The sequence below is a fragment of the Ascaphus truei genome, chromosome 1 (genome assembly GCF_040206685.1).
Source record: "Ascaphus truei isolate aAscTru1 chromosome 1, aAscTru1.hap1, whole genome shotgun sequence".
Taxonomy (NCBI): Eukaryota; Metazoa; Chordata; class Amphibia; order Anura; family Ascaphidae; genus Ascaphus; species Ascaphus truei.
This window is the reverse complement of record NC_134483.1, coordinates 349,670,935-349,815,113: the sequence shown is the minus strand read 5'-3', so window position 1 is coordinate 349,815,113 and position 144,179 is coordinate 349,670,935. Positions and strand designations below refer to the sequence as shown.

At 46.0% G+C, this 144,179-nt stretch overlaps 2 protein-coding genes across 3 annotated transcripts; one reads left to right on the top strand and one right to left on the bottom strand.

Moving 5' to 3' along the window:
- Positions 1-7,226: 7,226 nt before the first annotated feature.
- CISD2 (CDGSH iron sulfur domain 2) lies at positions 7,227-41,793 on the top strand. The gene is made up of 3 exons (XM_075608999.1): positions 7,227-7,419; positions 34,458-34,672; positions 39,722-41,793. The coding sequence occupies exons 1-3, from the start codon at positions 7,317-7,319 to the stop codon at positions 39,809-39,811; spliced, it is 408 nt and encodes a 135-aa protein (XP_075465114.1). The 5' UTR covers positions 7,227-7,316; the 3' UTR covers positions 39,812-41,793.
- An 18,060-nt stretch (positions 41,794-59,853) lies between these two features.
- On the bottom strand, positions 59,854-122,271 carry SLC9B2 (solute carrier family 9 member B2). 2 transcript variants are annotated; one of them, XM_075608977.1, is made up of 12 exons: positions 121,962-122,271; positions 101,776-101,908; positions 99,536-99,716; positions 99,002-99,172; positions 93,438-93,580; positions 93,020-93,147; positions 91,471-91,646; positions 77,096-77,202; positions 72,862-73,011; positions 69,050-69,158; positions 61,886-62,022; positions 59,854-60,611 (listed from the first exon to the last, which is right to left on the bottom strand). In XM_075608977.1, exons 2-12 carry the CDS (start codon positions 101,896-101,898, stop codon positions 60,387-60,389), a joined length of 1,650 nt encoding a protein of 549 aa, XP_075465092.1. In that variant the 5' UTR covers positions 101,899-101,908; positions 121,962-122,271; the 3' UTR covers positions 59,854-60,386. The 2 variants fall into 2 exon arrangements, with proteins under 2 accessions (XP_075465092.1, XP_075465101.1); XM_075608986.1 differs by having other exon boundaries at positions 60,478-60,611; positions 61,859-62,022.
- Between the last annotated feature and the right edge of the window lie 21,908 nt (positions 122,272-144,179).

Here is a 144,179-nt window from a genome sequence, read left to right as displayed (position 1 = left end):
TAAGGGAGTTGGGGGTAAACAGAGAGGGGATCCTCATTACAGAGGAGGGTACCAAAGTCTTTGCAAAGGACAGGTGTTCTATGGTATAACACTGATAGGGTTGCCAGGTGGCATGTCCAAAAATACTGGACACCCACGCCCCCCCCCCGAACACATATATAAAATACCCCCACACACCCCCAAATGCATCTAAAAAATACCCCCATACCCCCAAATACATTTAAAAAACACCCCACGCCCCCCGAATACATTTAAAAAATACCCCCAACTCCCCCCAAATACATTTAAAAAATACCCCCACTTCCCCCAAATACATTAAAAAAATACCCTCACCTCCCCCAAATACATTTAAAAAAAATACCCCCACCTCCCCAATACATATAAAATATACCCCAACCTCCCAATACATTTCAAATATACCCCCACCTCCCCAATATAATTAAAATATACCCCCACCTCCCAAATACATTTAAAATATACCCCAACCTCCCCAATACATATAAAATATACCCCACCTCCCCAATACATTTAAAATATTCCCCATCATCATGATCTCATCTCCCCAGGCTGGCCCCCATCACCATCTTACCCCCCCCCCATCACCATCTTATCCCTCCCCCCATTATCATCTTATTCCCCCCCCCATCATCATCATCTTACCCTGCCCCCCCATCATCTTCTCACCCTGCCCCCCATCCTCTCACCATGGCCCCCCCATCCCCCAATCTGTGTCCTTACTTTATTTCCAGAAAGGACACAGACTTCTCTAGCCACCGGGGTGTGGGCTCAGCTGTCCTCTGATTGGCTCTCCGCTCCTCTAATCAGGGACAGGCTGCACACAGACACACACGAGTGCTCCTGCCCGCCCCCAGTCTCAGTACTACTCTCTGCACTGCCTGCCCTCGCGCCACCCTCGTGCTTGCGCTGCCCTCCGCCACCACAAAATTGGTAATACCGGACACATATGTGTCCGGTATTACCTCCGATTTTATACCGGACAGGCAACGGAATTACCGGCCAGTCCGGGTGAAAACCGGACACCTTGCAACCCTATATACTGATCATTGGAGCTCCAACGTTGTCCGGCACCCACACACAAGCCCCTTATAACACCGGGCCGTGGGGACTGTAAGAAACATTGGCAAATAACTGCACAGCACTTTATTTGTATTGTGATTGTATGTATATGATCCTCCCACAGAGGATCACAACTATGTTTATATATCTGTGGTTATAGGGGTTTGATATAAAAAATATTTTGATGATTCATAGCCCGGTGACATGTCCTATTGTTTGACCTTTGGCCACGTGCTCAGCTAGTGAGATATCACCGGCCATAACGGTGAGTAGAACTTGGGTCCCCAACTTAGCTTATAGAAGGGAAATAATGAGGGCTTACACAGGAAATAAATGAGGGATTCCCTACAGGAAGTTACGGGAGAAACAATTCCACTTGAACATCAAATCTTTCTCTTCAATTTTCTTGGAAGAAAGGAGTTCCGGCGCCACAGCCAGTGACAAACATCAAGGTACTTCCGGGTTCGTAGAAAAAACTTTATTGAAGCCTCACAAACACACGGCTACACCACGATCTCCCCCTCAACGCGTTTCACGCTATAGAACAGCGCTTCGTCTTGGAGCTCTTAGACCTGGGTCCCACTCTCCTCTGGGCTCCAGTGCCTCCAAGACGAAGCGCTGTTCTATAGCGTGAAACGCGTTGAGGGGGAGATCGTGGTGTAGCCGTGTGTTTGTGAGGCTTCAATAAAGTTTTTTCTTCGAACCCGGAAGTACCTTTGATGTTTGTCAATGGCTGTGGCGCCGGAACTCCTTTCTTCCACGTCCTATCTTCAGAAGGCTGCACATCAGGCATTGGAGCTCAAAGGAGAGCGGGACTCAGGTCTAGGAGCTGACATAGGTAAGGTTTCCCTTCCCAGCTCTGACCTATCTTCAGGTCCGTCATCACACTCTCCTGCTCCATTCCTTGTGACCCCATGTGACACCTACGGGTGCTGGAACTAACTGCCAGAGCGCAGGACAGGCTTTCTCTCTTCAATTTTCTTACCTAATAATCTTCTAACAATATGAAAGCCCTTGTTACCCTTATGATGTGTGCATCCAAACTGGGATCTGGTATCCCACCAATCAATTTCTGGTATAAGAGAATATGGCAAGTCGTAGCTGTGGAGAAACTTACAGCTCTAAACAAAGAGAAACCATGGACATACTGTAATACAGGGGGGCGCAAACTTTTTTACCTGCGCCCCCCTGCCAGCGGTCCCCTCACCTCCGCGCCCCCCCCTCACCCCCGCTCCCGGCGTCATGAGGTCACGTTGCCATAGCAATATGACGTTGCCATAGCAATGCATGTGAGAAGCCGCCGGAGCCAAGGTAAGTTAGGTTTACAGAGGCCCTGCAGCTCCCCCGGGCACATAATTGAAGTGCCTCCGGGAAGCGCACGGGGCCTCTGTAAACCCCGCGCACCCCCCCCCCCCCCCACGCACTCAGTCTTGCGCCCCCCCCTGGGGGTCACGCCCCCCAGTTTGCGTACTGCTGCTGTAATATATGGGAACTCCTTCTTAAGCACACAAAGAGATCAAAGACGTTCTTCCAAACCTGTATCTCTACAAAACATGTTTTTCTATCAAATAAAAATGTTCTGGTTTCTAATAACCTAACTTTATATGTAGGTATAATGGACGTGACTAAACTTTATGTTCAATGTACTTTTCTTTATTATTTTGTATTTGTTTTTATAATTACATTTGAAAATTGTGTACAAAATTCAATAAAATTGTAAATATGATTGTTTTTAATCCCAGGAGCAGGGTAACTTGTTACTGTATATGACAGCAGGAGTTATTCAAATTAACAAATAAGACAAACCCATTCAGAGACCTTTTGCTAAATGTTTATGCCAACATTATAGCAACCTTTGCTGCCAGAGGATTATTATGCATTGCTTATCAGCACAGGGCTGAAAACAGAGAGACAGTTATTTGTAGAACCCCCCCCCCCCCCAATAAAACTAAATATTATTGATTAAAAAAAAACTATATATACAGTATATACTGTATATATAAAATCAAAAATGAATAGACGATACCATTCTGTGGATAACGAAATGCTTTTATTTGTGTGAGCTTTCGAGATTCACTGATCTCTTCTTCCGGCGGTGTTACAATGGATAAAGCAAGTGAGGTTTTTACTTTAAAACAGTGCGTCTTGGAATGTACACGTATCTGACTGAAGCCTATCCCTCCCCCCTATGCAGTATGCGACTTATGACTTAGGCCTGGGACCCGGTGCGCCCGGCGGCGCGGGCGGCCACACGCGAGTTCTCCACCAGCAGGGGAATCCTGCGGAGCCGGTCCCGGGCCCCCCTGGCTGCACAGCTCACTACACGCTGTGGCGCGTCAGCCGCTATGGGATACAAGAGAATGGTGATCCCTAGCGTTGACGCGTCACGTGGTGTGGCTGTAATGGGGAGGGGAGGCTTCGGGAGGAGGAGAGGCTTCGGGGAGCGGGGAGGAGGGTGTGGGGGGAAAGCAGCGTGAGTGCCTGTCTGTGTGTGTGTCTGAGTGCCTGTCTGTGTGTGTATCTGAGTGCGTGCGTGCCTGTCTGTGTGTGTGTATGTGTGTGCCTGAGTGCGTGAGTGCCTGCCTCTGTCTGTGTGTGTGTGTATGAGTGCCTGCGTGTGTGTGTGCCTGTCTGTGTGTATGTGTGTGTGTGTTGTTTTACTAACCTTCAATCAGCAGCCCGAGCCGTGGAGGTGGGGGACGGGGGGAGAGAGTAGCGGGTCCCTCCGCTCAAGCCACGCCCGCCTCCCGCTCAAGCCTCCCACTCCCGCCCTCCTCCCGCTCCGGCTCCCGCTCCCTACAGACCGCATATCGCAGTCTGTGTATGTCAGCGCCCCGCCTGTCTGCAGTGCGAGCGAGCTGACTCTGGGAGCGGGGCCTTAGCCTTAAGGTGTTAAATGGCCCCTGAATGTTAGTGGTGTAAGAGTATAAAAAACAAAATACAAACCGGCGCCAACAAAATGTCCAATGACAGTCTATATGAAGTCCAAATGGAATGTAGTGCAAAGAACTATTTCAATTCTTACACTTCTAGAAATGTAGATATGTCCACGGCCAGATGTTACGTCATATGTGGAATACAAACAGAAAAACAGATCATAGTGTAAACCAGGCCTGCACAAGCAGCCCGCTTGGCCTCTCTGTGCGGCCCGCGATGAGATTTAAAAAAAAAAAACTTTAAAAAAAAAACTTAAAAAAAAAAAAAAAAATGGCGGCAATTCCCCGCGGTCCCGGGGGTGATGTGAGGTGCATTGAGGTGAGGTGCAGGGGGGTGAGGTGCAGGGGAGGTGAGGTACAGGGGAGGTGAGGTGCAGCAAGGGTGATGTGAGGTGCAGGGGGTGAGGTGCAGGGGTGATTGGAGGTGCAGGGGGGGTGATTGGAGGTGCAGGGGAGTTTGTTTGGAGGTGCAGGGGGGGTGAATGGAGGTGCAGGGGGGGTGATTGGAGGTGCAGGGGGTGATTGGAGGTGCAGGGGGTGATAGGGGGTCACTGGAGGTGAAGGGGGGGGTCATTGGAGGTGCAGGGGGGGGTCATTGGCGGTGCATGGGGGGTCATTGGAGGTGCAGGGGGGGTCATTGGAGGTGCAGGGGGGGTCATTGGAGGTGCAGTGGGGGGTCATTGGAGGTGCAGGAGGGGTCATTGGAGGTGCAGGGGGGTGATTGGAGGTGCAGGGGGGTGATTGGAGGTGCAAGGGGGGAGAATGATGTGAGGTGCAGGGGGGGAGAATGATGTGAGGTGCAGGGGGGGAGAGTGATGTGAGGTGCAGAGGGGGAGAGTGATGTGAGGTGCAGGTGGGGAGAATGATGTGAGGTGCAGGGGGGAGAATGATGTGAGGTGCAGGGGGGGAGAGTGGTGTGAGGTGCAGGGGGGAGAGTTATGTGAGGTGCAGGGGGGGAGAGTGATGTGAGGTGCAGGGGGGGAGAGTGGTGTGAGGTGCAGGGGGGGAGAGTGATGTGAGGTGCAGGGGGGAGAGTGATGTGAGGTGCAGGGGGGTAGAGTGGTGTGAGGGGCAGGGGGGGAGAATAATGTGAGGTGCAGGGGGGGAGAATGATGTGAGGTGCAGGGGGGGAGAGTGGTGTGAGGTGCAGGGGGGGAGAATGATGTGAGGTGCAGGGGGGGGGGGAAGGATGTGAGGTGCAGGGGGGGTGGTATGTGTGTTTGATGTGGAGAGGGAGTATTATGTGTGTGGGTGAGGGGGAGAGATGGGGGTATGAGAGATAGATAGGGAGTATCGCAAAGGTTGATAGTGAGGGGGTTCTGGGGGAGATATGAGGATGATGATGAGAGGTGCTGGAGGAGAGATGATGATGATGATGATGATGATGATGATGATGATGATGATGATTTTACCCGTGGAAGGGGGGGGGGGGGGCAAACGGACTGGTGTGGTGTGGGGGTGGGGCAAACGGACTGGTGGGGGGGGTGGCAAACGGACTGGTGTGGTGTGGGGGCAAACGGACTGGTGGGGGGGGCAAACGGACTGGTGTGTGGTGTGGGGGGGCAAACGGACTGGTGTGGTGTGGGGGGGGGGCAAACGGACTGGTGTGGTGTGGGGGGCAAACGGACTGGTGTGGTGTGGGGGGGCAAACGGACTGGTGTGGTGTGGGGGGGGGGCAAACGGACCCTCACACCCTGGTGAGGTGTCATATGTATTCAAGGGGAGTGGTAACATGCTCTGAGTCCACCGTTAGTGACATCAGAGATGTGCCTGTTCCTGAGGTATATAAGGCAAAGCACTGCCCAAAGTTAGGTGCAAGTGTGTTCTACAAGGCTGAGTTCAGAGCAGAAGGCCAAAGTGTCCACTAGTGAGTTAACTAGTGACACAGTTCTAACTCAAGGGCCAGCAGCAGCAAGGCTGGCTGGGCCTACACTGTGTCCAGGGACCTGGCACAGGTGATGATCTCCCTGAGGGGAGAGGTGATCCAACTCCATTGGGAGGGTGGACCTTTGGAAGGGAAAGTACAGACAATGATCGGCTAAGCTGCTAGCTGTGAGGGGCAGCTTGCCCATACCAACTACAATAAAGATGCCTTGATCAAAGAAACCCCAATGTGTGAGTGTGAAGTTACTCCACAGCGGACGGCACCACCAAGAAGGAGTTCCTCATCAGAACCATCTCCTTGCGGACGCAGAGATCCTGATGAGGTGGAGGCGCTGCACTGTATGTAGGTAGGACTCTAGCACACTACCTCAGCTGCCTGTCTGGGTTGACATTCCCCATACACCATCATGCGGGAGACTCAGGAGTCCTGTTGCCAGCAGGTGCACCACCAGACACTACCATGTAATGTGAGATTGGGTGGGTCAGGCGGGTCCAGAAAAACCGTTACATATGTAGCCTGGTGTATTGGTTATTATATGTGGGTCCTGTGTTAGGGGTCATTCTACCCTTAGAACCCTACACAGGTGGAGGCACTGTATATATGAGTATTGTTCCAGAGGATACACCCCAGGCTCTCACTGGCGGAGGTTCAGGCCTCCTGTGAACCTGACAGGTAAAAGCACCACACCTGGTAATACATATAGATACCCCTCAAATGCACTCTATCTGCGATTGGGGGGGAGGGAAAGTGTGTTACACTATCTATGTACTGGACTAGACCTCACTACCTCTGGACTCTCATTGGTGATTTAGTAATTCATGCATCACCTGTCTATTCTCCCCTCATATAGTTAGTCCCTCCACAATTGTGTGTCCTTGTTTTTTTACCATCCTCCTCAAGAGTTGCAGCTTAGTATAGGCCTTACTGTTTTTTAATCATTGTTGTTCACATATATATGTATGTTTTTATTTTTGTTATCTCAAATTGGTTTATCAATTTTGGGGCATTATTTGTCTTGTTTTATTAAATTGTTTATATTTATATTTGCTATTGGTCATTTGCGCTCTTTTCTTTTGTATATATATATATATATATATATATATATATATATATATATATATATATATATATATATATATATATATATATATATATATATAAAATGTTCTTTAAAATAGAAATGGAAGTTAAGGTTTGTACATGAATGATACAGAATAGAAATGGTAGTCATGTTTTCACACCACAAGTTCCTCATTTTGTGGAGCTGTTTGTACAGAAGGAGGCAGCACCATGAGACCAGTGCATTTAAGGAGGAGGAGCAGAGAAGGTCGGGAGCAGCCCACACTGCCTCTTCCAGGAAGAGACCTCACACATCCAGCCTTCTGTCTGCTGCCGGGATCCGAGGTGCACAGAGGAAAATGGTGCTGGAAAGTATAGCCCGCGTTATCAAGGTGCAGCTGCCCGCCTACCTGAAGAGACTGCCGGTGCCAGACAGTATCACAGGCTTCATTAGGCTGACAGGTAACAGGAGTGAGAGGGTCTGAGAACAACTCGTGCACTCCTGGGGGCCTGCAGATCCATGCACACAGATTATGTACTCCTGCACAGCGACTGTATATGCACCAACTGTGTATGTACATAACACCGCAACTGTATATGCACATGCACAGCAACTTTATATGTACTAACTGTGTATGTACATACTGTACACAGCCACTGTATATGCATCAATTGTATATGCATATGTACCAACTGTAAATGCACAGCAACTGTATAGCACCGACTATATGCACATACATAGCGATCTGTAGCACTAGCATAATGTACAGCCAAGTAATACAGACTAAGCTTCATGTGTCACTATACCTATAGACAAATTGTATGCTACTGTATGTACATAGTGATAAAGGTTTAAATATGTAATACAGACTAAATGCAATCCTTTTTAAATATGTACGTTTGAGAGGTGTAAACAAACCAGTAGCATATAGATAAATGAATGTGTAGTGATTCATGTACACAAACATAAATGTTAATCAATAGCATACGGGATAATGTGTATAAGTAATACAATGTACAGGCAGTCCTCGTTTTACAACGAATAGCTTATCCAACGCTATGCAATGCATAACTCTGTTCATTTTTACAACGCCAAAACGGCTTATCCAACGCTCTTACGACGCTTTGCAACTGTTTGTGTGTGTGTGTGTGTGTGTGTATACACACACACACACACACAACGTTGCAAAGCGTCGTAAGAACATATATATATATATATATATATATATATATATCAGTGTGTGTAATATTATACTATGTAATATTATATTATACTATTTATTATGCTATAATATATATATATATATATATATATATATATATATATATATATATATATATATATATATATATATACACACTATATAATATGTGTGTGCTGCATATCTTATTGCCTGCGTAAAATATTTGGTGTATTTTAGTGTTAAAAATGCCTTCAGGAACGGAACCTTTCATTTAAACAGTGTTCCTATGGGAAAATGTGTTTCGCTTTACAACGTTTCGCTATCCAACGCCATTTTGAGTAACGCATTGTGTCGGATAACCGAGAACTGCCTGTACAGCAGACTTTGTCATTAACATGAAGATTATATACACACACCCCACACACCCACTCACCCCCTCAAAACAATGTGTGAATATAAGGTTCCAAAAGAATAATTAGCTCCAATAAGGTGGTCGCTGAGAGGCCAGGATCACCAACCAACATAGACCAACAGAGAGAAGTCTGCTCCAGTCGCTCAGTTATAGTACAAAAGAACCATTTATTCCATCATTATAACAAAAATAGTTTTTAAAAAAGGGGGGGGGCAATATTTTGGATAATCAAGTCCTAAATTAAGCTTAACAAAAGACTTGATTGTCCAAAACATCACCCATTGTAGGGATGCCTGGGGGAGCCCAAGGGTTGCTAGGAACCACGGTTGAAAAACACTGGCTTATACAGTAACATAAAAAGACAAAATACCCAATGCTACATGCAATGTGACAAAATCCATAGTTAAATACTTCGAAGTTAGTATTCTCATGAGCAGGGGTCATTTAGTTAAACCCTTTGGCCAAAGAGTTATAAGCCTGCAACCACTTCACTGCATGATCAGCATACGGGTAGTTAGGACCTGCATGCTGGTTATGCCGTGATGTGGCTTGCAGGCTTGTAACGCTTTTGGCCAAAGGGTTTAACTAAATGACCCTTACTCATGAGAATACTAACTTTGAAGTATTTTGTCACATTGAATGTAGCATTGGGTATTTTTGTCTTCTGTTGTATACAGTTGGCCACGCTCAGTAACACTCCTTTTTGATACAAATATATATGACGTGGTGGGTTCTGGAGTTAGAGCTTGCTGGGATTGTGTGTTTATTAACTTACTAGCTGATATACCCGGCGTTGCCCGGAGGCCGTGAGGGGGGGGTGTGAAAGGCGGGGGGGGGGGCGTGAAAGGCGGGGGGGGGGCGGGCGGGGGCGGGCGTGAAAGGCGGGGGGGGGGGCGGGCGTGAAAGGCGGGGGGGGGGGCGGGCGTGAAAGGCGGGGGGGGGGGCGGGCGTGAAAGGCGGGGGGGGGGGCGGGCGTGAAAGGCGGGGGGGGGGGCGGGCGTGAAAGGCGGGGGGGGGGGCGGGCGTGAAAGGCGGGGGGGGCGGGCGTGAAAGGCGGGGGGGCGGGCGTGAAAGGCGGGGGGGGCGGGCGTGAAAGGCGGGGGGGGGAGCGGGCGTGAAAGGCGGGGGGGGAGCGGGCGTGAAAGGCGGGGGGGGAGCGGGCGTGAAAGGCGGGGGGGGAGCGGGCGTGAAAGGCGGGGGGGGAGCGGGCGTATAAGGCGGGGGGGGAGCGGGCGTGAAAGGCGGGGGGGAGCGGGCGTGAAAGGCGGGGGGGGGGCGGACGTGAAAGGCGGGGGGGGGGCGGGCGTGAAAGGCGGGGGGGGGGGCGGTCGTGAAAGGCGGGGGGGGCGGTCGTGAAAGGCGGGGGGGGGCGGGCGTGAAAGGCGGGGGGGGGCGGCGGGCGTGAAAGGCGGGGGGGGGGGCGGGCGTGAAAGGCGGGGGGGGGGCGGGCGTGAAAGGCGGGGGGGCGGGCGTGAAAGGCGGGGGGGCGGGCGTGAAAGGCGGGGGGGGGGGGCGGGCGTGAAAGGCGGGGGGGGCGGGCGTGAAAGGCGGGGGGGGGAGCGGGCGTGAAAGGCGGGGGGGGGAGCGGGCGTGAAAGGCAGGGGGGGAGCGGGCGTGAAAGGCGGGTGGGGAGCGGGCGTGAAAGGCGGGGGGGGAGCGGGCGTGAAAGGCGGGGGGGGAGCGGGCGTGAAAGGCGGGGGGGGAGCGGGCGTGAAAGGCGGGGGGGGGGCGGGCGTGAAAGGCGGGGGGGGGCGGTCGTGAAAGGCGGGGGGGGCGGGCGTGAAAGGCGGGGGGGGGGCGGGCGTGAAAGGCGGGGGGGGGCGGCGGGCGTGAAAGGCGGGGGGGTGGCGTGAAAGGCAGGGGGGGGCGTGAAAGGCAGGGGGGGCCCCACACACACACACACACACACACACACAGTGTCTCACACACACACAGTGTCACACACACACACAGTGTCACACATACGCGACACCTACCTCTACTTCCGGGGGGGCGTGAAAGGCGGGGGGGGAGCGGGCGTGAAAGGCGGGGGGGGGGGCGGGCGTGAAAGGCGGGGGGGGGCGGTCGTGAAAGGCGGGGGGGGGCGGGCGTGAAAGGCGGGGGGGGGGCGGGCGTGAAAGGCGGGGGGGGGGCGGCGGGCGTGAAAGGCGGGGGGGTGGCGTGAAAGGCAGGGGGGGGCGTGAAAGGCAGGGGGGGCCCCACACACACACACACACACACACACACAGTGTCTCACACACACACAGTGTCACACACACACACAGTGTCACACATACGCGACACCTACCTCTACTTCCGGGGGGGGCGTGAAAGGCAGGGGGGGGCGTGAAAGGCAGGGGGGGGGCGTGAAAGGCAGGGGGGGGGCGTGAAAGGCAGGGGGGGGGGCGTGAAAGGCAGGGGGGGCCACACACACACAGTGTCTCACACACACACAGTGTCTCACACACACACAGTGTCACACACACACAGTGTCACACACACGCGACACCTACCTCTACTTCCGGCCGCCGCCATCATCTCACTCGGCGCCGCGAGGGAAGAAGGGGGTCCTTCTGGGCGCGCCGCCATCTTAGGCGCCGCGAGGGAGGAAGGGGGTCCGCTGCCTGTTCCCCCGCCGGGGATGGAGATGAGCGGAGCGCCGGGAGACGTGAGCGGAGGGAGGGAGACGTGAGCGGAGGGAGGGAGATGTGAGCGGAGGAAGGGGAGAGATGAGCGGCGGACCTCTACTGGCGCCGCGAGGGAGGAAGGGGGGGAGAGATGAGGGAGGGAGAGATGAGCGCCGGACCTCTACTGGCGCCGCGAGGGAGGAAGGGGGGGGAGGGAGAGATGAGGGGGGGGAGGGGAGAGATGAGCGCCGGGAGGGAGGGAGAGATGAGGGGAGGGAGGGAGAGATGAGCGCTGGAGAGAGAGGTGTGTGTGTGTGTGGCGCGCGCGAGCCGAGGGGGAAGAGAGTGGCAGTTGGGTGACGTCACACACAGCAATCTGATTGGCCAGAGGCTGAGGACCAATCAGATTCACCGCAGATAGCACTAACCTCACTAACCATTCGATTTTATATATTAAGATACAGTAACATCCCATCCCAAGACATACAATACTTGCAATTGAACTGTGCATCTTATTGCATCACTGCTGGTGTCTTGTATATGAATAAATACATATCTATACCAATATACAGAATATATAAGGAAAACAGCACTCTATGGAAAAAAACTCATGTTTATTTACTGGGCACGAGTGGCGAAAAAGTTCTCTCTAAAAATTTCTCATAATAAGTTACCCCTAAAAATCCATAGCACAAAAATTAAAAAAGCAACAAAACAAAAAAAACCAGAGTGGCACAATGTATATCCTATTAATCCCCCAAAAAGAATATCACAAGGCACTACGTATTTTTCTAATGCTATTTATTGAGCCAAAACTTGGCAACGTTTCGACCAGAGCGGTCTTTTTCAAGTGGTGAATGGCCACTTCAAGCCACTCGCCATTTGAAAAAGACCGCTCTGGTTGAAACGTCGCTAAGTTTTTTTTAAAATTTTTTTTTTAAGGTATATTACTTGGATTTCCAGCAGGACATCTTTCAACACAGGTGCTCAATGTATGTGTATTGATTTATATGGTGTGCAGCAGATATCCTCCCTTTTTCCTATTAATCCGACACCAGATCCCTCATGTACTGTAGTATACCTATCAAAAAGACAGAAAATTTGACTTTTTAATCCAAAATCCAAATAACCCTTTAGGCATGTGAGGAAGGAGGATCCTCAGAAAAGATGTCCCATGTTTGTTCTTATTACAATACACATCCGTGTCTCTACTGTAGTTAACGTCTCAAATGAGGATCACACATCTCCGGATTGATGATCACAGACCTTCCGAGTGTTAATTTCAGCATTTTGCATGAAGTCTTAGTGAGAAGTTTCTAGTAATTTTTTGTGTGATTTGGTGATTTTTAGGAGGGTAATTTATTATGAGATCTTTTTAAAGAGAAGTTTTTTGGAGCTCGTGTGCCCAGTAAATAAATATTCGTCTTTTTCCACAGGCTGCTGTTTTTCCTTATTTTCTGTTCATTGGTATAGTTCAGCCCATGAGGGACAAGGGCTGAGGAAACAGAACCAGCATAAGAGAAAGTTATAATAGATAGAATAGATATTTCAGACTCTTGATACAAGACTGCGGAAATACATAAGTATGCCTGATATTTCTAGAGTAATGTATATGAAGCACATCAATATAATGCAGAGAAGTCGGCCACAGGCCTCCTGTAAAAGTAATGTCGTTATCCCAGTCGCTGCCATCGTTCATGATGTGTCTCAGGGGAACGCAAACTTTTACTGCTGCGCCCCCCTGTCTGGCCTGTTCCAGAGATTGCGCTCCCCCTCCTACCTTGCAACAGCGTCAAATGACACTCCAGGGTCATGTGACGTCATTTGACGCCTGTGACGTTACATCACATGACCCCGTGGCGTCATTTGATGCCGCATTGCCATGGAGATGCATCACAGCATCTGAATCCCAGTAGGTTTTACTGTTGCAGAGGCCTCACGCGATCCCTCTGCATTTTATTTAAATGCCTGGGGGAAGAGCGCGGGACCTCTGCAACCGCCTGCGCCCCCCCCAGAAAAATCGCCCGCCCACCCTGGGGGGCACGCAGCCCTGATGTCTCATAACTTTACAAACTAAAGAATAATAGATACAAACATAAATAATTATCAGTATTTTTTTTTTTTTTAATTTCTATTTTCTTAAGAATTGAAGCCACTTGGAGCTGAACCACCCCCTTTTCAGTTCCCGGGGCCCCCTGGCTCCTGAGGTACTTTAGTTGCTGGTGTTACTTCTTGGATGTTTTAAGCAGTCGTCCAATAGGAAGCTCCTAATCCATCTCCCTGATGATGTTGCAGCTTTCTGTTGGCTTTAATGGACCGTGAGATTTGACAGCCATTTTAACGTCTCTAGTAGGAAAGGAAACACCAGCAACTGAACTGGTACGTATCTTGGGAACCTGGAGTCCCAGATCTTAAAATGTGCGTGGTATAGGTCTGGAGGATCACGCCGGTTTCAATTCTTTAAAATAACAGTGGGAAAAAAATAAATAAAAAAAACACAACAAAACTGCAAAACTGATGAGGGGATCAGAATGAAAAAAATTAATTTCTATAAACAATTTTTTTTTTTTTTTAGGTGTCTCTTAAGAGAAAGTGGCACTTCCATTAATGTACCATTTCCAGTGTTGGAGAGGGCTTCTACTCTCAAGCTTTCTGTGGTAGAGGACTGAAAGGCTGGATCGGAAGCCTTTATATTACTTTTGTTTTGAGCATTGTCTTCCAGAAGACAACCAGCTGGTGAGGCAGTAGAGGAGAATACGAACTAAGGCCTGGCTTATAGTCTGTGCAATGCCGCTCACGTGCGGCAAGCACAAATTGCAGATAATGCGCGCGCCCGACAGAACACAATGGAGCGACCACATTGTGTTTTTAAGCGCGTCACGTGAGCGGTTCAGCCAATGAGGACGAACCAGCGTGTGCGGGTCTATGCGGTCCATCGTGCGCAAGTGAGGACTATAATCTTAGCCTAATGCTTCACACTTATTTTATTGAGTACGCACGACTGTGCATGATGCAGAGCGCCGATGCCCACCATTTACCAGAGGACAAATACATTTGTTTGTCACGTGACGATCGGGTCACTTGAGTGGCTCACCCAATGAGGGGGAAACAGCTCTGTGATATCGTGTCTACCTAGAAGACACAAAACCGCTCCAGCTACAGGCGCGCGTGACGGCCCTCGCACGGTTGGGCGTGGACGCGGCCTAAGTCTCCTGGAATGGAGTTTGGAGCTTTCATGCGTCAAGAGATCTGCAGTGCGTGCCACAATCTAAGGGCTTGATTATACCAGATGCCGCCGAGCGGCAGCGCAATCCGGTGACGTCGGCCTCACACTGCCGCTGAGTGGCATCTGATCATGCAGGAGAGAAGCTGAGCACACAGGGAGGCGTGGCCGTGAGCGGTTCGCCCTCAATGTATGAACCGCTCACGTGATGCGGCCGTCGCCTGCCCAAAACAAAATCCCTCTGTCTCCTCTCCAGTCTGCCGCCCTGCAGCTCCAGGGGGCGCGCACGTCGATGATGGTATGGTCAGCTACATAGGATTTCAGCAGTTTGTTTTTGTGTGCACTAGGCGACGCCGCTGGCGTTTTTTTTGGTATAATCACGGCCTAAGACCTTCTCTTCAAATGTCATTTATAGGGCTTGGATGTTGTTTTAAACTTGGGAAGATCAGTGTCCTCGGTACTCCAGACCCCACGAGATTGCTCTGGACTCTAAATATCATTGTATAAGTTACGTAGACATTGTAGGCTGTTTTTTAAGACTTCAAGGGAACAATGACAAGTTTGTGAGATCTCCAGGTATTTCAATCTCTCTGCTGTCAGAAGGGCCTGCAACGCATTGCTCTGCAACGCTGCTCTGTGTCTCATTTTCCATTTGCGGTGGCAGAGCAGGCATGGTAAGGAGGACGGTGTCAGAACCTGCTTTATCATGTTACATTTTCCTAATCCTGAAGAGGCGAGGAATCTGATTTGTTGCCGAAGCCAGTTAAAACAGCCGCAAAAATAGGTCAGCGTTTTGGTTCAGCTTGCATTTTATTAGTTACCGGTGTTTAGTTTTCACAATGTAGTGCTCCAATTCTCCACAGGAAAACAAATAGTTTTTAAATGATCATAAAATCTGCTAAATTTCAATCTAATCTGTATTTCAAGCCAAACTCTGTGTGTTTGCAAACAGAACCAGGCAGTTTAGCTAAAGCTATGTACAGTACAGTGTGGGCACTCATGCGGATCAGTATATACAGTGTGTATGCACGGATGGTCGAAAACGGCAAATATTTTTCCGTTATGTAAACAGTTTTCTGTGTTAGATAACATTTAAACAGGAAGCATGAGGACATTGTCTCTGAAAAAAAAAGACAATGTTAAGCTCGAGTCGGCAGAGAAAATGAGATCTGCAAGTGTATAATTGTATTGTATGTCTTTATTTATATAGCGCCATAAATATACATAGCGCTTCACAGTGGTAATAAATGTTGTAATCATATAAATAACAAATAATATAAATAACAGGACATGGGAATAAGTGCTTCAGACATAAGAGTAATATTTAAGGAAGAGGAGTCCCTCTTCCGAGGAGCTTACAATCTAATTGGTAGGTAGGGGAACGTATAGAGACAGTAGGAGGGAATTCTAGTAAGTGCGTCTGCAGGGGGCCAAGCTTTATGTATCGTGTCCAGGATTATCCAGTGCTATTCATATGCATCTTTAAGCAGATGTGTCTTAAGGTGGGTCTTAAAGGTGGATAGAGAGGGTGCTAGTCGGGTATTGAGGGGAAGGGCATTCCAGAGGTGTGGGGCAGTCCCCAACGCTGAAAAGTCAACTGGGGGATAAACACAGATCGCCCAGCAAACTGCCGCACTGCCTCCCTCCCGCCCTCCCTCCAAGTCCTGCAGCTGGCACCCTGAACGAGGCCTTAGATACAAAGTGGGTATCGCAGAGAGACATTCAGAAACTTTGTTCTGTACAGCGAGTGTAAGGTCAGGGGTTGAAAAGTTAATTTGTGTGTTGTCAGCATAGAGGTGATATTTAAAACCAAGAGATGTATGTACATAGAATAGAGAAGAGGTCCCAGGACAGAGCCCTGGGGTACCCCACAGAGAGATCAATAGAGGAGGAGGAGGTGTTGGCAGAAGAGACACAAAGTACGATTGGAGAGGTAGGAGGAGATCCAGGATAGAGCTTTGTTACGAAATTCAAGATTATGGAGAATGTGAAGGAGAAGAGGGTGGTCCACGGTGTCAAATGCTGCAGAGAGGTCATGGTCAAGTAATATGAGCAGAGTGTAATGACCTCTGTCTTTGGCAGCATGGATGTCATTAGTTATTTTAGTGAGGGCTGTTTGTCGAGTGAGCAGTGCGGAAGCCAGATTGTATAGGGTCTAGGAGAGAATAGGTGTGGAGGAAGCGAGAGAATACAAGACCTTCAAGGAGTTTAGAGGCAAAAGGCAGGCGGGAGACAGGTCGATAGTTAGAAAGATAGGTAGGGTCAAGCTTGCTGTTTTTGAGTAATGGTATAACTGTTGCATGTTTGAAGGAGGAGGGAAAGGTACCAGAGTAGAGGGAGGAGTTAAATGTGTGAGCGTAGGGATTATATTAGGAGCAAGAAGTTTTAGGATATGGGAGGGAATAGGTCAAGAGGGCAAGTGGTAGAGGGAGAAGAGGAGATCAGCAGTTACACATCCTTCTGAGACAGCAGAAAAATAGTCAAGGAAGGCAGGAGGACAGTTATTAAAAGAAGGCATTACGAAGCAATTTGAGGTATTGGTGTTACAGCAGATTCTGTGGCATCTGAGGGTCTGTCTGACGGAATGAGAGATTATCACCGCCGACATTCGGCCGCAGATGGCCCCTCTGCAGTAGCCGATCCACTTCTGGAACCTGCACCGCCGGCCGCTTCTAAGGCTATGTTTTATTCATGTGTAGGGTGTTACTTTAAGGGTTTTTTTGTGCTTGGCGTAGGGGGTTCATTTAAGGATTTTTAGCAGTTGGGGTAAGGGGTTTTAGGGTAAGGGTTTAGGCACATATCTTGGCAGCTAAGTGGCCGGCAGCAGGGGGAGTCGTGGCGAAGAACTGGCGGTTATTTTGACGCGGCGAAACAGCCACCACCAAATGTTCTAGACTGATGGCTGAAAATTACAGATGGTTTGGGTTGTGGCTGGGATGGAAACTGGTTTTATGTAACGACCTGTCGGTTACGTTCAATGTAACCATCTTCTTTTATGCTGATTGTAGTGCTCAAGAAATTTGAGTGCAACAGTGGAATATTCCAAGTTCAGTTTTTTTATAGAGGTGGAAGGTGTTGAAGTCCTTGTGATACTGTCCGAGTGATTTTATCATCTGCACAAAAAGGTGAACAATGTCCCCTACGTCATATGTGGTGAATCGGGTTTATGTTCTTTCAGAAGGTCCTCCAGGATCAGGTTGACATATTGTGGTCGAACATTTTGGGGAAGGTGTGAGCACAGCAGCGCGGCTCCTCATTTACACCTCTAGTATGCATCCGCTTCTGCATAGAGATGTGCAAACGTTCTACAATTCACCTCGTTTTTATTTCAACAAAGTTCAATTCGATACAAAAGTTTGGTTTGCGCTAAAGGCAATGGGCATTCCAGTTTTGATTAGTTATGATGAAGTTATATAGTTATTAGTTATGAAATTGGCTTTTGAAATTCGCAACATTTGCTGAAGGAAAAAAATTATAAATGGGGCACGCCCACCATGTGCTTGTGCATTTGGGAAGGTATCGTGGACAGCTACACATGTGTTTGTGCATTAGGAGTGCTACCAGTACTAGATTTATATAAACAATCACCCAATAAAATTGTATGGTTATATATTGGGAAGGGGGCATGTGGGTCATCGTGGCAGCAGGAAAAGGATATTCAGTGGGACCCCAGAGAAATTACTAGTAACTATTAATTCATAAGTCGCAGCAGTTGTACTGAACCCTACACACACACACACACACACACACCTCCAGGTTTCACTATATGACTGCTTTTCAAAGCTCTCAGGCCCTGTGGGCTAATATGAAGCTGTGACGTCATCAGGTGCAACTTCCTCTTTACCCATGTGACGAGGAAGCTGAAAACTGAAAGGAACCCTCTTTTGGAGGTAAGTATCTCCGAGAGCAGGTTCCCGGAGCTGAAATTAATGAGGTTCAGCTCTAGCGACGTCCTGCTTCAAACCTGTATTTGAAAAAAAAAAAAAAAAAAAAGTGTGTGTCGAGCACGCGCATTTTAAGTGAAACTTCTTTGTCTTTTGTCACTGTTTTGTGACAAATTGTATTTGTGATGAAATACATTCCCCCCCCCCCCCCCCTCCCTCCAGCAGAGCTGCAGGTACACGGCGCATCTCCTGGCAATATAGGAGATCTCGGGGAGCCGGGACACACGTGATGCTGTGGGGAGGTGGGTGACGGCGGGGCAGTGTGATTGGTGGGGGGGAGATAAAGAGTGTGTGTGTTTTTTGTGTGTGTATATCTGTGCGCTAGGGGATCCAGCGCCACCGACCTGCCGCCTTCCTCCTCGATACCGGACAACAGCTGTCCCTCCTCCCCCCTGGCGGGGATATCTCCCGGCTGAAGGGATCTCGGGGGGAGCAGGGGCACAGAATGCAGGGGAGTTGTGAGTTTGGATTCACTGGTATCGGCAGCGTGTTCGTATGTGCATGCTTGAGCATAAGTGCAGGAACATGAGGGAAGTGTGGGGAAAGAGGGCATGCAGTCTCTGTGCGTGTGAGGAGGTGGCAAGGGGGGAATTGGTGCATGGCCAGTCTTTCACAGCCGCCGATTTTGGTGTGTGTGTGCGTGATCAGGGCCGCCAACAGAAATCATGGGGCCCAGGAAAAATGAAAGGAGCAGCCCCCCCCAACCCATAGCGCACCCACCACGGAAATATATTTTTAGAGCGTAACTTTTACTTAACCCCCCAATACATATAAAAATACACCCCATCCCCCCCATACATATAAAAATACACCCCATCCCCCCAATACATATAAAAATACACCCCACTCCCCCCAATACATTTAAAAATACACCCCATCCCCCCAATACATATAAAAATACACCCCATCCCCCCAATACATATAAAAATACACCCCACTCCCCCAATACATGTACAAATATACCCCACTCCCCCCCAATACATCTACAAATATACCCCACTCCCCCCCCAATACATCTACAAATATACCCCACTCCCCCCCAATACATCTACAAATCTACCCCAACTCCCCAAATACATCTAAAAAAATACCCCAACCCTCTCTTTCCCCCCCCCCCCCCCAATACAAATCTAAAATACACCCCCAATACATATAAAAATCATTCTTACCTTGGGGATGATCCCAGGTCGGTCCGGTGGCTGAGGGGGGGGGGGGGGGTCGGGTGGCTGCATTAGGGGCCCAGCGGCTGGCGGGACTGCGAGTGGGTGGCGGGGGCCCGGCAGTTGACGGAACTGCGGGGGGACCGGTGGTTGGTGGCGGCAGGCGGGCCCGGCGGCAGGTCACAGCAGTTGCTGCCGGCCCTGCCCCGTTGCAGGCACCTGTCAGTCCCACAATGGCTGCTAGAGTGCGCGCCGGGCCTCCCTCTCACGCAGGCACGCCCGGAAGCTTAGCCCAGCTGACTTCCGGCGCTGCCGAGAGACCCGGCACCGGGTGCTGCGTTTTTTTTTTTTTAACCCACGGGGCCAAGGACGCCAACACAGGCAGACCCCCCCCCCCTGTTGGCGGCCCTGTGTGGGATTGTGTTTGTGTAATTGTGTATGTGTGTGTGATTTGTGTGCAGGGCCGCCAACAGGGGGGGACTGCCGGTGTTGGTTTCTTGGACCCCGGCCAGTTTATTTAATAAAAATAAAAAAACGCTGTGCCTGGTCTCTCTGACGGCAGCGCCGGAAGTCAGCTGGGCTAAGCTTCCGGCGTGAGAGGGAGGCGCGCGCGTGAGCAGCAAGCGTGGGACAGACAGGTGCCTGCAGCGGGGCAGGGCCGGCGACAACTGCTGTGACCTGCCGCCGGGGCCACCACCGGCCCCCGCAGCACCGCCAGCCGCCGGGCCCCTGCCACCGCCCCCCTCCCCCCACAGCAACCGGCCTGACCTGAGATCATCCCCAAGGTAAGTCTGATTTTTATATGTATTGTGGGTGTATTTTATATATGTGTTGGGGGGTTGGGGTATTTTTTAGATGTATTGGGGGGTTAAGTAAAAGTTGCGCGCTAACATTTGTTTTTCCGTGGTAGGTGCGCTATGGGTTGAGGGGGGGGGGGGTGGCCCTGCTCCTTTCGTGTGTGTGTACAACTTTACAATAGTAAATTCTCCTGTAATTTAAAGTAAAGTAAATTCGGCAGACATTAGAAATTACAACTCCTCTCCTCTCTATTTCAGCCTTCCCCCATGCTCTTGTCCCCACCCCTCTACCTTTCCATCACTCCCCTTGTAGACGGGAAATGTAATCCGTAGCCGGCACTATAAGCGTAGCCTAAGGCCGCGCGTATAGTGCCTGCGACGCGTGACGTCTCGTCGCCGCTAGCTAAACTTGTATTTCGCGCGGCGCGGGCGACCAGGGCATTGATTGGTTCAGAGGCTGTCACATGAGGCGACAGCCCCTGAAAAATGTAATATTCCCGGCTGCAAAAAATCGCGGCGACAATGCATTTGTTTTCGGGTGACGTTGCGTCGCCGGCACTATAAGCGCGGCCTAAGGGGGGAAGCGACTGATGACACTAGGACTGTAGGAGCTAATGATGTGATTGTGGGTGCAACAACTGTTAATAGTGTTGGTGGTAGGAACAATGAAGGTTATGATAGTCAGTAATTCTGAGCAGCAGGCAACATTTGCCACCACAACTAGCAGCACTAATGCTCCTATTAGTGATGCACTGAAAAGACAATGACATGCCTATATAGTCTATTTCAAAGAGAGAAATAAAACCCACGGTACCACCACCAGTAACATCCCTATTATCAACTTAATAAAGATCACACACTGTTGGGCAACAGCAGGCAATGCCACATTTGTCCTTATCAAGAGTGCATGGTCCTGGTAGTGGCAATAGGGCGATGGATAATAAAAAGCAGCACATAATATTACACAACATATATAACTATTGAGGTGGACGAGTAATATGATGATAATGAAGATACTGTATGTTCGTGATGGTATATGCAGCAGAAAAAGCTTAAGTATGGGGAGCAAAAGAACAGCTTCTAGAATCCAGCAGCAGCAGCAGCATCTAGTTCTAGTCAGGGTGCCGCTCACCCTGTTTCTTCAAGTATTCCAAAGAGGGTGAAGATGAGGGTGCAGTCACCTGATGTTTGTCAGGCGGGAAAAGTGAGGCTTTAAGTGGCTACCGCTGCACTCATAGGGCACATAACGTCTCTTCATTAAACTTACATGGCAAAGAAGTGAGAAGAGCACAAGCAATAGCACAGTTGAGGAAGGCTCAATCAGAGGTACTAGTCGATCAGGACAGCTCCAGCACGACCAACTGCAACTAGCAGTGGGCAGCATAGACATGGGGGGGGAGGTTAGGAGAAGGGTAAGGGACCTTCTGGCATGGTTAAATAAGCATGTGGTGGACCAATTACATCTAGTCCTGTGGACCAACCCACTGTTCGCAAACTTTTTAATAGGATGAGCACATTCCATCACACACATAGTAGGACTATTTTTGTTTAATAGTAAAGTGGACAAAATGCTAGTAGTTTATGTGCTGCTTTGTAGAGGGCAAGGGCTTTAGGGCACTACTAAATTCTGCGAAACATTGCTGAAAAATACCCATTATGGCATATTTTTCCACTGACTATTCCACACCAGAACCGAGAGGTTGTTGAAGTAGTGGGCCAGGCTTTTGATAGGTCGAAAAGGGTGCACATCACAACAGACATGTGGACATGTGGACTTGTTCACTTTTATAGTTGGCCTGGCTGCTTTTTATATGCAGGATTTTAATAACAAATCCCATAAAGTGGCTCATATTCTGGTTCAAATCCCAGTGTTGGCTCCTTGCGACCTTGGCTAAGTCAAAGAGCTATATGAAAGTGTGTGTGTGTGTGTGTGTGTGTGTGTGTGTGTGTGTGTGTGTGTGTGTGTGTGTGTGTGTGTGTGTGTGTGTGTGTGTGTGTGTGTGTGTGTGTGTGTGTGTGTGTTCATTTGCCTCCCCCACCGCCAAAACAAAATGCTCCACTGGAGTGACCCCAGTATACTAGTGTTTGGCGTACTGCAACAACAATGTTCAACACTAGTAGTACTAATGACAGAGCATAGGCCTATATCATTTCTTGTTGCTACCCAAAAAATAAAACCGAACTGAGAGAGAGAAACTCTAAGATGCTGTGTGATGAAAAGAGCACAGCTAGTGCCGCTGTGATTATTCTATGTCACGGGACTTGTCCGTGTTAGAAAGCTAAACCCTCACTACTGGTATTATTACGCAAATAACCTTGTACTGGAAGCATATGGATATAAACAAACCGTGTTCAGAAAAAAGCAAACATGGCAATATGTGATATATAATTTTCCGAACAAATTATTTAAAAAAATCTTATACTATATTAGTGAAAGCACTGTATGCCTGTATGCCTGCATGCCTGCCTGCCTGCCTGCATGTCCGGTGTCCCTAGGGGAAATCTCATTGGTCCCTTGGGCCGCCCCCGCACACCTCTCATTGGCCTGAGGCGGAGTGACGGGCCAAAGGACACACAGGGACACACACACACAGGGACACACACACAGGGACACACACACAGGTACACACACACACACACTCTCCCCCGTCAGTTGGACCGCAGCTCACCTTCCACACCCCCCCCCCCTCCTCTCCCGGTGCCCCTCATTCTCTCCCCCCTCCCCACCTCACCCAAATCCCCACGCAACATCCCCAACCGCACTATCACCCTCACCGTGCGCCGCGGAGGAAGCGCGGCCCTCCTGCTCAGCAGCAAACTCCAGGCTCCTCCCCCCTCGCGGCCCGGGCCTCCTGCTCTCCCCCTCACGTGCGCCGCTACCGGAGAGGCGAAGCGCGGCCCGGGCCTCCAGCTCACCCCCTCACGTGCGCTGCTACCGGAGAGGGGAAGCGCGGCGCGGGCCTCCTGCTCTCCCTCTCACGTGCGCCGCTACCGGAGAGGGGAAGAGCGGCCCGGGCCTCCTGCTCTCCCCCTCACGTGCGCCGCTACCGGACGGAGGGGAAGCACGGCGCAGGACTCCCCCTCACGTGCGCCGGCTCCCGGACGGAGGGGAAGCGCGGCGCGGGTCTCCTGCCACTCTTGCCCCCCCAGCTTCCCGAACTCATCTCCTGCCCCAGCCAGATGCCACGGGGTCAAGGTAAGTCACCCACCGTCTCCCACCCACACACCCACCCAGTCGCCCACACACCCACCCAGTCACTTTCACCCACCCACCCAGTCACCCACCCACTCAGTAACCCACCCACCCACCCACCCACTCACTTACTCACCCACCCACTCAGTCACCCACACACCCACCCAGTCACCCACACACCCACCCAGTCACCCACTTTCACCCAGTCACCCACTTTCACCCAGTCACCCACTCAGTCACCCACCCACTCAGTCACCCACCCACTCAGTCACCCACCCACCCACTCAGTCACCCACCCACCCACTCAGTCACCCACTCACCCACCCACTCAGTCACTCAGTCACCCACCCACCCACTCAGTCACCCACCCACCCACTCACCCACCCACCCACCCACTCAGTCACCCACCCACCCACTCAGTCACCCACCCACCCAGTCAGTCACCCACCCAGTCAGTCAGTCAGTCAGTCACCCACCCAGTCAGTCAGTCACCCACCCACTCAGTCAGTCAGTCACCCACCCACTCAGTCAGTCACCCACCCACCCAGTCAGTCAGTCACCCACCCACCCACTCAGTCAGTCACCCACCCACTCAGTCAGTCAGTCACCCAGTCACCCATTCAGTCACCCACCCAGTCAGTCACCCACTCACCCACCCAGTCAGTCACCCACCCACCCCCAGTCAGTCTCCCACCCAGTCAGTCTCCCACCCACCGACCCAACTCACCCACCCAACCACCGTCCCAAAGTCACCCATCGACCCAAAGTCACCCACCCACCGACCCAAAGTCAAACCGACCCAAACTCACCCACCCACCGACCCAAAGTCACACACCCACCGACCCAAAGTCAAACCGACCCAAAGTCACCCACCCACCCACTCAGTCACCCACCCACCCACTCAGTCACGTGTCAAGTCACACACTCAGTCAACTCAGTCAACTGAGTCACCCACCTAGCTGTCAAGGGGGGGGGAAGCCTAACCCCGTCGTACGCCCCCCCAAAATTACATCCCGGGCAACGCCGGGTCTCTCAGCTAGTAAAATATATATATATATATATATATATATATATATATATATATATATATATATATATATATATATATATATATATATATATATATATATATATATTACGAAAAACAGAAATACAATAAGCGCAACCACACTGAAATTAAAAAATGGAATATTTACCACATATCATGGAGGGTATATACCCTTACAGTCTAACTATCCCTGACTCTATATGCAGCCAAAAGGTCTACCGCTCCACGGGCTGGTAACGAATTGTGCACAAAGAATGACCTAGGCGCAAATGGAGACAAGAAAAGACAGAAAAAACATAGGGTAGTATGTTCAGACTCAATAAACCGCCAGAAGGTATTGTATGCACTTACAGTATAAATGATAAAGTCAAGCCTTGCATCCACTCTGGGATCTGGAACAATTATGCGATGGATCTGGAACAGCTGGGCGTCCACAGCAGTAATGATCTCCAGCACAGATTACCATACAGGAAGAGAGGTAAAGTGCAAATAGTATAACACAATTTATTAAAATTCTTGATAAAAAATTTGATAAGTAAAACACTCACATTCTGTGAGATAACATAAAACTTTTGCGAATTCTGAGCTTCTCACACTCAATAGAAATAGGGTATTTAGCCCTTAGCAGATTTCTTCAGCAGTCCTTGGTATATGGGTTATTGACCACAAGTGAAATACTCCTGTTTAAATGCAGCAAACACATTAGGTGTCTCTACTACTCCACACAGTCTCTGAATGAGTGTATTACTCAGTTTTTCACAACCTAATAGGTCTATTCCGCCGCTCCTAATATATATATAGTACTCACGGTACTTTCTTATAGGTGCAGTCCACAGTGGCACTCCGTGTGTTGTGTTATCTTCCCACGAAGAGTCCTCTCTCTTCCTGTGGTTACCCGCGGCTCCAGGGGACGTTCCGTACCACGTGATGGCGCGGTGACGTCACTCACTCTCGCGAGACTTCGTCCGGTCTACTGTGAGAGTAGGGCCTCGATCCTCTGCACTGCCGTTCTCCCTGCAGGCAAATAGTGGGACAGGCGGCCACCGGCACCTCCTTGCTGCTGTCTGCTTCTTCTGATGAGTCTGCTTAGTTCAATGTACACCACGCCCTATAAGAAAGGGAGTATTTCACTTGTGGTCAATAACCCATATACCAAGGACTGCTGAAGAAATCTGCTAAGGGCTAAATACCCTATTTCTATTGAGTGTGAGAAGCTCAGAATTCTCAAAAGTTTTATGTTATCTCACAGAATGTGAGTGTTTTACTTATCAAATTTTTTATCAAGAATTGTAATAAATTGTGTTATACTATTTGCACTTTACCTCTCTTCCTGTATGGTAATCTGTGCTGGAGATCATTACTGCTGTGGACGCCCAGCTGTTCCAGATCCATCGCATAATTGTTCCAGATCCCAGAGTGGATGCAAGGCTTGACTTTATCATTTATACTGTAAGTGCATACAATACCTTCTGGCGGTTTATTGAGTCTGAACATACTACCCTATGTTTTTTCTGTCTTTTCTTGTCTCCATTTGCGCCTAGGTCATTCTTTGTGTATATATATATATATATATATATATATATATATATATATATATATATATATATATATATAATTTGTGTGCGCACACGCCCCGTTATAACACAGTGCTTCGGCGTCCACATAATGAGACCATGTTTAAGAACTTTTTGCTTAAAGGAGCATATGCGTAGCACCGTAGATATTACTAGATACATAAATCTTGGCCCCCTGCAGAAGCACTTGCCAAAATGCCCTCCTACTGGCTTTGTACGTTCCTCCTACATACCAATTAGATTGTAAGCTCCTCGGAGCAGGGACTCCTTTTCCTAAATGTTACGTTTATGTCTGAAGCACTTATCCCCATGACCTGTTGTTTATATTATTTGTTATTTATATAATTTCCACGTGTATTACTACAGTGAAGCGCTATGTACATTAATGGCGCTATATAAAGACATACCACCGCGATGACTTACGCGGCGCTTACGTACGTTCTCCCAAGCTTGGGGAGATGGTTCAATTTGACTTTCGATCATCAGATTCATCACACTAACCCTGTGGTGTAGGGGTTCAATTCCTGCATGTGTATGGTATAATTTATAAATTACTAGCTGAGAGACCCGGCGCTGCCCGGGACCAAAGCCTCCCGCTCCTCCCCCCCCCCCAACCCCCCGGCGCAGCACACAGTGCCACACACACCGTGAGACACACACACACAGTGTCGCACACACACACACACACACAGTGTCGCACACACACATGTTTTCGGGCACCCACAACAACTGCAGTGAGGACCCGCCCGTACCCCCCACAGGTGGACACCAGCCACCTCCGTCCAGTCTCCGCGCTCCCACCGGTCCAGAAGGCGCCTCTCTCCTGTCCGGGCGCTCTGAGCGGTCGGTCCTGCGTGGGGGGGCGGAGCATGCAGTGGAGGCCGCCGAGCGCACGGCAACCCGGAGCGGGGCGTGAGGGAGGAGGCGGAAGTGCCCGATGAGCGGGAGCAGCCACAGGCTGGAGCCGCAGCATGCGCAGGCCACTGGAGCACACGTGCAACGCGGCAGGGTCCGGTGGACCGACGCAGGGGGGGGGGGGCGGGGGGGAGTGCGCTACCCAGGGGGGGGTGGAGGTGATACCCGGGGGCAAGGGGCCTCAGCGGCAGACAGGGACACAGAGTGGTGTGACCGGGGGGAGGGGGTGTGGTGGGGGAGAGGTGAGGCCGGCGCCGAGGAGCGGTGGGTGGTAGTGGTGTGACCGGGGGGAGGGGGGTTGGTGGTGGGGGGGGAGGGGGGTTGGTGGTGGGGGAGAGGTGAGGCCGGCGGCGGGTGGTAGTGGTGTGGATGGTCCTGCTAAGTGAGATTCCTAATCCAAGTGAGGGCAAGAGGTGCAATGTGAGGGGTGAGGGGGGCGGGGGGTGCGTCCGTGGCCAATGACACAGGGGGAACACAGGGCCAATCGCACGGGGAAGACATACACACACAAACATTATTTGAGACTTATAGATATAGATTATTTTATATAATACACATGCGGGAATTGTGTGTGTAATAAAGCATTAAATGTTATTTAAAAAAAAAAAACCTTGGAGATGTTTTTTTTTAAATCAAGATCCGTGTTGTAGCGGATCGTGCTATAACAGGGTTGAGAGATATAGATAGATCTATCTATCTCTAAAAAAAACCTGAAGTGCTTAGACCCTCTGTAACAGCAACTTTGCACAATAGCAGAAGCATCAGTGTTCATACCATGTCAGAGGAAGAGGCCACAGAGGAAGCAGCAGAACTAAGCAGCATGAGGATTTGCATATGGGAGAATGAGAATAGTAAAGGCATTGTCCATCGGTTATTCAAAAAAATAAATGATGCTGCATCACACCACAATCCCAAGCTGAAAAATGGCCAAGATTAATCAATGTCAGTAGCTAGTTCACATCTTTATCATGATCGTAAACTAGGTCCATGTTCTCTCTTGCGACCGTGCCCCGACAGGGAGATGGAGTGAGAGAAAGAAAAGGGTAGGCCAGAGGATGGGACTGAGCCAATTGGTTTTAGTATCACCTAGATGAGGAGGAGCAACTTAAGGGTCACAACGAGCTTTACCGTACTGTAAGGCTGGCACTGGCGCTTCGTTTAAAAAAAAAAAAGGACTAGGGCGGCTCAGTCTTGCATATGTTATAGCCAGTGATTGCAGTCCTTCATTAGAAATGCCCCTACTAACAATGTCCTTGCAGAACAATGTGCTGCCATGCTATAGAGCGCAGTCTGCCTGTGGGCACCACACCCTGTCTTACTCTTGCCGCCATGGCATGGTAATTCACACAATGCACACAAACGAAAAGAAGCAGTGGAGAATGGGATTAATTTGTAGTATAACATTTAGTAATAGGCACTTGCATACACCATTTGAAATCGCTAGTGTCTGCATAAAACGCCATCCTGTGTAGCTCTTGGATAAGCGCAAAGAGCGGATGTACACCCGTGTTTGTTTATTCCTCTGGCTTTCCTTCTACGTTGATTTCTCCTGCAACGATAGTCTTTATGAACAGATCGGGGGAAGATCTAATGTGTTTCCCAATATGTTGGACAATTAATCACCATATACTTCAAACATTTGAGTTACAATTTATGAATTCTCTGATCTTTTAATCTTTTGTTGAGTGGTTCCAATTACCACCTCCTTATCCATACACTAGCACATATTACAACTGCCACATCTATAGTTACCACAAGCTATACTCAAAATACTAGCTGTTTGGATTTAAAGTACAGTATAGTAGGAGCAAACATATTATTCAAAATACTGTACTTTCGCTCTGCGTTTATCCATGGCTAAACAAAATGGCATTTTATGCAGATGCTGGTGATTTGTTTAAAATTTTTACATGCAAGTGTTTATTACGTTTTATGCTATAAATTACTAGACATTTATCTATGTCTGTGTCTGTTAGTATGTGGTGAGGATAAAAACAGGCAACCGTTTTGTTGCGCTTCTTTTTTTCTGTTTGTGTGCATGTAAATTCAAAGCTCCGGTGAATCTGGGAGCAGAAAACAGCAGCAAGGACTGTTTTGCGCTGTTTGAGAGGAAGTAATTCAAATCATTTCTACACCAATGAGAAGTGGTTCTTCAGGGAGTACAGTCACGCCAGTATAATGCCTGTGGGCTTGGGGAGTTGTATAAAATACAGCCTGGGGCGTACCACTGTGACATCTGCCATGGTCCTCCATCTTCCCTTCCCCATGAGCTTCTCACTAATTCTCACCCTCGCCTTCTCCAACAACGAGTAGTGCATCTGACCCAGTTAGGCTTCCATCAGTTGTGTTGCTGCTGAAAGTCTTAGTCTCCCGTGACGGGGAGTACTAACACTACAGAGTTAATACAAGTGAATTTATTGGAAAATAACCATCGTGGCAAATACTATACACGATACATGAAGCTTGGCCCCCTGCAGACGCACTTACCAGAATGCCCTTCCACTGTGTCTGTACATTCTTCCTACCTACCAATTTAGATTGTAAGCTCCTCGGAGCAGGGACTCCTCTTCCTAAATGTTACTTTTTATGTCTGAAGCACTTATTCCCATGATCTGTCATTTGTATTATCTGTTATTTATATGATTGTCACGTATTACTACTGAGAAGCGCTATGTACATTAATGGCGCTATATAAATAAAGACATAAAGTACAACCACAACTGTTCACATTCATAAGACATACCCCCCCCCCCCCCCACCCAACTGGGGAACACACTGGAGGCTTAAGTGCAGGGATCTCTGTTAGGAGATTTTTCCCATTCTTCTCCCCTGCAGAGTCTCACAAGAACTGGACTTCAGGCCTGGAACTGGCACTAACACTCATGCCTGAAACTCTATCTGGAATTCTAACTAACCGGGCTTTCCCCCCCCCCCCCCTTCTATTATACCCCATGGCACCACATAGATACATTTAGGGAGGGCCAGGGCCAGGTGCCTTCAATATGACTTGGCTCCCTTATTGGTGGATGAAAATGCAACATTAAAAGAGTTACATAAAGAGTAACATGGAAAAGGTCACAGGCAACTTGCCACATTTCCAACTGAACACAGAATTAACTCCTAGTCCCTGAAGTGTGTGTGTGTGTGTGTGTGTGTGTGTGTGTGTGTGTGTGTGTGTGTGTGTGTGTGTGTGTGTGTGTGTGTGTGTGTGTGTGTGTGTGTGTGTGTGTGTGTGTGTGTGTGTGTGTGTGTGTGTGTGTGTGTGTGTGTGTGTGTGTGTGTGTGTGTGTGTGTGTACAGCTGTATTATTGACAGGTAGGGATAACGGCGGGCTTAACCTTTTATTAAAGCAGGCAAATCTACCCCTACCGTCATACTCCCAACCTGTGTCCTACCAATTTCTTTCTCCTGCAGTGCCTCATCAACCTCCACCACATCATCACCACTTGCTGGTGGTTCTTCAGCTCAAGATTGAGCAGCAACACAGGTAATGCTGGGCGTAGCAGAGACAGGTGATGCAGCTGATATTAGTGACAGTGTCCCCGATTTTTAAAACCAGTTGAGGGCATCCACAACCAGCTAGAACTGGGCTCTGTGCCAGCATCCGTCTCCACCCTGACCTGCAGCCACTTGCAACACAGTGCTGCATTTCCTACCCATGGCCAGCTAACTAGCTTTCCCTGCTCTCGTCCACCCCCTCCCCCCCCCCCATTCCCCCTCTCCCAAGCACTGACAGGGTAGAGCTTCAGCTTTGATTGATTGAAGTTTTTATTAAAAACATTGATCAGTGTTTTTTTTTTTTTTTAACCTTAATGCTACAGAGAAAAGCAAGAGCATTTGAAACAATTTGGAACATTTTAATACAACTTTCTGCTCTAAAAGTTTGATTGCGTTTGCACATCCGCTACTTCCGACACCACAGACACCACACTTGGATCCTGCTCATTTATGCTAAACCTCTCGCCTCTCCACTTCGAGTGTATCTCCTCGTACTCCCCACTTTGGGATTTATATGCTTCCTTCCAACAGTGCTGTCACAGCATACGTGAAGTTTCAGTATACAGAGCTTTCAAAACCTCACAGGTTTTTCTTCATCTACGAAAAACTCCAATATTGGTTCACTAAAAAGTATCGCAACCAACATCGAATCTACAATGAAGTATGTGGTGAGGATAAAAACGGGCAATTTTACTTTCTGTTAACATGTCCCCCCTGCTTTCAAGCAGATCACTGCGTGTCTATGGCTCTCCGAGCGATCGCTGTTATTATCCCTTGACCATATTAGAAAAGGCCTGTTAAGTGAACGTTATGAAGACCAGTAGCTTGCTGGCCCTTGTGATGGATGGTGGACACTGTAAGGGAACCCTAGGAGTAATGGTGTCATGTAAACCAGAGGCTTCATGAGTATTCTTGATCTTTCCCTGCTGTCATAATGGTGCAGATCCACCTAGCGGCATACATGGGAGTTGCATTTCACTGAAAGTATTGCTCTTTTCAATACAAAGCCATCTCTGCTGTTTTTGTTTTTTTACCTCTTTATAGTGTTTTATTTTTATATTTTTCAACTTTTAATATGATATACTTGGACATACAGAGTAAGGTGTGAGACATCTTTAGTGTGCTGAATAATACCCCTAGATCCAAGCAGGGGTACAAGGATATGCATGCTGAAGAGATCCAATATTTGTACCAATCATATCAGGTGGGAAGATAGTGGCCCATGTTTGCTGAGCTGTGCACCATAAGACCTCTTGTAGTGCCGGAAGACATCTTATGATTCCTTCATGTGAACGGGCCATAAAGTGTCTTCCTGTGCCGGCAGGGGGCTTATGTCTCAGTATGGGCCTTACAAATTGCATGAGCAGGATAGGTTTTCCTAAAAAAAAAAATAACTCAATCAAAGGTCAGTGTAGAGCAAAAAAATAAAATGACACCTGAGCATAAGATCCCAGAATCATAACCCTTCTCCATACTCTAAAGTAAGATCATCAGTCTGTGTGTGGTCTGGATTTGTGTAATGTTAACATGGATGCATGGGTGTCACACCGAGACTTGGTTAGCCATGGCTTATTGGACAAGGGCGATGCAAATGTAATGATGTATTCAGTACTCGCTAGCAGCGCTGTAATATATAAGGAAATCTCTGGCCTTCCGACATATTCAAGAAATAACTATATCCGTTTTTGATCTACCCTGTGAAACATTATGTATATACAGTACCTCCTGTTTACATTAAGTGTGCCTGCTGGGAAGCCTGATAGACATTAATTTTACAAAGTTTAAAATCGGCAGCACTTGCCATCGGTGGCGTTGCGGTGTTGTGTAATCATACTGTAGATCAGTGGTTTTCAACTTTTTTTTTTTTTTCTCGGTGCATCCCTAACACAGTGCTCAGTTGCTGTGGCACCCCTACAACAGGACAGGGTCACAGAAAACACAGGACAGAGACTGTCACAGGAGACAGAGAGTGGGGGCAAGGGAGTCGGAGGGGGCAGAGAGTCACCGAAAACACACATGCACACACCTGACCATCCTGCTTCTTCCTCTGCTTGGCCACACCCCACAGGCTCCTGACACCACCTCCTGGTTGGCTGCATTACCAAACAGCAGCCAATCAGGATAGAAGAAACTGCCCTGCTCTAGGAGAACTAAGAAATCCTGCTGCACCCTTTTAATCCTCTCATGGAACCTCAGGGTGACGTGGAACCCCAGTTGGGAAACACTACTTTAAATCATACCAGGTTATAAAAATAGCTACTTTCTGAGAGCATCATTCTCTTGACGGCTCATACTTATGGACTGACCATCTAATCAGATTAAACTGTTCGTTGCCTGGTTAACATTTCAGTTGAGATCGTATTTACACAGGCGCACACACATGTATAGATATTTTACTGTACTTAAAGCTGCACAGTTGTGATTCCCATTCATTTTATAGTTGTTTTTGTTGGAGCACACTTATTTTGTAAACTATTTGATCTTGTAGACACTTATCTCAATGAAACATGGTGACGCATATTTTTTTGTTTTTTTGTATACTATCAAACTAAAGCTATTCATGCTATAAACCAGACTTGCATAAGACCTCATACCTGTGTAGTACCTAGAAAAAACAAGGCATGGATACTTCACATTAAAAGATCAGTGGAATAAATGTATTCTAACATACAGCTATACTCCTGGCAAAACATGGGGGGTGGGGGGGTGGGGGGTGGTGTGTGTGTGTGTGTGTGTGTGTGTGTGTGTGTTGAGCACGCACATTGTAAGTGAAACTTCTTTGTATTTTGTCACAGAAATTGTATTTGCGATTGGTAATGGTTTTTAATTCAATTAAATACATTTCAGAGTATAATTTATTTTATTTTTGTTTGAAATTTCCATAGTATCATTTGGAATACATGATATAATTGGCTTATGATAACTAAAGTAAAACACATATATTTTGGATTTTAACGTATGTAAATGCCGTTACTTTCAGAAGTGTTTAATTCAATGTAAATCATAAAAAACCAAACACAATTTTAGTGACAAAACGCAAAGAATGACTTAGAACGCGTGTTCGGCACCCCCCCTCTTTTTATTTTTATAATTATTAGTTACTATTCATGTGTTATATGTTTACACACCTTGCATGTTTTCCACTTCTGCCTCTTATTATAAATGGTACTTTTTTTTTTTTTTCAATTTCCTATTTGCACTTCTATATTTATATTCACTTGGAATTCCTCTAGTAACAGTGGTGTGTGTGAGGGGGGGTGTCCTCCATTCAGCGCATGCACAGAGTCCGGCGGCCCCTTCTGCGCAATGCGCAGAGTTCAGTGGCTGCTTCTGCGCATACGCGGCTATCACCAGGCCATGACGTAACCTCCGGTACACATTTTCGTTACAAGCAACGACAATTTTCCCATTAAAACTCTGTAGTTGCCACCAAAGAAGTTTCACTTCAAAAATATATAAAGACCAAGAAAAAATGCAAGAGTATCCATGAGAGTGAGCATAACGTTTTAGGGGGACCAATGCCTTCCTTCTGAATGAAGGGGTTATTATAAGAATTTCTCTAGCTTATTCTATAGGGTTTTCCCTAACTGAAGGCTAAACAGTAGGTTTGATGCTTTCAAGCTAAGATCGGGAGAACAATATATTTGTAACCAGATTTCTTCATGACCCTAAAATGTGAGTTGCTAGGAAAGCACTGCACACAGCATCTGTGAGAATAATTCGAGCAAACTACCGCTCATGACTTGTAAATTATTGGCATTTGTTACAGAGGGTATGTTGGCTTCACACTGAATTATTTATGTAGGTTTTACAAGTAATTCTGGTGGCATCAAAAAGCAGGACGCAATGCCAGTGATCACTTGCATACATGCAACTGTGAGACGTTCTTGAAGTATAGCATCTAGATAATAATAATTTGAATAGTAATACAATGTTCCCTTTGCAGTGTCTGAATGGCTGCGGTTATTGCCATTCCTCGGTGTGCTGGCACTGCTTGGATACCTTGCAATCCGTCCATTCCTGCTGAAGAAAAAACAACAGAAGGACAGCCTGATTAATCTCAAGATCCAGAAGGAGAACCCTAAGGTAGTGAACGAGATAAACATAGAGGATCTGCAACTCGCCAAAGCTGCCTACTGCCGGTGCTGGCGCTCTAAGACAGTAAGTACATTCTCACAATGTTTACTGAGCAAAGAAAGTGAGTCGTGAGAAACTAAAATGTACCCCACTGTAATAAATATATATATATATATATATATACACAATATTATTGTTTAACCCTTTAGCCCAGATCCCCAGAAGGGTGCTAAGCTTCAGCACACCTTCACTCGCATCAAGCGCGCCCTCACTCCCCTCTCCATCAAGAGAATGAATGGGAGTAAAGATGTACATGTAAATGTAATGGGCTTTAGGGCTGTCCGGATCGAAGAATTTGCTTATATTTATTTTAGGTGAGGATAGTTACTGCATTTTGCTGCATAATGTAAGAAGAAAAAACTGCAGTAGTATAATATAATATATATATATATTATACTACTGCAGTTTTTTCTTCTTACATTATGCAGCAAAATGCAGTATACTGTAACTATCCTCACCTAAAATAAATATAAGCAAATCTTTACTCCCATTCATTCTCTTGATGGAGAGGGGAGTGAGGGCGCGCTTGATGCGAGTGAAGGTGTGCTGAAGCTTAGCACCCTTCTGGGGATCTGGGCTAAAGGGTTAAACAATAATATTTACCTAAAGAAAAGGAGAATAAAAATACATGAGTATCAATTTAATAAACTATGCATACCAGGAAAAAAAATGCATAAAGTTAAGCAAACATACATGTGCAAGTGGATGAACTAAGGTATATAGATGAGATCTCAGACATACAACAGTAAATATTTTCTCTGAGCGTATCACTGCTCCTATCTATCCTATCTATCCTATCTATCCTATCTATCCTATCTATCCTATCTATCCTATCTATCCACTGGAATGTATGGGAATTTTCCCATGGTCAGAAGGTCCATTATGGGATCTCTTTATGTATATTTTAATGTGTTCCTCTGCAGGACTGTAACAAACGAATCCGTTATGACAATGGCATTAACATTTTTTTGTGGAGCACTGGCAGGTTCCACTGACATCAATACAGATGGGCTTTTAGACATTTCCAGGGGACCACTTTTTTTGTACATAAGTGAAATATTTTTATATTAAGTGGGAACTTGGTGACTAGTGCAGGATACATGTAATTTAGGCCTCATTCAAAATGCTGTAAACAGTGCTCAAATCTTCCACAGAAGACCGCTCCATCAAAGCATCTTGAATAGGGGTGCAAGAGAGCAGATTTGGCCATTGAGTATTATTTTCTCCAAGGTGAAAAACCTGTGGGAGGCAAGGGGTATTTAGATGACACCATTGTTTGTGTTTGCTTGGCCCTACCTGTCTTTCTTACTATCGACCTGTCTCCCTCCTGCCTTTTTCTTCTAAACGCCTTGAACGTCTTGTATTCTCTCGCTTGCTCCATTTTCGCAATGCCTATTCTCTCCTAGACCCTCTACAATCTGGCTTCCACACTGCTCATTCCACTGAAACAGCCCTCACTAAAATAACTAATTACCTCCATGCAGCCAAAGACGGAAGTCATTACACTCTGCTCATATTACTCGACCTCTCTGCAGCATTTGACACCGTGGACCACCCTCTTCTCCTTCACATTCTCCATACTCTTGGTATTCGTAACAAAGTTCTATCCTGGATCTCATCCTACCTCTCCCATCGTACTTTCAGTGTCTATTTTGCTAACACCTCCTCCTCCTCCTCTATTGATCTCTCTGTGGGGGTACCCCAGGGCTCTGTCCTGGGGCCTCTCCTCTTTTCTCTGTACACACTCTCTCTAGGTGACCTAATCACATCTCTTGGGTTCAAATATCACCTCTATGCTGACGACACACAAATTAACTTTCCAACCCCTGACCTTAAACCTGCTGTACAGACCAAAGTTTCTGAATGTCTCTCTGTGATATCATCCTGGATTGCCCTCCGCCTCCTTAAACTTAACATGTCAAAAACAGAGCTCCTCATATATTTCATCCCAAACCTGGCCCCACCACCTCCTTCCACATTTACTGCTGGAAGTTCTGTCATACACCCAGTAGCGCAAGCACGCTGCCTAGGAGTCACACTCTACTCCTCTCTCACATTATCCTCTCACATTCAAAACGTATCTAAACCTGTCACTTTTTCCTCTGCACTATTACAAAGATACGCCCTTTTCTCTGTTGCTCGACTGCTGAAACTGACACGGGCCCTCATTCTCTCCTGTCAAGATTACTGTAACCTCCTGTTCTCCAGCCTTCCTGCCTCTCGCCTGTCTTCCCTACAATCTATCCTAAACGCCTCTGCCAGAATCATTGTACTCTTTCCTAAATCTGCCTCGGGGTCTCCCCTCCTGAAATCCCTCTCCTCGCTTCCGATCAAATTTCGCAACTCACACTCAATTCTCCTCCTCACTTTTAAAACTTTACACTCTTCTGCTCCTCCTTACATCTCAGCCCTAATTTCTTGCTCTGCACATCCCGACTCGTGCGTTCTGCTCAAGGATGCCTTCTCTCTACCCCCTTTGTATCTAAAGCCCTCATCCGCCTTAAACCTTTCTCACTGACTGCCCCACACCTTTGGAATGCTTTCCCTCTCAATACCCGACTAGCACACTCTCTACCCACCTTTAAGACCCACCTTAAAACACACCTGGTTAACGAAGCATACGAGTAGCTCCGTGGCTAATACTATACACCTGATGCATAAAGCTTGGCCCCCTGCAGACGCACTTACTAGAGCGCCCTCCTACTGTCTTTGTACGTTCTTCCTACCTACCAATTAGATTGCACGCTTTTCGGAGCAGGGACTCCTTTTCCAAAATATTACTTTTATGTCTGAAGCACTTCTTCCAATTATGCGTTACAAATATTATTTTTTATTTATGATTGTCGTGTGTATTACCACTGAAGCGCTATGTATATTAATGGCACTACATACATACATACATACATACATACATACATACATACATACATACATACATTTCAAGAGCACAAAATGCTTTAAAGCTGCAAACCAAGCAATATCCTACATGTTTTTTTTTTAATCAGTTCTGTACTATGTGAATAGTTGCTATAGAAACAAAATATGCTCAGTCACATCCCCTTCCTCTGCTGACACAGGCTCTGGCACACCCCTTTTCGAGCACTGCCCCCCCTGTAGCAGTACACCAATTGTATCTAGTGCCTGCCTGATCACATGATCTTCCCCACAGAACTTTGCATCTTTGGTCCTCTTCTGCTGCACTGACAGCCATTTAGTGAACACCCGAGCCGAATCTTCACCGATCGATCATAGGAGAATGGATCGATTGGCAACTTAGCTAATTACTTATCATTGTGTGGATTGTATTGATGCACATATTAAACTGCAGCTTGGACTGCTGCTTTAACTCGTATTTCAGCTGTAATCACTTTTACTGTCAAGCAGTGATCTCCTCAGTGACTAGCTGGGGTGCTTTATTTACCTCACTTTACTAGTACAGATCAAATAGCTCTTACTCAGTGCTATATACTTTTAAATGGAAGTTATTTGCATGCTGTTTGGATATCCTGAGAGCTCATCTGTTAATGAGGTAAGAGCAAATATTATAAAACACAGCGCTACACAGCTCTTCCTACTATAATGTGGTTAACAAACAAATTGGCACTTTCAATACCATGTAACCTTCTCACTGTGGCTATGAGCTGCTTAAGACTCCCAGCCCACTGCTGCAGTTTGCTTCATGACTGTATTCCTATGACCTGGCATAGAAAATATGCAGTTTTTATTATCTGAAACAGTGGAACCAATGTAACAGTTCCCCCCCCCCTCTCTGGGAGATTCTGCCATTACACAGGGTGGTGTGGTGCATACCTGCTGGGTTACAGTAGATCTGAGTCTCCTGCGGTGTTGTGGAGGAGAACAGGACAGGCTTCTGGGGTAGTAACTGATTCTTTCTCACGGTGACAGCGCCTCCATCTCTTGCAGGCCCCAGGGATGTGGGGACAATCCCTTTAGGAGAATTTACTGCCCCTCCCCCTGATTGTAGTCTCAGACAGGAAGATATCTTTGAACAGGATCACTTTATTTAGTACACTGGCAGATGGAACAGCATACACAGCATTCTTCAAGGAGGTAGAGGCACTGACTAAATTTAGCCGTGCAGCTTCTTAAGTACAAGGAAAGTAGGTACCAGGTCTGAATCCAGTGATTGGACACACACAGGCCTAGTCCCACCGCCTCCCCTGTCACTCTCAGAAGCTACTATGAGTGGGGAAAATCCATGATAATTCCTGGCAGGCTTGTTCTTACCAGGACTTACAAACCGGGAGGGCAGACTTAGTAGCCCAAGAAACAGCCTAGCTACACCAATTTTAGCAGTCTTCCAAGCCACAACATACACAGAAATGTACTAACAAATCTACGTAAGTACCAGCACTCACTGTCTAATAGCTAAATGATGAAAACAGTTGTAATGCAGAATAAACATTTAATAATAAAATGAACCAGAAATAAATCAAATGTGTTTGCAGAAACCAGTATCATAAATGGGCATGTCACAAAGTGAGGGGTGGGGGGGGGGGGAAAGGAAAAGGGGAAAAAACATGAAACACAAGGAATATACACAAAAAACGGAGAACGGAAAGTATGCTAGGGGGGCGACGTTTCGAGGGACTACCTCTTCATCTGGCCCATTCCCCCTGGTCCAAAAGGACCGAGAGGTACTTCCCTAAGCCTCCCTTCCCCTATACCTGGTCAAATCAGACACCCCTGAGAATAGATAGCAAACATATAGTGTAGGCTAAATACAGCTAAACAGCTAATAGCCGGGCAGCAAGAATCCACTAATGGTACAGTAAAAGCTGAACACCGCTTGCAAGAAAGCAGCTTGCAAATGAGCACCAGGAGTCCACACAGTCAGTGAAAGGTTAATGAGAAAAGTAAATGAAGTGATCGAACCCTCAGTGGCTCTGCTCCTTCAAAAAAAATGAGCTACCTGCCCTACATGCACTCTTTATCTTTGTGTCCTTCCTAGATGGAATTGTTGTACAGTATATCATGCCTCTGTTTAGGAATATTCACTTGGCTTATGATCACTCTAAATAACTCTACTCTCTCTCTGTCCTTTTCTCATAGTTTCCTGCTTGTGACGGCTCACATAACAAGCACAACGAGCTAACGGGGGATAACGTGGGTCCGCTGATTCTCAAGAAGAAAGAAGTATAAGGCTCCTCCCAAATTCCTTTTTGGGATTCAGGAACCAAACACCTTAATCCACTATTCAAAACAGGCCTTGGATAAAAAAAAATTAAAAATATATACACTTTCAAGACTGGTTTAGCTAAGGTGGTTCACAGAGTCCACATTGGATGATAATGGTGAATTAGTATGTCAGAGACTGTCAATAGATAAAATCATTACAAGAGTCGTGTCCTATGTGGTAGAGGTGTGTTGTTTTTTTCTTTTTTAAATCAACACGGCTAAAGTTGTTTAAATGTAGACACACCTGCTGCTACAAACCCATTGGTTTAGCTCAGCCAGGTCTGTATTACAGCTCTGTTGTTAGAAAGGCCTTTTCATGTCTGAACAGAATATCTGTGTCCTGAGCGATCCTCCTAATTCATTATGTCCATTGTATCAATTATTCGGAATCTTAAAACCCCTTCCATCAGAATTCCAATCTCTCCCCTGCTAACGGTGACAGCATGAAGGAATTGACCTTCTGAGAAATCATTATATAGAACATAGCAGTTATTGCTGTGGTGTGTTCCTTCCCCTCTCGTAGTGTGGGATAAACGCAGCCATAAATGGGCTCAGTGATGCTTCATTCCACACGGCTCTTAACTGGCACTACTCCTGGAAGTGATGACAACTGTAATACAGACTTGACAAGGATCAACAAGTTTATTCCCAGGTACAACCAGTAAAGTACCGAAAAATACGATTCAAGCTGTTTATTCTCTGTATTTCCCATTTAAACCTGCTTGGTTTATGGTTGGAGATGGCATTCCTTTGGTTTAACCATTCACTGCTGCAGGAGCCTACAATGCAGTACAGCGAGTGACAATGTATCGCAGACCCCTCTGTCAGTGTAGGTTGTTAAGTGTTTTTGTATACAGATATAGGACAACCTGAGCTGATCAGTGAACCACAGGTACGACCGTTGAACACTACCACATGCACATTCCCCAGGAAAACACCCTCAAATACTTACTTTAAAAACAGATCTAAATCCTTTTGTAAAACGGGGTCTGTGTATTAACACACACAAATAACAAGGTGTTTTGATGCAGTTCACAATTTTATTGTTCCAAACTGTCATATGTAGCAAATTCTTTAATGCGGGTTCTTCCACCTGGTGCAGATCAACCAATAAATCTAATGTCAAAGTGTTACACATAAAGAGAAAATAAATGGCACACCGTTTGATGCATCTCATTATAATATGAGAGCCACCTGACTTCTCCCTGAAGCCTCCTATTGACACGTCACAAATTGCAACATGACACACGGTGCAACGACGCAAAGAGGAGCAGAGTGAAAATTATGCATTTTGGTTCAGTTTTGCTGTAAAATTGCAGTTACATAGCCCACAGAGATTTGCAAAATGTCAATTGCAATCTCCAGGTGTCTTAGGCTAAATCCATGCTGCCGCAGACGCGGGGCGCGATCACATTGCCCTCAGGCATTGATCGCGCCCACAGACTGCGCGACAGCACACGCGTGGCACAGGAAATCAGTTGAAACCGATTTCTCGGTGGGATGGGCAGGTCACGTGAGCGGTTTGCCCAATGCGGGCGACCCAGCTCCGTGACACCCCTAGACACGCCCCCACGGCACGTCCAGCATGGCCAAAAAAACCACTCGCTTCACGCGGCTGTCACGCAGTCGCACGCCTCCGCTCGGATGAAAGCTGTATGGACATAGCCTTATTATGCGGGTTATTGTTAAGTAGGACACTATTGTGAGCTATGGGAGTTCCCCCTACAATAGTGCCCAGATCGGTACTATTGCACCTTAATGAATAAGCTCCGTGAGTCATAGAATATACAACTTGTAATCCTATTTACACTGTCGTGTCTGTAAATTAAAGTTTAACAAAAATGTCTGTCATTTATGAAGTGAAGTATTTGCCTTTTGTAAATACAAATAACCGCTTTCTTATTTCGGATCTTCTGAGAGAATTAAAGTAACACTGCCACAATTAACATTTGTGAAGTGGCGTTATTGATTGCTCTATTTCCAGTTTTTGACGTGATGGTACCAATACTTTTATTCTTATTTACAATTCCACATTTAAAAAAAAAAATTTGGATTCCTTTCCCCCCCCCCCCTTATTTTTACAACATACAATTTTGCTTAAATATGTATGAAGCTTTCACTTTCTTTTAGGTTTTTGTAAAAATGGAAAGGAATAAACATGAGCATGTATGTGTTTTTTGTGGAGGTTCAAAGCTTAAGAAATGTACTGAGATGTGAGGATCTTGTATGCTCATGTAAAAACTATATTGATATACAACTTTGTGTTTTGTCACAATCGTGACTATATTCTACAAGGAGTATTCCTCCTACTGTGGTTTTTTTTTTTTTTTAAAGCCTGTAAGAGATGATGTTTGCAAATGGAGACCGTTTTAGGGTGAAATTAATATAAGAAGAAAAACAGAGTCTGGGCGGTCACTGCTCTCCATAAACAATCCAAGCGCAATTAGTAAAAGAAGCTTTATTTAATCAGAAATTTACATCAGTAGAGGGTAGAAAAATTAATATAAGACTTTATTGCCTGTTCCTTTAACAATGTAAACATAAAAGAAAAACCTGCTCCACTTTGGAGGTTAACTAGACAATACTGTATATGCCCTATCTAACTGGGTGGGTAGCTAGGCTGATTACCACTCCAAAACGTGTGTATATATACTTTGCATACACCATTATCACCCAGCATACAGTGCTTCCACTGCAGCAAGGGATTCTGGGAAGTGACATGCAAAGTAATACAGTAATATTTCCAGTTGCTATATGCTTAATTGTGGAGGGTTTTGTCACTTTTTTTTACCCACCATAACTTAACTAAGTATGGTGAAACCTATCCAAAGCTTAATTTTCTGCAAAGCCAGTATAACCAACCCCACACTGATGAGACCCATTAAGGTCGAAACAGCTGTCTGTGGGTGGGTTTACTGGCTATGCATCTTAACCCAGGCTATGCATAAAAGCTGTGAAATGCAGCAAGCATAAGCTTTAGGGGACCGTGTTATATGGTTTTGAAGCAAAAGGTGGCACTGTGTGCTCATTTGCATGTCACTTCCCAGAATCCCTTGCAGTGGAAGCACTGTATGCTGGGTGATAATGGTGAAAGGCAGGGCTGCAAACCTGTTTAAGACATGCAAATGAGAACACCGTAATATTTTAATTTGCGATAGATATATATATATCTCTTCTAAGCTAAATGTATGTATGTCTTTTTATTTATATAGCGCCATTAAAGTACATAGCGCTTCACAGCAGTAATACACGTGACAATCATAAATAGCACAGTAGAAGACCAGACTGTGTGGTGCTCTTAAACGTAGACTCAGCAATTTCAATTATATTGTATACATAGTGTTTTGTCCTCATAAATAGCAAATACAAATAGCAGATCATGGGAATAAGTACTTCAGACATAAAAATAACATTTAGGGAAAAAAGTCCCTGCTCCGAAGAGCTTACAATCTAATTGGTTGGTAGGAAGAACGTACAGAGACAGTAGGAGGGGGTTCTGGTAAGTGCGTCGGCAAGGGGCCAAGATTTATGTATGAGGTGTCTATTAGCCACGGAGCTACTCGTATGCTTCGTTAAGCAGGTGTGTTTTATGGTGAATATTGAGGGTGCTAGTCGGGTATTGAGGGGAAGGGCATTCGAGAGGTGTGGGGTAGTCCGTGAGAAAGGTTTAAGGTGGGAGAGGGCTTTAGATACAAAGGGGGTAGAGAGAAGACATCCTTGAGCACAACGCAAGAGTCTGGATGGTACATAGTGAGAAATTAGGGCTGAGATGTAAGGAGGGGCAGAAGAGTGTAAAGCTTTAAAAGTGAGGAGGAGAATTGAGTGTGTGATGCGAGATTTGATGAAGCCAGGAGAGTGATTTCAGCAGGGGAGATGCTGAGACAGATTTAGGAAATAGTAGAGTGATTCTGGCAGCAGCGTTTAGGATAGATTGTAGGAGAGACAGGTGAGAGGCAGGAAGGCCGGACAGCAGGAGGTTACAGTAATCAAGTCGGGAGAGAATGAGGGCCAGAGTTTTAGCAGTCGAGCAACAGAGGAAAGGGCTTATCTTTTTGTAATATTGCGGAGGAAAAAGCGACAGGTTTTAGATGCGTTTTGAATGTGAGAGAGTCGAATGTAAACTCTAGGCAGCGTGCTGGTGCCACTAGGTGTATGACAGTACTTCCAACAGTAATGTGGAAGGAGGTAGTAGGGCCAGGTTTTGCCATGTTTAAGTTGACGGAGGGCCAACCAGGATGATATAGCAGAGGTACATTCAGAAACTTTGGTCTGTACAGCAGGTGTAAGATATGGGGTTGAAAATGGAATTTGTGTGTCGTCAGTATAGACGTGATATTTGAACCCAAGAGATGTGATTAGGTCACCCAGAGAGTGTAAAGAGAAAAGAGGAGAGGTCCCAGGATAGAGCCCTGGGGTACCCCCACATAGAGATTAATGGAGGAGGAGGTGTTTGCAAAAGAGACACAAAGTACGATGGGAGAGGTAAGAGGAGATCAGGGTAGAGCTTTGTTACGAATACCAAGAGAAGGAGAAGACGGTGGTCCATAGTATCAAACGCTGCAGAGAGGTCGAGTAATATGAGCAGAGTGTAATGACCTCTGTCTTTGGCAGCATAGCGGTAATTAATTATTTTAGTGAGGGCTTTTTCTGTGGAGTGAGCAGTGCGGAAGCCAGATTGTAGAGGGTCTAGGAGAGAATAGGTGTGAAAATGGAGCAAGTGAGAGAATAGAAGACTTTAAAGGAGTTTAGAGGCTAAAAGAAGGAGGGAGACAGGCCGATAGTTAGAAAGACAGGTAGAGTCAAGCTTGCTATTTTTGAGTATGGTACTGTATGACTATTGCATGTTTTGAAGGAGGAAGGAAAGGTACCAGAGTAGAGGGAGGAGTTACATGTTTGTGTGAGCATAGGCATTATAGTAGGCGCAAGAGGTTTTAGGAGATGGGAAAGAATAGGGTCAAGAGGGCAAGTGGTAGAGGGAGAAGAGATCAGCAACGAAACATCCACCTCTGTGACAACAGAAAAAGAGTTAAGGAAGGCAAGAGGAGAGTTAGGAAGAGGTGTAGGGTGGGAGGATGATACAGAGGGGATGTCCTGACTTATGGATTCCACCTTTTCCTTGAAATAGTCACAAAGTCCTGAGGTGAGATGGAGGAAGAACAGGCAGCCGAGGGTGGTCCGAGTAGGGAATCAAAGACGGAGAAGAGTCGGCGTGGGTAAGACTTGTGCGTGTTGATTAGTGAAGAAAAATAGGTTTGTTTAGCCTGAGAGAAGGCAGAGTTGAAACAGGATAGCATAAATTTGTAGTGAAGGATGTCTGTGAGAGCAGGCTCTAGAGCAGGGCTGAGGGAGGAGCGTAAAGTGGAATCAAAAGTTGGTTGGTTAATAGAGCTCAGGTCTCTGCAGAAATGAGGGGTAAGTGGAGAAGCGAGAGAGAAAATGAGATGAGGTGATGGTCAGAGAGAGGAAGGGGGAAATGGAGAAGTCAGAGAAGTTTTTAGTGAAAACCAGGTCTAGGTAGTAGCCATCCTTGTGGGTACTGGCTGCAATCCACTGTTAAAAGCCAAAAGAAGAGGTTAGAGAGAAAGTGGGAAGCCCAAGGGAGAGCGGGGTCATCAATATGGCAGTTGAAGTCCCCAAGGAGAAGAACGGGAGTTTGAGGAGAGAGCGAAAGAGCCAGAATTCAAAGTGAGAGAGAGACAGAAGAGGGATGAGTAGAGGTAGGTGGGTGATAGATGACTGCCACGTGGACAGGGAGAGGAGAGAAAATCCAGACTGTGAGCCTCAAAGGAGGGAAAAGCAAGAGGGAGGAATAGGAAGGGTTTGGTAGTGGCAGGGGTGGAGGCGAAGGGCTCCTATCATGGTGTGGAGTGTGGGAGAAAGAAAGGCCACCATAAGAGAGGGCAGCTTCCAGTGTGGCATCAGATTGAGTGAGTCACGTCTCCGTTATAGCAAAGAGTGAGAGAAAAAGAAGTCCTGCATAGAGAGGAACTTGTTAGAAAGCGAGTGTGCATTCAAGAGGGCACAGGGAAAGGGAGAGAGGGAGGGTGCCAGGGGATAGTTATGAGGTTAGAAGGGGTGGAACTTCCACCAGAAGTGGTGGAAGTTGCATGTGGGAGGCAAAGGTGATAACATGTAGAAATAAGGCAGGGACCAGGATTGGGAGAGATATCTTCAGAAGCAAGGAGGCGAAGCATGGATAGAAAGACAATGTGTGAGGATGATTTGTAGGGGTTTTAGTGCAGGGGGTATAGCTGTGTAGTGTCAGAGAGCGCAGGTAAGAAAGGAGTTCATGTGAACTGAGAAGTGGCGAAGGAAAGAGGGATGGAGATATATGAATAGAGTTGGAGACATAAAGAGGCTGGTAGAAAGAAGTGTGTATTTTGAGAAGTGAGGTCACAGCAAATATAAATAGAGGTGACATGAGAGCAATATTTTAGTGCTGAGATGTGCAGTCTGGGATAGATAATGTCCTCCTTTCCTCCTAAATGCCACTAGATGCAGCTCCAAAGTCGTCACCCCCCTTGTTCCAGAAGGAACTAGTGAAGTTACTGGGTTAAATCTCTGTTAAGGGTAACAAAATGTTTTTCCAAAACTCCAGCCAATAGGAATCTGCAACAGCATTGGTTGAGGCTTCCTATGGGCATGCCCTTTAAAAAACAGGAAGTAATACCTGTATAAAAAAAATAAATCAAGGTTTGTTAGGGCAGATTTCTCCTTGAAGCTAATTGTTTCCAGGACCAATCCATCTACTACAATGATTATACTGCAATCTACCAGAAATATAAAGATGGCCTACATCAGGTCATATATCTGGTAGATCCTTAAATATAAAGGATGTTGCTACATACCAAAATATCTAAAAAATCTCAAAGCTATAGAAAGCACACCATCACTCAATGAAAAATTCACACAGTAAATAGAAAATAAATGAACAATGTTCAGTCTGGTGTATAAAATGTTAATTCAAACATATACAAAGATTAAAGCCCATATGTACTAAGCAATGTCAGGCCAAAACAACCTTCCAGTGCAGGAAGACGCCTCACAAGCCAACTGGTCAAAAGGTCTCCTATGGAGTAGCATGGCTTTGTAAATATGCACCTAAGAGTCTCTTGTAAAACTTTGAGTCCCACATGCAAATTCCTCATTTCAAAGTACAATCCGGAGATTTCAAGTGTGTGTGTGTGTGTGTGTGTGTGTGTGTGTGTGTGTATCAGTGTGTGTGTGTGTGTGTGTGTGTGTGTGTGTGTGTGTGTGTGTGTGTGTGTAGGTAGAGAGAGCCACTCCGTTACACCAAGACTCTTTGGGCAAGATTCACTAATCGGGAACATGGGGTGTCTGCATGACCTCAATGACTTGAATGGCAGATAACGCCAAATGAGGGTGTGATAACGCCGCATCTCAGCTTAGTAAATTCCCATCACAGTGAGACTAGACACTTTTAAGCATACATTTTCTAAAGAGACAGACCAACTTGCAACTTTTATTTTTTTTCCCTTATACAAATGTTGGAGTTGAGGGCTATCAATCAAATCAATAACAATGCAACTGTTTAGGTCCTGCTGTTTACACCATTTAAAATATTACAGTGGAGCTCAGTAAAGCTTGTGATTGTATCATTGTATGAAAGCACTGCACTTTTTTCAGTCCTGCAATGCATTGCAGAAGGATTTCATTGCAAGAGGCTGCCCTCCTGTGGGGAACCTTACCTGCTGACGTATACTTTGTGAAGCTTTGCTGTTTCTGTTTCTAAGGCCCAGGACATAGTGAACTCAGCGTCGCTGAGCCGGTCTGAGCCACGCTGAACAGGTGCACAAAGCCCCTGCATCTGTTATCAGCGCGGCTATAGTTTCTCCCTCCGCATGCTTGCTGATGCGTGCGGAGGCTGAGAAACTTCCCCGAGACAGGCAAGTTTGAAATTTGCCGCTCGGGGAAGCGGAGGAGCGGTCACGTGACCGCTCCCATCCAATGGGTCTGCAGCCGGTCCGGCATTGTAACTACCAGACAAGACAGAGGCAGCACAGAGGTGTGTGTGTGTGCATGTGCGTGTGCACATGTGTGTGTATATATGTGTGTGCATGTGTGTGCATGTGTGTGCGTGCGAATATATTTATCAAAGTTGCACAATGTTAATAAATAATTTATTCTCACGTCTTTTTTTTAAATTTTTAATATACACACACACACACACACACATATACACACACACAGGTTCCCCAGTGACACACAAACACACAGACCACTTCAAAGTGACACACACACACACACACACTGACAGCTATCAAGTGACACACACACAGTGATACCCGCCTCCCAAGCGCGCTTGCTGTCTCCTCTGCCAGGACAGCAAAAAAGCTGGTAGAGCGAGCGGCAGCAAGCAAAAGCGAGCAGCAGCACCTAAGCGCTTACTATGTCCCAGGCCTTAGGTAAGTTCTATAGTGCCGGGCGGCGCGCTACGCGATTTTTAGTTGGCTGACATCAGTCAGGGAGGGGAGCCGACAGCAGCAAAGATGAGGAAATTCATCTTTTCGCGCCGCTGCCTGCTCTCGTGTGTGTGTGTGTGTGTGTGTGTGAATAATTGCAGAAGTAAAAAAAAAAATATTTCTTAATTTTTTTCTTTAAAAATATCTTATCTAGGACTTACTTTCACTCACACAACCCATGCACACACATATACCTTACCTGGAGCTCCCGGCACTATATACACGAAAAGCATGCAGCACATGCACGCACGTTCGCATAGGAACGCACGGCCGCATGCTGTATATTACAGCCCTTATTACACACTGAACTCCTTTGCTCTTAGATGATTGTAATTTTTATTCCGTGAATTAAGTTGCAGGCCCATAAAGTGGTTAACAGGAGTAAGTAGGGAAAACTGATTAACCCTCTTACTACCACCAACTTGCAGGTCCCCCTGGTAGTGACAGGGTTAACGTGCATGAAGCCTTTTATAGCCATGAATATAATCTTCCTGCAAAAATCAACCAGGGAACCCCTGAGGAAGTGACGTATCGTCACGAAACGCGTAGGGAGCCTAGTACAGTGCACGTCATCCGTCACCCGCTGTGTACCTTGTGGTGTTGGGGAATACAACAGGTGCTGCGCCACTGACGTCATCGGTTGGCGCGTGACCTCGTGGACCTCATCCCCACTGTACTGGATACAAGCTGCGGACGGCATCTTTGAGTGGCACGTTTGCCCTTACAAATTGTGAGTGTAAACATTGCTGCTTTTTATTATTGTTAATAAAGTTTTATGCGGAGTACACTAGGCTGTCTTCATTTTTCTCCACCTACGGCTGCTGCGGTGCATGCTGCCCCTGCAAGGACGCCGATCGGGGTGAAGAGAGCCATCCTGGGAACCACGTGGGGTCCGTGGACATCAAGGTGAAGAAGAAAACAGCCTGGAACAGATTCTCTCCCCTGAATCAACAAGAGTCTATCTTGTAAGTAGGGATATTCTTCTCCTGGTTAGGGTATTAGAGTTTATATACTGCGCAATGGTGTGTTCCTGTTTTTATTTGTAACTAGCTGAGATACCCGGCGTTGCCCGGGATGTGAAGTGTGAATAAGTATGTGTAAATGTAGTATGTGAAAGTTGTAATGTCATGTGAATGTTATGTAATATTAGTTAAAATTGTGTTTGTAAAGCAACAGCAGTAGAAAGCACATGCATATGAGGGCAAATTTGCGAAGTGTATGTTAGTTGCGTGTTGTGTGGGTGAGTGTTGTGTGTGAGTGGTGGTGTGATTAGTGTTTGTGCAATAAATGAGACAGACGGTTAAATTGGCATTGTTAGCAAAATATATTTTATTTGAACGAACAGCTGAGTTCCAGTGGTAGGTGTTTTGTCAGCGGAGGGGGTGTGGTAGCGGGAGATGTGTGGCGTGCGGTGGCCTCCGGAGGAGGACCGTGCGTGCCAGTGCGGATGGTATTTGGCGGGAGATGTGTGGCGTGCGGTGGCCTCCGGAGGAGGAGCGTGTGTGCCGGTGCCGATGGTGTTTGGCGGGAGATCTGTGGCATTCGCTGGCCTTCGGAAGAGCTCCGTGCGGGCCGGTGCCGAAGTGAGTACCTAGCATAGTGTGTGTTTGTTTGTTGGGGGCGTTTGTTTGGTGGGAGATCTGTGGCGTGCCGTGGTCTCCGGAGGACCGTGCGTGCCGGTGCGGATGGTGTTTGGCGGGAGATCTGGCGTTCGGTGTCCTGCGGAGGAGCGTGTGGGCCGGTGCGGATGGTGTTTGGCGGGAGATCTGGCGTGTGGTCTCCTCCGGAGGAGGAGCGTGTGGGCCGGTGCCGATGGTGTTTGGCGGGAGATCTGTGGCGTGCGGGCCGGTCCGCGGCCCGTACAGTGTCTGAGGTAGCGGGAGGGAGATGTGTGGCGTGTGGTCCGGTGCCGATGGTGTTTTAGTGTAGGCCGCGGCCCGTAGAGGGTGTGCGGTTGCGGGAGGGAGATCTGTGGTGTGCGGCCCGGTCCGCGGCCCGTAGAGTGTCTGACGTAGCGGGAGGGAGATGTGTGGCGTGTGGGCCGGTGGCGATGGTGTTGTAGTGTAGGCCGCGGCCCGTAGAGGGTCTGCGGTAGCGGGAGGGAGATCTGTGGCGTGGACCGGGGGGGGGGGGGGGTCGAGGGTGGTGTTTTGAAGAGGCAGTGTGCAGTGTTTGGTGTTGTGTGAATGTCTGTGTGTGCAGTGTTTGGTGTTATCGTGCGTTGTGTGTAGGTGATCGTGCTGATTCTGTACCTGATTCGGCAGTTGTGTGGTAGCAGACGGTGAGGGTTTTGAGAGCTGTGAAGCGTGGCATGCAAAGCGTTCCCAAAGCTCAGTGAGGGGTGGGACAGTGTGGCATTGGTGTTGGACGCAGGCCAATGAGAGTCAGTGAGGGGTGGGACAGTGTGGCATTGGTGTTGGACGCAGGCCAATGAGAGGTGTGCGGGGGCGGGCATGGCCTGAGCCGGAGTGACAGGCCAAAGGTGCTATGCGATTGGCCCTTGGGACGCAGACATACAGTGCTTTCACAAATATATAGTAGATTGCAGACATCATCTGGGAAACCACACCTGGAAGAAAATCCACCTCATCACATTTGTTGGTGTATTACTCCAGTAAACACAAGTGCACAGAAAAGCAGCTATTGCAGCTCAGTGTTTCACAATTGGGGCCACAAAACTCCTCTTCCAAGGGTGGCACGGCCCGGGTAGGGGGAAACTCTGCAGGCTTTCATCTGGTATGTCCCATTCTGCCTGGAGAGGTAGAGGCTGTGATCCACCTCTCCTCTATCAGCCAGGCACAGAGGAGAGAGAGGAGCATCTCCAGACTGAGAAGCCGACATGTTTTGGTGTGTTGTAGGGAAGAGGAAAGGAGTGAGAGCTGGATTGATGTGTATGGGAGGGATGGGGGGGGGGGCAAGTGCTTTGCATGGGGTGGGGGAAGGTGTGTGGTGTAACTGAGAGAAGGTGGTAAATATGGTGTTTATGATTAAGAAAGGAAGGGTGTGTTCTGTGTGAGCAGGGGGAATAGATGGTGTGTGTTGAATAAAAGGGCGAGTATGATGTGAGGGTGTGTGTGTGTCTGTTGCATGTAAGCAATGTAGGTTTGAAAAGCAGGCCCCTGTAAAAAAAGATATATATATATATATATGTTGTCTACTGCTGGTCCACACACTTTGTAGTGGAATGGAGGGGTGTGTCTGAAAGGAGTTCTCAGAATGGAAAACAATTGATGTGATTGTAACGTACTTTCCCCCACCCCCTGGGAGATATCGTGGCTACGGTGTATGTGGTGCGTTACCTGAGGCTCGCAGGAGGCCTGAACCTCTGCTGCTGGGAGTCTGGGGTGTACCTGATCCGGTTGACGACAGTGCCTCCACCTGCGCAGGATCGTAACAAGGTGGGATAACCCCATACAGGACAATATAGTAAACACATACCACATCCAGCGCGGGAGATGGGCGGGGGGGTGTGGGGCAGTGGGGGTGCGCGGTCGCTGCTGGCCCCCGGGGTGGGCGGCGGGTGCAGGGGGGGGGGTGGCAGGGAGCCGCCTGCTCAGATCGCCGGCCTTTCCTCACTCACTCTCCTCCTCCAACTCCCCCGTCACTCACATCCAAAGCTGCATCATGTAGTGTGTGTGTGTTCATGTATGTGTCTGTGTGTGTGAATGTGTCTCTGTGAGTGTGTGTATGTCTGTGAGTGAGTGTATCTGTCTGTCTGAGAGTGTGTCTGAGAGTGTTTTGTGTGTCTGTGAGTGTGTGTGTGTGTGTGTGTGTGTATGAGTGAATACAGTGAATAGACACCCAGTCAGTGACAATCATTCTCACCCACCCTCTCTCTGTCACCCTTTTTTTTTTTTTTTTTTTAAGGCGGGGCTAGGCGGCTAGTAGATTTTTCGGTGATTTGTCGACCACTGTATCTGATGATGCCAATGATGTGTACAGGTGGTGGGATCCTGTGTTCAGGGGTTATGTACCACATTTAGACAGGAGATGCTTTGTTCTGGAAAGGGACGATCAGTTAGATCAGCGGTGCGCAAACTGGGGGGCGCGCCCCCCTGGGGGGGCGCAAGATTGTTTAGGGGGGGCGCAGGAAGCAGCGGCGATTTTGCCAGGAGCAGAGGGAAAAAAGCCGTCTGCAGCTGCAATTTTTCTTTTGGCCATTAGGTGGCGCTGCGCTGTGCTACAGTACACAGCAGCATCTCGTTGCTTCCTGCATCAGCGACATGGGGAGAGGGGGTGAGTGAGACTGGCACATGGGGGGAGTGAGACTGGGACATGGGGTGAGTGAGACTGGGACATGGGGGAGTGAGACTGGGACATGGGGGGGAGTGAGACTGGGACATGGGGGGGAGTGAGACTGGGACATGGGGGGGAGTGAGACTGGGACATGGGGGGGAGTGAGACTGGGACATGGGGGGGAGTGAGACTGGGACATGGGGGGGAGTGAGACTGGGACATGGGGGGGAGTGAGACTGGCACATGGGGGGGGAGTGAGACTGGCACATGGGGGGGAGTGAGACTGGCACATGGGGGGGGGAGTGAGACTGGCACATGGGGGGGAGTGAGACTGGCACATGGGGGGGAGTGAGACTGGCACATGGGGGGGGGAGTGAGACTGGCACATGGGGGGGGAGTGAGACTGGCACATGGGGGGGGGGGGGGAGTGAGACTGGCACATGGGGGGGGGGGGAGTGAGACTGGGACATGGGGGGGGAGTGAGACTGGGACATGGGGGGGAGTGAGACTGGGACATGGGGGGGGAGTGAGACTGGGACATGGGGGGGGGAGTGAGACTGGGACATGGGGGGGGGGAGTGAGACTGGGACATGGGGGGGGGAGTGAGACTGGGACATGGGGGGGGGGAGTGAGACTGGGACATGGGGGGGAGTGAGACTAGGACATGGGGCGGGAGTGGGACATGTGGGGGGAGTGAGACTGGGACATGGGGGGGGGAGTGAGACTGGGACATGGGGGGAGTGAGATTGGGACATGGGGGGGGAGTGAGACTGGGACATGGGGGGGTGGGAGAGTGAGACTGGGACATGGGGGAGTGAGTGTGAGACTGGGACATGGGGGAGTGAGTGTGAGTCTGAGGCATGGGGAGGGTGTGAGTGACATGAGGGGGGTGAGAGTGTGAGATGGGGAGGGGGGTGAGAGTGAGTGTGACATGGGGAGGGGGGGTGAAAGAGCTACATGGGGATGAGAGAGACATTGGTGGGAGGGAGGGAGACACTGGCAGGAGGGAGAGAGACACACAATGGCTGGAGGGAGAGTGTGAGAGAGACACCGGGTGGAGGGAGAAACAATAGCTGGTTGGAGAGTGCAAGAGAGACACTGGGGGGAGGGAGAGGCAATGGCTGGAAGGAGAGTGAGAGACAATGGAGGGAGGGAGACACTAGGGGGAGGGAGAAAGAGAGACACACACAGGGGGAGGGAAAGAGAGTGGGGGGAGACACTGAGGGGAGGGATAGAGAGGGACTGGAGGGGGAGTGTGAAATACAGGGAGTTGGAGAGACTGGAAGAGGAGTGTGAGACTGGAAGAGGGGAGAGAGTGAGAAACAATGGGGGGAGGGAGAAAGAGACACACACTGGGGGGAGGGAAAGAGAGTGGGGGGAGGGGGAGACACTGAGGGGAGGAATAGAGAGGGACTGGAGGGGGAGTGAGAAATACAGGGAGAGACTGGAAGAGGTTAGAGAGGTCCTGAGGTGTTCTAATGTGGCGGGAAGAGAGAGATTAATAATACAGCAGAAATGGGAACGCTATTAGACAAATATTATAATATTTATTTTTAAGTTATGTAATTTGTGCTATAAATACTTTTTTTGTAGACGCGTGGCGGGGGCGTTACAAAGCTGGTTCGCACTGACGTCATGCACTGCACATGCACTGACGTCATGTGATTTTGATTACATCAGGCAGGGGGGGCCCGAGAAATTTCATGGATGAAAAGGGGGGCTCGGCATAAAAAGTTTGCTCACCCCTGAGTTAGATCATTGGTGGGAGAATCTCAAGTTTACTCTAGAGCAGGAGGCGGAGATAATGAGGAAACATAACGAATGTATAGATCAGGGACTGTTCGCACAACCAGAGAAGAGAATGGCTTTCTATGTTTCCTTTTTGGATAACACAGATTCCCAGCAAGCTCAAACTCCCACACCCACCACAAAGTGAATATATATTTATGTCAACCAGAGAGCTACTGAGTGTGGCAATTGTATATAACAAGAGACAGGGGGTGCCCAATGCTGCATCCAATTGACAAAACATATAAAGTAAAATACTTCAATAATAATAATTGGTTATTTAGTTAACCCTTTGGCCAAAGGCGTCATAAACCTGCATACCAACGTCAAGGTATAACCAAAATAATGCAGGTCCTACACTACACTGTGAACCCTTCCTTTTACCTCTGTGAGAGGGGAAAAAACCATAATGGGTCTTGTTCCTGCAGCAAGTGAAATGACCTTCCAAGTTAAAAGGGTGAAGGAGGAGGAGTGAGCTCTGGGGGGAGGTGCCACAGCCTCCAAAGAGACATAGGTTAACACAGATTCCCAGCAAGCTCAAACTCCCACACCCACCACAAAGTGAATATATATTTATGTCAACCAGAGAGCTACTGAGCGTGGCAATTGTATATAACAAGAGACAGGGGGTGCCCAATGCTGCATCCAATTGACAAAACATATAAAGTAAAATACTTCAATAATAATAATTGGTTATTTAGTTAACCCTTTGGCCAAAGGCGTCATAAGCCTGCATACCAACGTCAAGGTATAACCAAAATAATGCAGGTCCTACACTACACTGTGAACCCTTCCTTTTACCTCTGTGAGAGGGGAAAAAACCATAATGGGTCTTGTTCCTGCAGCAAGTGAAATGACCTTCCAAGTTAAAAGGGTGAAGGAGGAGGAGTGAGCTCTGGGGGGGAGGTGCCACAGCCTCCAAAGAGACATAGGTTAACACAGATTCCCAGCAAGCTCAAACTCCCACACCCACCACAAAGTGAATATATATTTATGTCAACCAGAGAGCTACTGAGCGTGGCAATTGTATATAACAAGAGACAGGGGGTGCCCAATGCTGCATCCAATTGACAAAACATATAAAGTAAAATACTTTAATAATAATAATTGGTTATTTAGTTAACCCTTTGGCCAAAGGCGTCATAAGCCTGCATACCAACGTCAAGGTATAACCAAAATAATGCAGGTCCTACACTACACTGTGAACCCTTCCTTTTACCTCTGTGAGAGGGGAAAAAACCATAATGGGTCTTGTTCCTGCAGCAAGTGAAATGACCTTCCTTTTTGGATAGACCACTATTCTGGATATTGCTGGGCAAGGCGTGTGGGCAGAATCTCATGGAGTAGCCATGCAGAGCGAGTTCTAGAACAACAGTTTAGGTGTTCCCATTGGTATGATTATCCTTATCTCTCCGAAGAGCTCATGAATCGCCGAGGCTCATAGGAATGAGTGGGTAAGGGCGGCAGTGATTGCCGTATATGGCTGTACATGGCTCATAAATATAATACCACAGCTGTATTTAGGGCAGGCCGCACTGAATATTTGGTTAAGGTCTGGCAGGTAGGACGCAATATTCATCTAGACCGAGAAGAGTATGTTAGTGAGTATGGCAAGAAGATGTGCTACTCCATAACAGTGCCCGATAAGGATGGTAAGCTTGTCCGGAAGCCAGACCCTGATCCCTACTATTGATACAGCAGGGGCGGTACTGCAAATTGTAAATGGAGATACAGCCGGGATATACTGCATATCGGGAGGTAATTAAAGCAAGAACTGTACTGCACCCGGGTGAAAGGTTCTCTTGGATAAGAGGAACCAGTTATGCCACCAGTTATTGTAATGCTATGTGTTTCATAATTCTGTGGGCCCCAACAATTATTGCTGGTGCATAATTATGCTCCTCATGCGGGGTCACGAGGAGGATTTTTACCAGAGGGAGGATGTAGCCAAGTGCCCCTGGCTAGCCTTCTACTGGCCTCAACACTATAAGTCCTGATAGGAACAGGCAGTGTTGGGGTTAAGCTCCTGCGCAGGGCCTAGCCTGCAGTTGCAGCCTGGAATGGTACTATGGTGTGTTACCCAGGGGGCAGGCCTAAACCGGCAGTTGGAGTGTTATACCTAGGTTGGGTACTGACTGGGTCACATGTATATGGTGTGATGCCTGTCAGTATCTGGACCTGTCCTGTTATAGGTCAGGGTTACAAGCCCTTCTCCCTGGGTATAAAATCCCAAACTCCAACAGCGGAGCAAATCAGACCTCCTGAACCAGCAGGTGAGCTACAGTACCCAGGGAAACACCCATGTAGTGGCCAGATCTTTCATGGCAGGGTGGAGCAGGTGCTACAATATATATATATATATATATATATATATATATATATATATATACACACAGTGGTTGACAAATCACCAAAAAATCTACTCGCCACACAAAAAAATCTACTCGCCACCTAGTACCAAACGTGTGCTGCTTGGGCCAATATTTACTCACCCGGGGGTTAAATCCACTCGCCCGGGGCGAGCAAATGTATAGGTTTGTCGAACACTGTATATATATATATATATATATATATATATATATATATATATATATATATATATATATATATATATATATATATATATAGTACACCCTCTTTGAATTCTATGGTTTTACATATCAGGATATAATAACAATTATCTGTTCCTTAGCAGGTCTTAAAATTAAGTAAATACAACCTCAGATGAACAACAACACATGACATATTACACGGTGTCATGATTTATTTAACAAAAATAAAGCCAAAATGGAGAAGCCATGTGTGAAAAACTAAGTATAGCTTATGATTCAATAGCTTGTAGAACCACCTTTAGCACCAATAACTTGACGTAATTATTTTCTGTATGACTTTATCAGTCTCTCACATCATTGTGGAGGAATTTTGGTCCACTCTTCTTTACAATGTTGCTTCAGTTCATTGAAGTTTGTGGGCATTTGTTTATGCACAGCTCTCTTAAGGTCCAGCCACAGCATTTCAATCGGGTTGAGGTCTGGACTTTGACTGGGCCATTGCAACACCTTGATTCTTTTCTTTTTTATCCATTCTGTTGAAGATTTGCTGGTGTGCTTGGGATCATTGTCCTGTTGCATGACCCAATTTCGGACAGATGGCCTCACATTTGACTCTAGAATACTTTGGTATACAGAGGAGTTCACTGTCGACTCAATGATTGCAAGGTTCCCAGGTCCTGTGGCTGCAAAACAAGCCCAAATCATTACCCCTCCACTACCGTGCTTGACAGTTGGTATGAGGTGTTTGTGCTGATATGCTGTTTGGTTTTCGCCAAATGTGGCGCTGTGCATTATGGCCAAACATCTCCACTTTGGTCTCATCTGTCCAAAGGACATTGTTCCAGAAGTCTTGTGGTTTGTTCAGATGCAACTTTGCAAACCTAAGCCGTGCTGCCATGTTCTTTTTAGAGAGAAGAGGCTTTCTCCTGGCAACCCTTCCAAACAAACCATACTTGTTCAGTCTTTTTCTAATTGTACTGTCATTAACTTTAACATTTAAATGCTAACTGAGGCCTGTAGAGTCTGAGATGTAACTCTTGGTTTTTTTGCAATTTCTCTGAGCATTGCATGGTCTGACCTTGGGGTGAATTTGCTGGGGCGTCCACTCCTGGGAAGATTGGCAACTGTCTTGAATGTTTTCCACTTTTGAATAAACTCACTGTAGAATGATGGACTTTAAATTGTTTGCAAAGGGCCTTATAACCCTTCCCAGATTGATGGGCAGCAACAATTGCTTCTTCAAGATCATTGCTGATGTCTTTCCTCCTTGGTATTGTGTTAACCAACACCGGGAATGCTCCAGACCAAAAAACTGCTAAAACTTCAGTTTTTATAGAGGTGGTCACACTTGCTGATGATCAATTAATCAAGGGCATTTGATTAGCAGCACCTGTCTGCTACTTAGCATCTTAATTCCTACATGTCTGCTACTTAGCATCTTAATTCCTACATATAGCTACATATAGCTTCTCCATTTTGGCTTTATTTTTGTTAAATAAATCATGGCACGGTGTAATATGTCATGTGTTGTTGTTCATCTGAGGTTGTATTTACCTAATTTTAAGACTATGTTAAAGCAGCAATTTCCATTTTTGCTTTATATATTTTGAAATATTTCCTGAACTAGTGGGGGCTCCAAAAGGGCTGATCTGGGGTATTCAAATCTCCAGTGAGCCCCCGGTTCCATCCTAAGATATTTGTATATTTTTCTGGCGTTAAAAAAAACTCATATATAAAATGAGCGACAAGAGGATAACTAAATAAAACTGAATGGAGCAGCGATAATATATTCTTCAGGAAGAAGTTCAGCCAGAATGAAATGCGCGTTGGGTAGTTATATCATCGGAGACGGACATCATGAGCGCGACTGAGATGCCGGTCTCAGCAAGCTGCACACATTTCTAATGGCAGCATCGTGGATAACTATTGCGGGGAAAATATATTAGCAACCATTTATAGACAGCTAAACTGATGTGAACCCTAAGGGGTAGCCAGTAGCTTTATGCAGTACACACTCTCAATCATGGTTATTGGGTGGTTATGAGGCTATTTAACTCGTTCTGCACATACGGTACATGGTATCAGGACACAGATAAGAGTTCCCTTATCTTTAGCACAGCGGTGGTTGTACTTTCCTGCCTCTGTTTCTGTGTGTTGGTTTGTTTGCTTTGATCACGCTGTTCACACTGCACAACCAGGTAATATTTTTCTAGTATTTTATTAGATTTGTAGCACTTTATAACACTTCGTGTTTTTTATGTGACCTCATCCCACATTGCACTCCAATCCCTGGTTGCGTACCTTATTACTTGAGTCGCAGTATCGCTGCTCCATTCAGTTTTATTAATAGTTATCCTTTTAGCTCATTTTTTTTTTTTTTTAAATAAAAGTGATATTTTACTTATTAGTGGAGGTTCTCGAGTGATAGGGATACCGTCTCTATTACTACATTAGACCAGCAAGCTTTACACAGTCTATAGTTATGTGGTCTTCATCCAATACTATCGGAGACATATATTTAGAGGCATTTAAAATGGTAAACAGCTTGTACTTAAAATAGCATTTTAAAAAGTTTTTGTACGACTAAATAATTTGAAATGAAATGGGTATGAGACACATACTGTACATTGTGCAATAATGAGGCTCCGATATTGACCACAATAGTCATCCACGTTTGGTTATCAGGGCCATTCAGCCTTCACATAAACCTATCCAATACCCTTGTAAATCATTATTTTCTTAAAATTAATAACAAATGCAATCAAACAAATTCAACCAGCATTGTACTGCACTGTTTGTCAGAAAAAGACAAGTAATGTAAATGTATACCATAATGGAGACATAGGGGGGTATGTATCCCGTGTCACCAAACAGTTGCAAATTGCCTTTTTTCATACTGTGACTGAGTCAATGTATGAAGGAGCTTTGGTACATTTTTAGCCCCAAATTGCTTCACTTGTGCCAAGTGTTTTTGGGGAGTGGCTACAGGAGGAGTTGGGGAGGAAAGGATATCTAAATAGTTAGTGGAGGATATTGTCAGTGCAGTATTATAAGGTGATGTGTGAAACGTTGCACATACAACTGGAGCAGTTTCCCCTCTTCTCTTTCAAATAAATTCTCCATGCCTCATGTGGCATTAATCTCTGATCCAAATAAAAAGCGTTGTACATATACTTCAGGAACAAATGGGGGCGAATACAAACATTTGTTCTGAGTTTTTGTTACCTATCTCAGAATATTTTATGTCCACTTATGCTTTTCTAGCCTCTGTATCTGAAATCGGTTTAACATTTTGGTTCCAAGGAAGTTTCCTCAAGGCAGAGGTGATTTGTCAATTAACAAATACCGCTTTATGCAGAAAACATCTTGCTTCGGTTTACATCCGAGTCTCTGTAAACTATTGCATTGTTTGTATAAAAATGGAGAGTCTGGTAGTTGCTTTAAAAATTCTCCACTACCAGCATGTTGTATTTGATATCCTCACACCAAGCTAGAGTCTCGTTCTACTGCAGCTTCCTCTTCATTTCCACTTGTGTTTGACTTCTGCAGCATCTTGGGCCCCGTCAGGCCAATCATGAGAGCTCCTATTGGTGCAGTTACCAGAATTGCAAGAAATGCTACTGTGAGCACATCCATGCCATATTCTTCAAACTGTTTATCTCCTTTGTTTCTTGCTGCGTCCAGAGCCACAGAGCCTATTGCAGCCTGCAGAAAAGCAACATTAATGTTAGTAATAAAAGCAGAAGTAGGAAAACAAACACAACACCCACCCTTGTAGCCTGTGATTTTATGATCTCAAGCAATTTTGGTCAGTAATGATGCTTCCATTTCCTTCATTAGTTTACACTTCTCATGTCCTTGTCTACTATTGTAGCTACATTTCCCCACTTCCGGCGGCTCTGTATAATATTGAAACGTCGTAGTCGGGTATCAGAGAGCAGAATACATAGCAAAGACCACTTTAACATGGACATAATTCACCGACACAACATTTCAAATTGATAATGTTTAAAGAAAAACTAGTCCGTTCAGATTCCAAGAAATATTAGCATTATGGAAAAACCAATATACAGCCAAGCAAAAAAAGCCTTCCTATGCTGGATGCTGATCTATGGAATAGCATGGCTTAGTAACTATGGGCCATTATTGCTGATGTCTTGATGACATAAGTAAGGTTGACAAACCATATACAGTATGCATCTACAACAGTTGTTCTCAAACCTCTCCTCAGAGCCCTGAACCAGACCAGGTTTCTCAGGAAACCAGACATACAGTACAGTCTTAGCAAGCTCAAAAACCGAACCCACTACATTATATATGTATGTATTTGTGTCAATTGAAGTGCTACTGGGAGAGTGACCTCAAGTATACAGAGTGACCTCAAATATACAACAATAGACAAGAAGCTCCAATGCTACATCCAACATGACACATTAGTTAATTACCACCTGTTTTTCTCTGTTTAGTCTTCTCATACGTATGGGTTCTGAGGCAACCTCTCAGCATTCTATTCTTATGCAAAGGAGGTGAACTCATGTGTGTGAAAGTGCATTGGTTATTCATGAAACCAGGTCTGACCCGAGGTCCCAGAGAAAAGGTTTGAGAATTAGTGATCTACATCAGCGGTGCGCAAACTGGGGTCGCGAGATTGTCTGCAGGGGGGCGCGGGGTTTACAGAGGCCCCGCGTACTTCCCGAAGGCACTTCAATTAAGTGCCGGGGAAGTGGCGAAGGCCTCTGTAAATTACACTTACCTTGTTCTTGGAGACGCGTCGCCGTGGCATCGTGACGTTATGACGCTGGAGCCAAGGTAAGAGGGGGGCGCGGAGGGAGGGGAACAGCCGGCGTGGGGGGGGGGGGGGGCCACAGGGAAAAAAAGATTGCACTCCCCTGATCTACATCATCAGATGTAAGATACAATGCAATAGTTCATTAGCATATGTAGTTATTTACTTGTACAGTCTTTGAGGCATACTACACCTGCACTGTGGCCTTGGGAATCCATGCCAGTGACATGAATATTTTTTCCTTGATGTTAAAGCTGGCACAACACACCATCAAGAACGTGGTAAAAATCCGTATTATCAAAGCGATACCAAGAGTAGCGACACACAGCCCTGGAAGTTATTCAGATAAGATGGTTAGCAGATAATCAAAGAAGAGTGATTAGCAAAAAAAATAAATCTGTGACAAAATGTATATGACAAATGTTATATCTTCTTGAAAACTGAATAAAATATAAAATGGGAAAAAAATTTTTGTCTTTTATAGTAGATCATATTTTTTAAACATGTTATTTGCTATGCCTTTATGTGACCACGAGCCATCCTGCAAATGCATTCAGTACTACAGGGATCTGAAAGTCATTGCACTTCTATGCGTTTTATGTCCCCCTGGCATAAATGATTTTTCAATGCGATTTTTATATTCACCTCAGAAAACTTGACAGTCTTTACAACTCAACATGCTACTTTTCTTTATTATGTAAATACAACGCCCACTATTGAGATATGTTAATTGAACTAGGTTAGCTATCCCCTGAGCCCAGATGCAATGTACATCTTTCCTGTCTTACTTCAAATACTTTCTGGACATGTTACCCAATTATCTAAGCAGGTTTCCCATCCCTACTACACACAGCATCCTTAGATCCGCCTGCAGAAACCTGCGTAAAGTCGCAGGGTTCCATAAAGAATCTGGTTATTCTTCCTTCTCTTGCCGAACACCCCACTACTGAAACAAATTTACCAGTCTCTCAAAAATCGCCTCCTGTCTAGTTTATTTTAAGTCTCCGTCTGTTTCCTACTTTAAACAGGTTTGTAACGAACATATAATGGATGCAACCTATTATTTTGTACCTGGGACATACTGTACTTGAAAATGAAAGGTAACTCAATGTATTTTTTCCAAATAAAATATTTTCTCAATCATAGTGAATGACTAAAGGCACTATGAAGGAGATATGTGCAGAGGTTTTTAGTACAGAAGACGTTTGTAAGGGGAAATAAAAAGAGGCTTTTATTCACCACAACTTTCAAAACATAAAATTCACCAGCAAAACAGTGCAACAGGGAAACAAAAACAACCCAGCTCCTATAAGGAGCTCTGACTAGACGGCATATTCCCTATCTACAGGTTGGGGGGCTAAGCCCCTTACCAACAACAAATGTATCAAACTTGATGTAACCAGGTCCCCCGGTTTGCTGTTCCCCCCCCCCCTTTTACCTCCGTGGAGCAGGGGGATGTTGCGGGTGGCGGTGGGCTCGCCGGCGGCTCCCTGTGCAGGGCGCCACCATGTTTGTTTCGCGCACGCATGCTCGGGAGTTCGCACATGCGCAGAACGAGTTGCGGCGTTCCTGACAGTTCGGGCACGCGCAGTACACTAGGCACACGCGGCGGCTGATAGGAATAGGCTCCGCGGGGACTACCAGCCCCATAATGCATAGGGGCAGGACATCACATGGCGCAACTTAGCCAATAGGGCTGCGAGGATCTCCTGCTGCAAGAGATACATTTGGCGTGCTCAGAGCTGGCAGGCATTCGGAGCTAGGAGACAGATAGGGTAGGTTGTATGTGCAGGGCGTCTGTGGCCCCTGCACTAGGCCAGAGACACCCTGATAGGCCCCAGCTCTTATATTTAGATTGTGGCTGCTACAGGGACAGGCCCTTAGGTAAGGACACTGCCCCATTAGCTGTTTGAGATCAGGAACACAGTTGCAACGCTGCGCAAACCTGAAGATTGTGATCTGGGCTCAGATCACCTGGCAAGGTACCAAGACTATCTGTATGTGGGACACTTCCGCTGGATACCACCCATGCGGAGGAGGACCCACCACAGATGCGGAAGCCATCGCTGGGTCAGCGGATCCTTCACAGCTACCAATCAGCGCGCCCGGGAGTTGGAGCACCCAGCAGGTACCTATATCTTTAAGTGCACCAACCAAGTACACACACCATAGTGGCAGCGCTGACCACATATAGGGGTGGGGGTTGTATTCTCATGGACACCAGGGTGGTTGGGTGCCCAAGGGCCCCGTCAGGTACTGTGGACACGGTGCGGGTTACACGGTGGTGGGATAAGGCCGTGTGAGGCTTAAGGGGTAGCTGTAACCAGTAGCATTACTATCTTCATTATCATTGCATATATATGTTCCTAAGTAAAGGTTATTATTATGATATACTGTGTGTGGATATCAGTATTGTGGTTCCTGTGAAGGACTCCTCCCACTACATTGGGATCCCTCCCAGGTGGAGGCGCTGTACCAAGGTTGTGTGTTATATCACCCCGGGCTCCCCGTGGCGGAGGTTTAGGATCTCTGTGAGACAACAGGTAATGTCAGCACCAGTAGACTCTTTATCCTAGGGGGAAAGTGGGCTACATTGGTAATATGCATATTTACATTTGAGCTCCCATTCCTCCTGGCTGGGGTAGGGGGTGAGAAGGTCCACGGTGCAATGTGCACTCTAGAGCAGTCTAGGGTGAGTACCTCCCTGGATCAGAGATGACCTGAGACTACTGTCAAGCAGGCAATTAAAACCCTAAAGAGGCGGGTGAGGAGATCAATGAAGGCGCCCTGCTTTAGATTAAACCACCTCAGTGCTGTATTAGGTTATGCAAGCAGGTTTCTCTGTCTCACTACCTAACCAGGGATCCACCTTGTTACACTCCTCCCCCATTTGTGGGTAGCTAGGGATAGCCACGGCAGAAGTCCGTCCCTTTACTCTCTTGAACTCTAATCCAAGGTCAAGAGAGAATGGATCAAGGGAAAGAACCCCCAGTTAAGCTGCATTTCTAGTTACATAGTTACATAGTAGATGAGGTTGAAAAAAGACGTACGTCCATCAAGTTCAACCTATGCTAAATTTAGACAACAGATACTTTATTCTATATCTATACTTACTTATTGATCCAGAGGAAGGCAAACAAAAAACCCCATTAAGGGGAAAAATGAATTCCTTCCTGACTCCAAGAATTGGCAATCGGATTAATCCCTGGATCAACATCCTTCCCATGTATACTTATTTGGTATATATCCCTAATATCATCTAAAAAGATGTCCAACCTTTTTTTTGAAAAAATCTATTGTATCTGCCATCACAGTCTCCATGGGTAATGAATTCCACATTTTAACTGCCCTTACTGTAAAGAACCCTTTCCTTTGTTGCTGGTGAAATTTCCTTTCCTCCAACCTTAAGGGATGGCCCCGAGTCCTTAGTACTGCCCGTGGGATGAATAGTTCTTTTGAAAGCTCCTTGTTTTGTCCCTGAATATATTTGTATATTGTTATCATATCCCCTCTTAGACGCCTCTTTTCTAATGTAAATAAATCTAATTTAGCTAGCCTCTCCTCATAAGTTAGAATGTCCATCCCCTTTATTAATTTGGTGGCTCTTCTCTGCACTCTCTCTAGTTCCATAATGTCTTTTCTTAGGATTGGTGCCCAAAATTGTACTCCATATTCAAGGTGTGGTCTTACTAATGCTTTGTAAAGGGGCATAATTATGTTTACTTCCCTTCCATCCATTGCCCGTTTAATGCAAGATAAGATCTTGTTTGCCTTTGCAGCTACTGCATGACATTGGGCACTATTGCTAAGCCTGCTGTCTACAAGCACTCCTAAATCCTTCTCCATCAAGGATTCCCCCAATATATCTCCATTTAATTTGTAAGTCTCCTTTTTATTCTTGCATCTCAAATGCATAACCTTACATTTATCTGTATTAAACCTCATTTGCCATTTACCTGCCCACGTTTCCAGTCTCTCCAAGTCCTTCTGAAGAGAAATTACATCCTGCTCTGATTCTATTACCTTACACAATTTAGTATCATCAGCAAAGATGGAGACTTTGCTCTCGATCCCAACCTCAAGGTCATTAATAAACAAGTTAAAAAGCAAGGGTCCCAGTACCGATCCTTGAGGTACTCCACTCACGACTTTAGCCCAACCTGAAAAAGTTCAATTTATGACAACCCTCTGTTGTCTGTCCTTTAACCAGTTTTCAATCCAGGTGCATATATTATTACTGAGTCCAATTTTCTTTATTTTGTACACCAACCTCTTGTGTGAAACCGTATCAAAAGCCTTTGCAAAATCTAAGTAGACCACATCAACTGCATTACCCTGGTCTAAATTCCTACTTACCTCCTCAAAGAAACAAATAAGGTTAGTTTGGCAAGATCTATCCTTCATAAATCCATGCTGACTATTACTAATAATTTAGTTTTCCATTAGGTATTCCTGAATATTATCCAGTATTAAACCTTCAAGTAGTTTCCCTACTATTGAAGTCAGGCTTACAGGTCTGTAATTCCCCGGGTGTGATCTAGCTCCCTTTTTAAATATAGGCACCACATCTGCTTTACGCCAATCTTGTGGTACTGAGCCTGTGGAAATGGAGTCCTTGAATATTAAATATAATGGTTTTGCTATTACTGAGCTTAACTCCTTGAGAACTCTTGGATGTATGCCATCGGGGGCAGGGGCCTTATTTACTTTAATTTTTTCAAATCGCTTATGAACTTCTTCCTCAGTTAACCAATTGGTCATTAATATGGAGGTTGTGGCTTCCTCCTGTGGCGCTACTATTGAACTTGATTCTTCCTTGGTAAACACAGAGGCAAAGAATTTGTTTAATACCTCTGCTTTTTCCTTATCTCCAATAATCTGCCTACCCATCTCACACTGAAAGGGTCCTATATTTTCTTTTCTCACTTTTTTGTTATTAAGGTACTTAAAGAACTTTTAGGGTTGACCTTACTTTCTATTGCAATCCTTTTTTCATTATCCATTTTTGCTAATTTGATTGCCCTTTTGCAATTTTTGTTACATTCCTTATAATTCTGATACGATGTCTCTGTCCCTTCTGACTTAAAGAATCTAAACGCCTTCCTCTTCTTGTCAATTTCCTCCCCTACCTGTTTATTTAGCCACATTGGTTTTGACTTATTTCTTTTATACTTATTACCCAAGGGTATACACTGATAAGTGTACTTTTCTAACAATGTTTTAAAGACTGCCCATTTATCTTCTACATTTTTCCCTGCAAAAAATCATCCCATTGTATTACTACTAGATTAGACCTCAGTTTATTAAAATCTGCCTTTCTAAAGGTTAAAGTCTTTGTTGAACCCAAGTAATCTGTTTTTTGATAATTTATTTCAAATGAGACCATGTTATGATCACTGTTACCCAAATGTTCCAGGACGTGAATATTTGTTATTACTTCTACTTTGTTTGATATGACCAAATCCAGAACGGCCCCTCTCCTGGTTGGTTCCTCAATAATTTGGGTCATATAATTATCTTTAAGCACCCCCAAAAACCTGTTTCCTTTTGTTGTAACGCTAATCTCATTGCCCCAGTCTATGTCTGGATAATTAAAATCCCCCATTATGAAAACATGACCCAGTTTTGATGCCTACTCCATTTGCAAATGTATTTTAGCTTCCTCAATCTCACAGATATTTGGTGGGTTATAGCATATTCCCACAAACATTTTCTTTATACATTTACCTCCACTGCTAATTTCTATCCACAAGGTCTCTACATTTTCATCATTCCCTTCATAGACATCATCCCTTATAATAGGTTTTAGATCTGGTTTAACATATAGACATACTCCACCTCCCCTTCTATTTGTTCGATCCTTCCGAAAAAGAGAATACCCCTTTAAATTAACTGTCCAGTCATGCGTTTCATCCCACCATGTTTCAGTAATGCCTATGGTATCATACTGCTCCCTTGCAGCTATTAATTCAAGCTCCCCCATTTTATCTGTCAGGCTTCTTGCATTAGCAAGCAAGCATTTAAGTTTTTTTTCAGCCTGTACTATTATCTTATCTGCTCCTTCCTTTCTGCTCCCACTTGGTTTAGTCTTTAGAAGTTTTCTAGTATTATCTCTATTTACTATGGGTGTCTCACTGCTTGTCAAACTCGCACTTGCCCCCATTTTACCTCCATACCACCTTGTATCCTCATCTATTCCATTTAGTTCATTATCTGTTTCATTCCCCTCCCCCCTCCATCCTAGTTTAAAATCTCCTCCAACCTTTTTAGTATTCTCCGCCCTAGCACAGAAGATCCCTCTTCATTGAGGTGCAATCCGTCCCTAGAATATAGATGGCACCTCTCAGAATTTGGAGTCCTTGTCGCCTATGCACATAAGCAGTGTCTCTTCCAGGAGACGGATGACTTCAGCTTGCTTTAGTCACTCATGGAGGACTTTACAAAGCACAGCATTTCCATAATGTGCTCAAGCTCCTTTTTCCATTGACCAAGTCTTCTATTACTCACTTAGCAACAAGTTTTCACATGTTGTGCGATCTTCTCTTTCCTGTCTAATACCCGTCTAATAACTAATACATCTAACTTGGTAATAAGCATGTCTTTACCTTCGACTCCTGGCTGGGGTAGGGAGTGAGAAGGTACAGGGCGAGTACGTCCCTGGATCATAGGTCCTCTGAGACTGCTTTCAAGTAGGGTTTTAAAGGCCTAACGAGGCAGGTGAGGAGATAATTCAGGCACCCTGCTTTAGAATTAACCACTTTAGTGCTGTAGTTTACTTTATGCAAGCAGGTTTGCCTGTCTCACTACCTAAAAAGGTATCCACCCAGTTACACACCACAAAAGAGACTAGATATATCTGAGACGAGCTTCACTGGTTTAACAAAAGTTGCCTGTTCATTGGAATACTTCAAATAATATCTCCGCTTCCTAAAAACACTGTGGTAGAAGAAGTGAACAATGACGGCAATGATCAAAGTGTCTTAAAGTACTAGCACTGTGCCAGAGTATGAGAAAATACTAAACCCATCATACAATGTGGTAAAATTTCCAGACCCTTATGAAGAGATTATGTATGTTCTACAAACAAAGAGCCTTTTGAAAAGGAAGTGGAACTTAAAAAATAAAAAAGTGTAAATAAAAAAGGAGCAGTAACTTAGCCCTTATTGCAATCAGTCTTCAAACACTGAATAATAGGTCTGTCGTAAAACATATGAGTGGGGAAATATGCTAAATGTAAATACAGTATAGTGGATATCACAGTATCATTTATAGGAATAAAGAAGTCAAGAATCTCAATCGTAATGTCCTTTAACTGCACTGCTTCTCCATACCCGACGGAACCTCAACTCTGACTTACCGACAGTCTCTGGTCTTAGTGAAGCAACAGCTATCTCTGCTCCAATCAAACCAAAAAGCAGCGGCTGGAAAATGTCCCATCCGACTGCAACAATGTCTTCAACCACGGCCTGGGGGGGGGGGGGAAGGGTTTATTTTTAGGCTGAATTGACAAGTCAGACTGTATATATTTCTTGGTCACACCATTTATTATGTAAGCCGTTAAAGCAAGAATCCGGTGGCCATGTTTGTGGTGCCCCGCCATAGTTATGTTTTTGTGTGTCAAAACCGGCACAACGCGCATAGTAAGTGAAACTTCTTTGACTTTTGTCACAGAAATTGTATTTGTGTTTGTGATGTTTTAATTAAAAATCAAAATACAATTTCATTGACAAAACGCAAATAAATTTGGACTTAGAACGTGCATGCTCGGCACACATCCCCTGTATTTGCAATAAGCGTGAATTCCTTGTGTGTGTGTGCGTGTGACTGTGTGTGTGTCAGTCAGTGTGTGTGTGTATGTGTGTCAGTCAGTGTGCGTGCGTATGTGTGTCAGTCAGTGTGCGTGCGTATGTGTGTCAGTGTGCGTGTATGTGTGTGTCAGTCAGTGTGCGTGTGTATGTGTGTCAGTCAGTGTGTGTGCGTATGTGTGTCAGTGTGCGTGTATGTGTGTGTCAGTCAGTGTGCGTGCGTGTGTCAGTCAGTGTGCGTGCGTGTGTGTATCAGTCAGTGTGCGTGCGTGTGTGTATCAGTCAGTGTGTGTGTATGTGTGTCAGTCAGTGTGTGTGTGTATGTGTATGTGTGTCAGTCAGTGTGTGTGTATATGTGTGTGTGTCAGTCAGTGTGTGTGTGTGTGTATGTGTGTCAGTGTGTGTATGTGTGTCAGCCAGTGTGTGTGTGTGTATGTGTGTCAGTCAGTGTGCGTGTGTATGTGTGTCAGTCAGTGTGTGTGTGTATGTGTGTCAGTCAGTGTGTGTGTGTGTGTGTGTGTGTGTATGTATATGTGTGTGTGTCAGTCCGTGTGTATCAGTCAGTGTGTGTGTGTGTGTGTGTATCAGTCAGTGTGTGTGTATGTGTGTCAGTCAGTGTGTGTATGTGTGTCAGTCAGTGTGTGTGTGTGTATATGTGTATGTGTGTCAGTCAGTGTGTGTGTGTATATGTGTGTGTGTCAGTCAGTGTGTGTGTGTATGTGTGTCAGTCAGTGTGTGTGTGTGTGTGTGTATGTGTCAGTCAGTGTGTGTCAGTCAGTCTGTGTCAGTCAGTCAGTGTGTGTGTATATGTGTCAGTCAGTGTGTGTGTCAGTCAGTGTGTGTGTGTATGTGTGTCAGTCAGTGTGTGTATGTGTGTCAGTCAGTGTGTGTGTGTGTGTGTATGTGTGTCAGTCAGTGTGTGTGTATATGTGTCAGTCAGTGTGTGTGTGTATGTGTGTCAGTCAGTGTGTATGTGTGTCAGTCAGTGTGTGTGTATATGTGTGTGTGTCAGTCAGTGTGTGTCAGTCAGTGTGTGTGTGTGTGTATATGTGTCAGTCAGTGTGTGTGTCAGTTAGTGTGTGTGTGTGTATGTGTGTCAGTCAGTGTGTGTGTGTGTATGTGTGTCAGTCAGTGTGTGTGTGTATATGTGTCAGTCAGTGTGTTTCAGTCAGTGTGTGTGTGTATATGTGTCAGTCAGTGTGTGTCAGTCAGTGTGTGTGTGTGTGTGTCAGTCAATGTGTGTATGTGTATGTGTCAGTCTGTGTGTGTCTGTCAGTGTATGTGTGTCTGTCAGTGTATGTGTGTCTCTCTTTCTGTGTCCTGCCCCCCCTCTCCTGATTTCCTCCCCCCTCAAACGCCCCCCCCCCCCACCCCGGAGCTGCAGACCCGCGGGGGCTCTGTCTGAGCCTCCTGACTCTCTCTCTCCCCCCCCCGTGCTGCGGACCCAAGGGGGCTCTGAGTCTCCTGACTCTCAGTGCCCCCCCCCCCTGTGCTTAAGAGGGCCCCCCCTCCGGCAGTGCTGCGTGGGAAGCGGCACGCTCACACCCCCGCTTCCCGCGTTAGGCTGCGGTTCCAGTAATGTCTGTGACACGCGCGCCCGGCGGGGGGGGGGGGGGTTGTCGCGTGCACAGCGCTAACCGCGATCTGCGGTCTGATAGGGAGAGGGGAGCTTGCGACGGGAGCGGGCGTGGTCTGGGATTTGCGGCGGCGTGGCCATTACATCATTGGGTGAACCGCCGGTGGGGGCGTGGCCACGCCCCCATTGCAAGGTTTGAACTCAATTTTATTGAGTTGGGAAAAACCCTGCCGCACGGCGCGGCTGCACCTTCTGCGTGACGGTGCGTACTGGGCCCAGCCCCATTGAGGGGCGGTGCTTACACGCACAGTGCACGCCGCGCCGTGCGCACAGGCTGTTACTGGGACCACAGCCTTACTGGAGCAGGAGCCGTGAGAGGCGACAGGGCACGTCGCTGGCATATGCTGACAGCGCAGCGGGCGTGTGGGGAAAATTGGCGGCCATTAGGTGCGGCGCCGGCTGCGATATAATCCCGGTTACCCTCCATGATCTCGGGGCTCCTCTTCTCCTCCGGCCCCGGCGGCGCTCAGTCAGCGGGACACAGGGAAGGGGAAGCGGAGGTAGAGAAGAGGGAGGAGAGAGGCTGAGCAGCGGCTCCTCCTCTCTACACCCACACCCGCAGCACCGGAAGCTCTGCGTCAGCCATCTTGGTATACCCATGGCAGTGTGACGTGTTGGGTTAACGGCGGCCGTTAGGAGCGACTAAAGAAGTTTCACTTCAAATATATATATATATATATATATATATATATATATATATATATATATATATATATATATATTTGAAGTGAAACTTCTATATATATATATATAAACGCCCCTGAGGAAGGACACTGGACTGAAATGTTGGGATTAAGTGTGCTGTTTGTCATTTCTCGATACAGTTGCTTTATCTGAGTGTGCTGCTTTTTGCCTTCTCGCCTGGGAAGACAGTGTTACTCTATTGTATTCTATGGAGCATGCACCTTGACACTATATATTTTGCTTGGAGTGCTGGCTGTTTATACATATACATATACATATACATATACTGAGTTAAGTTATGGTGAGTAAAATAAGTGACAAAAACCCTTCACAGCAAAGCAAATATGCAAAAATGGTTTTTGAAGCAAAAAGTGGCACTGTGTGCTCATTTGCATGTCATTTCCCAGAATCCCTTGATGCAGTGGAAGTGCTGTGTGCTGGGTGATAATGGTGAAAGGCGGGGTTGCAGACCTGCCTTAGGCCCCGGACATGTTCCCTGCGTGCTTGCGTAAGCGTGCTGACGCACGCTCCCGCTCAGCACTGAGCCCCTACAGCCGCAATTAGAGCGGCTTTAGTAGGGGCTCACCTGCGCTTCCGCGTGCTTGCGGAAGCGCAGGTCTTGGGGGAATTTAAAATTCCCCCGCTTGCCGGCGAGACAGGCCGGTCACGTGAGCGGTTCGCCCAATGAGGGCGAACCAGCTCCGTGACGTCACTGGCCCGCCCCCGGCCAGTGACGCGCCCGCCCCCGGACCGCCCCCTGACGGCCTGCTGAGAGTGCTTGCGGTAAGCAACCGCAAGGCAAGGGAAAGCACCCTCTTTCCCTGCGCCTCAGCACGCCAGCAGGGACCATGGACTCGGCCTAAGACATGCCGATGAGAATACAGTTGTGTGTATATATATATATATATATATATATATATATATATATATATATATATATATTCTTTTTTAAACAAGCTACTTTATACCTATCTTTTCTGTCCTGTTTTCCCAATATGACATCCACCTAAAATTAGCCCAGTCCTTCTTACAATCAATAGTTACCTTATCATTGGACCATCCAATGCCTGCTAGAAAGGCCATAACTAGTGTACATAACCCTCCTGACCCTGGGAAACCAAAGAATAGGCTGCCAAACACTGCAAAGATGGACAGAGCCAGCATAAGGTAAGATCTCTTCCACTTCAGGTTTCCCTGCAGGTAGAAAATAAACAGCATTTAAAAAAAGATCACAGGACTTGAAGATGTTATAGTGCATTCTGCACATTTGATCCTAGTGTTATCTTGTTAGAACATAGGTTTAGAATCACTTTGGTCACAACATGTTATAAACTGATGGAAAGTCTGGAAGCTTCACAGAAAGCCTACAAAAGAGCTACAATTAATTACAATAAATACTTATTCATGTTCAAAATTAGATTAGATTTGTCACCTCATGTTGCAGATACAGTACTCTAAGCAAAAGAGATAAAAACAATACAAATTATTCTAACATTTTACTGTGGTACGAAAACGATAATGTATTACCAAAGCGTGTAGTAAAGTCTAAATTATTTAGTCAATTATTTGCATTAAAGGAGCAATTCATTCCTTTTTTATTAATTATTTTTTAATATAGGATTGAAGCACAGGGTCTCTGGAGCTGAACCCCATTAATTTCAGCTCCGAGGACCCTGTGAGTAGAGCTTTTTAATGTCTCGCTGTATATATTTATTACCTATATTTTAAGTTGTTCATTAAAAAGTCAAGTTTTATCTCTATCCATTTAAGTCCTGTGTATTACTTATACATTCTTAACCCATGAGAGTGCTTCTCTGTAAATAGGGGCCTTTTTGCTCTTAGCTCCTTGGTTTCTTTACATTTGTTTCACCTATTGAGTTGCATCCCCCCAACACTGGATTTGAGTGAGCATTAGTACTATTTAAGTTACAATTGTAAGTATCAGATCTTGAGCAAACGTTATCCCCGCTGTTGTAGGCATCTATATACAAACTTTGATATAGATGGTATCTTACCCCTTTCCGTCTTAATGCTATTCTTAAGAGGCCCTCCCCATTGTGTTGGTGTAAGTGTGGTTCGCCTGGCACAATGCCCCATATATATTGGCACTGTCCATATAATAAAAAAAAAAATTGGCCTGCAATTATATCTCACATTAGAAATGTAACTAATGTTGCACTTCCTATATTTCCTTGAACTTGTTTACTCCGTCTGCCTGTCCTTGGGATATATTCTCTTGGATGCAAACTTGCTACCAATATGTTGAATGCTGCTCATTGCTCTATAGCAGCTGCCTGGAAAAGTGCCCATTCACCCTCATTACAACAGTGGAAGGAGAGTAAGAAAAAGAATATCACTGGGGAAATCACAATGCTGGCCTTTAAACGGAAAACGTTATGGTTGCCATGGTGTATGATGTTTCCCTGATTATTATTCTGTTATAGGTTTTATTTTATTTATGTAACACATGCTGCCCCACCCTAAGGGAAATTCACTGCTTGTTACCTGGGTTTGGTGCTACCTGTTAGGCTCACAGAAGGCTCTGAGCATCCGCAGGTGGTATTGGGATAACTGCAGTCTCGGGCAGGAGTATAAAGCAGAACTGGGGTCTTTATTCTCATACAGCAATGCACAGCATACATTACACAGACATCATACAGCCTCGTTGGTCCCTGGACTCAACCCCCAGGGCTTGAGGCCCCAAAGGTCTATCCCTGACTCCCATACTTCCTGGTGGAGTATGGGGTAGATCCCAACACCCCTGAGGGAGGGGAAGGAAGGTGAACCAGAGCCCTGGCTCCACACTTCCACAACTCCTCAGACTAATTTGACTGCAGACCCTTTTTGTGCCCAGGGGAGGGTCCCAGGTCGCCGCCCCTATTATGGGCAGTATCTCGCCCCTGTCACTTCTAGAGTTGATTACTGCAGATGGAAGAGATTAACCCTAGCACTACCTGCGCTGGTACCAGGGCTTATGTGTTAGGCAGGGCAGATTAGTAGCCCAGGTGGTACCTGGCTACAGTTAGGATTTGTATGGTATTTTTGTTTGGGTTTTGGCACTGACCTGACATGGCCAATTGAATGATTCTATATTTTCTGGTATAAGGTTTAATTATTGCTTTGCTTTTTAAAACCTCTTAATATGTTCCTATTTTTAGAAGAAGTAACTTTTCCCCAACCACACTGTGGAATATGTTGGTCCTTTACAAATAAACGATAATAATAATAATTTCTGGAAGGTTTTGGCCTGCGATTGTGGGGTGTCCATAGGCCCCCTCCCCCAATTGCTATATTTAGCCTCCAGTTTCACTCTCTCCCCTCTTGCTGCTGCAAGCATCCCCCTTTCCTCCATTTTATAAACATTTCATCCAAGGTGGCCCCTCTCTTCAGGCCCAAACACGCACATACCCCAGGCCAATGTCTATTCCCATATTCCGCTCCAATCACCAAATCGTATCAATCAGCTCTGTAATTCGTACTAACGTAGGCCTCTGACATTTTTCTGTGACCTCGCCACCCCCTTTTTTTTTTATGTACCGTTATTAATAAATTAAAAGTACAGTAAAAGTAAAAAGTTTAAAAATGAATCCCAAAAATGAATGCAGTGGTATCGTTATTCAAACATACAGCCACGTCTCAGTGTTTTATGTACACTTAGGCATGTAATCATTTAGGATGTTGCGATATTGGATCCAGTTGATGATGGGAGGAGTGTACATTTGCCTGGTCTGTATTGATACCCTATTTATAGCACGCACAAACTCACTATTGGGAGTCCTGATGAAGGTGTTCTAGAGACACCGAAATGTTGATGTATGTTTGAATTAGGAATATATAAGATTGTATCAAGACTGGCGTGCCACAGCATTTGTTTTTGGGAGGGATTATGCAGCAGCACCTGTGACTGTGAGCACCCAGGAAACAAAGAAAGCAGCTCCAGTTGCCAATTATGGTAAGGAGTGCATCTCTTATTGACTTGACCTACGTGTAAATAAAAACAGCTTGTATAATAAAAACAGGAAATAGTGGAAACAATAACAAAGGTCTACGTTCAGGAGAATTTAAGAAAGTGGGCTTGTCTGAGGCTACAAAGCAAGGGTGGGGAATTCATTTACCAGATAGCATCCCACGTTGGTGTCAAAATATCTTTACTGCGCACTAATCTCTAATACATATTTAGAATTCCAAAGATAGGCTATATACTCTTGTGCTGTGGATTACTTTTAATATGTGAAGTATGTGAGTTGTTTGATACAGTACAATGCTTTGGACATGAGGTTAGGGATCACAGATCACTTTTCAAGCTGCTTTCTCACAAATGTATATTTTTAACTAAATACTGTAGTATGATTAAATGATGTCAATCGTCATAGTGACAGAGGGGGCACCCCCAACTTATTTGGAGCTGTATGACTTTCATCTCTCAAAAATACTCCTTCCCCATCCCCTCCATTGTTTCCACCTATAAAAGGGACAAATAGGTCAAGATGATTTTCTGCTATTCACCACCAGCAGGGCATTAGACTATTATAAAAAATGGAGTCTGTGACAACAGGTTAGGGCCAGACATGGAGAGGTGGGAGAAAGAGACATGGAGAGGTAGGAGAAAGAGACATGGGGAGGTGGGAGGTATATTGGGGGAGGGGGAGAGAGAGAAATGTAATTCAGAGTTGTTTTGAATGCTACAAATATTTTCTCATAGTACAGAACTGATTTATTAAATAAAAACATACACGTAGGATATTGCTTGGTCTGCAGCTTTAAGGTTAATGCCAGACAATAACGCTACATTATTTAACCTGTTTGCTGACCTTTGGACAGACATGGTACAGCATGGACAATCAATCATATACATCCAATAGCACCCAGGTGCCGCTGGACTTCCGGCAGGGAAAAGATTAAGTCATAGCTAACTCTGGCATTAGTCCCATCCAGACCCTCAAATAGGGCTTTTGCTGGAGAAGGACATAGGGATAGAGAACACCAGATTTAATAAACATTGCTTTGCGCTTCGTCAAAAGGTATCACCGTCTCAAAATAATGAGTGATAAATATCTCGCTATTTAAAAAAAAAAAAAAATGAATGGGAGTATGTGAAGAAATAACATCACATTATTTGTAGATACTGTAGAGTTACCCTAAAATAATTACCTTTGTGAATAAGGTGTTACTGTAATTCAGGGAAAATACCATCCGTTCCTGTTTTAGGGAATATCACGCGTTTTCCCCAGATTTAATTAAAATCTAGCCCCAAGGATGAGAAGAGAGATGTGTTTACCTGATCTTTGCTTGGGAAATACTGAAGGAAAAACCCCAAAAGCAATCCTGCAGCCATACCGACCACAACTTCTAACACTCCCCTGACAATGCTGTTGATGGCGGATCCTGTGACAGAATATTGAGAATTAATTAGTGTGAAGGAAAACAATGACACAGCCAGGGAAATGCATTGGTAGAGATATTATCATAGATTACAACTAAAAGGGGTTAAACTAACTCAACTTAATGAAAGTGTCTTTATGTCTAACTTTATGGCTGTATATAGCAGCAAACAAGTATGATTCTATATTGAATTTAGTAGGTGTGAAATATAGTGCATGAATGGATGCACTATATTTATATACTTTTTTTTGATTGACTCCTGACGACGCGAATCAGCGAAACGCGTTGAGTCTGGCAGCCTGGCAAGCATATTCCAGAGGTGCGACGTCATCACGCGTGGACGTTGAACCGCGTGAGGCTGGAATGCGGAAGTGAGCAGCAGAGACCTGGAGGTGCATCAGGCCCTGCACGCGAGCTCTGCAGACCACAGCATTCCGGAGCAACACCCAGCCTGACCGTACAATGCCCTGTTGTGGGGTCACCATGTGAGTTGCTAGTTTGTCATTTAACTGCATACTCTAATACAGAGGTGCGCAAACTGGGGGGCGCAAGCTTGCTTAGGGAGGGCGCTGCCGGCGGGCGATTTTGCGAGAGAAGCAGAGAGAAATGCAGTTCTGTAGCTGCAATTTCTCCTGCAGCCATTAGGTGGCGCTGTGCTGCACAGCTCATGCAGCGTGTGACAGAGAGACATGGAGAGGTAGGCGACAGAGAGATATGGAGAGGTGGGAGAAAGTGATACATGGAGAGGTAGGAGAAAGAGAGACATGGAGAGGTTGGAGAAAGAGAGACATGGAGAGGTGGGAGACATATTGGGGGGAGGGGGAGAGAGAGAGAAATGGAGAGGTGGGAGAAAGAGACATGGAGAGGTGGGAGAAAGAGAGACATGGAGAGGTAGGAGAAAGAGACATGGAGAGGTAGGAGAACGAGAGATATGGAGAGGTGGGAGAGAGACATGGAGAGGTGGGAGAATGAGACATGTAGAGGTGGGAGAAAGACATGGAGAGGTGGGAGACATATTGGGGTGAGGGGGAGAGAAAGAGAGAAATGGAGAGGTGGGAGAAAGAGAGACATGGAGAGGTATGAGAAAAAGAGACATTTAGAGGTGGGAGAGACATGGAAAGGAGGGAGAGACATGGGGAGGTGGGAGACGTATTGGGGGGATGGGGAGAGAGATATGGAGAGGTGGGAGACATATTGGGGGAGGGGGAGAGAGAGACATGGAGAGGTGGGAGACATATTGGAGGGAGGGGGAGAGAGACACAGGGGGAAGGTGAGAGAGAGACACTGGGGGAAGGTGAGAAAGAGAGAGAGACTGGGGGAAGGTGAGAGAGAGAGACACTGGGGGAAGGTGAGAGAGAGACACTGGGGGAAGGTGAGAGAGAAAGACACAATGGTGAGAGAGTGAGTGTGAGAGAGTGAGTGTGAGAGTGAGTGTGTGTTCTGGCACGGGAGGAGGTGGTTCCAGCTAAACGGAGGGATGAAGGTAAGGCAGAGATGGCAGAATTGATTGAGGGACTTGGGAGGAGGATGAGTTTTGGGGGTCTGAGGGCTATTCTTTGGGTCAGGGCGGTCACTTGGGAGTATTGATCAGCAGGGGAGATTCATCAGTACCCCCCCTTGAGTTTGGTTATGGGGATCCCTGGGCAACATTTAAAAAGGGAATAAATAAATAATACATAATACTGGTAGGTAGGAGTGGATGACACTGGGGAAAGCAAATGGGAGAAGGAAACAAGGGAGGGGAAGGGGAAAAAAAGGGGAGGGGGAGGGAAGGAAGGTAGCAAAGAGGTGGATTAATGCCCCTCAAATGGACTGCCTTTGTGCACCAGAAAAAAACATATTACCAGATGCCAGCAAACAATAAAATAAACAGTGATCCAATACTAGTATACTGCCTGTGTGCACGCCTGCAGCCCAAGCGATTTGTGAACTTGGCTGCAGGAGATTGTAGATGTGTGCCGGACGCGTCACAAAGCTGGTTCGTCCTCATTGGCGGAACCAGCTCACGTGCGCTGACGTCATGTGATTTTGATTACATCAGGCAGGGGGGCCCGAGAAATGTCATGGATAAAAAGGGGGGCTCGGCTTAAAGTTTGCTCACCCCTGAATACAGTGTGACCATCTGCACCATCCTGTTTCCCTTTTTTGGGGGGTTTCCTGTATCTGCCTGAGAAATCCATCTTAGATATCACCACACTAAAGTCCTATACTTCAACTCAGACTCCCATTGGGGATCAAGGCATCTTTATCTTTATGTCAATGTGAGTGCATCTTATGATTTTTCCATTAGCCACTATTGATATACAGAGTTGCACTATTGTGTGGTTTTTTTCTGTTTTTCTCTATCTGCGCTCCCCATTTTTATGCATCATCTATACCAGGGGGGCACAAACTTTTTTCCCTGCGCCCCCCTGCCGGCTGTCCCCTCATTCCCGCGCCCCCCCCAACCCCAACTTACCCGCGCTCCGGCGTAATGACGTCACGTTGCCATAGCAACGTGACATCACATGACCTCGCAGCGTCATTTTGACGCCACGTTGCCATGGCGACGCAGGGAGGAAGCCGCCGAAGCCACGGTAAGTAAGGTTTACAGAGGCCCTGCAGCTCCCCCGGCACTTAATTTAAGTGCCTTCGGGAAGCGCGCGGGGCCTCTGTAAACCCCGCGCCCCCCGTCGGCAGTGTCGCGCCCCCCCTGGGGGTCGCGCCCCACAGTTTGCGCACCGCTGATCTATACTGATAACCAAAGAGGAAGGTTCAACGGGGTTTGAGCTGCATTAATCGGTTGTTTATATTTATGTTATTTTGGCCTATTTAGTGACTGCACTATTCTCACTGATATCGTTTCAGTGTACCCTCCATCACATCACTTGGTGTGTGTTATCTTTTCACATTTTTTAACATCTTATAACTTTATTGAATACAATCTCTGGAGTGCGGGTGAATATCTGTTCACATGAATGAATGCAGATATGAATTTTTATGATACAGGATCCCAAGGGTATTCACTTCTCAATCGTGTATTTAACAAAAAGGAGTTCTGTTTCATCTATATATCCACATGGTACCTTGGATGTGACATTGCACACTTAGATGGTGTCATTAAAGGTTCAAAGAGGGTATGTATATCTTCATAGCGCCATTAATGTACATAGCGCTTCACAGAAGTAATACATGTTGTAATTGTATAAATAACAAATAATACAAATAACACAGGATGGGAAGAAGTGCTTTCAGACATAAAAGTGACATTTAGGAAAAGGACTCCCTGCCCCGAAGATCTTACAATCTAATTAAACTATAATAAACTCTGTCCAGTTCCGGCCAGGAATAGCCCCAGATGAAAACGTCACTTCCACACCAAAACCGGTCGTGCAGCATGGCCACGGTTTGGCTATTCTAAAATGCGGTAATAAATGTCTATATTTTTTTTAAGTGGAACTTCGTTGCTGGCAGGGGTGAATTTCCTTAATTGGAGATGGAAGTAAAGTAACGGATGTGACGTCATTGTTGGCAAAAGAGGCAGTCGGTGTGCGTCAGTGTGGGCAAAAGAAGCTGTTGCATGTGTAGCAGCCGTCGGCGTGGCGCGCATGCCCCTCCCCCACTCTGAAGGACTAACACACACAGAGATACACAGAGACACACACACACGCACACGTGAATTCACAGTTAGTATAAATATAGGTTTAAATAGCTAAAACAGGATATGTGCCAAGGACGCACGTTCTAAATCAAACTTCTTTGTGTTTTGTCACTGAAATCGTATTTTGATTTTTAATTAAAAAAATCACCATCACAAATACAATTTGTGACAAAACAGTGACAAAAGACAAATATTTTTCACTTAAAATGCGCGTGCTCGGCCTACACACTATTTATTTATTTTTTAACATGTCAGTCTATATGTTATCACTATTGCTACTTTTGAAAAAGAGAGAGTATATGCTATTTCCTCTAGATGTTCATGTATCCAGTGACTCCTCCCTGATGGGGTTTCAGTGTCTACCTCCCAGGTGAGAGTGGAAGCTGTGCCAGGCACGCATTGAGTTTGCAAACGGAGATCAATCTCAGCATGAGGTTTTAACAAGACAGAGCTAAAGATCAGGCGCACTTGAGTTGAGATAAAGACTAACCTCATTACACCATCTGAGTAATGGAAGGTCCACTGCATTGGACGGAAATGGCATGTCAATACATTTTATACCACTGATAAATGATTTGGGAGTGCTGCTCTCGCTCTTCATGTAGATATTCGGGAGACTTCCCTCTGAGACAAGCACATGCAAATATTTTGTTACACCTCTTTTTTTTGAAGATCTACAGATGAAACAAAACTCTTTTGTTAAATACCCGGTTAAGGAGTGAATACCCTCAGGATCTTGTATCAAACATCTATATTGGTATCCATTCATGCACCTTCTGTCACAGAGCTGGAGATGGTGAGGAGATTGTGGGAGCGCTGTGCGTCTGACAGTGGTTGTGGTTTACGTGCGCTTTTTGCACTGAATCTGTGATTGTAATTTATCCACGACATACTTTCTTAAATGATAAACAATATTATGCTATGTTTCCTTGTTCTTCCTCTTGTGTTTTTTCTAAATGGAATACATTCTCTCTCCGATTGCTTGAGAACTACTAGAACAGAAGGACAATCCTCTGTTCAGCTGATCTTTTCAAACGCTCTATTACATCCCAGTATATGTGAGTGAGGTAATACCCACATACCCATTTCACACTTCCAATATTTTATGTTGTTGCACTATGCTTGTCCCTTTGTTTTATATTTCCTTTCATATCAGAGGAACCTTTGCACTCTGGCGTTTGGTGCACCTTCTATGTCACAGCTACTTGATTCAATATAGAATCTTACTTGGTTGTTTGATACAGATATTATTGAGCTGTTTTGAGATTTATACTTGATCCTAGTACAGGGGTCTATTGTGTTATTATGCTTGGAGATCCCTGGATATCTATCGATCTACAGATATATCATATACATATACTGTTGGGTCCGGAAATAATTGGACACTGACACAATTTTCATAATTTTGGCTCTGTACGCCACCACAATGGATTTGAAATGAAACAACCGAGATGCAATAGAAGTGCAGACTTTCAGCTTAAATTCAAGGGGTTGAACAAAAATATCGTATGAAACGTTTAGGAATTGCAACCATTTTCATACACAGTCCCCTTATTTCAGGGGCTCAAATGTAATTGGACAAATTAACACAATCATAAATATGTTAATTTTTAATACTTTGTCGAGAATCCTTTGCAGGCAATGACTGCTTGAAGTCTGGAACACATTGACATCACCAAACGCTGTGTTTCCTCCTTTGTGATGCTTTGCCAGGCCTTTACTGCAGCTGTCTTCAGTTGTTGTTTGTTCGTGGGTCTTTCTGCCTTAAGTTTTGTCTTCAGCAAGTGAAATGCATGCTCGATCGGGTTGAGATCAGGTGATTGACTCGGCCCTTGCAGAATATTCCACTTCTTTGCCTTAAAAAACTCCTAGGTTGCTTTCACAGTATGTTTGGGTCATTGTCCATCTGTAAAGTGAAGCGCCGTCCAATCAACTTAGCTGAATTTGGCTGAATCTGAGCAGACAATATATACCTATACACTTCACAATTCACCCGGCTGCTTCTGTTTGTCACATCATCAATAAACACTAGTGACCCAGTGCCATTGTAAGCCATGCATGCCCATGCCGTCACACTGCCTCCACCGTGTTTTACAGATGATGTGGTATGCTTCGGATCATGAGCCGTTCCAAGCCTTCTCCATACTTTTTTCTTCCCATCATTCTGGTACAGGTTGATCTTAGTTTCAGATGTCCAAAGAATGCTGTTCCAGAACTGGGCTGGCTTTTTTAGATATTGTTTGGCAAAGTTTAATCTGGCCTTTCTATTCTTGAGGTTTATGAATGGTTTGCACCTTGTGGTGAACCCTCTGTATTTGCTCTCGTAAAGTCTTCTCTTTATTATTTATGGGAGACTTGGATAATGATATGCCTACCTCCTGGAGAGTGTTCTTCACTTGGCTGGATGTTGTGAAGGGGTTTTTCTTTACCATGAAAAGGATCCTATGATCATCCACCACTGTTGTCTTCCGTGGACGTTCAGGCCTTTTTGTGTTGCAGAGCTCACCAGTGCGTTCTTTTTTTCTCAGAATGGACCAAACTGTTGATTTGGCCACTCCTAATGTTCCTGCTATCTCTCTAAGGGATTTTCTTTTTTTTTGCAGCCTAAGGATGCCCTGTTTCACTTGCATTGAGAGCTCCTTTGACCGCATGTTGTTGGTTCACAGCAACAACTTCCAAATGTGAATGCCACACCTGGAATTAACTCTAGACCTTTTACCTGCTTAATTGATGATGAAATAACAAAGGAATAGCCCACACCGGTCCATGAAACAACTTTTGAGTCAATTGTCCAATTACTTTTGGTCCCTTGAAAAAGAGGGGGCTACATATTAAAGAGTTGTAATTCCTAATCCCTTCCTCCAATTTGGATGTGAATATCCTCAAATTAAAGCTGATAGACTGCACTTTAAGCCCATATTCATTATTTAACTGTAACTTGAATTTATTTTGGGACACAGCCGAAATAACAAAACTTGTATCAGTGTCCAATTATTTCCGGACTTAACTGTATACTGTATACAGTGGTGTGAAATAGAAAGTACACCCTCTTTGAATTCCATGGTTTTACATATCAGGACATAATAACAATCATCTGTTCCTTAGCAGGTCTTAAAATTAGGTAAATACAACCTCAGATTAACAACAACACATGACATATTTATTTAACAAAAATAAAGCCAAAAAGGAGAAGCCATGTGTGAAAAACGAAGTATACCTTATGATTCAATAGCTTGTCGAACCACCTTTAGCAGCAATAACTTTCAGTAATCGTTTTCTGTATGACTTTATCAGTCTCTCACATCGTTGTGGAGGAATTTGGGCCCACTCTTCTTTACAACGTTGCTTCAGTTCATTGAGGTTTGTGGGCATTTGTTTATGCACAGCTCTCTTAAGGTCCTGCCACAGCATTTCAATCGGGTTAAGGTCTGGACTTTAACTGGGCCATTGCAACACCTTGATTCTTTTCTTTTTCAGCCATTTTGTTGTAGATTTGCTGGTGTGCTTAGGATCATTGTCCTGTTGCATGACCCAATTTCGGCCAAACTTTAGCTGTCGGACTGATGGCCTCACATTTGACTCTAGAATACTTTGGTATATAGAGGAGTTCATGGTCAACTCAATGTCTGCAAGGTTCCCAGGTGGCAGCAAAACAAGCCCAAATCATCACCCCTCCACCACTGTGGTTGGCAGTTGGTATGAGGTGTTTGTGCTGATATGCTGTGTTTGGTTTTCGCCAAACGTGGCGCTGTGCATTATGGACAAACATCTCCACTTTGGTCTCGTCTGTCCAAAGGACATTGTTCCAGAAGTCTTGTGGTTTGTTCAGATGCAAATTTTGAAACCTAAGCCATGCTGCCATGTTCTTTTTAGAGAGAAGAGGCTTTCTCCTGGCAACCCTTCCAAACAAACCATACTTGATCAGCCTTTTTCTAATTGTACTGTCATGAACATTAACATTTAATATGCTAACTGAGGCCTGTAGAGTCTGAGATGTAACTCTTGGGTTTTTTTGCAATTTCTCTGAGCATTGCACGGTCTGACCTTGGGGTGAAATTAATGGGACATCCACTCCTGGGATGGTTGGCAACTGTCTTGAATGTTTTCCCACTTTTGAATAATCTTTCTCACTGTAGAATGATGGACTTTAAATTGTTTGGAAATGGCCTTATAACCCTTCCCAGATTAATGGGCAGCAACAATTGCTTCTCTAAGATCCTTGCTGATGTCTTTCCTCCTTGGCATCATGTTAACACACACCTGAATGCTCCAGACCAGAAAACTGCTAAAACTTTGGCTTTTATAGAGGTGGTCACATTTGCTGATGATCAATTAATCAAGGGCATTTGATTAGCAGCATCTTAATTCCTATGGAAGCAGTAAGGGTGTACTTAGTTTTTCACACATAGCTTCTCCATTTTGGCTTTATTTTTGTTAAATAAATCATGACACGGTGTAATATGTCATGTATTGTTGTTCATCTGAGGTTGTATTTACCTAGTTTTATGACCTGCTAAGGAACAGATGATTGTTATTATGTCCTGATATGTAATCCCATAGAATTCAAAGAGGGTGTACTTTCTTTTTCACATACATACATATATATATATATATATATATATATATATATATATATATATATATATATATATATATATATATATATATATATCATACAGGTTTTAAGTTATGGTGGGTGAAAAAGGCGACAAGAAACCTCCTCCTCCTTATCCGTTCAGTCGAGTACGACTCTCGGCTATATGACTCAATGGATCAGTGTTCTCTATGTCTTCTGATCTCTCACGGCTTTTTTCAATTCAACTATGTTCAGCCCATTATCTTTCTTGATGTTATCTAGCCAGCGTTTCTTGGGCGGCCTCATCCTCTTTTGCCACCGATCATTCCAAGCATGACATCCTTCTCAAGCGAATTGCTTCGCATGATGTGACCATAGTAGGAGAGCTTTTGCTTTGTTATCTTGGCCTCCAGTGAGATTTTTGTTTTGATCCATTCCAGAACTGCTTGGTTCGTTATTCTGGCTGCCCACGGAATGCGTAGCAGACGTATCCAGCACCACAGTTCAAATGCATCGATCTTTTGCCTGTCTACCTTTCTCAGAGTCCAGGTTTCGAAGCCATATGTTGCTATTGGGAAAACGATCATACTGACCAATCTGCATTTGGTTGCCAGGCTGATGTCTTTACTCTTCCAAATGTTGTTCATACTGATCATCACATTTCTTCCAAGTGTCAACCTTCTCTTGATCTCAGGGGTGCAGTTGCCATCGCAATCAAATTTGAAGCCAAGAAAGATGAAATCTTTAACCACTTAAATTTCTTCATTGTTGATATTGATATTAACGTCCGCATTGTTTGCTGTTGTCATGATCTTTGTCTTCTTAATGTATAGGCGCAGTCCAACCTTCTCACTTTCTTCTTTGACTTTCATGATCAGATGTTCGAGATCCTTCTTGTTTTCAGCAAGCAGGGTGGTATCGTCTGCATATCGGAGTTTATTGATGTTTTTGCTGCCTATTTTCACGCCAATCTTGGGCTCATCCAGGCCTGCTCGCTGCATGACTGTTTCTGCATACATGTTGAAAGCTGAGGGCGACAGGATACATTCTTGGCGTGTGCCCTCTCCGATCTTGAACCAATCCGTGTCTCCATATGGCGTTCGGACTGAAGCTTCTTGTTGTGCCCATTTCCTTCAGGCAGGTCCAGAGCTTGTTATGCTCAATTACATTGAATGCCTTTGAATAATCGATGAAACACATGTAGAGATCTTTCTGATACTCCCTGTTTTTTTCCATAATCCATCAAAGGTTGCAATGTGCCTCTGCCTTTCCTGAAGCCAGTTTGCACCTCTGGCATTTCCACATCGACGGTTGTACTCAAGCGTTGTTGGATAATGTTCAGAAGGATTTTGCTTGCGTGTCGTATCAAGGCTATGGTGCGGTAATTCGCGCAATCCTTTGTGTCACCCTTCATCCCAATTCCGAAGAATACTGCGCTTTTCCATTCTTTCAGCCACTCACATATGCTCCATATGCGTTGACATAACACTGTTAATGTTCCCACTGGTATGGGCTTAAGCAATTCTGCTGGTATGCCGTGGATTCTTGGGGCTTTTCGGTTGGCTAATTGCTTCATTGCCCATATGACTTCTTCCTCCAGAATATCTGTCTCCAGTTCCAGTGTCTCATTCTCCTCCGCCGGATGGTTCCGATTTTCACTTTCGTACAACCTCTCCATGTATTCTTTCCACCGACCACGTATTGCTTGCTGGTCATGCAATTCCTGGCCATTGCTCCCACGAACTGTTGCCTTCCAAGCCTTGAATTGAATGTTGACCGTGCCTTCTTCACGTGGGTGTAGAGTTCTCGCGTATGACCTTTCCTGCTCGCTTCCTCCATCTTCTGGCACTGTTCATTCCAGACTCTTTATCCTTTGTGGCCTTTCTTTGGAATTCTGCATTCAGCCTTCTGAAATCTTCTCTGTTCATATTAGCTTTGGCCTTTCTTCTCTCTTCTGCGATGCTGATGGTCGAATGGGAAATCCACTGGGCTAATTTCGATGGTTTCTTGTACGGGACATGTTCTAAGGCTTTTTCGATAACACATGCTTTCCTTCTTCCCACATCTCGTCTGGGTACCCCCTTAAAAGTCCAACCATTCTCCTCATAATGGAGTTGGGTGTTGCAACGGTATACTGTAACTATGCTGGCTAAGCGGCTCTGGGCTGGGGAAAGACCTGGCAACCACCATCAGTATTCTGCCCAAAATATTCTATGGATCAACGACTCAACAATGATTCCAACATGGTACTGGAAAGTGGGACCCCTAGGCTAGAAGGCACCCGAATTGCGACTGGGGAAGAGCAAGGAGGTGGTTGGAGTAGCTGGGGCAGTGATGACGTGTATAGGATAAATCCGTTGGGACACCCATCTGCTAATGTGGCCCGCAGCAAAACAACCACTCTGCGCTTCACAAAACCATACAAGATTGGAACGTGAACAATCTGAATGCAGGAAAATTGGACATTGTGAAAAGGGAAATGAAATCGACTGAACATCTACATATTGGGCATCAGCGAAATACATTGGACTGGCAAAGGCTTCTTCAATTCCGGCGAGCACACGTGTATTACTCTAGCAATGACACCACCAGATGGCAAGGCGTGGGTTTATCGTGAACAAGAAAATTGCCAAAGACACCGAGAGTTATGAGACACTCAGTGACCGAATAATGGCCATCCGAATCAGAGGGAAACCTCGTAACATCACGGTTCTGCAAATATACTCCCCAACAGCAGACACACCTGAAGAGGAAGTGGAAGTTCTATGACGAACTTCAGGATGCCCTAAGCCAAACACCCAATAAAGATATTATCTACATTATTGGTGATTTCAACTCCAAAGTGGGAACTATGGCAGAACCTGAAATCGTTGGAAGATTCTGTTTAGGAGTGCGGAACGAGGCAGGAGACCGAGCTAACGATCACCAACACTTGGTTCAAACAACCCAAACGGCGGCTGTACACCTGGACATCATGAAATGGAGAAAACAGAAACCAAATCGACTACATCCTGTGTCAGAAGAAGTGGCAGAGCTCGATCTTGGCTGTGAAGACATACCCTGGCGCCGATTGTGGATCAGATCATCAACTGCTGGTAGCCACAGTCAAACTCAGATTCTACAACACCAAACAAACGGCAGCCGCAAAGAAATTCAACACAGACAAGATCTGCCCCAGCTACGCAGTCGAAGTAAAGAACAGATTTGACCTCCTCGCTACAGAAGAAAGGCACCCAGACGAGATGTGGGAAGAAGAAACCTCCACCGTATAGCATATAGCAAAATAAAAATATCACTTATGTGAGTGTCTGTGAGTGGTTTCTCTGGCTTTGCATATAATCCTATGCTGTGCTTAAAAGCTGTGTTAACAGCGAGCATTATCTTATAAGGGTTCCATGTAAAAATGGTTTTCAGGCAAAAGGTGACACAGTGTGCTCATTTGTATGTCATTTCCCAGAATCCCTTGCTGCAGTGGAAGCACTGTATGCTAGGTGATAATGGTGAAAGGCAGGGTTGCAGACCTGTCTAAGACATGTGAATGTGCTCACAAGTGATCTTTTTATTTGATATATATATATATATATTTTTTTGTTTTTTTTTCTTACTGTAGCACCAACAATGAAGTGCTGACTGTGTCTCCCATTGCCCCCCCAGCGTGATTGTCAGCTGTCCGTGGGTGCGACTGGGCTGCCTCTCCCATTGCTCCCTCGTGCCCCTGCACAACTATCAGCTGGGCGGTGCGGTGGTAGAAGTGCCGGCTGACTCTCCCATCCCCCCTCCCGGGCGACCATCAGCTGGGCGGTGCAGCTGCAGAAGTTCCGCCGGCTGCATCTCCCGTTTGTGTGTCTCTGCGTGTGTTTGTGTGTCTCTGCGTGTGTTTGTATGTCTCTGCGTGTGTTTGTGTGTCTCTGCGTGTGTTTGTGTGTCTCTGCGTCTGTATGTGTGTCTGTCTGTATCAGTCTGTGTCTCCTCTCCCCTGTCGAATCTCTGTGTGAACTGCAGGAGGTGCAGAAGGAGCTGTGTGAATGTGTGTGTGTCTGTGTGTCCCTCCATTCTCTTCATTCTCTCTTTACACCCCTTCCCTCCATTTTCTCCCTCCCCCTTCCCTCCATTCCCTCCTTCCCCCCCTTCCCTCCATTCTCTCCTCCCCTTCCCTCCATTCTCTCCTCCCATTCCCTCCATTCTCTCCTTCACCTTCTTGTCTCCAACCCCCATTCCTTCCATTCTCTCCCTCCCCCCTTCCCTTCCCTCCCCCTTCTCTCTATTCTCTCCTTCCCCCCCATCCATCCATTCTCTCTCCGCTCATCCGATACTGTCTCTCTCTCCCCATTCTGTGTCTGCCTCCCTCTAGTGTAGTGTAATGTATGCTATTGTCTTCTAGTTAAAAAAAATAAATTCTACACATTTTATATTGTGGGGGTTTTCCTCCCCAATTTTTTTATTAAATCAAGGGTGCGTCTTAGAATCGAGGAAATAGGGTACCTATACTTAGTACTAATGCTGCGGCCGTTATTCGAACACATCTCGGCGCCGATTTTGAGTTCTCTGCTGTACCCCACGCAGCATGAACGTGGCCAATCGCCCCAGGCACCCGCGCTTATCGCGGATGTTTTGTTTGCATTTCATGGATTCTGTTTCTTCGTTTGCAATAAAGTGGATGAATTGTAATGTGTACAGTACTGTGCTACTGTGTCAATTTCATGTTTTTTTTTTAAAAGCCAGAACACTCAAATTTGTTTTTCTGCACTCGCCGCGCTCGCATCTTAGTGCGGGAAGGCTGGAATTCATCCCGCGGTTTCAAATCGGGATTCCGACGTACATGACGCGTGAAGTATTTGAATAGCGGCCGCTGCATCAGTACTCTGTCTGTAAGGCTCATGACAAACACCTTAGATTGTAAGCTTTTCAGGGCAGGGTCTCCTTTTGCCTTATGTTATCATTTACCTGCTGCACTAGTCCCTATTGTTTGTAATGTATTTACCTTGTATTGTAATTGTGTTAAAGCGCTGCATACGTACATTGTTGGGACGATATAAATACAATTGTACATACAATAGTCAATAACCAAGGACCCCATGATAAAAAGTATAGCCTGAAGCATAATCGGACGTTTTGTTTTAATTTCATGGATTCTGTTTCTTCGTTTGCAATAAAATGGATGAATTGTAATGTGTACAGTACTGTGCTACTGTGTTAATTTCATGTTTTTAAAAGCCAGAACACTCAAATTCGTTTTTCGTTGTCTCTGGGAGTAACAGGACCAGCCTCACATACGAAACCCCCATGGGATATATCAGGTCACTCAGCAACTCTCTTACAGTTTTATTAAAAACCAAGTAGACAAAACTCTGGTCTATCTTTATAATAATCTCTAATAATTACTGACATCAAGTGCCTTAAACATGTCACGAACACATGGGTGTGTGTGTGTGTGTTAGTGTAGCCTCTTATCCTACTCGCTTGTCAGGCTAGTTCTCGAAATCATGATTCAAGGTCAATTTAGATTGTAATTGTAAACAGACACTTTTTCTATTATATTTATACATTTTAATTCATGTATGGGGTCCTGCCATTTAGCTTGAGGGGCCACAATTTGCATTAAATTTCCTTTGAAATCTCTGAGAAGCATATACCCACCAGATTCAGCTTCACTCTGCAGGCCAATAAAAGCATTGTACATTGTTGCAGCTTCCTACTGGTGATACAGCGGCCATTTTTTGTGTTAATTACAAATTGGCTAGATTATTTCTTTGTGCTTTCAGCTCTGTGGGACACCTCACATCAAATAATGTTAAACAAACACACACACAAAAAGCAATCTACTTTCTGGGAGTGATTAGTGCTTTAAACTAATACACTGATTTACTGTCTGTTCCTAATGACAAAATGACCTGACCCTTATATTATAACATTGTGCCCTAGGGACCTTCTGAAATGATGTAAGGTTTCGCTTCACTCAGTTGTAGTCATGTCCTAATAGTTAGTGTAAACACATGAGGCTTACAGTGTAACATGAAAAGCAGGCAGCATTAATAGGCCAGCGTGAAGAATTTACCTGATGAGAAGGCCATGGCCAAGCATGTATTGAAGCCTGTTATAGCAAAGATGTCATCAAAGCTACCAGCAGCCATTAGCAACGTTGGGATACCCTTATCTACCCCAAATCCTCCTTTCTGCAAAATTAGCATGGAAGGGACCACAACAGCAGGAGATACAGCACCTAGGACAAAACTAAAGATCACATACAACATAAGAATATACAGTATCTCTTTGTTGTCCAAGATGAAGCAACAAAGAAGCAGCTAAAGTTTACCACATATTAAATACCAGCAATTCATATAATCATGCAATGAGGGCAATGTCTGTCAGATCTGATTTTACATCAGTTTTTCTTTTCAGAAATAGCAAACTACAGGAGAGTTTCACAATACAATGGTCATGTAGTTTTGGGGTTAGCAGTTTTGCCGTAATATATACCTGACAATATATTGCTAGAACCCAAGCTTGATTTGTGATCACCTATATTTTTATTCACAGTGTCTTATTTTATATATATTTTTCTTTTTTGCTTCTTTTTGTTTTGTATGATCTTGTTCTACATAACAGTTAAGTTGCAGTGAGTAAAAATGTGACAAAACTCCTCCATTGTACATTAGTAATAAAAAACACATATCACATTTATGTCTCAGACAGATCAGACACGTTACTACACAAGCATGCAGCGATCTCACTGTAGCCATGGATTCTGGGTAATGACATGCAAATGAGCTCTCCTAGTGTCACATAGTGCTTCTATCTATGTTCACGTGTAGGAATAAGGTGAAGGGGATCAATGTTAATGTGCTGATCAAAAGTCACTTATCCTTCATATATTTTTAAAATCTGACTACATAAAGAGATGAAGAAAAACATAAGCATTTAATATAGTCATCAACTATCATTATTCACTGAGGGAAACAACAGATACAGATACTGCATTGAATTTGAACCTACTGGCACTAATCATCTTTTATTTGCACATATGGACAAACGGATTTGTGGTAACCTGAAACGTCACTTGCAACCCATGCCACAATTCCAGTACACAACTTATTTATAACTGACCTAAGGATATTTTAAATGGACGTACTGACCGTTTTAAGTGGGTTTATCACATATTAGCACTTGCACCATAAAGGTAAACCTTTTCAGGCTCCTTTGTCAGATTGAACTGAGACTAGGACAAAACTTGGAGTTTTATTATGAACGGGCACTTGAGAAAAACAAATTACATTTTCTGCTTTAAATACCATCTTCTACTGTATGAGATGCATTTACTTTTGTTTGAGCATCTTAAGGCCATTTTTAGCCTCGTATCTCTTTTACCTGTTATTATGAGTCATAATTTGTCATAAGGGTTGGAAGGATCTTGATACAAGATTTTCGATTGTAAGCCTTTGGGGACAGAGATTCCTTTCCCTCTATTGTGTGCTTGTATGTTTGATTGAGTCTACCCTTGCTTGTCAAACATTTATTACGGGCTCTCTCAGGCAGGGACTGTCTCAGCTACATAAGGAAGTGCGGAAAAATTAAACAAAAAAACAATTATATAGAAAATACGTTACCCCAACATAAATCCCCAGATCAGGGGCAGCCCCATGAGAAAGTGAGAGAGAACTGCAGCTGCACAGGATTCAATAGCACATGGACCCAGAGAAAGGCGTAAACAAACAGTCTTAAGCTTTCTGAGAGCCTAAAAAAAAAATTGTATCAAATTTAAATTCATAACATTTGATCACAGCAAGAATAGTTAAAAAAAACTACTTCAATGTGTTGGTTCTGAAGATGTCTTCTTTGCATCATCTCCCCCAGGTCCTTCCCACCAAAAAAAAAATGATGTTAAAATTAGGCTCTTATGGATGATACAGTGAGATTACACCGTGTTAAAATGTCACCCAGAAAATTGTAATCATTGTTAAGGTTCTAATTCACAAATCACAATGTGCTTATAAGGTGGTTAAGGAAATCTAAATGACGTTTTACCTTCGGGTCCAGCCCAAGTCCTGCTCGTGTCAAGATGATGGCTAAGGCAATGTTTCTCAAGGCAGCAGACCACGTGTAACTGATCTGTACTTGGTCAGTGACAAATGGGATGTTTCGTATAAGAAAACCAGCTAGCAGCATCCCTAAAAAAAGAACAAATGGGAAAGACTTTCTCTATCAATATAACCTTTACGTTTTATACTGTAGCAACAAAATAGAGATATCCTAATCCTTTTGCTTCCAGATTGTAAAGATCTCTAGTAGCAAAATGGCTAAAATTTATATTTAGATACATTAATACATTTTGTTCTTGTAGACATCTCTTGTTGATGTTGTTTTTCTAAGTCTATGTCCTCATTTTGTCTGTTTTTCTTATGGCCACACCTTGCTCCTCTTTTTCTTCAGTATTCTAGATTGACTATGGTTCAAAACGGTCTCCACATTCAGCAATGGTAACATTTGCCTTTGGGATTGACATGGAAAGTTCTTACTCTGTATACTGGAAAAAGAAGGGGGTCCTCCAGCGCATACTGTAGGCTCAAGCAACTTGTGTAGACATAGAAAAATACAGGAAATGAGTAGACAATTATTGCAATAAATTGGTGGTGGAACAGGTGTATTCACAGATGAAATTCAAGTTCCACTATCGCAATAATGTTCCCAAATGTAAACTTTCAATATTCTTAAACAATTAATATAATGGCTATTTAGTAAAACATTATATTCAGATCAATTTGAAGTTAAATCAATAAAGTAACACCACTAATTGTGGTCAATGTTGCACTTCAATGCAGATCTCAGGTTGACATATTGATTGAAATAGCTTTCACCTGATTTTTAAACTTTTTAATCCTCTGGTTTGTCCAAATGTCAGTAGATGTTTTATATACTTATAGTAGGGTCCCCTGGTGCGTGCCCAGTGTTCCCTTACCTCCCGGCACGGTCGAGCCTAGCAGCGGAGGTAGGGTCAGGTATGGGCAGCACTGCGGGGGAGTAGGGAGTGGTGAACGCCTCGCTGGAAACTCCCGCGGCTCCCTCCACAGGGCGCCGCCATATTGGAAGCTTACGCATGCGCAGAGGCACAGTAGGGAGCGGCGGCCATTACACGAAGCTCCGCCTGGGGAACTACAAGCCCCATAATGCATAGGGGCGAAGAACACATGACGCCAGGGAGCCAATAGCGCGGCCGGATTTCCCTGCACAGAATAAGATACATTTCGCACGCTGTGAAGACCACGTCAGTCGGTGCTGGGACATGGTTAGGGGAGTTTGTGTGTGCAGGGGTCCTTGACCCTCTGCACTAGGCCAGATATCCCCCTAGGCCCCAGCTAGGCCCCGACTCACTTGTAAAGAATGTGGCTGCTTTAGGGACAAGCCCTTAGGTAGGGACTCTGCCCCATTACAATTTGGTAGTCAGGGACACAGCTGCCATGCTGCACAGCCCTGCAAGGTGGGTTCTGGGACCAGAGCCCCAAAGGACACAGAGACTATTCTGAAGGTGATATTATCCATGCCGGAATTCACCCACCGCGCAGCGGACGACAACGTTGGATCAGACGGATCCCCTTTTGTTACTCTGCTATACCTGGGTGCAGGAGCCCCGGGCAGGTATATAACAAGTGCACTAACACTCCACAGTATAGCGCTATCTCCAACACATCTTGGGGTGGGCCTTGACATTGGGGCATGGACATCAGGGAATTGGTGTCTGGCACCCATGGTACTTTGGGACACACTGTGATTCTGGTGAGGGATTTATATCTTGCAATGAGATACAGAGTATCTATGATATTGCGTACTGAGGTTATTGTTGTGTTATATTGGTATGCTGTGTATAGTAAACTGTTTTAGCCATAACTTGGTGTATGTGGTTACTGTATGTGGGTCCTGTGTCACGGGTCATTCTACACTCTAGAATCCTGCACAGGTGGAGGCACTGTTATTGTAAGTATCGTTCCAGAAGGATACACCCCAGGCTCTCACTGGCGGAGAGTCAGGCTTCCTGTGAGCCCAACATGTATTGCACCACACCTGATAATACAGATATATTCCCACACATGTCCCCATCAGCGATTGGGTGGGGGAGGGGGCGGGGGAACTGTGTTACATACTTGTAACCCAAATGGAACTCCAAGGTATTTTCTTATTTCAATCAGGGTATTTAGCTTGACAAAATAGAAGAGATGATATCATGGTACAATACATTTAATAATAGGACTGGTTGAAAACAATATCGCACTCACAGAACAGCAATGGTGTGTCAGCGTTGTGGATAGCTTCCCAGCTTTTGCTGACAGTCTCTGTCCCTCCTTGCTCTGGTCCGCGTGCAGCTCGGTCCAAGGAGATTCAACGAGCCTTACAGACCACCATAATCTGTGTGACACGTTGAATCTCCCTGGACCAATCAAGAACCAGCAGCTCATGAAAGTGCTCGTGAGCAGGACGCGGGGGCGTGCTCCTGCAGGCATCGCTGGCTCCTTACCCCTCCCAAGCTGTGCACAAGCTGGGAGGAAAAAGAAGCTGCAAACTTTCATCTTTGGAAGCCGAGCTGCACGCGAACCAGAGCTAGGAGGGACAGAGACTGTCAGCAAAAGCTAGGAAGCTATCCACAACGCTGACACACTATTGCGGTTCTGTGAGTGCGATATTGTTTTCAACCAGTCCTATTATTAAATGTATTGTACCATGATATCGTCTCTTCTATTTTGTCAAGCTAAATACCCTGATTGAAAAAAGAAAATACCTCAGATTCCATTTGGGTTACAAGTATATAAAACATCTACTGACATTTGGACAAACCAGAGGATTAAAAAGTTGAAAAATCAAGTGAAAGCTATTTCAATCAATATGTCAACCTGAGATCTGCATTGAAGTGCAACATTGACCACAATTAGTGGTGTTACTTTATTGATTTAACTTCAAATTGATCTGAATATAATGTTTTACTAAATAGCCATTATATCAATTGTTTAAGAATATTGAAAGTTTACATTTGGGAACATTATTGCGATAGTGGAACTTGAATTTCATCTGTGAATACACCTGTTCCACCACCAATGTACAGTATTGCAATAATTGTCTATTCATTTCCTGTATTTTTCTATGTCTACACAAGTTGCTTGAGCCTATGCGCTGGAGGACCCCCTTCTTTTTCCTGCTTACTGTTTGGAGGGACGTGGAAATCACGCTTTGGACTCTGGCTGCTGGACTTAAGTATACCCCTATTGGACATTAATATCTGTTGTGTAATTGATTTTTCACTTATATAAGTTATACGTGACAAGTTTATTGTTAGTCTAGTGAATAGTGCTGCTTTCCCTTTCTTATTGTTACTCTATATACTAACTGCATTTAAAAATAAAAATAAACGAAGAACTGACAGGTACAACACAGGTATTGTAGCTATAAATAATGTGTCCTACATGGACACTGCGTGCAAAAACATATGTGTAGCATCAAGTAGCATACACAACTTACTTTTAATTTATCAAGCATTACGGAGAGTGATTATAAGGAGGAAATACATGACGCAACTTCTACGCTTTGTGCAATGGCTCTTTCATATTTTAGTGTAATTAAAAGCATGCAGGTCAGAATTGCTTACGTTTATGTCCCTAAAATAAACATTTGTACCAAACGTATAAAAAAAAATTGCAGACACCTAGCAATAGTAGATTATTAATAGTATTGCTCCAATTTAAAAACCATTTGCTTGATACCCTATCCCCAGGGGCGGAGCTATAGCCCGGGAAGCCCGTGCTCTTGGTTGGCTCGCTCAGGATCGCCGATAGGGGGGAGAGCCGAGACATTTGGCCCAGCAGTCTAGCCGACGACCAAAGAAGTCAGGGCCCCCTTCCTCCTCCAGGCTCCTTAACAGCAACTTGCCAGCTGGACGGGAGCTGAGAGCTATTCTGCGCTCCAGCTACAAGGAGGATACTTTTTGAAAAATTCATTAAACTTTATTTTGAGTTAAATATCTCCGTTGGAATGTGTGACTTTCATTATCAGAAATCCTGAAATTGTCACATTAAGTTAATGATGCAAATGCATGTTCAATACAAGGAAAAGGTTTATACATGTTCCCTCTCAGTCTTGATCTCTCTTCTGATGTAACTCCATTTCTATAGTTACATGGATCTCATTCTGCAAGCGGCATGGCAGTGAAACTGATAATAACCAAACCAGTGAACAAAATATATTTTCTTAAATAGAGAAACACGTGGCAAAACTGTTTCTCTCTGAAAAATAGAGGCTCTGTATACATTTCAGTATATAATAATTACTGAGTTTAGGGTTACATTTTGCAATGTTTACCAACCCCCTGACATGAAGTACAAAACTAGGCATGGGGAAGGTTTTTTAGCATCTGTCACCTAAAACACTAGGAGTACAATATGTCTGGCACTTAAACAATGGAGGAAATTGGGTGGGTAATTAACACACACACAAGGTGGGTTTTTAAAATCAATGCCAATGCTCCAATGCCTTTTTAACACAGACGTTTGTGAGCATAACGGTTCTACCTTTACTGTTCAAAAAGCCTTTTTACACAGAATGAAAGCTATGTTCCTTTCTCTTCTATTTAAGACTACCAAGAAGATTTTTGCTTCACTGATGAGCTTGATTTAAACATCCACCTTGTGAATGTATTAATTACCAACCCCATTTCCTCAGTTATTTAAGTGCCAGACATATTGCACTATTTGTGTTTCTTGTTCGTAATCCCTTACATGTTCCTTGAGAGTTGTGCCCCAACTCTTTTCCAAAATTACATGTACGACCACGTTGAAGGCCTCTTTGAATGGAGCAGCACCTCACCTTTAAAAAAGTGGTGGTAGTTTCTACTTTTATATTTCACTATTTAGTATTCTCATTTTTTACTTTATTTTAATTACCACTTTGACAGTTTACTCTGAAGATTGATGCGCTTGGGTTTTTCTGTTTTGTATCAGTAACCAAAAGTCAGTTTCTAGAGGGAGTGCCACGGGTTGGAGATTGGGAGAAAGGTTTAAATCTGTGTTGAGCAAGCTTTTGAAAGGATTAATGACACAAATGGATTGTGCAGAGTCAAATGAATTAAGGCACATATTTCTGCTTACCTTTATATTCAAATTATTCTGTGCCATAGGAAATACTTTTATTAAGGGTGTATTCACGTTCAGGCAGACATTTTAAAGACGGTACATTATTGTCGTACTAATAAAAAAGAGTGAAAATCCGTATGCAATTACAAAAGTAGGACCTGAGTTCTTAAATTATCCGTTTCTATGAAACTGGGGGAATTGCCTATACTTACCTATTTTACTCTTCTCATCTTTTTCAACTCAGTTACTTCTTTGTTGACTGATAACAGAACAATAGATTTCTACAGAACGTCAGCAAGTATGGCTGTAGAGTTGGCAGTTATGAAGGAAAGATACAGAAGCTGATATTTTATGTGTGGTTTACAATCTATGTTATTTCCCTCAAAAATTTGCCATGACATATGTTAAACAATGAATACAATTTATCAGTAAAGTCAATATTTTCTAAGAATGCTGCTTGAAGACAATATTTGCACTTACCCAGGAGTGGGGGCAAAGGAGGCAGAGTTGGTATCCTAATGAGACCGACAAGTTTCCCCCCAAGGACAGCGCAGAGCAGCAGAGCTAAAATTCCAAAAAGGTTCCCACCAGGCAGACATTCGGGACCGGTTATAGACCAGACAACTCCCCAAACTAGAGCCATCATGGTGACTGGTGAGAAAACAGAATATGCATCCAGTGTCAGTTGTGTACAGTCAAACTTACTTTCTATATATTATAACTTAATAAAAAAATATATGGGCAACTGAAGATGCCAGTAAAAATGTAATTTGTACAAACAGATACCATTTGCTCAACTTTAAAATGTCTACTCTTTACCAGAAAACAAATGGGAGAACGGGATCATTTATCAAAATCTTGTGTGGAGAGGGGCTGTCTAAAATGTCTATAAAGTGCAGCATAAGAGAATTTTGCTTCAGGAGGAATAAAACATGGAAATAATTTTATTAATATGGTACAAGCTTTTAAGTGCTGTATTGCAGCATAATGTTCTATTAATGAGATTCTGTGTACCATTAGTGACTGTTAAAGAGAGGTATCCATGTGGAGGACAGGCACATAGATCCCTCAGCTTCATGCATGCTTTGGACGTCGCTTGGGGATCATTTGGCTGCTGCCCACCATTGTTTAACAGAGCACTTTCTTCTGTAGTGACACTTCCATCTGGAACTTTGGAGCTCACTAAAGACATCTCCTAAAAAATAAAAATAGGATTAAACATGAAATGACCATTCATTATTTCCCACACTGCATCAATATTCCAGTATCATATTATAATAATAAAAACACTTTTTCTACTCCTCCATCCCTTCATTTCCATTCCCAACTGTCCCTGTCTCTAAGAACGACTTCTGACTGTTAGACCCTTCGCGTTGCTCCTGTACCGCTCCTGCATACCCTGGTGCGAGTGGCCCTTTAAACCACCCCGCTCCATCTTCACGCGCACCCTGCTGTGCATCACCTGCACGCTCCCAACACAACCAAGTGCGCTTTTGCCTCGTGAGGAGCAAGGGGTGCGTCCAGAAGGTTGCCTTAATTCATAGCGAAAATGTAGGTGATGTATATAGACTGCTGTTATCTGGTTATAACCGTAAGATTGATTGCTGACGCAATAAAAAGATTTGACTAAATATATGCCGTATACTGTTTTTACCATAACACACACACACACACACATACATACATACAGTCTATGTATATATTTTTCTATAGTGGTCAACAATTTAGAACAATCACTGGTGCAGTGGCAATGAGCACAATAAAGAGAAAGGGGATTATTCCCCCGGGAAGTAGATTACTTTTAGTACCTTGATTCTGCTTGTATAGCTATAGATACAGCAAAATCCTTTTTTACTGTCTCCATCTGCATAACAATAAAATATATCTCCCTAGTGCACATGCATAAAGAAAATGTACGAATCACACAGTACAGAGTACAAAAAAAGGCAAGTGAATAAAATGATTCCTGCAAGTGTAATATATGGACCCTAGTGTGATTTCTGGATACCAAGATCAGTAGCTAATAAGGCCGATTACCTCTTTTATGAATAGACTAACATATACTGTTAACTGTAGATTGCGACGTTCCTATCCTCGTGTAATAATATTTGTATTTCGGGTTATTCTGCAGGACTTTTTTTTCTGTTCTTTCTTCTCTCTTTTCTTTGTTACTGTATTTTATATGCTATTACCTCTAGACTGATTTTTGTAATGTTACAAAGGACAAAGAACAAAATGGTTCCGTGGAACATGTTAATATGAAACTAAAGCTTTTGTGTCTTTGATATGTCACTCAATGTATTTCTTCTGATGCAAAATAAATAAAGAATTTGACAAAAAAATAACATAAAAGGCTAGTGAAAAGGTGATATACGAAAATCATGAGTATCTTAGATTAAACCTTTAAAATGACTTCCCTAGGACTGTAACGCACTAACTGTATATTTATGTATGTTTAATAGGTTAAGCTGAGGTGACTGGCAACTTTAAATCAGTTAACTTATCAGATTAAAAAAAAACATTTTGAAAATATTTTAAGTTAACTTATTATGTTTCCAAGGTAACCAAATGCTTACATGGGTTTTTACAGTTTTTAACTAATGGATTCCATCAAATGGTATGTGGAAAGTTACATTTCCATGCAAATACACAGTTAAAGTTTACTACTTTTGTGGAAAATATTGGTGAGGCCATCATTAGGTCCTCAGATAAAAGTAGGGGGGAGGAGGCAATAAAGATTATAGGACCAGGTGAAAGAAAAAAAAACACACTGTTTTTTTATAGGACAGAAATCAAAATTATTTTTATCTTTAAGAATAACTGAATATTAGGGAAGGCAAATATGGTTTAACACAAGTTATGGCCAAATGCAGAACAAGTCAATTGTGGCCCCTGGTGCAAGTATATGCACCGCCCCTCGCCTCCCCTCCACCCAACCCTCTCCCGGGGCCCTGCCGTGTTAGGCCTTACCCGGTGCTGGAGGAGGCCCACCCAGGGGGCTGATTGCAGAGTTTGGGCCCGGAGCAGATCCTGCTCCACAAGTATGGGGGGAGGGGAGGCAGAGTGGACCCTGTGCAACTGCCCGAACGCTGTTACGGCTGCTAAAATAATTGCCTGAATTGTGTTCCGGCGCGTGGGAAGATGGGCCCCTAAGAGTTCAGGACCCTGGTGCAGCCGAACAGGTAGTAGTCCTGCCATTGGTTATGGCCTTCAGGATGAGTGCTCTACCAAACATAAGTAACCTCTACAATTACCTTATCTTTCTGTTCAATGGCAGCAGTGTCAGCTTCCATATTATTACACTGTATGGTCTCAGAGATGTCATCTGTGTCCTGCCCTGGGACTTCTTTTTCATGAAATAAATCTTTATTCTCCATTGTGATAAATCTGAAGAGGAAAACAAAAACAAAAAACAACCAAATAATGGGCTGTAATGGGTCTTCCGGTGCAAGGAGATGTCTTATGGAATATCACTGCTTAGTAAATATAGGCCAGTGTGTGTGTACATGCATAAATAACCAATGTGTTCATACAAACCCGAAGGAAAGTCATAAATTATATCACAGACACACTGCTCTGGAATCATCTAAGGTAGGGGTCCCCAACCTTTTTGTGCCCAAGGGTACACTTGAGAGTTCAGGAGAGAGTGGCGGGCACCAACCAATTAACACGCATGCACATAAAATACAGTTACTATGGCTTGGCAGGCACCACGGTGCCCGCAGGCACAACACTGGGGGCCCCTGATCTAAGAGATTATTATATGTATGTTTTTTTTAAATCATAAACCTATTACCATGTAATAGCATTGCATTATGCAACAATTTGTTACATGTTGTGCTGCAGTATAACAATCTTAAAATGGGCAACATTATGGTAGGGAAACCCAGAACTCTATTTACAAACTTCTGAAGTGGTTGAGGTCCATCAATAGCATTCCCTTAAAATGAGCTTTCCCCCTTTGTTTTGCTCTCATAATTCCAGAAAAATCCTGTAAAATTAGACTTTTCAGGACAGATTTCTGAGAGAGAGAGAGAGAGAGAGAGAGAGAGAGAATGAGAGAGAATGAGAGAGAATGAGAGAGAATGAGAGAGAATGAGAATCCACTCCAGCAGGAGCAGACACAAGACAGCACTCAAAGGTAAGTAAGAAAACTTGTATTCAAAAATAAACAGAGCACAAATATGACCAATGTTTCGGTCCTCTTGGGACCTTCCTCAGGGTGGTGATGTACGTGGGAGTGTGTGTATGTATGTGGGAGTGTGTGTATGTATGTGGGAGTGTGTGTATGTATGGGGGAGTGTGTGTATGTATGTGGGAGTGTGTGTATGTGTGTGTGTGTGTGTTTATGTATATATATAGGAGAATGTGTATGTGTGTATGGGAGTATGTGTGACACCAGAGGTACCTCCCCCCCCCCCCCCCAATCAGTCAGTCACCCCTGCCCCGGTCAGTCAGTCACCCCTGCCCCGGTCAGTCAGTCACCCCTGCCCCGGTCAGTCAGTCACCCCTGCCCCGGTCAGTCAGTCACCCCTGCCCCCCTCTCTCTGGTCTCCCCCCATCTCCCCTCTCTCTGATCTCCCCCCGTCTCCCCTCTCTGTGGTCTCCCCGGTCTCTGGTCTCCCCGGTCTCTGGTCTCCCCCCTCTCTGGTCTCCCCCCTCTCTGGTCTCCCCTCTCTCTGGTCTCCCCTCTCTCTGGTCTCCCCCCTATCTCTGGTCTCCCCCCTATCTCTGGTCTCCCCCCTCTCTCTGGTCTCCCCCCTCTCTGGTCTCCCCCATCTCCCCTCTCTCTGGTCTCCCCCGTCTCCCCTCTCTCTGGTCTCCCCCCTCTCTGGTCTTCCCCGTCTCCCCTCTCTCTGGTCTCTTTCTCCCCTCTCGCTTTCTCTCCCCTCTCTTTCTCTCCCCCCTCTGTCTCCTTCTCTCTCCTGTCTCTTTTTCTCCCTCCTCTCTCTTTTTCTCCCTCCCTCCTCTCTCTTTTTCTCTCTCCCTCCTCTGTCTCTTTTTCTCTCTTCCTCCTCTCTCTCTCTCTCTCTCTCTCTGTCTCTCTGTCTCTCTCTCTCTCTCTCTCTCTCTCTCTCTCTCTCTCTCCCTTCCTCTCTTCCTCTCTCTCTCTCTCTCTCTCTCTCTCTCTCTCTCTCTCTCTCTCCCTCTCTCTCTTCCTCTCTCTCCCCCTCTCTGTATCTGGATATCTTATTTACCCTATATATCTTAACTGTCCTATACTACACCAAAATAACCTATACTGCTTTCTTCCAGATCTGACTCAAGCTTCACACGGAAGACATCGGAACCCCCCCTAACCCAGAAGACAGGTAGGGAACACATCCCCTCCAACTTATAACATTGCGGGAATGAGGTACCTGGACATTGAGGGACTGCGGATCAGGTAAGATCCCAGGCGGGATTGCTGCTTTAGATATTGTGAAGCGGGGACGTCCAGACACTGGTTAAGGGGTTCAGGAAACTAGTCATCCACACCTGGCTTTTATTTCTAGATCCGACACACACACACACACACACACACACACACACACACACACACACACACACACACACACACACACACACACACACACACACTAAATACATTTGTCAAAAACGAATGTTGTTCTGACTAGGAATTTATTAAATGTATTTTAATTTTAATTATATATTTTATTTTAAAGCGGGGTTGGGGGCGGGACTAGGGGCGGGACTAGGTGGCGAGTAGATTTTTTGGTTGGGCGAGTAGATTTTTGGGTGATTTGTCGAACACTGTATATATATATATATATATGCATGAGAGCAAAAATTATGTTTTCCACTGTTATATTTCTACAAAACAAACAAACTCCTAAACAAATTTACAAGAAAACTAAAGTGCATCAATCTTATCCCATATATAAGTCAAGAAGTATTTCAAAATCAGGGAAATGAAAGCAGGCAATATAAATACAGTAGGTCTGATAAATGCCAACATTATTTCTAATTGTTCCTATTGCATAAAGGGATTGCTCCATATATTTATTCAACAGGAGGGGCTAATATATTCCTTGTCACTGAAACACCTATCAGAGGTGGAAAAATAGAATTAAAGAAGCAAGGTCACGGGTTCGTCTCTCAATATCCAGTTTATAAGATGAAGTCTCCAATATTCAACCAATGGACTCAAGGGACACACAATGGAGCCCTCTGTTTAGTACCCTTCATTTTTGAGCAGATGAAAAAGAAATACTTCATAATGTAATATTCAACTTCAAAAGACCTGGAACCCGTCTGGCCCTCCCCCCTGCATGTCTGCCGCGAAGGGGTCTGTTTGCTGTGCAGCTGAATTCACTGTTCCTCAAACTCTTTTGGTCATAACACCAGTCACGTCAAAGTCGGCAGCCAAAGGGTGATTGCTGCTCTTACAGCTGCTCTGTTATTGGTCTTGGGTAAAACGTTTTATCCCCTGTATCTTGTGTTTCCATTTACCCTTACATAAGGATTGTAAGCTCTTTAGGGCAGGGTTCTCCTTACCTACTGTATCAATAAACAAAAAGAGAAAACAGCGCAAAACCTCATAGTGTAGTATATATGTAATGTATTGATATATATCAGCAGGTGAGTATTGCACGTACATCAATCAGATTAATTATTAGCAGTGTTCGACAATCCTATACATTTACATGCCCGGGGCGGGTGGATTTAACCCCCAGGCGAGTAAATATTGGCCCAAGCAGAACACGTGCTTGTTTTTTTAAATTTCCCCCCGCTCGCGCTGAAATTTTCCCTGCTCGCGCTGAAAAAACCCCAAAAAAACTCCCAACCTGACAGCTGATTGGCGCGCTCCCAGGCTTTGTGGGCGCACGGCCAGGCTCTATATGAGCCAGCCCCCAACGAGCGGCCATTCTTTCTGTCCGGAGATCTGTTGGAGAGTAAGTACTCTCCAATCTTCCATCTTGCGGCCCCTCTGCTCCTTCCCTGCAAGCCCCCTTACTCCCCGCTTCCCGCGCGGGGCAGGAGATGGTAGTGGGGGTGTTCCCCCCTTCTCTCCCTGTCCCGGCTTCCCGCGCGGGGCAGGTGTTCCCCCCCCCTTCTCTCCCTGGTCCCAGCTTGTAGTGGGGGTGTCCCCCCCCTTCTCTCCCTGTCCCGGCTTCCCGCGCGGGGCAGGAGATGGTAGTGGGGGTGTCCCCCCCTTCTCTCCCTGTCCCGGCTTCCCGTCGATCCCCGCGGGGCAGGAGATGGTAGTTGGGGTGTCCCCCCTTCTCTCCCTGTCCCGGCTTCCCGTCGATACCCGCGGGGCAGGAGATGGTAGTGGGGGTGTTCCCCCCTTCTGTCCCTGTCACGGCTTCCCGTCGATCCCCGCGGGGCGGGAGATGGTAGTGGGGGTGTTCCCCCCTTCAGTCCCTGTCACGGCTTCCCGTCGATCCCCGCGGGGCAGGAGATGGTAGTGGGGGTGTTCCCCCTTCTGTCCCTGTCACGGCTTCCCGTCGATCCCCGCGGGGCAGGAGATGGTAGTGGGGGTGTCCCCCCCTTCTCTCCCTGTCACGGCTTCCCGCCGATCCCCGCTAGAGATGGTCACGGGGGGGCGAGCGGGGCAGTGGAGGTGCTCGGTCGCGCGGCCTTTCCTCTTCTTCCCCTTGTCGTGCGTGTGTGTGTGTGTGTATGCATGTGTGTGTGTGTGTGTGTGTGTGTGTGTGTGTATGCATGTGTGTGTGTGTGTGTGTGTGTGTGTGTGTGTGTGTGTGTGTATGCATGTGTTTGTGTGTATGCATGGGTGTGTGTGTATATATGCGTGTGTGTGTGTATGCATGGGTGTGTGTGTGTGTATGCATGGGTGTGTGTTTGCATGGGTGTGTGTGTGTGTGTGTGTGTGTGTGTGTGTGTGTGTGTGTGTGTGTGTGTGTATGCATGTGTGTGTGTATGCATGTGTGTGTGTATGCATGGGTGTGTGTGTGTATGCATGGGTGTGTGTGTGTGTGCATGTATGCATGGGTCATTCACCCACCCCAGTCAGTCAGTCACCCACCCCAGTCAGTCAGTCACCCACCCCAGTCAGTCAGTCACCCAACCCAGTCAGTCACGTCAGTCACTGACCCCACCCCAGTCACGTCAGTCACCCACCCCACCCCAGTCAGTCACGTCAGTCACCCAGTCAGTCACGTCAGTCACCCAGTCAGTCACTCAGTAACCCAGTCAGTCACTCAGTAACCCAGTCAGTCACCCAGTAACCCAGTCAGTCACCCAGTAACCCAGTCAGTCACCCAGTAACCCAGTCAGTCACCCAGTAACCCAGTCAGTCACCCAGTAACCCAGTCAGTCAGCCAGTCACCCACCCAGTCAGTCAGTCACCCACCCAGTCAGTCAGTCACCCACCCAGTCAGTCACCCACCCAGTCAGTCACCCCACTCCCCTCTGTGTCTCTCCCCTCTGGGTCTCCCACACTCTCTCTCTCTCCCACACTCTCTCTCTCAATCTGGATATCTTATTTACCCTATATATCTTAACTGCCCTATACTACACCAAAATAACCTATACTGCTTTCTTCCAGATCTGACTCAAGCTTCACACGGAAGACATCGGCATCCCCCCTAACCCAGAAGACAGGTAGGGAACACCTCCCCTCCAATGTATAACATTTCGGGAATGAGGGTACCCGGACTTTGAGGGACTGCGGATCAGGTAAGATCCCAGGCGGGATTGCTGCTTTAGATATTGTGAAGCGGGGACGTCCAGACACTGGTTAAGGGGTTCAGGAAACTAGTCATTCACACCTGGCTTTTATTTCTAGATCCGACATTTACACACACACACGTAACAAGGACTAATTGTAGTATAATGTAATACAATAAATACATTTATGTCAAAAACGAATGTTCTGACTAGGAATTTATTAAATGTATTTTATTAATATATTTTATTTTAAAGCGGGGTTGGGGGCGGGACTAGGGGCGAGTAGATTTTTGGGTTGGGCGAGTAGATTTTTGGGTGATTTGTCAAACACTGATTATTAGCATGACATGTTTGGGACATGTTACCACATCAGCTACTGCATCCGATCACATCAGTTCAGACCAGGAAATCAGACCCCTTCTCTCTCAGGTGGTTGCTTCTAAGGTCCTTTCTCTTCTGTCGGGGCGCGTCTCACTGTTTGGAGGAACACTGCTACCGTAGATGTGAAGCGATGCGGACTCCTCACTGGATCTGGATGCCAGATCTCCGGGAGCACGCTGATGATGTCATCAAGACTCCGTGACGTCTCTTGCGAATTTCGCTGATGAAATTGTCCACATGAAATCACTATTTGTGATGCAAGGATAAGTTCTCAATTCTATTGAGTATAGGCTGGAACGCGTCCTCTTCCTACGCGTTTCGTATATGAAATACTTTGTCAGGGAATCTACTGTATCAATGTATGTTAATGCTTGTCATTATACTGTTTTTGTCCTCCATCCCTATTGTACTGCGCTACGGAATATGTTGGCACGTTATAAGTAAATGATAATAATTATATAAAAAAATCAATCTTCACATCTTTACTGTCTCCTGATAACAGAACCATGAGTGGTGGACTTAGATCAGACAGGACGAATACAAACATTTATAGAACCCACATACACCCCATGCAAAGCCACAAAATATTATATATATATATATATATATATAGCAAAACTATTGTGTGTATATATATATATATATATATATATATATATATATATATATATATATATACACACACATATATATATATATATATATACACACATATATATATATATATATATATATATATATATATATATATATATATATATACATATATATATATATATACATACATACACACACACAGTTTCAAAGCACATGGAAGATAACCATGCATAATCTACATTACTAGTATCATATCAATCTTATTTAAATGTTATTATCAATCTGCGCCCTGTTATTTTAATCTACGTTTACTAGACTTTGAACACCTCTGTAACGGGGTATGTTGTTCGTATCCAGATGAATACATTGCAAACCTCAAGTGTCTGAGGGTTACAATGGAGCAAATACAGTAGATCACATTTATTAGGCGTGATGTGAGGTAATAAGTGAGTAGTGGTCAATCATTTTTCCATCAATTGTGCCCAAACAAAGGATACCAAGCATTGCAATGACATAGTGTATCTGCCTATCTGATTATTCAGGGTGGGTCTCTAATACAGGGATGTGCTACACAAATGGGGCGCTATCGTACAGAAACTCCAGTAGAAGTCAATAGTTGGCAAGAGTAATGAATAACCTCAAAGGCTTTTGCGTCCGATATGAATTTGAACACTCTATATATCTTATGTAAATATTATATGCACATTTTTATTCTATTTACTCAAACCACCACACCTTTTATGTTACACCTGTACAACTACACAGATCAGTATCAATACTGATTAGTACAATAGGAGCTGTTGATGGGAACGGGGATAGTTTTATGCATTAGCAAATTAAGTTAAAGCCAAGTACGCCAAACAGCACAAGGGATCCGGATACACAGATGTGTTTTACTATTTTATTCTGATCTTTGATTTTCTTTTTTACGACGTTTTACCATCCACAATGTAACCTTTGGAGTGCCTAATAAATATCAGGTCACAAGGGCCGGCATGCTGGTGGTCCTTACGATGTTCTGTGAGTGTCATAGCATTTTTGTTAGTACAGTTTGCAACGGTGGCTCTGTCAGAGGCTGCCTTATGATCAGAGTAGAAGAGGAGAATTTCCTCTTCCTGACATCAGGGGCATCACATGGTGCTAGTTCTGGAAAGTCTGTGGAACTCTAGTGCAGTGAACATTCCAGCACCCATAGGATTATTCATTATTCCATTGTTGCTCAGTACTATTGTTTTCTCAACACATAGAACAAGGCAAAATATCAAAATTCAGGCCAGCTTACAGGGTGAATGGGGCCCTGGACCCCAGTCACCACCTGGGTTCCCTGCGAATGTCGACTGGGGGCACGTGGTTTATGAGCAGGAAAGGTGCCCCGGAAGGTCGCATGCGATTGGCCAGTCATATTTGAGACCCTGGCAGTCATATTTGTACAATGAAATTACATTCCTTGGGAATTGGGTGCTCACACGGTATATTATTTAAAACTATAAGCATTATTGCTTTATTGATTGCATCTATAAACAAACTATCCTGGGTTTTTTTTTATACGTGGTGTAACAGGGGACTTATCCCTGTTCACAAATGTGCCTCTAATCCAGCAGTGTGGTGGTTAACAGCTGGTAGCAAATTAACTAACACCACCTGCCTGATTACAGGTGGTAGAAGAAGTCTGCCTTTGAGACAGGAAGTGACATCTTAGCTCATGTGTGAGCTGAACTTTGGAGACAGAGCAGAGGTTCTTGAGTCTCCCAGGAGAGACTGACCAAGAGAACACAGATCTCTGGAGCTGACCATGTCTTGAGCTCTGCCAGAAGACACAGCAGAGCTGCTTCCAAGACACAGGGGAAACTTCTAAACCTGAATGCTGACAAACCCTGAAGAAATGTAGCAACCAGGGACAGAGAAGATTTTCCCTCCAAACCACAAGGAACAGATAAGACTTTTATTACAAGACTTTTTATATCTGTTCATTTCATGCTATGTGTTTGGGGCTGGGAGACATGCGTAACTAAGGAAGTTGTGAATTGCATAGTATTTCACTAGAACCACTCCCAAGTGAATAGAAGCTTTGTTTCCCTCTTGTTTGGATGGTTTCCTGATGTTAAGGAAAAGGCACAATAAAGCCTCGTTATAATTTCACCTTATAAAGTATCCAATTGTGTACCTCTGTGAACGTCCGTCTACACGTGGCAATTTTCTTTCAGAGAAAATAAGGGTTTTACTGTCTATTGAATTGTATTAGTAAAAAGAAAATCACACAGCATATTAACAACATGCCGAATATGCTTAGGCAAACCCAGATCAGGAAGTCCCAACTTTTCATTGAATTATTCTTACCACGTCCTCTGTGCTGAATTCCTCTTACTGCTCATATATAAATCTTTTTTTTTACCAGGATAGGAACCTGGTGGTGCCCAAAGCTGAAACACGCTTCAGGGACCCTCTGGTTCAAAATATACTTACCATTAAAAGTAGTGTGTTTTAGTCCCCAGCAGGTTTATTGGAGCAATCGATGTAATAGCCTATAATTTTTTTTAAATAAATCAGTTCTGTAATATTAGATAATACTAAATGCAACTATTAATGCCATTTTTTTTTCCAACTTTGAGTTTTTATTGGAAAGTACAAATACAGCCATTGTTCCACAGCCCATTATCACATTTCCTATTTTTGTTAAACACATATAGAATATGCCACGGAAGCACAACCAATTAAAATTTTACAAACAAGACCAGACGAACTTGACAGGGAGACAGGGGAAGAGGGTAGGAGGAGGGGAAGGGGGAGGGGGGGGGGGGTGTAGGGTGGCCAGACTTAGTTATAGCTTTCTCGCTGATTCTTGGTCCACTTGTTAGCTCATATCTATGGATTTTAGCTGGGGCAGGTCTTCCTAAGGGTTATTGCTAGTAGTGGGATTACCCTATTCTGTGATCACGTAAAGGTCTGCTGATTGTGCGTCACTATGTCGTTATGTCTAATCTGACCTTAAAGGAGACCGCACCTAGGATAATTAAAGCAAGATCGAGGAGGCGTCCACTCGGGGGATGTCTACCTGGGTCAACCATGGATCCCAGACTTTTAGAAAGTTTGTGCCGGTGTCGTTAACTAAACTTGTTAACTGTTCCATCCGGCAGACATGCCAAATTTGTTTTTGATCTTTGGGATATTTGGTATCTCCTGCTGTTTCCATAGTGCTGCGATCTCACATCTTGTGGCAGTGGCGAAATGCGCGATTAATTTATGCGACGCATTTGACAGGCCCTGGATCCGCCTGCCCAATAGGAACAGCCACGGGTCCAGGGGGATCTCCAAATCGAGAATCCGCTGAATCCAATCTCTGATTTTTTCCCAAATAGGGGCCACCTTAGTGCAAGACCACAGCATATGTCGGAGATCTGCTGCCTCCCCGCACTGTTTAGGGCAGAGAGGAGAGTAGCCTTTTACCAATTTCGCTAAGCGCGTTGGAGTGTAATACCACCTCATTAGGACTTTATATGCGTTCTCCTTTAATGTGGTGCAGATTGAGCTTTTTGCCGCCGCCTGAATAATTCTGTCCCATTCGTCGTCCTCTAGAGTCTCTCCTAGGTCGGATTCCCAGTGTCTCATATAACTCAGTCTGTTGTCAATGGGCGACTTCTGGCAGATCACTTCCCTGTACATTCTAGATGTGAGTCCCCTTGTGTCCGTAGCTCTAGAACACAGCTGCTCAAAATTTGTTCGTGCCGGTTGTAATGGCGTTTTGTTGTAGAAATCCCTAATCTGGAGGTACCTTAAAAATTCGCTGTTTGGAATATTCTTAGAGGATTTGTTCAAATGTTTGTATGGTCGTTATGCCCTTCAGATCTTTTAGACGGGAGAATCCCTTCTGAGTCCAAATGAAGAAATTTTTGCTATTCAGGCCCGGAGCGAAGTCTGGATTGCCCACTATTGGTGTCCTTAATGACGATTTGGTTGTCAGGTTACATTTAAACTTCGTGGCCTCCCAAACTTTCAACGAGTTGACCATGGTCTGTAGCGGGTTGTTCATCTTGCGTACCCCTTCTCTGGGTAGCCAGATTAAATTTCGGATTTCAATTGGTGCACAACATCTCTTTTCCAACTCGACCCATCTCCGAAGGCTTGGGTCTATGTGCCATTGGAAAATCTGCCCTAATTGGGCTGCTTTGTAGTAGGCCAGCAAGCAAGGCACCGCTAACCCTCCACGTAGTGTGGGACGTTTTAAAATCCCTTTAGTAATTCTTGGGTTTTTCCCGTTCCAAATAAATTTCATAATTTTTGACTGGAGGGAGAGGATGTCCGCCTGTACCAATGGGATAGGGAGACTCTGGAAGAGATATAGCATCTTTGGGAGGAGATTCATTTTCACGCTATGTATCCTCCCAATCCATGAGATGCTCCCCTTCATCCAGGTTCGGAGATCCTCCCCCAGCGTCTTTATGATCTTGGGGAAATTTGCTTTATATAATGTTTTGTACTCCCTTGTGAGATACACCCCTAAATATTTGATAGCGGAGGGTTGCCATTTGAATTGAAAGTTGAGGTCAATCAGTTTTTCGACTTCCTTTGATAGATTAATATTGAGGGCTTCAGATTTAGACTGATTGATCTTAAATCCCGAAATTTGGTTGAATTTACCCAGTATGTTGAATACATTGGGAAGAGATGTGAGAGGTTTGGTTAGTGTGAGAATGACATCGTCCGCATATAGAGCGGCTTTGTGTATTTGGTCACCCACCGGGATACCAGAGATATCTGGGCTATTTCTAATGTGTGCCGCCAATGGCTCAATACATAAGGCGAACAGTAGTGGCGACAGCGGGCATCCTTGACGAGTTCCGCTTTTGATTTCAAACTGTTCTGAGGGGAAACCTTGATATCTCACCCTTGCTGTGGGGTTTTTATACAACGCCTGGATGGCCTGCAGGAGGCGTCCCTCGAAGCCAAATGCTCTCAGTGTTTCCGATAAGTAGGGCCAATCTATTCTATCGAAGGCTTTCTCAGCGTCCAGACTTAACACCATGGAGTGAATTTTTTCTTTTTGGGCCAGATCAATTAGGTCAATGATTCTCCTGGTGTTATCTGCCGCTTGTCTACCTCCGATAAACCCTACTTGATCTGTGTGTATTAACCCTGGAAGAACGCTACCCACCCTGTTGGCTATAAGTTTAGAGTATATTTTGAGGTCCGAGTTAATCAGTGAAATGGGCCGGTAGCTCTTACAGTCTGCCGGGTCCTTTCCGGGTTTATGGATCACCGATATTGAGGCTTGGAGCATTTGTGCTGGGAATGAGGCCCCTGCTAAGATTTCGTTGAATAGCTTCAACATGTGGGGGGCTAGAATTTTTAAATATTTCTTATAATATATGTTTGAAAAGCCATCTGGCCCTGGGGCTTTAGCCGGTTTTAGTGCTTTAATGACCCCAGAAAGTTCCTCCATCGTGAAATCCGACTGGAGAGCCTCCCTTTCACATCTCTTCAGAATGGGTAAATGTGCCTCTTTTAAGAAGGTCCGTAAGTCTTCCTTTGTTTTTGGGTTATGGGTTACCTTATCCCCATTGTATAGTACTTCATAATACTTTTTAAATTCCCCTGCGATGTTCACTGGGATGGAGTTAAGGTCCCCATCTTGGTTTCGAATCGCGTGAATGTGATAGTTTGGAAGCTTATTTTTTAGCTTGTTGGCAAGTAGTGTGTCAGGCTTGTTGGCCTTTTCAAAAAATTTCCGCTTGGACCATGTCAATTCCTTCTCAGCCTGGGCGGAGAGGAGGAGGTTAAGACTCGTTTTAGTGGCTAGTATTTGAGTCAGCGTGTGGGCATTTTTGTTCTTTTTGTGAAGGGAGGAAAGTTCCGCTAGCTTTTCCTCTAGCTTCAAAAATTTTCCCTCCCGCTCTCTTTTCCGTTTAGCGGCCAAATTCATTATGACCCCCCTGAGGGTAGCCTTATGGGCCTCCCACAGCGTGGAGTGTGTCGCAACGCTCCCCTCATTTTCTTCGAAGTATTGTGTAATCTTTTCCCCAATTTCTAGCTGTAGGGCTGGGATTTTCAGCAGAATTTCGTTTAGTTTCCAGTTCGCTCTAGGTCTGTCTAGTGGGATTAGTGTGCACCGCAGCTCTATAGATGCATGGTCAGACCATGAAATATCATGTATCTCGGTGTGAGAGACCCCAGGGACCATTCTGTTGGATACAAGGAAGTAATCTATCCTACTAAATGTGTCGTGTGGGTGTGAGTAGAAGGTGTATTCTTTCTGTCTCTGGTGTTGTTCCCTCCAGATGTCGAGTATCTGGCAGTCGCGTAGGCCTTGTTTAATTGTTAGTAAGTCGGATCTGTGTGTAATGTTAGTGGATGTGCATCTGTCAAGGTCCTCCCGTAGTGCCCTGTTCAGGTCCCTGGCGACAATGATATTGCCTCTGGCCACTCTGTTAAGTTTTCCAAAGAAGGTAGAGAAAAAACCTGGGGCTGTCTCATTAGGGGCATATATTGTTGCTAAAGTAATTGGGAACCCTTGAATTGTCCCTCTTACTATGAGGAATCGTCCCTCTTTATCTTTGAAGGACCTATCAAGTACGAATGGTATTCTTCTATGAATTAGTATGGCCACCCCTTTTTTTTTTACCTTTGCAGAAGACAAAAAGTGTGTCAGGTAGTCCCTATCTAGGAATTTGGGGTAGTTATCTTGGGAGAAGTGTGTTTCTTGCAGAAACAGGATTTCTGCCCCTTTGCGCTTATAATCCCTTAAGGCGATTCGTCGCTTTGCCTGGCTGTTAAACCCCTTAATGTTGTGTGATACAAGCCTGAGTTCCTTATTCATTTGAGATTATGTGAAGACTGTGCTGCTGAGTTCTGCTCCGGGTAGATGTCCCTGGACCGAATTCCCGACTTTCTCTCCTTCTCGAGTTGTGATGTCTCACTTCGCCACCTACAGGGAAACACAAGGGGGAGCACACAAAAGGGTACACCTGGGGGGACACACGAACACTTAAACAAGACAACAAACAGTAACATTCTCGTCGTCTCGGCGCCGCCGCCTCCTTGACGAGATCATCGCCCTTGGGAAACTGGGTTCCTCTCCAAATGTCCGGAGGAAACGTGGGATGAGGTTAATTCACCCCCCGCGCCCAGTCCCTGAGGACTTCACTAGGGCCCAGGAGGACCTCCCTCCTCCCCCCTAGTGCCTGGCTCATGCGGAGTTTAGAAGCAGGTCTCTCTCTCTCCCTTTCCTGCCTCGCTCTCCCTAAACTTGAATTAATGAAACCTATCATCCATTCTGTATAACTAGCATCTGCCCTGGCTTTGAACACCCCTTTAGTATATCCGGTTATGCCCTCTGCGTTCTGTCCTCAACAGCCTGCGAGTCTTTATGATTCCCTTCGTATTTTTGCTCCCTCCTTTTGCTTTCAATCTTCCCTCTTGGCCCCTGCCGTCAATCTAAACCGTTTATCTTCTTACTACTCGCTTTCTTGCTCTTCTCTCTCTCCCGTCTTCCTCCACCTTCTGATCCGACCCTACGTCATTTGCTACCTAGCTCCTCTCATCTTACGTCACTTCCCCCTATCCTCTATTTCCAGTCACCACTCCTCCTGTCCCTCTTTCATCTTTCTATATCTTTCTGGTTTCCTCCTTGCTCCCCCTCTCCTTTCCCTTACTTGCTGGCTTCCCCTCATACTCCTCTTCCTTCTTTGCTCTCTCCCCTTTCTTTTCTCTTTTCTTCCTCCCTGTTCCCTTTTGTTAATTCAAGCCTACTTCCCTACTCTTGCTTATGAACTTATCTCCTAAGATGTCTCCTTTTCGTCTTGTTTCCTTACCTTCTCTTGCTTTCCCCCTCTGTCTTAGCTCCCTCTCTACTACTTACCCTGCCCTTGCTCGCTCTCTGGGGTCGCCGCTGTGGCGCTATCCTACCGCTTTTCCTTTTCCCCCGTCGTCTAACAGCGTAATTCCGCTTCAAATTTCAAACTGCCCGCGGCGGGCCGGTGAGGTGGCCACTTCAGGCCTGCGCGGGTCAATCGGCATCTTCTGGCCAGCTTTGGGGTCTTTCCGCAGTCCTCGGTCTTTGGTGGTAGCGTCATCCGGTTGCGCGAATGAGGGCCCGTCTCACGCCACCTCCAAGATGGCGTCACTCCTTCCGGCCCACCTCTGTGACGCGTATCCGGGGGGCGGCCATTTTGGAAGTCATCTTCGATCAGTGCGGAGGTGCGCGCCTCTGCTCCTGTTTCCCGCTCACCACTCTCTTCCGGCTCCTGCGTTTCAGAATGGATTTCCGCCTTCTGGGTCTGCTTCGCCATCTTGTGTCTGGGGCCGCCATTATCTGCCAGGTAGGCCGCACTTTTTTTTTTTTCCCACAGGTGTTCTAGTTCGTTGCAGGCTGTCTGGACACCGGACATCCGTTGTTGGGGTGTCGGGGATCCCCGTTCATTCCCTCAGGGGTGCGTTACTTTTTTTTCCCTCCTTTTTTTGGGGTGGTGTAATCAATGTAATCCATGTAAGCAATGTAGCCCGTAACTCCAACATATTAGGTGATGGAACTTCACCAACTTTAAACATTGAACTGATTCTTTTTATTACTCCTCTGGGACATTTATGTTGGTGCTGCACCCCTCTGCTCTCTTGGGGATCTTGCTTGTTGGTCCCATATCGGCTCTGGAAGGGCATTGTTGGGGGCATCCGCTGCCGGGGCCTCTCCTAGGCCTAGCTTGTGGAGGAAGGCTGGCCCTTCATCCGGTCCTCGCAGGGTGCTTGTCTTGCCGCCTTTTATTACTTGGAGGCCAAAGGGGAAGATCCACCTGTATCTCACCCCCTTATCCCTCAGGGTCCTTGTGAGCGGCAACAGGGCTCTACGGCGGGCAAGTGTCTCTGGGGATAGATCCTGGTAGACAGACATACGCACGCCATCATATTCCACGATCGGCAGGGGTCTTGTTTTGTGCAGCACCGCTTCTTTTGAGCGGTAATAATGCATTCTGAGCACAATGTCCCTTGGCCGCTCGTGCATTAGAGGCTTGGATCTCAGGGCTCTGTGGCACCTGTCGAGGGCTAAGCATTCTTTAGGGGTGTCAGGCAGCAGAGACTCCAACCATTTCAAGATGAAATCCTCACAGTCCAGGATTGTTTCAGGGACCCCCCTCACCCGAAGGTTATTCCGTCTGTCCCTGTTTTCTGCATCCTCCTGGCGGTCCCGCAGCTCGTTTATTTGCTCCTGGAGATTGATGTATTTGCGGTCCTGTCTCTTTATGGATCTAATTGACTGATCCATTTTCGTTTCTAGGACATTCGTCCTCTCCACCAGCCCGGTAACCTCTCTCTTAATGTCCTTAAGCTCAGCTTGTAGCAGTGCTTTAAGGTTATCATATAATTTATCCAGGTCGCATTGTCTCACCGGCCTTGATGCAGGATTATCCTCTCCTTCTCCGTCTGGCTCTGTTTCCGAGCCGGCGTTTGAATGTGGCGCCATTTCTCCTCCTGCACCACCGGGTCCCGCGCGGCCAAAGTATTCTGGTAGCACCTTTTTTTTGCTTATTTTGGGGGTTTTCCGAGACATTGCGTGGTACAGTGGGGCTTTATGTGTCCGCTGGAGTGTTGTACGGGCGATTTTAATGGGTTTCAGTAGGTTTCAGCTATCAATATCTTCTAGCGAGGCACAGAGCACTTATCCTAAGCAGCCATGCTCGATGCCGTCGCGCATGCGCCCTATTAATGCCATTTTTAATGAGTTGTAATATTCTGAGCATCCTTTCATTTTTATAACAGGCTTTAGCACACCTTGCCAGCAGTGCAAAATCTTTGTAACACTTTTCTGTTTGGGATCATTTGTAGCCAATATTCCCAGCAGTTTGAGCAGCAAACTGTAACAATAGATAATGTTACCTTAATATTAGTATATATTGTAGCTGCTGAGTTACGTTGACTGAAGGATTGATTGAAATTGAAAGGCGGCCATTACGTGAACCCCCAGGAAGCAAGATCTGTGCTGATCGATCACAGAAGAACTAATTGATCGCTAGCTTAGGTAATTCGTTTCCAATAAAAGATCATCAAAGGCTCATATATTAAAACAGAGTGCTGCAAAGTCATCCATTGTAGCTTCCTACAAGTCCACGTGACACGCTCGTACTTCTATCAGAAAGTATCTCAGGAACCAGGAGTAGAGCTGAAAATAACGAGGTTCAGCTCCAGGGACCTATTGGTGCCATTCTAGTTAAAAAATACAAAAGGAGGATTGGGGAAGGGGAACAGCTATTTTAAGTCTGACAGTAGCACTGGTTTCTGGCTTATTTTAATTTTGAGTCTTTTCTATTCTGGTTGATTTTAATGATCAACCAGATGTTTGTATCAATTAAACCAGCCAATCATATCAAAGGCTTAAAAATAGGCTAATTCATGTTTGCAAGTCAGACAGTCTTCATTCATGAAAACTAAAGCCACAAGCAGGAGCAATAGAGCTTAGAGGACATGGTAAAAAAACAAGGACGTTGGACTTGCCGAATCTGGTGTTACTTTGGCGTGGTGGGCAAGTTTATGATACTTTGGCCAAATTATGCAACTAAAACCACAATTTAAATGAAATATTAGAAAGAGTTAAAGATGTGCAGACTTTAATGCAGCAATAAGAAAGGAATGAAGACTTTGGAACGGGGATTCATCTTGTGTGTCTTGCTGTTAGTTTTTGAAGTGAAACTTCTTTAGTGGCACCTAGAAAATTTTGATGGAACAAAACTCCTTCATGGAGATGAAAATGTGAAACGGAAATGACGTCAGGCGCATGTACGAGCGACTCCTCTGGATAATGTCACAGTCACTCGCGCATGGACATTTTGATGGGACAAATCTGCATCGTGGAGACGCAAAGGGGGAACGGATGTGAGGTGCGTGCATGAGCACGCGCGGCACTGTTGGAAGGCACAAGTAATGTCAGTACTGGCAGATGAGGCCAACCTTTACCTCCATGCCCACATTCATCCGCGGCCTGATAACTGCCTGGCGCCGTTCGCATGTGCCGCGCATACGCAGTAGCGATGGCGCCGCTGACGGATGCCACGCTTGTGCAGAAGCGGCTGGCATTGCTTGTGCATACTGCACAGCAGTGAACGCCGCCTCCACTTCAACAATTCACGCATGTGCAGAAGTAGCTATACTGTCTGGCGCCGTTCATATATGCCGCGCGTGCACAGTAGCGATGGCGCCGCTGACGGATGCCACACATGCGCAGAAGTGCTGGCATCGCTCAAGCAGAAGCAGAGGTCTCCGGCGCACATGCGCAGAGGCCTCTGGAGCTCGACAGCACGTCGCGCATGGGCAGCAGCACCAGAGGAGAAGATACACGGAGCGCAGACCACCCACACCCCCTGTGTTACACACAGTGTCACACACAGTCAAGCACACACACTATTACACACACTGTTACACACACATAGGAGGAATTCACAGTTAGTGCAAATAGCCAACACAGGGGATGTGTGCCGAGCACGCGCGTTGTAAGTCAAATTTATTTGCGTTTTTGTCAATTAAATTGTATTTTGATTTTTAATTAAAAACATCACCAACACAAATACAATTTCTGTGACAAGAGTAAAAAAAAAAGTTTCACTTAACATGCGCGGGCTCGGCCCACACACAATTTTTTTTGGTCACTCTAGTAAAAAAACTATTAAACATTGCACGTACTACATGTACTGGGTGAGAATACTGTACTGTGTAACACATGGAACTACATGAATAGTGGCATCACTCACAGTTACCTGAAATAAATATTTTGACAAACGTAGGACTCGGCTTGGATAGGTTAATTTTGCATGTAACACTTTATGTGCCTTCACGGATTACGAGCTCAATGAAGTAACAAGTCATATGTATTTATTTTCCAGGATTGATTAAGCCCTGCAAAAAATATTCAATCTCATGTAGTTTGATGTAGGGTTCCAGAGAAGAAACGAGAGAAGCAGGGTGAGAAAGGTGTGTGAAGTGCAGCTCTCCGCAGGTCTGTTCCAACCTCACACTTGCTAGCTCCTAATTTCAGTACATTAAAACATTGTATGAGTTTTAATGGGATGAAGATGAGGGCGAATTGAGAAGTGTGTTAATATTTGGGAAGTGGGAGCTAGCAAATGTAAGGTTGGAACAGCTGTATATCCCTCTCACGTCACCTCTCACCCCGCTTCTGCTGCTCTAGTTTTTCTCTGGGTCCCTAGAGCAAACTTCATGAGATTAAATATTTTGCCAGATACCCTAATTTACTTCAATTGGATAATCCTCTTTACAACAAGAAATGGCATTAAATAGTGATTTGATAGGTTGAAAGCTATGTATTAATTATGGAACGTTTATATCACTTCTATTGAACATCTGTAGAAATTCAGTCAGCCAGCGATTACCAACCTTATATTGTTCTGTACCAGCATAACAAAAAAAAAATTGACATGCCAAAGTATCTAAATACAGTATGTATATAGGAATATCAACTTTGTCCTCTTCATTTTAACTGATTATTTAAAGCTACAACACATTTGAATTAATATTCAGGTTGTTTTCATTCATTTGTCCTCCTCTGTTAGACGTCACAGGGGTGCGGGTGGAATAGGATCTTGTGTGTACTACAGGTTAGAAACCCTTCAGAACTCTTTTAATAATGCACTCTCATATACTGATGCTGCGGCCGTTATTCGAACACATCATGGCGCCGATTTTGAGTTCTTTGCTGTTCCCCACGCAGCATGAACGCGGCCAATCACCCCAGGCACCCGCGCTTATCGCGGATGTTTTGTTTGAATTTCATGAATTCTGTTTCTTCGTTTGCAATAAAGTGGATGAATTGTAATGTGTACAGTACTGTGCTACTGTGCTACTGTGTCAATTTCATGTTTTTAAAAGCCAGAACACTCAAATTCGTTTTTCTGCACTCGCTGCGCTTGCATCTTAGTGCGGGAAGGCTGGAATTCATCCCGCGGTTTCAAATCGGGATTCCGACGTACATGACGCGTGAAGTGTTCGAATAGCGGCCGCTGCATCAGTACTCTGTCTGTAAGGCTCATGACAAACACCTTAGATTGTAAGCTTTTCAGGGCAGGATCTCCTTTTACCTTATGTTATCATTTACCTGCTGCACTAGTCCCTATTGTTTGTAATGTATTTACCTTGTATTGTAATTGTGTTAAAGCGCTGCATACGTACATTACATTGTTGGTACGATATAAATACAATTGTACATACAATAGTCAATAACCAAAGACCCCATGATACAAAGTATAGCCTGAAGCATAATCAGATTTATCAGTAGAATTGTATTTCTCATCAATCTAGTGCTGTTTTTTAAGATTGATAAATAACTGAATGATTACTGAATCGAATTTACATCATTCTTAAAAAAATAAAATAAGAATGATTTTAAAAATAGCTTCTTTGTTGCTAATAGAAAAGGTAATTCAATACACCTTGTCCAAAGATCGTTGCACCCTAGTTCAAAAGGTTTGCTCTCCTGTATTGATGCACAACTATTTTTAATGGAACTTCGATCACAATTTTTTTTTAAAAAATTGTTAGCCCACTGCTGGTCTCACATATCCAAATATGAACCATTGGTGCACATAACATGCACAGGGAAGTCCAGTCCTTAGCCAGCTGCTGCCCTGGTTACTACAGACACATGCTACGTTTCTAACAAGGCGCAGTGATTGTCACACATGCATTTTATTGGACAGTTTACAGCACAGAAGGTTTTGACTCTCACATACTGTAGTTAATGGTCCTTCCCCGGTGACTATGAGGGGGGGGGGGGGGGGGGTGTATACACAACAGCACAGACAGATCCCCGGCTCCCTCTCAGATGATCTGCACTTACCAAACGTTACGTGCCCACGTCTCCCCCTCCGGATGTTCACTGGCTCAAGGCAACCAGTGAGGCGCTGTGAAGACTTCCAATCCCCCCGAGCCCTCCTCACTGCTCCTCTGTGAGCAGAGCCAGAGCCGTGTAATAATGTGTGTCACTCACGCAGGAGGAGGAGGAGGGGGGTGACTCATGGTGACTGTCAATATTAAGCCAGGGAAGCGGAGATTCAATGAATTGGTTCAGGGGGCGAGGAGTGGGAGGGACACGAAACCCATGCTGCCTCTCCTAGCTGCTTCCACTGAAACATAACGGTGCAGCTTTGTGCATGGGAGGAGGAGGAGGAGACACAGGGAAGGCAGGGTGGGAGTTGCTTGTAGAGACGTGTGCACTTGTGTCAGTCAGTGCTATTAGTAGTCATAGATTACAGGAACAGTTACTCCTCCTCGTTTCTCTCCCCCCAGCTTTACATGTATAGGAACCATGTTAATTTCAGCTCCAGGGACCACCTGGTTGATGAGAATGGGGACGGTGCCGCTGGTGGCATACCCTCCTCCAGGGGAAACAAAATGGCGTCTAAATCTTAAGCATTACGCTGGCATTTCAACAACCAAGAAGTAACCGGCTGCGCCTTCTCCGGTAAGTATATCAGGAACTAGAGGGTCACCGGAGACATATAGTAACTTCAAGGCAGAATGAATATGCACAGACTCTATACTCCACCACGAAGAAGGAAGATACTGCTCACCTGTGGGACATCATTTCTCACTACCAGATTATTCCATAAATGAATTAAAAATCAAAATCCTCAATGGAATGTTTAAACGCACCCAAGAACGGAAAACATTTGAACTCAGAATGATACTAATAAACACCTAATACTGAAGAACATATATATGTGTAGCCATGTCTCCCCGAGACTCCAGCACCCCCCTCCCCTAGTGCGCGATCGTGGGTACCGCCGAGTCACAAGGCGGCCCCGCAAGACAATCGTGCGGGTGAGGGAGGTCAGGTCCCGGCTCGGGGGTTGCCGGGGACGCGTGCGGCCGGTTGCCAAGGCCGCACGCACGTCACAGGGCTCCCGGAGCCGGGCGGCGAGGGCGCCGCCATTGAGCATTAGCTCGCGCATGCGCAGGGATGGCCCAGCATCAGGAGAGCCCCAGATAGGTCGCGCATGCGCAGATAGGGGTAGGGAGCTAAGGCAGCTCTTAGGAGGTCGCGCGAGAGTAGGGAAGCATAGGGAGAGGTTGAGGCGGCCATTTGGCGTTCGCCCATGCGCGGCAGAAGCGCGCATGCGGCCCCAATGGTATAGCAGCCTCCTGGGAACTACAACTCCCAGGAGGCATAGGGAGACAGGCACCAGGTGCCTCATAGCGGCCAATAGGGCTGGAGGATTCTCAGCCCGGGAGAATAGATACATTTCCCGGGCTTTGCATGAGTCAGTTAGTTGGAGCAGCGGAGCTGAAGGGGAAGGAAGGATGCAGGGAGTGAGTGCAGCTCCTGCATCCAGATAGGTACCCACACCCTCCAGGTAGGCCCCAACTCCCCACCAGGTTAGTGGGTAACTGAAAAGGGACGGCCCTAGATAGGGAGGTCACCCTTAGTGTGTGTAAGGTGCAGGTTTGGCAGTGCCACAGCGGGTAGTGCTGTGCGCACTGGCAAATAGGCACAGTGTGAGCAGTGGGTATTTACTGCGGGTTCCAGGGTGCTGTGTACGGTTGGTGTTGTGTGTTGACGTTGCATGTGCTGGGCGCAGTGTGTGCAGCGTGTGTGAATGTCTGCAGGCGGACGGTGAGAGCTGTGTGTCGGCTGCAGGCGTGTTAGTGTTAGGAGTTAGGAGTAGTTAGTGAGTTACAGATAGGACTTGGGTAGCTAGGGGAGAGGGGCAGGTTATTACTCTGCAGGCCCTAGGAGTTTCCCCAAGCCACCCAAGGTTGCGGTTCATCAGGGACAGGCCCTAGGTTAGGGTTCCTGTCACTTTAGGGATAGATAGGGATAGCGGCTGTTGCTGTTCCCGGAAAGCGGTTGGACCCACGTTGGGGTCCACAGAGACTGTGTTCCCGAGGGGACCGCCCTAGCGGTCCACAAGTGCAGGAGTTCGGTTGGAGGAGTCCTCGCCAATTGACCCTTTGAGAAGAGTGTTGCAGGCCCGAGCATCGGAGTGCTCGGAAGGTACCTCTATTATATGTGCACCAACAGGCCTATTAATTTAGTGACTGCGCAGTCACCCACGATCTCCGTAGGAGTACGGGACATTGGGTGGGGGTTACAGGACACTGGGTGGGAACACCAGACATTGGGCAGAAGGTGCTCCAGTATTGCATAAGGTTATGATGTTGTGTAATGTCTTATATGTTCATAAGTAAAGTCCTTTAGTTATTATATAATCACTGTGTGTGAGGTTTCTGATTGGGTTCCTATGTAGGGTCATTCTACATTTCCATAGAATCCTACATAGGTGGAGGCGCTGAACCAAGAAACGTTCCAGAGGATTCACCCCAGGCTCTCATTAGCGGAGGCTCAGACCTCCTGTGAGCCTGCAGGTATACGCACCACACCGGTAACACCACATGTTCTACTCACCCACACTATATATGAGATTGGGTGGGGTGGAATACCCGTTACATATATATATTTCGTGATCTGAGTGCTTTTCATTGGGATTTCTGTCTTTTTTGTGTGTTTATATATATATATATATATATATATATATATATATATATAACACACAAAAAAGACAGAAATCCCAATGAAAAGCACTCAGATCACGAAAAATATAATTTAAATGCAAAAGGGTTTATTAATCATGGACAGAAAAAACACTGCAACAAACTAAAAATGACATACATCTAAAAAAACAATACCAGACGGGGAAAACACAGTCATCTCAAATCCCACAAAATTGCTAATTGTACCAAAAAAAAACACCAAACAGGATGCCCAGATTGCAGAAAAAAGGGGGCAGAGGAGGATGATCTATACACACACAGAGATAATCAGAGGATCCCACTGGGTATGATGACCGGCCGGTCCTAAAATAGATCCTAAAGGGGGCCACAGGTATGACAATTCATGTAATATACATATAGAGAAACCTGATATGCAGGCATGCATGAGAATCAGAAATGTCACATATAAATACACAGTTGTACAAAGCAAATATGATATTGATCAACAAATTTGATCCTATTGGCCCAAGCAGCACACGTGTGGTACTAGGTGGCGAGTAGTTTTTTTTGTTCGGCGAGTAGATTTTTTGGTGATTTGTCGACCACTGTATATATATATATATATATACTGTCGCGGCCGAGTTTATTCTAACATTTACCCGGTCTCGGCCGCGACAGATACCGGGCGCGCGCCGAGGTGTCCCGTGCGCGCGCCGGAGCCTCGGAGGATCGGTCCTCCGATCGGGGCTTCCCCCTCCCCTCTCCGGGTCCCCCGGAGCCCCCCACCGCCATCCACCACATCGCGGTACACCAGGGCTCCCTTCGGGGAGCCCTGGGCACGCACGCCGTGCACGCACGCTCCCGATGAAGCGTGACCGCGCATCGGTGACGCGCGGCACGCCGAGGGGATTCAACATGAAAGCCGGGAAATCTCGCGGCTTGCAGCTCTAGCCGTATTCTAATAAAGTGTGCCGCCTCTGTATATATATATATATATATATATATATATATATATATACACATATATATATATATATATATATATATATATATATATATATATATATATATATATATATATATATATATATACCTGCACAGAAGAAAAAAAAGAATCCCCTGATAGCACTCTAGCATACAAAGGTAACAAAATTTATTAATCACAAATACAAATAAACATGCATGGGTTAAAAAGGAGCGGTGGTGTCCTCCCTGCTGTAGAATAGTACTGAAACTCCTTAAAGACAACCATAACAAGCTGAAATAAGCTGTTACTGAGTTAGAATACAGTCTAAGAGGAGAGCATACTACTGAAACATAATGTGGACACAAAGAAGTGGTACTGAGTGCTTAGTACATGAAAATAACTGCACCAAGGGGTAATAAGAGTGTAGAAGCAATCTGTGTTTGCCTCTTACAACTCTGACCGGCCGGTCAGTAATTACTGAAATAACAAACCCTGTATTGAAGCCGTGTGTGCATAACAGCAAAAATATGCAATAGAGATGAATGTAATTTGGCACACACAGATGTTAACTAGTTGACAGGTAATAGCAACAAAGTCAAAGCAAGATGTAGTAAACAAGCCTTGACGTGCACGTTTCGCCAATTTCTTTATTTCACTTTCTCCCTGCACTCAGCAGTTATTATTTGCCTCATACTGCAGTCCCCTTTAACGAATCAGGGTCCATGGAGAAAGCTGATTACCATTGTTTATTCTCCAGCTGACTCACTCTCCTGACTACTCCACACGTCACAAATTGAACAGACTACTTAAATGCTTGCTGTTGCACTACACGTTAAGCCCCCGGACGAAGCAGGTGGCGAAACGTGCACGTCGGGGCTTGTTTGTTTCCCCTGGATCCGGTGGTGCCCCCAGATGTCATCATTTCCTCCTGCCGCATCGCGTGGTTCCGCCCGATGCTCCCATCATACAAGGAGCATGCGCACTGTGGCGGTTGCGGCTGCGACCTAACATCACTGAACTTCTGATGACTCTTCTCAGTTGAGGACACTTATTTTTGCTGGACTCATGCTAAGTATTTTCTGCATCTTGCTATGACTCTGTTGCTATTACCTGTCAACTAGTTAACATCTGTGTGTGCCAAGTTTATATGTTATTACCATCCCCAGCACCGCCAGTGGTGTTATCACTTACACCTTATTGAACTGGTTTTAGCACAGTATATTGATATAGGTCTGTTGCAGGCTTCTCTGTGTATCATATATATATATATATTATATATATATATATATATATATATATATATATATATATAATATATATATAGAATATTTTTGATTTACTTACCTGCGTGCTGTCCCTTGATGTCGTGTTGCAACCGGTATCGTATGGTCTATATATATACATATATATATATTTACATACATACATACATACAAGAGACGTGTGGTGGGGGATTGCTATGTTAAGGCATCTACTGCACATGCTGTGAAGTTGTCTTGTCAGAGTAGCTTGAAGCTACGTACAATTACAATCTGTGAGTGACTCCACATCAGAAAGAGTTCACATGTTTTGCAAGAATGAGCAGGCATCATGTTCCTGCAGCGCGCAGCATTCATATTATTTGAATTCCCGAGACAATAGACAGCAATTGGGCCTCAACTTGTGTACACTATATGTATATCTTTATATAGTACCATTCAGGTACATAGCACTTCACAGCAGTAATAGATGTGACATAATAATATAATACATAGTGGGAATAAGCACTTCAGACATGACAGTAACAATAGGAAAGAGGGTCCCTGCCCCGAAGAGCTTACAATCTAAGTGGTAATTAGGGAGAACTTACAGAGACAGTAGGAGGGTGTTCTGGTAAGTGCCTCTGCAGGGGGCTAAGGTCGGTGCATCCGTGATTATATAGAATCATACAGCGGAGCTACACATATGCGCCGTTAAAGAGATGTGTTTTTTAAAGATGGAGAGAGAGGGTGCCAGTCGAATATTGAGGGGAAGGGCATTCCAGAGGCGTGGGGCAGTGCGTAGGCTTGCCAGGTTGCTTCTCCACAAATACTGGACACAATGGCGTAAGGTGCGACACGCTCGAGAGAGAGACACATGCTCCATGCTGTTTCCTCCTCTCCTTGGCCCCGCCCCTACTCTCCTGACACCTCCTCCTGATTGCCTGCATTACTCAGGATGGAGGAAGCTGTCCAGCCCCCTCGCAACAGCCCTGCTCTGCCTGCACGGGGAAATCCCGCAGTTCCTCCAAGCCGGTCAGATCACTATGTCCAGAGAGGTGATACCAGTATACACATACATGTCCAGTATTTCCTCTAATTTTTTACTGCTCACACTGGACAGTCTCATTGCGATCATGTGTTTGGTCGCATGAGCGTGAAAGCACGCTCAGCTTCACCCTGGACGAGGCCTAAGGGGGCAGTAGGGCCAAGATTGGGATGAAGTATGAGGAGTTCCGTCTTGCACATAACATAAGTTTGAGTCAGCGGAGGGCCACCCAGGTTGATATAGCAGAAAGACATTTAGAGACTTTGGTCTGTACAGCAGGTGTGAGGTCAGGGGTTGGAAGGTAAATTTGTGTAGCATCAGCATAGAGGTGATATTTGAACCCTCATTACATGGTTCCTCCATTAATCCCCATAACTATATTTTCTAGTGATTCCCAACAGGGGGTTTGCAAAGTGTCTCCAAGGAGTTTGCCCCCTCCCCCCTTCAAATTTTTTTAATGCCGGATCCCAGGCACTATAGTGGGTTCCCGAGCCCGTGTGCCGACTACATGCTTAGAAAGGCCTCAAACTGCTCCTTAGAGTGAGTGGTATAGCTGTCAATTACAGCAGGTGTTTCCAATGTTTCACCGCACAATGCTTTGTGTCCACAGCTACAAGGCATTGTGGAGCGTGACTTTGATAGCACTCACAGAAATTGACAGCTATACCACCCATGCGAAAGAAAGAAAAATCAGCTGGACACTCTTCTGATGAGCTACGGGAGCAGAGGAGACCAGTGAGAGCTAGGCTGTAACAGCCACGAGAAAAAGCATCAGAGCGGCTGCTGGCTGGAAACTATTTAAGACGGCTATATGAGTGGAAGAACACACGTGACACGAGTAGAGTAAGGCCGCGCTTATATTGCCGGCGACGCGAGGCGCCCGAAAACAAATGCATTGTCGCCGCCATGTGCGCTTATAGTCAGCCAAATGGCGACGTGGCGACGTGATATTTGGTAGCTGTAATTATTTGATTTTTCAGGGTCTGTCGTCTCATGTGACAGCCCCTGAACCAATCAGGAGCCTGGTCGCTGCTGCAAAGCGAAATACAACTTTCGCTTGCGGCGATGGGTGACGTCGCTGTCGCCGGCACTATAGGCGCGGCCTTAGTCACAGAATATAGCCACAAACTGTGATTCTCTGTTGGAGGGGACAGGATTATGACAGTAGGGGGTAGCCGGCCTTCATAATAAAGGTGAAGCCCGGCTGGCTGCCCCTAAAAACTGTGTGTCAAGAGCTGAGAGTGTCAGCTCTTGGGTCTAATATTGTACATTACTGTGTTGCCCTGTAATTCTGTTCCCATTATATAGTCCCCTGTAGGGTTATAAGATAGGGATGCCAAGTGGGGTTAGGGTCCCATATAGGAAATAGCTGCAGGACTGGGACTTTGGGAGCGGGAGGTTAAAGATAGATATTGGGGGGCAACTAGAGTTAAAATCTGCATAAAATGTTGCTGACCGGAGATACCGGTAGTACTGATATTTTACCCGCAAAAAGTGTATGATTTGCAGGGACGCGTCTGTAGATAAAGATGTGGTGGGTTATGGAAGTACAATGTAATGTACAGTACTGTATAGCAAAAATCCAACCTGTTTGGGGTTTTACATGTTCTCCTTATCCGGTAAACATGGGATTTCGGGAGTGGGAGTTTTAGGTGGGATATTTGAGTCAAAATGTGTTTATCTTGTGTAACGGGTGGACCCCCTTGTCTGACCCCCCCAATCTCACATTGGCCCGTGTGGTCTAACCGGTCCCCATTACGTGATCGTGTATGGTGGTGCACCTGCAAGTAACAGGACACCTGAGTCTCCCGCTTGATGGTATTAGGAGATGTCATCAGGACAGGTAGCTGCGGTAGTGGGTGCGAGTCCAACTTACATCATGTGCAGCGCCTCCACCTCATCAGGATCTATGCTTCCGCAGGGAGATGCTCCTGGTGAGGAACTCCTTCTCGGTGGTGATTGCCACTGTAGAGTAATCTCACACTCACACAGTGGGGTTTTCTTTAATAAGGGCATCTTTATTGATGATCTGTATGTAGCAGACTGCCCCATGCAGCTCACAGCTTTAGCCGCACATTCCTCCGTGCTGTCCCTTTGCCAGGTACTGCCCTCCTCAATTGGAGTGGGATCCCCTCTCCCTTTAGGGAGATCACCCCTGTGCCAGGTCCCTGGACACAGTGTGGCCTAGACAGGCTTGATTAGAATATTTGTGCCACTAGTTACAGCACTAGGGTCACGAAACTATCTTGCACTCCCTGTGCAACAACTGCAACCACTGCTTCTCAACCACATCTAACTGACAGTGTTGTGCCCTTTATACCTCAGGGGCAGGCACATCTCTGATGTCACTATACAGGGACTCAGCATGTAGCCACTCCCATCCATACACAGGGCACCTCACCAGGGTGTGAGGGAAAACCTCCATAACTACTGCTGGCAGGCCTGTACTTACCAGGGCTTACTGCCAACAGGTAAGATGTCTGCAGTCCATTATTATGCATGGCTACATACTCCCCCTGGTGAATCCCCACCGTCCCGGCTGGGACCTAAATTTGGTGTACCTTGCGCCAGGAAACACTGCAAAAGAACACACAAATAAATTGTCAAACATCATTACATTCACGTAATAATGCTATAATGTTATGCTCACTGACCAGCAGGGAGCGCTAAAGAAAAGGCAGACCACTCTATCTCAGGACCTAGTAATAGTGTCGAGGGTCTGGTTTCTTCACCTCCCGTCCCTCTGCATCGGTGACTGTCACGCTATATTCTCGGGGCAGGCCTCGTTCATTACAGTACACTACTTTATTCATGTAGATACTGCGTCTGATCTTCCAAACCCTCATTAGTTGGGAAACCCTCTGTTCGGCCTGCATTCCCTTAATGGCACCTCCCTTATTGACAATATAATACTCTATGTCAGTCCGGAGCCATCTCTCCCGATTCTCCTCTATCTCTCTCATAAGAGGTTCGGGAACATAAGGGTACTCAAGCCCATGAGACCTCTTATATTTTGCAACAATAGCTCGCTCTGCACGGCAGGCCCGGGTCAATTTAGCTTGTCCCGCCCTCCCCGGCAATACCCATGATAAGGGCTCGTCTGATTCCACAGAAACCCTCTAATCCTTCGGGGGCGTAATTAATCCTTTCTCAATTTTGTCCCACCTCACTCGCAACTCCTTAAGGTACGCGTCATCATTGAACTCCCCTGGGGCCCACCAATGGTCAACTATCCCATCCCTTTCTAAAATGAAACGGGTGCGATCTATCCATGCTACATACCCCTCGTATAGAGGCGCCCACCATCTAGTCTCCCATACCTCTTCCTGTCGGGATTCTAGTGGCTCTTCCTCTTCAGGCCCACCCGAAGATACCCCTGAAGTACCCTCAGAAGGCGTAACAATCCCCCGGTACTGTGATTTGTTCCCAACTGTAACACTTAACACACTAGGGCAATCACTAGATACAGACACGTGTCGGTAAATCCTCCCTCCTCCCACTGATCCCTCATCCGAAGTTCCCCAGTCCAGGCTTTCAGTCCGATCCTCAGAAGGACCCCGGGAATCCCCTGACATCCCTAGACTAGAAGTGGACCCGAATGAAAAAGTGACAGGGACAGGAGCTTTAACTAGGGCCGTGGGGCTAACTTTGGGAGTGGATGGGGTTTGGGGACGGGACCGGACCGTGGGTATGGGCAGGGTTACGACCTGCTCCTCGGCACTACCTGACTCGATTCCGCCACAAAGTCCCTTATTTTCTCCAGTAGCTGGGCTTCTGGCTCTCCGACTCGAGCGCCCATTCCTTCTGGCAGCAGGTGATCGATTTCCGCTGCTCGACCGCAGAGGCGTGATCATCTCCCACTCGATGCCACTCTGGTCGTCTGGAATGTTCTCCTTGCACGCACGTGCCTCGGCGCCATCTTGGGTTGGGTCCCCAATTGGGACCTCTTCTTCCACGAGGACATCCAGCAACGCCCGTCTGCTACGCGATCCAGTCTGGCCCTGGATCCGCTCTTCTTTTACCACCACCACCCCCTGGGTCTGCGACGAACACTGCGTTAGCTTACTATTTCGTAGTGTCGGGGTGGATCGACCTCCTTCCGAACCGCTAGTCACCACGGCAGTGGGACTCCGCCGCTCGGGTTGTCTCGGCACTGGCGACACTCGACTCCGTGTCTCCACACCATGAGGGATAGCATCTCGCCAAGGTGTTCCACTGGTATGGTACTCTGTCACTAAGTCCTGTGTATCCGCCAGCCTGGCACACTCCTCATCCGAGGACTCCAGCTTGGCGTTCGGGCGGGGTATCCCAGTAGGAGACCGGCAATGGGCTCCTGTTCGGTCACCCCTACGATGGCTGTTTTTCTCCTTTTTGAGAACCGGTCCGGGTCCCATTTCTTCGGGACCAGCATCCTCCTGCCACAATGCACCCGGAAGCTCCGCGGCCAACATCGGGGCATCGGCTTTGGATTCCACAGCCTGTACCGGCACAAAAGTCGACATGGGCCACAGGTACTGCAGTCCACAATGCTGGCATCGGGCCGCAGTGCCCACAGCTCCGCCCGGCAGTCTGCACTGCAGGCAGAGACACATCACCGTCTCCACACCCTCTACCCGGAGGATCAGGAAGCCTCCTGGAGCCGAGTAAGGATGTGTAGTAATCAAGGGACTCTGTTCCATTTTCTCAGATACCCCAGCCACATTCACCAGAGGAAGTACTCGTTTCAGAGGTCTGTACTGGTCAATGGCTCTTCGCAACTGGAGTGCAGGGGCTGGTTTGACAACCCCTCCTCCTACTTTCTCCATCGGCATCCGGTGGAACTGCAAACCACTCCCCCTGGTTGAAACTAGGGGGATGTCTCATAGACTTGTAGGCTGACCCAGCACAGGTGCAGAGTGAGTCATAGTCCATGAGGGCACGGCTCCAGCTTTCGCGCCAAACTCCCCAACAGGGTGGGGTTTTCTCGTTGGCGCCAATCCTGGCCAACAATTAGCAAACTGCACAGTTGCAAGACTTTCTGCAGCTGGCCCACGCAGTGTCCCGGGAACGCGGGAACCGCCATTTTGGTTAGTACTGTCTTTCTGCGTCTCATTTGAGGTAGCGTTTGGCTGTTTGTATATTGAATTATAACAAAGTCCATTTCTTTCCTCCCATCCAGCAACACTGTCGTCCTCACTAGCCTCGAGGGTACTTTCTCGAGAGCATAGACAAGACAAACACGGCGCAGCCACGGCTTTCACGCTATTCCACAACAGGCTCACAAAAGTCTCTTCTGTAGCTTGTTCTTCTTCCACGCACAGATCATATGCGTGTTCTTCCTCTGACCGCCATCCTGGACCTTCTGCTCTGTGCAGATCCTCCATTCTGACGGTTCTCTCTCGATCTTTGAATACGTGGTTTTTGTACATGGAGCTCCGCTCTGCGGGGCAGCTACCACATCAGTACAATAAACATGCCTTGTGCACCACCTTGTATACCTAACGTAGATCTGACTCGTATTTGCACTACCTCAGGCTAGGCTCACTCTCTCGGTGTCTACTATTTCTCCTTCCTCCAGTCTGTGCTCCTCTTTTGGTCAAGTGATCTGGAATGGAGACTAGAGTACTCTGGCTCTTCCATGCAGCACTTTGGGCATCAGCCTACTGTTGGCTAGCCTAGCGCGGACCCTTCCAGAATTCCTGCCCTAAGTTACCAGTTTACCCCTTCGGGCATCCCCCACTAGCGCTACCTCAATGCGACTAGGACAGCAATAGCCCCCTGCTCCAGACCCACTAACCCCTAGCGGATCCCAAGGCGTCTGTGCAACCTGCAGCTCCAGCAGCTCCCCGACTACCCCTGGTTCCGTCCCACGCAGCACAAAGTGGCAGCAGACACTCTCCCTGTTTCCTAGCGTGTGCCTAGCAAAAGCCTGTCCTGTTAACAGGTATCTCAGCAGCGCCTCCAAATGTAACGGGTGGACCCCCTTGTCTGACCCCCCCAATCTCACATTTGCCCGTGTGGTCTAACCGGTCCCCATTACGTGATCGTGTATGGTGGTGCACCTGCAAGTAACAGGACTCCTGAGTCTCCCGCTTGATGGTATTAGGGGATGTCATCAGGACAGGTAGCTGAGGTAGTGGGTGCGAGTCCAACTTACATCATGTGCAGCGCCTCCACCTCATCAGGATCTATGCTTCCGCAGGGAGATGGTCCTGGTGAGGAACTCCTTCCCGGTGGTGATTGCCACTGTAGAGTAATCTCACACTCACACAGTGGGGTTTTCTTTAACAAGGGCATATTTATTGATGATCTGTATGTAGCAGACTGCCCCATGCAGCTCTCAGCTTTAGCCGCACATTCCTCCGTGCTGTCCCTTTGCCAGGTACTGCCCTCCTCAATTGGAGTGGGATCCCCTCTCCCTTTAGGGAGATCACCCCTATGCCCAGGTCCCTGGACACAGTGTGGCCTAGACAGGCTTGATTAGAATATTTGTGCCACTAGTTACAGCACTAGGGTCACGAAACTATCTTGCACTCCCTGTGCAACAACTGCAACCACTGCTTCTCAACCACATCTAACTGACAGTGTTGTGCCCTTTATACCTCAGGGGCAGGCACATCTCTGATGTCACTATACAGGGACTCAGAGCATGTAGCCACTCCCATCCATACACAGGGCACCTCACCAGGGTGTGAGGGAAAACCTCCATAACTACTGCTGGCAGGCCTGTACTTACCAGGGCTTACTGCCAACAGGGAAGATGTCTGCAGTCCATTATTATGCATGGCTACACTTGTTTAGCCCCGTATTTAATATTATTATTATTATTATTGAAGTATTTTACTTTCTACTTTTCATCATATATGTTTTGTCAATTGGATGTAGCATTGGGCACCCCCTGTCTCTTGTTGTATACCATTGCCACGCTCAGTAGCTCTCTGGTTGACATAAATATATATTCATCATGTGGTGGGTGTGCGAGTTTGAGCTTGCTGGGAATGTGTGTTAATCAATGTCTGACTGGTAGCAGTCAATTGGAGGCTGTGGCACCTCCCCCCAGAGCTCACTCCTCCTCCTTCACCTTTTTAAGTTGGGAGGTCATTTCACTTGCTGCAGGAACAAGACCTATAATGGTTCTTCCCCTCTTACAGAGGTAAAAGGAAGGGTTCACAATGTAGTGTAGTGTAGGACCTGCATTATTTTGGTTATACCTTGACGTTGGTAAGCAGGCTTATGACGCCTTTGGCCAAAGGGTTAACTAAATAACCAAGTATTTAAGATTATTATTCTTATTGAAGTATTTTACTTTATACTTTTCCTCATATATGTTTTGTCAATTGGATGTAGCATTGGGCACCCCCTGTCTCTTGTAATATCTTGAACCCCGCCAGGTGGTGGCAGTAGGAGGCCTTCCCGCAACTATACCCGCTTCAAGGGTCATGTATTATATGTGTAAAATTCCTGGGTGGCCGCACGCCTGTGTCTTAGATGAAGAACACGATCCCACGTCCATATGGAAAACGATACTTTTCGTGGCAACCCACACTGAAGATATATGCCCGTCAGAGGCACCGTCCGCACTGATTATGCCAGAGTGCCCGCCTGAGGGCTACCCCCTTGTATATGCAAAGAGCCATAGTGCCGTTGATAGGACTGTGATCAAAATGGAGCCTCCCTCATGCAGTGGGTCCCACCTAAAATGGCGTCCCCCGCCAAGTCAGGAAAGCGCACGTGTGGCTGACCGTCAGTCTGCACCAAAATGTTCTGCAAAGACCTGTCCGGGTTTGGCGCGAAAGCCAGAGTCCCGCCCCCGCAATGTGAGTGGCACAGCGCAGAGCTAGAATCACTCCTTGAAAGAGCGTGCCCCTTCTCTGGATTCCACCAGGGGGAGTGAACACAGTGAGCCTCAGTCAGTAACTTCTGTTCCCCTTAGGAAAGGTAAAATATGTAGTAAACAGCATCCTCAGTTGTATGGAGCCGGGCTGATGAAAGGAGGGGACGTATCCTTTCTGTTGTGCCTCTGTTTGCAAAAGGACTTAAAATTGTCTGGTGGTATGGACTTTGACCCCTTTAAGCTACTAATAGAATATCAGGCGGCAGAGGTGGATGAAGAGGGATGCATACGAGGTGTCTATAACAAGTGTGACTTCCCGGGTGGCAAATTGACCTGGGGATCCAAATGTGCCTGCTGCCGAGCACAGTTCCTGAAGCCCGTGCTGCTGTGGCCTACGAAACTCGCCAAGAAAGAAGTGATCGACTTCAATACTGGGCCAGTCAATGCAGGTAACCGATCTACCTCCCTCACAGAAGTTTCGGAGGACTCTTGCACTCTAACCGTGGTTCCAGATCCGGTTCTAGAGTCGGTCCCAGAGCCAGAACCCGCAGAGGAAGATGCTAATGACCTGTCTACTGGGGTAATCGATGCTGTTAACCCCTCTACCTCAACCACGGAAGTTTCGGAGGCTCCACGTGCTATAAACACGGTTCTAGACTAGACTCTAGAACCACAAGAGTTTCAAGCTACATTGCCCAAAATGGACAGCTGCAACGCGGAGGACGCACCGAGTCAGTGGGCTGTAGCAGATGTTCCAGGGGGTCCGTGCACCCCGGTTCTAGACTCTGTTCCACCCTCAAAACTGCAGATTCCTGAACCGCAGATTCCGGAATTGCAGGTAAGGTGTCTCTACCCCCCTCCTCTCTTAGTGATTTCAGCGACCAACAACCAGCCGTGGTGATGCGCCAGCCGGCGGACCACCCAAGTGAAACTGAAGCATCAGTTGCGGACCCTGCTGTGGACCCGCTGCACAGCGACATCCCTCGGCAGCAAGCGCTGGTGCGGCCGGCGCTGCGGAAGAGTCACATGGCCGTGGCGAATCCCAATGTGTCGGAGGGACATCCGGAGACGGGACGGGAGGAGGAGGAACCCATCGCAAGCCAGCGGAATGGTGAGGAACCTCCTTACTCCCCACAGGCTTCGATGGAGGCGGCCGTGGAAAAGGCCCTAACTAAGGCTCATGACCTGAGTGTGAGCCCGTGCGCTCAAACCCAAATGGTCCCAGGACTGGGATCCAACGCTCCCGAGTTTTCAGAAAGTGAGTGGACTGCCCCAGAAGTGCCGGGGACAGGTCCCAAGACAGCCGGGGTGGAAACTGACAGCGTCCCCGAGGACCTGTTGGCCACCGTATGTCAATGCAACGGTGAGGCACCAAACCTTTACTCCCTGCAGGATGTGATGGAGATATCCGGTAAAGAGGCCCCGCTCGGCGCTTACTTCTACGCAAAGGATCACCCAGTTCGTCTGTTTCAAGACCCAGAGCTCGGGATGTATCCAGAAGACATCACTTCAGAAGTGACTGATGGAGCCAACAAAGACTGTGCTATGACCACTCTGGTAACTATTGCCTTCTTCATGCGCAACATGGAGCACTTTATTCATCATGTGGTGGACAGAGGAAAAGGTCAGGGCCTCCCTGTATACCGCATGTGCGATGCGGATGGCTGGGTAAAGGTCTGTCCAAGAGACACTGTGCTATTCCTTCCACCAGGGGGAGGAAGTAGTACGGAACCAGTGACTGTTACCCCAGAGCATGGTCTCCAAGAGATTATCCCGGCGGAGGCTCACAAAAGTCAAAGTGAGGTATCCCCACATTATCAGTTAGGGGCATCCCACAATTGGTCTCAGCAAACAGCAAACACTCAGCTGGCCTCGGGTATTACTGTGGTTGTTATGTGGTGTACCAAGTCGCACAATGCACAGGTGATAAGATGTATATTCTATGTACTGCATTTTTATTATATACCGTTTGTACATGGTTATGCCTTCTACCCAAGCGAGGTCGTTGGGATTTCACCAGGGGGAGAGTGTACCCCCGGTCCCCTGCGGCTCCTAGAGACCCCCCTCCTTTGTGGCAGCGCGGTCGCGGGTGCCGCCAGAGCCAGCGACGGACCCGCCGGCTGCTTCCAAAGGTGGGGGCCGGAGCAGGGAGCGTTCCGAGCCTTAGGAGGCTCTGCGGCGCACCCGGCTAGTGGGGGCCGCCATTGTGGTTGCGCGCACATGAGCTGGGATCACGCGGATAAGGGTAGGGCGCTGCGGCGGCCATTAGACAGTCGCGCATGCGCAGTTGAATCGCACACGCTTCCCCAGTGGTATAGAGGCCTCCACGGGACTACAATTCCCATGAGGCTAAGGGTGGAAGGCACCAGGTGCCCCAGAGTGGCCAATAGGGCTGGAGGATTGCCCTGCAGGGAGAATGGATACATTTGGCGGGGTTTTGAGGAGAGAGTCAGTCGGTGCTAGGGGAAGGAGGTAGGGTGCAGGAGTCAGTGACTCCCTGCACTAGGCCAGCAGCCCGAGGCCCCAGATAGCCCTGAGCCACCCAGTAGTGTGAGTTGTTTCAGGGACAGGCCCCAGGTTAGGGACCCTGCCCCTTACTATTCAGAGCCAGTTAGGGACACAGCGGGCGCTGCGCGTCCATCCAGAGGTTTGGGCTCAGACCTCCGCCGCCGCAGCAGCCATCCGGGTGGGATCGCCCCGGACGGTAGTTCCTGTATACAACTGGCATCTGATCCTTTGTGAAGTTCCTTGGCAGGCCCGGGCACTGGAGTGCTCGGCAGGTAACCAACAAGTGCACCAACTATATCACCTATTCATACAGGACATAGTGGCTGCGCAGTCACACATACATATATCTCACTTGAGGGTGGGGGAAACACTGTGTGTGGTTACTGGACACAGGGTGGGAGCACCCGGTGAAGGAGGTAGCGTCCTGCGAGACGCAGTAGTTAGTGTCTCCTCTAGGGAGGGACACCTGTTGATATTGCCTATGCTAGTTGAGTAAAGTCATTCATTTGTTTTACATGCTGTGTGTGTGTGGAGTGATATACAATTGTCCTGCGAGGAACCACTCCCCCTCTGGTGGGAGCCATCGCAGGTGGAGGCGCTGCACCAATAAAGAGGTTATCAATATTCCTACAAGTGCCCCAGGCTCTCCGTGGCGGAGGCTTAGGCCTCCTGTGAGCCTAACAGGTAAAGCACCACACTGGGTAATACACATAGATCCCCTCACACGCACCCTATCTGCGGTTGGGGGGGGGGGGGGAATATGGGTTACACTTGTTTGCAGGAGTTCAGGGGACAACGTTACCAATAGTCCCATAATTCTCCCCGACATGCAGGCATGATTTGCGGGTCCGCGAGGTGAATTACACAGGGGCTACAAAGTGTCCCCCAGAATCCTGGTTTTCGAGCCCAAGTATCTCTGACCCATTTTCCATACATGTATAAGGTTCCCCAAGAAGTATATGTTTACTAAAATAGTGTTTTAATGTTTAATGCGGTATGTATTAATGTCTATACAGTCAGCCCGGGCATCAACATTGGCGCCGGGATGTCTGCATAGACATCGGAGTTCAAAGGAGAGAAAGGATGTCCAGAGGTGAGAAGACCGATTGGTGAGTGGGGAAGGGTGAAGTATCAGGTCCAGAGAACAAAGGGCACCCCGCTGGGGCACCTTTTGGACTGCCAGACCTGGGGGAGCCTGCCAAGTGGGTGGCAATGGGTTGGCTGGGGGAAGATGCTGCTGGTAGGCGTGTTTCCCATTGGCCGATTCATATTTCCCACACACTCTGCTTTTCAAGCCAGCTTGGCACGCCCCCTCCTCTGACAGCAGCCAGACGATCCCCCATTCTGATTGGCTGCTGGGGAAATTTCCCACACTCTGATTGGTCGCCACTCCTACTTCCATGTTAGAGATAGCTCAGTGGAAAGTATGTAGGGAGATGGCCCATGCAGAGAACCAGACCATCCAGTGACTTGAGTCGGTGATGCAAGGGCAGGTTTTTCAAAGTTGCTCTGTGGTGAATAGCAGAGTAGCCGGCTTCGGTTTGAAGCTAGGAAAGCCTGCCCAGCAGAGACTAAGTCAGACGCGAAGTCCAAGTTCTGAAAATAGAACGTAGCGGTCGCGTTTGGGTATTGTACCCAAAAAGAGTACCAGGAAGCTGGGGATGATATTCCGGTCAGGGTAAGGCTACGTCCATAGCTGGGTAAGGCTACGTCAATAGCAGGGGAAGCCGCGCTAAGTCGCGCGGACGCTCCGCGCTGAGCCCCTGCATCCTCAATGAGGATGTCTTTAGAGGTAGCTCACACGAGAGTCCGCAGGCGTGCTGAGGTGTTGGAATTTTCAGCCGACAGCAGAGCCTGTTTCTCAGCGCCCTGTCGGCTGAAAACCTCCAATCACAGCAAAGCAGCATCAAGGTCACGGCGCCGGTGCATCACGGGCTATTGGCCCAGCGACGTCACTGCCCCGCCTCCCCCCGATCGCGCAACGCTGGCTCGCCTGCCAGTCCATGGGATCGCTCCTGACCGGGCAGGTGAGCCTCAGCGTCAGCGCGGGCTGAGGCTCTATGGACGTAGCCATAGCCTTCCGAAGCAGGCGCCCTGCCCCTATTTGAGTCTAGTTTTCACCCCAGACCCCCAGTAAGTGTGTATTTCGTTTGTGTATTGTATTCCATTCTGTGTCTGCGGGTTTACCCGAATAAACCTCATTTTTATTTCACTATCTTGTTTTGCCTAGTGATTGATCCCAGAAAGGTTCAAAGGTGTTAAAAGTGCTGGTCTCTCGTGACAAGGATAAACAACATCCCCAAACGGCATCTGGCTCCACGGTCTGCAGCGCCCCGGTCTGTACATTCAGAGATAAGGTGAAGTCTGTATCTTGCTAAGGCCTGGGACATAGTAAATTCAAGATCGCTGAGGCGGGCTGAGCCGCGCTGAGCAGTTGCACAAACCCCCTGCATCTGTCATCAGCGCGGCTATAGTTTCCCCCTCCGCATGCGTGCTGATGCGTGCGGAGGCTGAGAAAATTGGAACAGACATGGAAGTTTGAAATTTGCCGCTCGGGGAAGCGGAGGAGCGGTCACGTGACCACTCCCATCCAATGGGAGCGGGGGACTAGCCCCGCCTCCCGCTCCGCCTCCTGACACACCTCCGCCCCGCCTCCGCCCCACCCCCAGAGCGCGCTCACTGCCTCGCCTGCAAGGACCGAAAAAAGCACCATTTTCAGCAGGCGAGGCAGAGCAGGAGCGCGCCTCAGCGAGCTTCCATTTACTATGTCCCAGGCCTAAGAGAGCACTGCTCATGCTGAGCAGCACAGTAAATCAGATACACCTACAGTATATCAAATTCTGCTAACACCCATCTTAAAGGTGCTACTGTATATATGCAACATTCTGTGGGGTACCACTCTTGAGGAATTCTTTATACACATGTATAGATCTACCTGTAAGGAATACCAACAATAACCCCAACTAATCACAAAGGGTTAATTCCATTGTGGAAACACTTCAAGGACATTGTGTTTTTTTTCTAAATAATAACACAGCAATTTTCATATTAAATTGCAAATTCACAATACCTAACATGGAACTAAGTCTGTGATTAATAGACCTCATATTCAGGATTAGGACTGAAAATGTGAAAAACAGACGGGATTAGAAAGAAACATATTCTGTTCTTTCAAAAATCTTTTTCTCTCTGGAACAATCTGGATTTATAATCCTAGGTCTAGAAGGTGTTTTGGCCAGTACTATATGGTCAAAAAATTGCACTAGGGTTCAGGTGCCTTATACAGTACATGTATGTTATTATGTTTATTTTAATAAATTGTTCTTTTTTTTATTCAAATGTTCTGGTTTTGAAGATCTCGGTCTCAATATAATTTTATATGCTGTTCACAGACATCAGTTTATGCGCCAGAGATTTTTCTTTCTTTTGTACTTTGCACAAGGGGGGTTGGAACCCTATCTTATCTCCGACTGCAAAACTGAAAGTCTTTGATTGTATACCCCACTGCTTAAATGTTTTAGGTATATGCCACAGGGAATCACTGTCTAAGTGGCACTATACATTAGCACCTCTATCACTTCTTTATCACTATACCATCCACGCTGTCTGCACAGATGGAGGTGAAGTTTGAGGCCCCTGAGTGGTCCTTCAGTGCTGAACAGTGCTATTTTCAGAGATAATTACTGTGGTGGCTACTGATGCTTACTCCACTGTCGACCAATAGGAAGCCACAACTGACAACGTTACAGCTACCTACTGGCCAGCAAGTCCTGCGAAATTTGAATGGCCATATTGTTTCCCAAAAGGGAGCCCTGACATAGTCAACTACTGTAATTATCTTGAGAACGGGTCCCCCAGCACTGAAAATAACATGGTTGTGCACAAGAGGACCTCCTGGTTCTAAATATGTTTAAAAAATCCAGATGGGCTTGCTGTGTTGCACATTTTTTATTTAATTACCTGAACCATAGCTGATCCATCCAGAGATCCACAAGTTCCTGTGACATCTATATTTTAGTCCCTTGGACAAAAATATTTGAAGTGGATGCAATATGGCTATCAGCTGATGTGGCTTTCCATTGGAAAACCGATTGCATATCTTGGCAATGTTTTATTTTTGCCAGTACAGAGATGGCTGCAGGGTTAGCAAATGAGAAGCGGCAATTTCATCTCACAATGTCAATGGCTGCTAAAGTGAGGTGAACCCAGGTGGCCATACCTAGGTGACAGAACACCACGCTAACACCCCGTAACCTTAACAGGATCCGCTGGGCGGCTGTACAATACTCCATCCCACAATGAGAAGCCACTTTACCATTTGTTCCAACGTTGCCCCTTATTCCTTCTAGATTGTATCTCTTAGGAGCAGGGACCTCATTACCTTCTGCATCCGTTTGCGCTTCTTTGTTCTTATTTGGTATGTCATTCTATTTATGTAATATACATAACTCTGTACCCCCATTGTACTGCGCTGCGGAATATGTTAGTGCTTTACAAATAAACAATAGTAATAATCGTTTTTCTCGGACAAGAATTCTCACTGGGAATTTCAAAATGAAAAGTCTCAGGAACCAGGTGGTCCCTATCGCGTACATTACTGGTTTAAGAAGTTTTACAATGTCAAAGTCTGACTTTTTCCCAAGGTGATTGGGGATGTTCTTCTCCCCCCCCCCCCCCAAGTGTTTTCTCTCTGTTTTTATGTTTCCTATTTTTGCAATTTTTTCCCGATCACGAGTGTATGCATACAACCTGGAAGTTATCACAGTGACAGACTTATCGTCACGAGGAATGGATATAGTGATCTATGCCTGGTTCTTTCCTTTACAATGTATTTTCTATGGAAAATCAGTCACGCCTGGCTCACAATTTACCAAACCAGAAATAACTGAACTGTATTATATAAAAATAGAATTAGGAAAAATAGAGTAAAGTTATAGGGCAAAATAAATAAAATTTGGTCGGGAAAGCGCTACATCCTCACGGTGGTTGATTTTGCAACCCGGTATCTTGTGGCTGTGGCACTGTCCTCGATCAAAGCAAGAAAAGTGGCAGAGGCTCTGATAGAGATTTTTACTAGGGTAGGTTTCCCAAGTGAGATTCTAACCAATCAGGGGGCACAATTCATGTCTGAATTGGTCCAGTGTCTCTAGGCTACATGCCTCTTACCACCCACAAATGAATGGACTGCGTGAGCAGTTCAATGGGACCCTGAAGCAAATGCTGCGACCCTTTGTAGAAGCTGAACTGGGAGACTGGGAAGCACGATTACAGCACTTGCTGTTTGCCTACTCAGAGGTACCCCAAGAGTCCACCGGGTTCTCCCCTTTTGAGCTTCTATATGGACGCCGGGTCAGGGGACCGCTTGACCTGTTCCGTGAGGGTTGGGAAGACTTCCAATACTGGTGCTTCTGTGCTACAGTATGTCGTAGAGCTCAGGAACCAGTTAGAAAAACTTATGGGGTTAGCACAGGCTAACCTCCAGGTAGCTCAGACCAAGCAGAAACGTTGGTATGATAAAAGTGCCCGTAGCCGAGAATTCTTCCATGGGCTCCAAGTGCTTGTTCTGAAGCCCACTCGGCAGAACAAATTGTTAGCTGCCTGGACCAGCCCGTATACGGTACACCGGAGAATGAATGAGGGCAACTATGTAGTCAATCTAGAAAAAGACAGACATAGGACGTATCATATTAATATGCTGAAGGCATACCATACGAGTGAGCCAGCGGTGATGGCTATCTGTAGCCCACTGGTTAGAGATCCGGCGAACCAAGCTCTGCCCGATTGTCACGGTTGTGCTCGCCACAAACCTGGGTCGGACCGCGTGGCTGAGGTGGGGTTGTAAAAGCACCGACCTTAGACCACGCAGGGTGATCCAGATCGCGCAGTTCGTAGTCGTAGGTAGCAGGGTCGGGACTGGAGAAGGTAGCATCATCAGTGGACAAGCCATGGTCAGGACTGGAGAGATCAGGATAAACGTTATTCAAGCAGGA

Coding starts and splice junctions, on each gene's coding strand:
- SLC9B2 (XM_075608977.1), bottom strand. CDS start 101,898: ATGGAGAATAAAGATTTATTTCATGAAAAAGAAGTCCCAGGGCAGGAC. Junction 93,581..99,001: donor TCCTTTGCCCCCACTCCTGG/GTAAGTGCAAAT, acceptor TTCTTTTTTTAG/GGATGCTGCTAGCTGGTTTT. Junction 69,159..72,861: donor TTGGATGGTCCAATGATAAG/GTAACTATTGAT, acceptor CCCCCCCCCCAG/GCCGTGGTTGAAGACATTGT.
- CISD2 (XM_075608999.1), top strand. CDS start 7,317: ATGGTGCTGGAAAGTATAGCCCGCGTTATCAAGGTGCAGCTGCCCGCC. Junction 7,420..34,457: donor AGGCTTCATTAGGCTGACAG/GTAACAGGAGTG, acceptor TTCCCTTTGCAG/TGTCTGAATGGCTGCGGTTA. Junction 34,673..39,721: donor GGTGCTGGCGCTCTAAGACA/GTAAGTACATTC, acceptor CTTTTCTCATAG/TTTCCTGCTTGTGACGGCTC.